Genomic DNA, 144179 nt, shown 5'->3' with positions numbered 1-144179 from the left:
ACAGACCGAGAGAGTCAACCAAGATCTTGAGACTTTCATAAGGATGTTCTCCTCAGCCAACCAAGACAACTGGGTAGATTTACTTCCATGGGCTGAATTCACCCATAACAATATGTATCACGAGTCATCTTCAGTGTATGTCAGAGTTTCAAAAATATCTGGTCTCAAGTTAATTCCTGCCTGAAGAAGACATCTGCCAGATACAAGTGTTTTGCTGATAAAAAGAGGCGAGCTATTCCACCACTTAAAATTGGAGACCGCGTATGGCTTTCTACCAAAAATATTCGCCTGAAGGTTCCGTCCATAAAGTTCGCTCCCCGTTTCATTGGTCCATACAAGATCACTCAGGTGATAAATCCGGTGTGCTTCAAACTACTATTACCTAAGAACCTTCGTATCTCCAACGCCTTCCATGTGTCATTACTCAAGCCTCTTATCATCAACTGTTTCTCTGTTCCTCCTTCTGCACCTCGGCCAGTACAAGTTCATCAAGAGGAAGAGTTTGAAATTACTCATATTTTAGATGCAAAAATTTTGCGAGGAGTTCTTCGCTTTCTTGTGCATTGGAAGGGCTTTGGTCCAGAGGAGCGTTCTTGGATCCGCGCAGATGATCTCAACGCTCCAGCTCTTCTAAAAAGATTTTATGCCAAGTATCCGGGCAAACCCGGCTCCAAGTGTTCTGTGCCCACCTTTAAAAGGGGGGGGTACTGTCACTCACCGGACCGTGAGTGCCTCTGCGCTGGTGCGTGGTTCTCTAGCCTTCCTGCCGGCGCCTGTCCTGAGCCGCGGCCGTCCACCATCTTGATGGACTGCGCTTGCCCAGCACCCAAGAACTCTTATGACCTTTGCTTTTAATCTAATTGGTGGATCAGGCACCTCTCCCTATTTAAGGCACCTGTGCTCATTACATCGTTGCCTGATCTTGAGTCTCATTCCCTGTGAGTCTCTGAAGGTGTCTCCTGTGTCCTGCTCGTGTCTTCAGTTTCCTGCTGATTACCTGCTCTACTCATCGGTGGTTCCCATACCCGCTACTGACTCCTGTGTCCCGCTCGTGTCTTCAGTTTCCTGCTGATTACCTGCTCTACTCATCGGTGGATCCCATACCCGCTACTGACTTCTGTATCCTGCTCGTGTCCTCAGCTGTCTGCTGGATTACCTGCTCCGCTCATCAGCGGTTCTCATACCCGCTACTGACTCTTGTATCCTGCTCGTGTCCTCAGCTGTCTGTTGGATTACCTGCTTTGCTCACCTGCGGTTCCCATACCCGCTTCAGCCGTTCAGCGCTCCTGCTGTGCCTGTATATCCTCGTGGACAAGCTTCTCTACTCATCAGCGGTATGCTTACTTGTTATTGACTATCAACTGTTACCTTGCATATCCGCTTAGGACAAGCTTCTCTACTCAGCAGCGGTATCCATACCCGCTATAGACTATTAGCTGATACGCTGCATATCCACTTTGTACAAGCCTCTCTACTCAGCAGCGGTATACATACCGCCATAGACTATTAGCTATAATGCTGCATATATGTTTGGAGCAAGTTCCTCTGTGCTCTCATTGTATTCATACAAGTATTGACTCTATTCATTCCTCCACTTATCCTCACCTGGACAAGTCCTCACCTCCTCGCAGTGGTACAACTTGCTGTCCGCAGACCATTGACGCCTCCTCTACCTACCTGCACCTGGACAAGTCTTCTCATCACAGCAGTGGTACAACTTGCTGTACGCAGACCACTGACTTCCCGCTACCTACATGCACCTGGACAAGTCTTCCCTTTACAGCAGTGGTACAACTTGCTGAACGCAGACCACTGACTTCCCGCTACCTACCTGCACCAGGACAAGTCTTCCCTTCACAGCAGTGGAACAACTTGCTGAACGCAGACCACTGACTCTCCCATTACCTTCCTTCACCTGCTCACGTCCACCCGGCTCTCCATGGTTGAAACCTGCCTTCCACTATAGCTGCAAGTCGCTGACTCATATACCAAGTGTAGCTGCAAGTCACTGACTATCATTAATTCCATTGTCATTCTCTCTCCATCTGCTGTTATATATGTTCCACTATTCACCCTGCTGCCAGAGGACCGCTGTGCCAACTCCGCCCCTCTGGTAAGCATAGTCAACTGGTGAATCCTGGGCAGAACTCCTAGTGCCCGTGACAATCTGATACTGGTAAGCCCTAGGCTGCAAATAGAGAGCCAGATATAACACATTTATATCTCATGGGACACTGTATAACAATGACCTTTACAAAAAGTACTGTAATATTATTATTATCTGGAGCAGAGGTGGGCCTGTGTGCTTTAAATGCCAAGGCTGATTTTTAGTCCCATTCCAGCCCTGGTGTCAGCAATACCTTTAATCCTCCAGAGGTGCTGCTGTCCTGCTCCTGAGCTTGCACCATGCCTGAAGGGGTAACCTCCCTGCCAATTAGAAATGCACCTGGCTCTCAGCTTCTTATACCTGCCTCAACCTGTGCTCAGTGCAGTTCATCCATGTTTACCTGTTTTCTGCTTGTGTCCCCCTGTTCCAGTTTGGTTCTGCTGATACTTGATCTCCCGTTGTGACCTTGGCCTGTTTACCGTTTATGCTTGTTTGCTCGTGACCTCGAACTATGCCTGAATACTGGATACTGCTTGAACTCTCGTTGCCCTAGACCTCGGCCTGAATACCGGACTATGCTAGTTTGCTTGTGACCCTGTACTTTGCCTGGACTCTGGTTTTGCTTGTACTGGTGTTGCCAGACCTCTGCCTGGTCATACTTCTCTGTTTCCTTCCCTGAACAGACTCTTGCATTCTTGCATTGGGTAACCCACCATTCTTATCCCTGCATTTAAACTATATTTGCATTCACTGGAACATGTTATTTCTGTATACCTTCCTGCCACACCTGTTCATATTTATGTTGGGCGTTATACCTGTTTATGAAAACTTGCATGTTCCTTGAACTGAATCTTTGCTCATATATTTTTCCGGAATAAAAGACATTTGTATTATACTTCCGTGGCCGCTTCCTGGGTTTACTAGGAATCATAACATGGAAATAATACTTTCAGAGTGAGCCACTTGAGAGAATTGTTTTGTAATGTCAGGAGAGGGCTGGCAGATTTTAGCCTGGAGGGCAAGACTTGACTCAGCAGCCTATTAGGAACATTTTAAAGGAAAAAAATTGTAGGTGGCCCAGTGTCCCCACCCAAAGTAGCCCACTATCGGACTAGCCCGGGGGGACAGATTCCTCCCTGCCCAGCCTGCCCCTGGTAACGGTTCGAATGGATCTGACGTTAAGGCATTCAGAAAGATATTGAGATTCCAGGGAGGTAGAACGGTTTTATTCTTGGCCGTAGCCTTCTCACAGCTTGAAAAAAATGAAAAGTAAGACATTGAGATACCGATTTGAAGAAGAATGCTAAGGGCAGATATCTGTACTTTCAATGTTGCAGGAGCCAGCTCTTTAACAAGGCCATCTTTAAGGACCTCTAAAATAATCGGAACACTGGCAGACATAGGATCTTTTAGTCCTGTGCCTTGCCCAACCTTCTCCAGACTCTGTAGTAAATTATAGAGGAATTCTTGTTCCTTGCTTGAATTAGTATATCTATTTTTTCCTCAGAGATGCCCTTGAGCCCAATTCTGTCTCCAGGCCATCAAAGAGGGATACCTGGTTTGCATGCAGAACTGGACTTTGATGTATCATCAGCATCTCTTTATTTATATATATAGTGCCATTAATTCTGCAGTGCTGTACAGAAAAAGCACTCACATCAGTCCCTGTCCCAATAGACCTTACAGTCTAAATTCCCTAACACACACACACAGAAGACAAGGGTCAATTTGATAGCAACCAATTAAAACACAAGTGCGTTTTTGGATTGTGACTCATGACCCCAGTGCTGTGAGGCAGAAGTACCAACCACTAAGCCACAGTGCTGTGAGATCTGGCCTGTCCAGCAAAGGCCATGGTAGCTCCTGAAGCATTCTCCATGCTACCACAAACCAGGGGTGACAAGGCCGACATGAGAGGATCGCTATTACTTCTACCGCCTTCTTCTTTACTCTCCTCAGTACCTGAGGGTTGACCGGAAAGGGTTGGAAATAATACCCTAGCTTGAAGTTCCACTGTACCGATAGGGCATCTATTCCAAGGGTCCTGTTGTCTCTGTGACGGGAGTAAAACTAGGGTACCTTGGTATTCTCCCTCATTGCCATAAAGTCTATCTCAGGAACCCTGAACTTCTGACCTATCAGCCAAAAGACCTCTTTGTATAATGCCCATTCTCCTAGATATAATTGGCACCTGCTTAAATAGTCCAGCACAACATTGTCCTTGCTGTCACATGGAGGGCTAATGTCACAACTATATTGCGTACCTGCTATTTGTTGGCACTACTCAGAGGAAGGTGCGGAATCTAACATGCTCCTGGTATTCACCAGGGACCCCCGCAAGAAAGTATGGACTCCGCTACAGAGACACACAGGTCACGGTCCTTCCACGAGTCGAATAGTGAGATATAAGAGGAGATTTGTCAGACTGGCGAAGTCAGTAACGTTCTGGTAAGTAGAGGTACACAAGGAATAGCCGGAGGGATGGTGAGACAAGCCGGGTCGGTAACGTTCTGGAGACGAGGTACAACAGGGAGATCCAAAAGGGGTGGTCAAATGGTCCGGGTCAGAAGGGTCACAGGCAAACAAGAGAAGTCAGGAACAAGGCTTAGGAACTGGAACAAAGGAAACGCTGGAGGCAGGTTAGAACTGAAAACTCTGGCACAGGTGTGTGCACAGGAAGCACCTTATAAAGGTTGAGTAGCCAATGGGATGGTAGTGGGCGGCAGCGCAGTTCTCAGCTGCCGTCAGACTATTGAGTAGCGTCCCGTTGCCTAGCAATCGGACGCACATGCGCAGAGGGCCGCCCCGGCGGCCGTAACTTCAGCGTTTGGTTGCGCCTGACAGTATACCCTCCTCTTCTTCCTTCTCTTCCTGTTTGAAGCAGTTTCTTAAGTACCAAAGAGGCATGTTTGTCTACCCACGATCTCTCCACCGGACCGTATCCTTTCCAATTTGCAATAGAGGTGGTATTTCCGGAGTCTGTGTAAGACCTCTTTGACCTGTTCCTGATGAGATTCCAAATCTTTAGAAAATATCAATATATCGTCTAAGTAGACCACCACAGAGGTGTATAACAAGTCCTGAAAGATGTCATTGACAAATGTTTGGAAGATAGCCGGGGCATTACAGAGGCCGAAGGGCATCACCAGATACTCGAAGTGCCCATCCCTGGTATTAAAAGCGTACTTCCATTCGTCCACTTTCTTGATGCGAATCAGATTGTAGGCCCCACGAAGGTCTAACTTGGAAAAAAATTGTGATCCACTTATTCTATCAAAGAGATCGGACATGAGGGGTAATGGGTATCGATTTTTGATGGTGATATGGTTAAGAGGGCGGTAGTCGATACATGGACGAAGAGACCCGTCTTTCTTTTTGACAAAGAAGAAGCCTGCCCCGGCCGGGGATGTAGACTTACGGATAAATCCTCATTTTAAATTTTCCGTGATGTATTGGGACATCGCCAATGTCTCAGGATGAGACAACAGATAGGTCCACCCCTTAGGAATAGGCTGGTCCAGAGATAGAACAATAGCACAATCCCAGGGATGATGAGGAGGCAAACTCTCTGCTTCAATCTTGCTAAATACATCCTGGAATTCCAAATATGCAGCAGGAAGAGTAGTTAGCTTAGAGTGAGCTATGATCCGAGACTTGGGAGGCAGAACCTTGGACAGGCATCTATGAAGACATCTTGAACCCCATACTGTAACTTGAGCGCGACCCCAATGCATGGGGTGAATGCATCCTTAACCACGGTAGCCCCAAGATGAGGAGATTAATGAACTTAGGCAAAACCAGAAATTGAATCATCTCGCAATGAAGAGCTCCTACCATAAACCGGACTGGAGAGGTAACGGAGGAGATGGAGCCATTAGTGACACGACTGCCGTCAAAGATAGTGTTTGAGGCAAGGATTCTAACGGAATTTGGAGCTGTGAGGCAAGATTCGCAGAAATGAAGTTCCCAGAGTAGCCAGAGTCCACAAAGGCTGTGGTGGAGAAGGGACCTTTAGAGGTGCTCAGGATGACAGACATAAGAAATTCTGGGGAATTTTTGGAGTAGGGAGCAACAGTGGATTCTCCTAAAGCGGCTTTCCTGTCACCGTTCAGGAGGAAGAGTTTCCCTGTCTCTTGGGGCAAACTTTCAGAAGGTGTCCTGGATCTCCACAATATAGACACAGACGTTGTTTGAAGCGTCTCTCCTTCTCCTCTGGGGACAGTCTAGAACGTCCTACTTGCATAGGTTCATCCACAGGCAGGATAGGATTCTGGAAGTGAGGAGCCAGCCATGGCATGAACCGTTTATTAGCGGAGCGTTCTTGCGTGCGCTCTAGATAGCGCAAATCCACCTTAATACACATCAAGATGAGGGAATCGAGATCTGAAGGGAGGTCTCTAGAAATGAGCTCGTCCTTAATACAGTCAACTAAACCTTGCCAGAAAGTTGCCACTAACGCTTCATTGTTCCATTTCAACTCGGAAGCCAATGTCCGGAACTGAACTGCATATAGACCCACGGACAGGTCGCCTTGACGGAGGTTCAACAAGCTTGTGGCTGCGTAAGTGTTTGATGACCGGGGTCATCAAACACCCTCCTAAAAGCTTCAATGAAGGAGGTTCTGTTGATGAGGAGGGGATCCCCTCGTTCCCATAGGGGCGAGGCCCAGGCGAGTGCTTGACCGCTGAGGAGGGAGATAATAAACGCCACTTTGGTGCGTTCTGACGGAAAGGCCCCTGGGTTACATTCAAATTGAATGGCACATTGGTTCAAGAAACCCTTGCATCTTTTGGGATCTCCATCCAATTTTTCAGGTGCCGGAATGCGCAGACTGGAGGCAGCAGTAGAGACCGTAACCACACTGGAGGATGCAGCCGCAGAGGAGGTTATGGCTGGAGTAGCGGGCAAGGAGCCCATGAAAGCATCAAAGCGGGTAGCGATACCTTGGACACATTGTAGGAGATGTGCCTGGGCTGCTTCCTGTTGTTCAACCCGCTGGGCCAGGCGCAGAAGTAAATCCCGGGCTCAAGGTTCACCAGACCCCTCCGTAGTCAAGGCCAGAGTATACTGTCACAACTATATTGTGTACCTGCTATTTGTTGGCACTACTCAGAGGAAGGTGCGGAATCTAAAGTGCCCCTGGTATTCACCAGAGACCCCCGCAAGGAGGTTTGGACTCCACTGCAGAGACACGCAGGTCGCGGTCCTTTCACGAGTCGAATAGCGAGATACAAGAGGAGCTTTGTCAGACTGGCCGGGTCAGTAACGTTCTGGTAAGTAGAGGTACACAAGGAATATCCGGAAGGATGGTGAGACAAGCCAGGTCGGTAACGTTGTGGAGGCGAGGTACAACAGGGAGATCCAAAAGGGGTGGTCAAACAGTCCGGGTCAGAAGGGTCACAGGCAAGCAAGAGAATTTGGGAACAAGGCTTAGGAACTGGAACATAGGAAAAGCTGGAGGCAGGTTAGACCTGATACTCTGGCACAGGTGGGTACAGAGCCAGGACACTTCTTCCCAGAAGTTGTGGTGACAGCTACTATCACCGAGGAGGCCACAGAGATTACCAAAGGTGAAACAGTGATGGGAACAACAATGACAAATAAAGTCTATGGGTCTAGCAGCTGAACTGAGATTGTATTCCAGTAGATCTTCAAAACAAGTCAGTCCTTGGTGTGATGACTTTGTCATTTTTTACAGCCTTTACAAATTTTTTACTTTTTAAGTTTTATGTTTGTGAAAAGATATTTGTGTCGGAGGTAGAATACAGAGCTGATATGAAACCATTGATAACTGCCATCCACATGTCAATGTATGTAACTTATGATTATATACCGATCAGTCCCAACATTAAAACCACCTAATATTGTGTAGGTATCCTTTGTGCAAGCAAAACATCTCTGACCCGTCAAGGCATGGGCTCCACAAGAACTATGAAGGAGTCCTTTGGTAACTGGCACCAAGACATTTGCAGCAGATCCTTTAAGTCCTGTAAGTTGCGAGGTGCGGCCTCCATTGCTCTGATTTATTTTTCCAGCACATATTACAGATGCTCAATCGGATTGAGATCTGGGGAATTTGGAAGCCAAGTCAAGACCTTGTACTCTTTGTCATGTTCCTCAAACCATTCCTGAACAATTTTTGCAGTGTGGCAGAGCTCATTATCCTGCTGAAAAAAGCCACGGCCATCAGGGAATACCATTACCATGAAGGGGTGTACCTGGTCTGCAACAATGTTCAGGTAGGTGGTGCGAGTCAAAGTAAGAGCTACCTGAATGCCAGGACCCAAGGTTTCCCAGTAGAACATTGCCCAGAGCATCACACTTATGTGTGTATCCCTTATGTATCCGGGAACACTACACAAGACCTGTCATTTTGGAGATGCTTTGACCCAGTCGACTAGTCAATATAATTTTGCGCTTGTCAAAGTCACTCAGATCCTTATGCTTGCCCATTTTTACTACTTCCAACACATCAACTTTAAGAACTGACTTTTACTTAATATATCCACCCCCCCTTGACAGGTGCATTGAAATAAGGTAATCAATGTTATTCACTTCACTTATCAGTGGTTTTGATGTTGTGGCTGATCGGTGTATGTATGACAAATTTGCAGATTCTCCACAGCCAAAAATAAATATATCTATAACTGCCTCCTAAAAGTAAGGTTCAGCAGTTGGCATATTATCTCTTTCTTACAAATTACAATTCATAATAGCAGACATCATCTTGTTTACTGAGATTAGTCCATAACCTTGTGCAACAGTTGCTATGTGCATATTTTTCTTACTGACAAGCTATCTACATTTATATAAATGGATTACTAAGCTATATGTTTGTTATAAGCAGTCTTTCTATTATACTGCGATTTGTGCAACTTGCCGATAGTCGGCGACTTTGACAGCTAAATTTAAAACAGCAATGTGTTTAAAGGCAAAACACCTTTAAAAACATTGCCGTTTAAAATTTAGCTGTCAAAGTCGCTGAATATCGTCGAGTTGCACAAATCACGCAATAATACATTTACCCCCAGGAGTGTTTACTTACCTGCAATGTTGTACCATGTATATAAATGCTTAAAACATACACATGGCCATAGGATCTTTGATCAATACAACTGTTTTTTCATAAACTGCATTAGAGTTTGAACAGGCAGTGCTGGTAACTTATGAAAGCCATAAAAGATACTTAAATGTTCACTTATTCGCTTGTAAGTATATACCTGTCACAACCAGGGGTCTGAAAAGGAGCCGTGTGGGCTGCTTGAGTTGACGCTGCCCTCCAAGAGACACAGAGTCTAACAGAGAGGGAGGTTTTCACCAGGGACCCCTCAAGGGAGTTTGGACTTCGCAGCTCCCTAACGGCAGGTTGTGGTTTTCATAGGAGAAACTGGAGACTGGAGAAGGAATGTCTACTGATAGGCGTAGCTGGGATGTGAGGTGAGGGCACCTGAAGGAGCAATGGTCTGCAGGTGGGTATTGCACAGAGGTCCTGGGGAGCTGGGAAGCCCCAGAGTCAGGATCACAAGGAGGTGTGATGATCTGCAGGTGGGTAGTGCACAGAACTCCTGGGGAGCTGGATGATCTGCAGGTGGGTATTCTAGAGAGGTCCTGGGGAGCTGAGAAGCCCCAGAGTCAAGATCACGAGGAGGTGCAATGATCTGCAGCAGGATGATGGAGTGCAGTACAGGAGAGCAGGAAGCTGCACAGGTAGTAACTCTATGCAGCAAGATGAACACAGGAAGCAGAGCAGAACACATCTAGACAGATGGAGAGACCTGAAGATCTGGCACCCAGGTAATGAAACAGGTGCATCAAATAGACAGGGCTGACAGATAATGAATGAATGAATGAATGGAGCTTTGAAAAAGACCAGGTCCGCGCATGCATAGTTCGAACAGCAAGATGGAGCCCACCAGTACAAGCCACGGGGCCCGACAAGGAAAGGGGAGCAGCCACAAAGAGGTAGATGAAAGTGCCAGTCCCCGACCGAGTGGTCAGCGGATCCGATGTCTGACAATATCATATGCATAGATTAATGGGGGCAGTGTCACCCTGGAAGATATTCCTCCCATCAGGAAACATGTTGCAACATAAGGTGAAGATGATCACTCAGTAAACTTAAGTAGGGATAAGTATTGGTCTTACCTTCTAAGGGAATGACTGCACCCAAACCACGCCAGGAAAATGTGCCCCACATTTCAGAACTAGCAGAATCATTTGCTGTTGGAGACAAGCGCTAAGGGCTGTAGTTTTTTTAGGTTGGCGACACGTACATTCGGGCATTTTTGAAGGATGTCTCATCCCATTGCCTGTGATCTTTGCATTGCTGAACTTGAAAAGATGCATTGCCAGTTGCATTGCTATTGTGATTAGCAGTCTAGGCTGTGTACCCCAACTATTACCTCTTTCATACTGCAGCCTCGACCCGGTTTTTGCCGCGGCTCATCCCGACAACCCGGGTCGAGGCTGCAGTATCAATGACTCCAGGTCTTATTCCCGGGTCAACCCAGGAAGCCTGAACTATGAACGTTGAGATCCGGGGTTTTCAACCCGGGGCTCACAGACTAGTGTAAAAAAAAAGTAACATGAAGAAATGATGCCTGTATAATGTAATCCAGGCATATGGTCCGCTATTGCCGCTTTAAATGCATAATTTTATCCCTGGCCAATAGGAATGACGTCATTAATTCATGTAACCTGCCGGACAGGCAGCGATGAAGAAATACTAAGGTAAAGGGACTTTTTTATTCTTTTGTTTTCAATTTAACTTCTTTTTTTGTCAGACCCAGTGTGAACCCGGACGACCCGGGATTTTGCCTGTCTGGGAGCCTTTTCCCCGGCAATATCCCGGGTTCATATACCCGGGATATTGCTGGGGCAGCAGTATGGAAGCAGTATTTGATGAACTTGCCATGTTTCTTGCTTCTCATTTTTTCTGAAAATGTATATTAAGATTCTAGGCCTTTCTCTTTCTAGATTGGCTGGTAACAAAAAAAACACCAAAAGAAAGGCTCTGTGTTTTATATTATTCATTGTCTTTATATAATGCTATGGGGCACTTTCCGGCTGAACAAGTGTATCTGCATACCTGTCATCGTTTTGGAACACCAAAGATTAACTCTTTGGAAATGAATACCTAAGTAGTATTTAGCGATGTGCACATCACAGCAGATAGTTTGTTGCAAAAAATAAGCTCTCTGGTTAACATTAACCTATACAGAATACTTTTAAAAAATTGGATTCCCTAAAATGCATTTAAATCCACTAAATTAATATTAAACTGGTTAAAGGAATATAGCCTAAAATCACTAAAATTATTGACATGTATGCATTACCAAATAGAAAATAATTAATATAAAACATCCTCAGACCCACTAACTTTCCAGTAAACCACTCTCCATTTGGGTTCTGATAGTCGTTACTGCCCTATTGCAGTCATGACAGTTGGGAGGTATGCTTATTTTTGAACAAATGGAATGCTTGTTTATACAAGTAGCACATTGCTTAGGGCTTGAGGATGGTGGCAAATGAGGGGGGCGGGTAAAATATATTCCTTAATCTTGTCTGTAGTCTGGGAGTTTTATTACTACACTGCCTATCCCCACTAAACTACAGGTTGAGTTTCCAATATACAGCTAGGTATGGGAGCAGTCTACTTTTTCATGATTTAATAAGCATATATAAAATAATAGTCATTTTGCCAGCCTGGAGTCCTGTAAACACCACTCTGCAACCCCCACCCCATACTTTAAATATGGGAAGAATATCTTCTGACAGTCCCCCAACTTCCCCCCTCGAGGACCCCTGCCTCGTGTCCCCCTGCTATAGTGCCACCCACCCTGGCTGGGTTGTCTAGTGCTGGTTATGTGAAAATCGGGGGGACCCCACACAAATTATTTTCCAAATTTCCACGTAACCAGCAGTAAGCTGGCAGCACTAGGGTTAACAGTGTTCGGATGGGGGGACTCCACACTTTTTTTTTTTGAACATTTTCTGTTTTTTAACTTTTGACAGCCGCTAGACCACCAGCTGTATAGACAGGAAGTGTAACAGTGATGTATTTACTAATCTCGCAGCTAGGACAACCATCATCATCATCACCATTTATTTATATAGCGCCACTAATTCCGCAGCACTGTACAGAGAACTCACTCACATCAGTCCCTGCCCCAATGGGGCTTACAGTCTAAATTCCTTAACAACCAGGAGAGTTTACTAAATATGGGAGAGTTAGCTAAACACAGGAGTGTTTGAAATCCCAGAAAATCGGTAGAGATGACCAGCGATTTTGAAGATCAGAGTCAAAACCGTAGCTTAATAAATCTGCAGACTTGGGGACTAAAATCGTGGGTTATCACCTGTGACTTGCTGTGATTTTTAAACAATGAAAAAATCGGACCTTGATACATTTACCCCCATATCTTTCTTTTTTTTTTTCTTTTAATGTTTATTTATAAACAGTCAGAACAATACGGGCATACAGTGTGTAAAAATGTAGTACACCACAGAAACACCATGTTGGTAATAAAACAGAAACATGAACTTCATCAAGCTATTGTTACAGTTGGCTATGCTGGAAATTGGATCCCTAGGCTCTGCTGGCCGTAGCAAGGCCCACCGATGGGCGCCGGAGTGTAACAGGAAGGTGGTTTTTACCAGGAACCCCGGCAAGGAAGTATGATCTTAGCGGCACGTCACGGTCCCGCGAGTGAGTGGAAAACAGAGCGATGTGGAGGAGCCAGGAGATGTTAGGAGGCGAGACTTGTACCAACAGGTAAGTGGTAGAGACACTGGAACCGTGGTAATACAAGGATGGCCACAGAGGTAAAATGCAGCAATGGAGGCTGGTACTACAACAGAAGAGTCACAGGAACAATAGAAGCTTGAAAGGCAGTACAGAGAGAACCAATGCTGACACAATGTAGTATTCAGGAGGTAATAACTGATATACTGGAACAGCGGTAGTTCAACGCAGGTCAGGAGCTGAGAGCAGACTGAAGTAGCGGTGGTAACTCAGGACAACAGCTGATGAGTCACAGACATAGTAGCAGCTCAGAGTGGTAGCGATGAGAGAACCGAGGCTGTCACGGTGAAGTACTCTGGAGATGGTAATAGAGATACTGGAGCAGCGATAGTTCAACACAGGCCACGAGCTGAGAGCAGGCTGTCAGAAGCACATGAAAACCACAAGAACAGGAACCAGAACCACAGGCTGCAGGAAATGAGCTTGAAGAACAGGCGTCAGACAGGTGAATCCATGAGGTTTAAATAGTGCACCAATATCTGATAGCCAATACGGGAAGGGGGGAGGTCCTGAAGGGAAACAGACTCTGCACTTGTGCAGAACTGACTGTAGAGCAACATATGATGTGAGCCTGATGCCAGGACATGCCGGTTTCAAGATCTGTGAGAGGCACGTAATGAGACAGGTGCCCGTATGCGGGACCGGAGTGTGACAGGCACTGCTAGCCCTGTATTTAACCTTTCTGGAATACAGGGAAAAAAGAAATGCAGGAGAAGAAAAAGGGAGAGAGTTGATATGGCTAGAACCATTTGAGAAGGGGGGAGAGCAAGGAGGAGAGACAGGAGTCAGGAATTAAAGACAAATAAAGGAGGGAAATAGAATGAAAGAAGCATTGAGGGGTTTAAGTGAAGGGTGAACGAGATTGGAAAAAGGACAACCATGGGTTCCAAAGGATTTAGAGGAGCTGTTAGGATGCTGTTCATGAATTTCATACACTGAACTGCCAGACTCAACCAATGATAGATTGGAGTTGGGGGGGGGGGGGTTGCTTGCAGTAAGCCACAAGTTGACAGGTGGCATTTGAGAGGATATGTCTAATGAGCCTATTATAGTGGCGAGTAGCCGAGGTGATTCCCAGGGGATGGAGAAAAAAGTTAGGCTCCAGGGGACATTCATTTGGAGGACAGCAGAAATCAGGTTTTTTCATATCCAGTCGGAAATGGGCAATTTGCAGGCATCTTCACCAGATATGGAGAAACGATCCCTCTAAGGAGCATGGACTCCAACATTGATTAGATAAGTCTTCCTAAGTCGAGTTGGCACGTAATACCAACGGAACAACATTTTATATACATTGTCTTTAATTTTAACACATATGGAACTAAAGGCAGCATTCTCACTGATCTCAGACCAGTTATCCTCATCTAAAGTCTCACCCAAGTCCCTATCCCAGGCTAGTTTGTGCGTGTCTTGTAGACCCGAGCTAGACAGAGCAAGTTCAGAATATAATGTAGAGATTAGACCAGCTGTGGGGAGATTCAAAAGTGGTGAAGGGTAGTGAGGACAGATGATGCTTAACTGAGTTAAAGAGCAGAGTCAATTGGGAGGGTTGAGGAGAGAGCTTATATTTTTGAGTCCCAAATAGTCAGGGAGTATGAGGCAATGGGATGAAACAGAACTCGCTTTGGGCGGTGAGCCCACGGGAGCCAGAGGAGAGAAGCAGGAGAAAGTAAACCCAGACCTTTAACCTCAATATGGACCCACATTATAGAGGCACTAGGATTACACCACAAGACGTGTTGAGCCAGCTGAACAGAGATGTAGTAACGCTGAAAGTCGGTGAATGTCCAGAGCCCCACACCGTGAGAACCTTCAGTCGTGCTTGGGGGTGCCTCCCTGACCAAATAACTCGAGAAGGATAAAATTAGAGGAATTTCAAAACATAGGGGGGGTGCAGATGGGTAGGGTCTGAAAAAGATCTAAAAGCCTGTTGCGGATATTCATTTTAGTAGCATTAATACTATCCAGGAAATAAGATGGTGGGAGCACGCGGTAAGGTCTGATTTGATTTGGGAAAGTAGCAAGGAAAATTAGCTTCAAAAAGCTGGTGGTAGCTTTAGAGATAGAGACACCTAGATATTTAATCTTTTGAAGTCGCCAATTGAAAGGGAATGTCTGTAATTTGTCCAAGCGTGAAATATAAAATCCAGGACTTCCATTTTATTCGGATTGACCTTGGAGCCAGAAAAATGACCGTATAAATGAAGTTCGGCCAAGAGGGAGGAATAGAAGCAGTCAGGGTAGCAATTGTCAACAAGACATCATTGGCATATAGTGCCTATTTGTGTACCATGGAACCCACTCTAATACCAGATATCTCCATGTTAGCCCATATTTTAGCAGCCATTGGATCTATTATAATAGCAAAAATAAGTGGCGAAAGGGTGCATCCATGATGCAAACTATTAGAGGTCTGGAACAGTGTCAAAGTAAGACCATTTGCAGAAACTGTAGCAGAGGGGTAGTGACATAAAGACGAGATACCCTTCAGAAAATAACCCCATCCATGAACGACCAGGGCATATGATCGAATGCCTTTTTGGCGTTGAGTGCAATGATCAAAGAAGGAACTTTGCCAGCATGAATAATGGAGTGTATCATATCGACAGTCCTCCTAGTGTTATCAGGGAGATGAAACGCACTTGGTCGGTATGAATAAAGGATGGGGATTTAGTCTGGTAGCCATAATCAAATCAACCTTAAGAAGAGATATCGGCCTATAGCTAGTGCACTGTTTATGGTCCTTCCCAGGCTTCGAGATCACTGTAATTTTAGTCAGGGTGGTGGCAGGGTCAAAGGAGGCCCCCTCCAGCACTTTATTAAAGAAGACAGCCAAGTGAGGACCGAGAACCCCTGCAAATTTCTTGTAAGAATGATCAGTCAAAAAATCAGCACCAAGGGCAGACAAGCTCTTGAGGGATTTAATGGCAGCGAGCACCTCGTATTGTGTAATTTCAGCGTTTAAAAAGGAGAGGGCGCTTTTTTTCCGTAACTTTGTAGCCAACATAGAGCCGCTTTATCTGCCTTGTCATAAAAGCAAATATTGTCCCTGAGTTAGTTTTGATGCCATGAGAGGAATCAGCTGCAAAGATTTGCAGTTGAAAGGGAAAGCCCCAATGATATCTGGTGTTATGTTGTCGGAGTAGTCTGGTAACAGACTGTAAGTCTCGTTGTTTCTTGATAGTTGAGGGAGCGAGGTCCTAGATCAGTTGGATATCCATTTAAGGAGGTCAGAGAGTTGTCCCTGGTAGCCATGAGTATTCACTCTCTTGTACGGAAGTAATGTAAATGGACAATGATATCATATGGAGGTTGGTTAGAAGAGGGTTTGGCCCTGAGAGCCCTATGGGCCCGGTCCATAAGACAATCTGTTTCCGAGAGATCTGGACGAATATGTGTGAATAAGTCCTTAATGAAAGAATGGAGCTCCAACGGAGAAACAGTTTCTGAAATATTCTGGATACGAACATTGTTACGGTGGGAGCGATATTCAGAGATCTGTTTCTCTTCTAATGCCTCAACCCTGTTAAGCAAACAGGAGAGCTCTCTGTCAAGTACATTCTGTGAGCGACAAAGATCACCTATCTTTGATTCAAGGGCATCTATTCTGGAGCCCAACGAGGCTATTTTAGATTTGAAATCGCTGACAGCTTTAGTGAGTTCCTGGTTGAATGCCGGCTTGACACCTTCAAGATTAGTCATAACCAGTGGTGGGATTCAGCCAGTTCTCACCGGTTTCCCAGAACCGATACCTAATTTTAGACTTTGTTTGGTGAACCAGTGACTACAGGCTGAGTCCACCACCTTCGTCTGTGTGGGGAGCAGGCTCCTTTAAAAAAAATAAAATGAAAAAAAAAACTCACCTGTCCGCACTGTTGGCACTCCTCCTTCCTGCTCTGTCCGCACTGAATGTTGGGCGTGACATTATCACACCTGACATTCAGTGAGGAGCAGCGCAGGGAGGAGTCTGCAAGTAAGAAGAGAAGATAGAAAAGACAAGTTAAGGAACGTAAGCAAGGGGGAGCAAAAGCAGCATGGCAAAGTATGAAGGGGGAGAAAAGGCAGAATGTAGAGTGTGAAGGGGGAGCTAAAACAGCATGGCAGAGTGTTTTGAGGGGCAAAAGCAGCATGGTAGAGTGTGAAGGGGGCAAAAGCAGCATGGCAGAGTGTGATGAAGAGGGGCATTACAGTGGCATAATATGAACTGGGAGCATTAATGTGGCTTAATTTGAAATGGGGGCACTACTGTGTGGCATAATATGACTCATTGCTATTAATATCTCTATATTAGCAGCATAAAATAGAAATATTTTATACACACACGCACACCTGGATTTGACTAGATAACTGCCTCTTGATATTGATATATTTTTGTATACCTAAAACTGTAAGCCAGTGAGCAGAGGAAATAGGTAGAAAACCTTTGGTAACTGAGATATTCTCGCCTAATAGAAATGAGATTTGAAAAGGCACCCCAGGGTAATCACATGCACACTATAGTCCAGAGAATACACACCAGTGTGGTCCCACACACAATTGAGCATAGAGAGCTTTGGGGAAGCAAAAATAGGGGAAAGTTATGAGGTGTTCCAGAAAAAGTCACTGTGCCTTATAATTGTGTCCAGGCAGGTCTGTAAGTGTTGTGTGTGCAATAGTTAGTAAGAGGAAATAAGAAGAGGTGCAAGATTGCATCCAGAAATAGACTGAGTCAGTGTTCTGGGAACACTGGCTAGCACGCTGTTCGTGTAATAAGCCTAGTTGGGACACCTATGGGTACAGTTCTATGCGGCAAACAAACAGGTTGGTGTGATCCTGCAACATGTCACGCTGGTAGGTGGTAGGAGACCGGTATGCGGCCGGGTCCTTGGAGGGCTGAATTGGCCGGGGGGCTGGTTGGGGAGAGGAGACACTTGCAGGCGGAAGGGTCTAGGCAGCACTTACAGTCTGCGGCGAAGGTGAAAAACATGAGCTGGCTACGGAGGTCGGCAGCACCCCATCAGCGATGCAGGTCACAGGCAGGAGATCATCAAGCTGGCAGGCAGAGGAGTAATTCACCTCCCGGGTTTTATTCAGCAGTCCCCAAAGCAACATCCGCAGCAACCGGAGATAAGCCTATGGATCTCTGGGGAGCAGGTAAGGAATAACTAGAAGCATCAAGGTGACACGCCAGGATCACGTAGCTCATGGAAGCAGATAGGCCGCAAGCCACAATCCCTGATGTGTTGAAACTTCAAACAGCAGAAATTTGCCTCCAGGCACTCCCCAGGCAGTAGTTGTAAAGAACCCTGGTCTGATGGAGGGAGTTATGATAGGAACAGCTGTGATGACAATAGATTATGAGCTTCAGCCACGGGAGCAGCAGGAAAGTGCATACACCATTTTCAGCGTCCAAGTCACACCCCCTAACTCAGTCTATTTCTTTGTATGATTTTCCATGGTACTGTGTGTAAACTTGGTCATGGATCTCTTGGCTTATACAATTGGGGATGTCAGGGAATTTTGTGCATTAATTTAGTAACTGATGTATTTTGATTTTGAAATATTTGATACTTATATAATCTGTACTTCTGTTTATTGATATATTTGTGAAGAAGCTCATGTAATTTGAGGTGAAGTAACTGTCGAAGTCAAATAATTGGATATGGTCATTTCAAATTAATATCTATCAAATTAATATCTATCAATCTGATTGTCTTTGTCTGAAATTATGTGAATAGCACGCCGTAGCGTGGAGGAGCGTAATTAACCACAACACGTGCGAACACTTATACACACATTTACACGAACACATACACCTTAGTTCACCTTAAAAATAGTTCCAACACAGTTATTTATAATGAAATGTAGCAGAGTTTATAGTTAAATATTATAATGTTAAATACACTTTAGTGAGATCTAAGGTTCAGAATACAGGAAACATATCAGGTCTAGTATCATTGTAATCCCCTATTCATCCTCAGACGTCCGGTTCAATTACCTAAGAGATCGCTCCTTGCGTATGTAAGATATGGATTATAGGGAATAAATGATCAGAATGGTATTGTGTGTGTAATGTAAATAAACCAGTTTGAACCAGCTTTCGGCGGGAAGATTAGTATGCAGCTGTTGGAGAGCTGACCCCCACCATTGGAGGGCATCGTTTGAACTGGCCAATGACCTGCATTTCACTGAACTTTCCTGAAGCCTGAACCTATAGAAACATGCCAAATCATCTCTATTGTTTTCACTCTATCACTAACTTTACATAAGCAGGAGCTATGAGGCCACCAGAGACTCTTCTCAACCAGACTTCAGGACTGAATAACTGCATGCTGGATCCAGGGCGCCTGCATATGTAATCGGCTGTACTTCTTTTATTGAATTGTTACTCTGCTGCTTTTTGTTATTAAATCGCATTGTGAGTTAGAACCACACTATTTGAAGTGGACAATATTCATTGGATAGCGACTAGACGTACATAACATAACTGTGCATATATAACGCTCTTTAAGGTATATTTGTGATAGTTGTTGATATCACTTTATTTGACATACCTGTGCTGGATTAAAATAATGCAACGTAATGGAATGAGCTGCTATGATGTTGTCATATATAATGTTGGTTATTGGGATATTTTGTATGACACTGTTATTTAATTAAATACATGTGCTTATCACTCAAACAAAAGAACATTTTCTAATAATAGACTGTAAAGTAGTGTAGATTATATAAACACTATTGTGGAGGGGCAGGGGACAACGCCAAATAATATGAGTTTGTGGGTTTTTGAGCATTTTTCATCAAATTTATTTTAGCATAATGCAAGGATGGTTTTGGAAACAAAACCAAAACCAAAAAACTGGGATGGCTTACTCATCTCTAGCTTGTATGGAAAATCACCAAGTAGGCATACTACCCAACTGTCCCGTTTTACGCAAAAACGTTCCCAATTTGAGAAGGATGGTCCTGCCAACATGCCAGTTGTCATCACGGCTCCGCCCACGTCATAAGAAAGTGAAGGGGAATGCCGGAGGAATGTACAGCAAATCCAATCTACTGTATCTTCCTATCAATCGAATTTCTGTGTTAAACAAGAAGGGGAGAGTGTCGGCATTGTGTTGGAAGCTGTCTTTTTCTTTCTCTCAATATATATGTTGGATACCAACAGTATTTTTTTAGACACTCTGGTTACCTAGCTCCTAGGATTTGTCCACCATTAATATATACTAATACACTATTATTATATACTAGCAGGATTTGTACAGTCAGGATATTAAAAGTGCCCATTTACTTAAAAAATCCAAGCATGCAGTCATGCCCTCCTCCAATCGTCTCATAATGTAGCTTTGTACCGCCTGTAATTGAGGTTGTTGGAATTCACCCTAGACACTCCACCCCTCAGGCCACCCTTTCAGAATGCAAACCGATCAGGTATGGCAGGTAGAGAAGGGCGTGTCAGCCTTAGTGCTACTGCTCCTCTATGTTAGTGACAGGCTAGGAGTGTGGCGCTGTGCTGTTACATCACAGAGCAGCGCCACATTCCCAGTCTATCACTGACAATGAGGAGCAGCAGCAGTAGCACCACCATGGAAGGTAGAAAGCATGCAGAGCATGCTCTTGTTAATGTATTACTCAAACCCCTTCCTCCTCATTGTCAGCAAATAACAAATGGGTATGTATTTAATTTCAATCCCCAGGGTAGCCAATGCTGAGGCCCGGGGCTACGCAGGAAAAAATAAAAATAACAATTACAGGCATTGTTGAAACAAAAGGATTAAGATGTTTTCTATGTCTAAAATATATAAGAAAATGCAGATTGAGACATAAGAATAACATTTGAGTTGGGTACAATATGTCATGCGATGCTAGGTATAATATGCTTTGTATAGCTACTTATAGTATGTCGGGCACTGCCGTGTATAGTATGTGTCACAACTATATTGCGTACCTGCTATTTGTTGGCACTACTCAGAGGAAGGTGCGGAATCTAACGTGCCCCTGGTATTCACCAGGGACCCCCGCAAGGAGGTATGGTCTCCGCTGCAGAGACACGCAGGTTGCGGTCCTTCCACAAGTCGAATAGCGAGATACAAGAGGAGATTTGTCAGACTGGCCGGGTCGGTAATGTTCTGGTAAGTAGAGGTACACAAGGAATATCCAGAGGGATGGTGAGACAAGCCGGGTAGGTAACGTTCTGGAAGTGAGGTACAACAGGGAGAATCAAAAGGGGTGGTCAAACGGTCCGGGTCAGGAGGGTCACAGGCAAGCAAGGGAAGTCAGGAACAAGGCTTAGGAACTGGAACACAGGAAACGCTGAAGGCAGGTTAGACCTGATACTCTGGCACAGGTGTGTGCACAGGAAGCACCTTATAAAGGTTGAGGAGCCAATGAGATGATAGTGGGTGGCAGCGTTGTTCTCAGCTGCCGCCAAGACTATTGAGTAGCGTCCCATTGCCTAGCAACTGCATGTGCAGACGGCCGCGTCGGGTGGCCGGAACTTCTGCATGGCAACCAGATGCACTGGGAAGAAAGGAGGCGGCCATTCCGAGGTGACAGCGGGACGGCGCCTGACAGAATACCCCCCACTTCCTCCTCCTCTTGTATGGAGAAATTTCTTAAGTACCAAAGCAGCGTGAAGGTCTTTTTTGTCCACCCATGATCTCTCCTTCGGACATTACCCTTTCCAATGGACGAGAAATTGCTGTTTGCCATGAAGAATACGAGAGGCCAAACTCCGACTGATCTCAAATTCCGTTCCAGTAGAAATTTTTACTGGTGGAGGTCGGCAGGGAGATTGAAAGAATTCATTGAGTACCAGCGGTCGCAACAATGACACATGGAAGGTATTATGACATTTCAAGGAAGGAGGCAGTTTCAACTTAAAGCACACAGGATTAATCACTTGCAGAATGGTATAGGGACCGATAAAGTGTGGAGCCATCTTCACTGAAGTAACCTTTAGTTTCAAGTCCCTGGTGGATAGCCACACTTGGTCCCCCACTCTCAGGAGAGGAGTAGACCTCCGATGACGGTCTGCAAAGATCTTGTGGTGCTTTGTGGCCTTGAGTAGAGCTGTTTTGGTCTTGGCCAAAATAAGAGCGAACTCTCGATAAAGGGTGTCCACGGCTGGAACCGATGAGGAGGATACAGGAAAGGGATCTGCAAAGACAGGATGGTTTCCAAATACAATTAAAAACGGGGAGAACCCTGTGGATTTGTGAACGTGTTGGTTATGAGAGAACTCTGCCCAGGGAACATATTGAGACCATTTATTCTGATTGTCAGAAGTGAAACACCGTAGAAAAGTCTCAAGATCCTGATTAATTCGTTCAGTCTGGCCATTGGTTTGGGGATGATACCCCAAAGAGAATTTCAACTCTACACTCAGATTTCGACAAAAAGTTCTCCAGAACCGGGAGGTGAATTGGACAGAGATAATTTCCTTGGGACAGCCGTGTAACTTGAAGATCTCTTTGATAAAGATGTCGGCAAGATGACCGGTCGTAGGCAATCCAGTTAAACGGATGAAGTGTGCCATCTTGAAGAACCGGTCAATAACCACCAAGATGGTGTTAAACCCCGAACTGGGAGGTAGGTCTGTGATAAAATCCATAGCCACACTCTCCCAGGGACCGTTGGGGATAGGAAGTGGACAGAGCAGTCCCACTGGAGCTCTTCTGGGAGTCTTGTGTTGGGCACTATAGAGGATGCATCCACTTCTATGAAGAAGGGTCGTTTCTGATCTGGTTGGGAAAGGACTGGAGCCGAGGAGAACGCCTTTTTTAGTATCATGAAGGCAGAAGTGGCTTCCGGGGACCAGACCCTGGGGTTGGCAGCTTTCCTGGTTAGGGCAGTGATCGGCGCAATGATGGTAGAGAAGTCCTGAATAAATTGGCGATAATAGTTTGCAAAGCCAATGAATCTTTGAATAGCTTTAAGACCTTGTGGATGAGGCCAATCAAGGATAGCAATCAGCTTGGTGGGATCCATGCGCAGTCCCTGGCCTGACACGATGAAACCAAGAAAAGGTACATGGGTCACCTCGAAAACACACTTTTCCAATTTGCAATAGAGGTGGTATTTCCGGAGTCTGTGTAAGACCTCTTTGACCTGTTCCTGATGAGATTCCAAATCTTTAGAAAATATCAATATATCGTGTAAGTAGACCACCACAGAGGTGTATAACAAGTCCTGAAAGATGTCATTGACAAATGTTTGGAAGATAGCCGGGGCATTACAGAGGCCGAAGGGCATCACCAGATACTCGAAGTGCCCATCCCTGGTATTAAAAGCCGTCTTCCATTCGTCCACTTTCTTGATGCGAATCAGATTGTAGGCCCCACAAAGTTCTAATTTGGAAAAAATTTGTGATCCACTGATTCTATCAAAGAGATCGGATATGAGGGGTAATGGGTATCGATTTTTGATGGTGATATGGTTAAGAGGGCGGTAGTCGATACATGGACGAAGAGACTCGTCTTTCATTTTGACAAAGAAGCCTGCCCCGGGCGGGGATGTAGACTTACGGATAAATCCTAATTTTAAATTTTCCGTGATGTATTGGGACATTGCCAATGTCTCAGGACGACACAACTGATTGGACCAGCCTATTCCTAAGGGGCGGACCTGAGATAGAACAATAGCGCAATCCCAGGGACGATGAGGAGGCAAAGTCTCTGCTTCAATCTTGCTAAATACATCCTGAAATTCCATATATGCATCAGGAAGAGTAGTTAGCTTAGAGTGAATTATGATCCGAGACTTGGGAGGCAGAACCTTGGACAGGCATCTATGAAGACATCTTGAACCCCATGCTGTAACTTGAGCGCGACCCCATGTCACTCACCGGACTGTGAGTGCTTCTTCCCGGACATTTAGGAACCGTGGCCGTCCTCCATCCTGAGGGACTGCGCATGCGCAGCCCTTTCTATACCTCCAGTGTATGTTCCTTTAACTTAATTGGCAGATCAGGCAACCTCCCTATATTAAGCACCTGTGGTCATCACCACATGGCCTGATCTTGGAGTCTCATTCCCCATGAGTCTCTGAAGGTGTTCCTGTGTTTCCTTGTTTATTCAGCCCTGCTGATTCCTGTGGTTTCCAAACCACTTCTACCTCTGTGGTTTCCAAACCACTTCTGCTACTGTGGTTCCCATACCACTTCTACCATCTACCTGCAACCCGTCTGTGTTTCATCGTGACTGTTTAGCTGATTCCTATCCGCTGCCTCCGTGCACTACAGTCTTCAACCTGCAACTCGTCTGTGTTTCATCATCATGACTGCTAGCTGATTCCTATCCGCTGCCTCCGTGCACTACAGTCTTCAACCTGCAACCCGTCTGTGTTTCATCGTGACTGTTTAGCTGATTCCTATCCGCTGCCTCCGTGCACTACAGTCTTCAACCTGCAACTCGTCTGTGTTTCATCATCATGACTGCTAGCTGATTCCTATCCGCTGCCTCCGTGCACTACAGTCTTCAACCTGCAACCCGTCTGTGTTTCATCGTGACTGTTTGGCTGATTCCTATCCGCTGCCTCTGTGCGCTTCAGTCTTCAGTCCTTGTCAACGCTCCCGTGTTTCCTTGAGTCTGCCTCCACTATTGCTACCCGCTATTCTCCGTGATCAACAGTGCCTGTTCAACTCTGCTCTCCCGTGTCCCATCGTTACTGCACCTGCTGGTTGCTATTGGCTACCTCCGTGTTCCCGCAGAGACCCGCTGCTGCTACTCCTCAGCACTACTCATCCATCTACTGCTGATCCGCTCTCCACGCTTTCCTGTGTTCCCTGCTGGTCTACCTACCCGTGCGCTGCACCTACTAGACCACCGCTTCACCCATCCAGGGACTTCGCATCCTGCCGGCCTCCTGCCGTTCAGGTATCTCTGCACTCCTGTCTGACTGCCTCCTGAACCACGGTATGCATACTTCTCATTGACTGTGCTGTGTATTGCATACCTTGCTGGACTGTGTTGGTTCTCCTCTGGAGTGTGCTATCCGCTGAGTCTATTGCCATCATTGACTGTGTTATCTTATGCTGGACTACTTCAAGAGACTTTCTATATTGGCAGTATTGTTCAGTCATCTATACATTTATATTGTGCATATCACTGTGGTTCAAAGTCAAGGTGCCCGTGTATATATTGTGTTGCAGTCTCTCCCCGTGCACCTCCTCACATATATATTCAGTGGTACAACTTGCTAGTGGCAGACCACTGACCCCTGTTTACAGTTTCACCTGTTCCAGTATCCTCTCTCATAGCAGTGGTACAACTTGCTAACGCAGACCACTGACTCCCCGGATACCTCCACTTGGATTCCATTCCTTCACTCAGACAGCGGTACAACTTGCTATCCGCAGACCGCTGACTCTCATCACCTCCTCGTTTCTGTTGGACATTCCTCCTCACTATAGCAGTGGTACAACTTGCTACCGCAGACCACTGACTACCTTCACGTGTCCTTTGTCCATACAGTTCCTCGTGTATTACTGCCTCCATATTGCCAGTGCTGCTAGTCATAGACTTTCCTGAGCATCTCATCATCTGCTATTTCCTGTTCCGTGATCACCCTGCTACCAGAGTACCATATTACCACCTATACTGCTCTGGTAAGCCTATCACCTGGTGATCCCTGGGTAAAGACTCCTAGTGCCCGTGACAGTAAGATCAGGCCATGACAGACCCAGATACGGAACCTACTGCTAAAGAGATGCTGCAGCATCTGGTCAGTCGTGTGGAGCAACAGGATGCTCGCCAACAGCTGTTACTTCAATGTTACCAATCGTTAACCTCCCAAGGAACATCTGGACAGACTGTTACAGCTAGTATTGAAGCTCCTGTGCTTTCCTCCGTTTCCCCAGTGCCATCCCAGGTGTCTACAGCTCCTACGCTTCACCTGCCTACTCCGTCAAAATATGACGGGGACCCCAAAACTTGTAGAGGTTTCCTTAACCAATGTTCAGTCCATTTTGAACTCCAACCTCAAAATTTTTCTACCCATCGTTCCAGAGTGGCCTATCTTATCTCATTGTTTTCTGGACAAGCCCTGGCTTGGGCCTCCCCTCTGTGGGAAAGAAACGATCCAATTCTACAAGATAGTGCCAAATTCATTTCCACGTTCCGAAGTGTGTTCGATGAACCAGGTCGTGTGACCTCCGCTGCTTCCAGCATTCTTCGTTTGCGACAAGGCTCCCATACAGTAGGACAGTATGTCATTCAATTTAGGATCTTAGCCTCTGAACTTCAGTGGAACACTGAAGCATTAGTTGCCGCCTTCTGGCAGGGGCTCTCCGATAAAATTAAAGATGCACTGACTACCCAAGAGCTTCCTTCGTCACTAGAAGATTTGATCTCTCTTTGCCATCGTGTAGACATGAGATTTCGTGAAAGAGAATCTGAGAAAACAACTTCTGCTAAAGCACCTCTTCGTTTAAACCCTCAATTTCGTCCAGTTTCACCTTCTGTGATTCCCATGGAGATAGGACGTTCCAAATTATCTTTAGAAGAGAGGAAACGAAGAGTAAAGAATAGACTCTGTATCTATTGTGCTGATTCCACACATATGCTCAGTTCTTGCCCTAAGAAATCGGGAAATGCCAGGCCCTAACTAGTTCTGGAGAGGTGAAGTTAGGGTCCCTGGAGTCCTCTCCATTGTCTATGAAATCTAAAGTCTGCGCTTTCGATGTTACGATTTCCTTTGCTACTAAATCCTTTGAGTCACAGGCATTGATTGATTCCGGAGCAGCAGGAAATTTCATTTCTAAATCACTAGTGAATCAATGGTCCCTACCAGTGATCACTTTAAAAACACCCATTACTGTGACGGCTATAGATGGATCACGTCTCATCAATGGTCTCATCACCCAGAGTACGTCTCCAGTAACCCTTCAGATTGGTGTACTACACCATGAAGAAATTTCGTTTTTAATTCTTCCTGTTACGACAAGTCCGATTGTCTTAGGCCTTCCATGGCTTCAATGTCACTCTCCCCAGATTGACTGGCGCACCCCTCAAGTTACGTCTTGGGGGCCTGAATGTCACCATCGTTGTCTCTCTCAAGTTATTCCTCTTAAAGTACAGCAATCTTCCATCTCATCTTCCTCCCCGGGACTCCCTCCTCAGTATGCTTCATTTGCCGATGTGTTTGATAAAGCTCAGTCTGAACGTCTTCCTCCTCATCGTTCTTGGGATTGTCCGATCGACCTTCTACCTGGCAAGACTCCTCCCAGGGGTCGGGTCTATCCTCTCTCGTTACCTGAAACTCAAGCCACATCTGAGTACATACGGGAGAATCTCCAGCGTGGGTTCATTCGACCTTCCACCTCTCCCGCTGGAGCTGGGTTCTTCTTCGTCAAAAAGAAGGATGGATCATTACGCCCTTGTATAGATTTTCGTGGACTCAACGCCATTACTATCAAGAATCGGTATCCCATTCCGCTGATCACTGAGCTATTTGATCGCATCAAGGGAGCTCGGATATTTACTAAGTTGGATCTTCGTGGTGCCTACAATTTAATTAGAATCCGTTCCGGTGACGAATGGAAGACCGCGTTTAACACCAGAGATGGGCATTACGAATATTTAGTAATGCCCTTCGGGCTGTGTAATGCCCCCGCGGTTTTCCAGGGTTTCATCAATGAGATCTTTCGGGACTTATTATATGTATGTGTCGTTGTCTACCTGGACGACATATTGATCTTCTCACAGGACCTGCCTTCTCATCACCAACATGTGGCAGAGGTCCTCTCCAGACTACGGAAAAACTCATTGTTCTGTAAATTGGAAAAATGTTCATTCGAGTTACCCCAGATTCCATTCTTGGGGTATATAGTTTCCGGAGTTGGCCTGAAGATGGATCCAGACAAAGTAAATGCTGTACTACATTGGCCTCAGCCAACTACTCTTCGTGCCATCCAGCGTTTTTTAGGTTTTGCCAATTACTATAGACGCTTCATTCAAGACTTCTCATCCATTGCATCTCCCATTGTGGCCTTAACTCGGAAAGGGGCTAATACTAAGCAATGGTCATCTGAGGCTCTCCAAGCCTTTCAAATCCTCAAAGAGTCCTTCTCGTCTGCTCCCATTCTGCGACAACCTGATGTGACACTCCCCTTCTTCCTAGAAGTAGATGCCTCTAATGTGGGCTTAGGAGCTATTCTCTCCCAACGCTCGGAGCAACAAAAATTACATCCTTGTGCCTTCTACTCTCGGGGTCTCCTGCCCGCAGAGAAAAACTATACTATCGGGGACAAGGAGTTGCTGGCCATCAAAGCTGCATTAGAGGAATGGAGATACTTGTTGGAAGGAGCTCGCCATCCGGTGACGATCTTCACGGATCATAAGAACTTGTCATATTTGCAATCTGCTCAATGCTTGAACCCTCGTCAAGCAAGATGGTCTCTTTTCTTTTCCCGTTTTAAATTAATTATAACCTTCAAACCAGCTGCTAAGAACAAGAAAGCTGACGCTCTATCTCGAGCTTTTGTGACGTCCTCTGATGTAGAAGAGGTTCCCAACCATGCTATTCTAGACCCCAAATGTATTTCTCTGGCTGCTTCATCCACCAAAATGCTACCATTTGGGAAGACCCTCGTGCCTCCTACTCTGAGGAGGAAAATCCTTTCGTGGTTCCATGCCTCTCGTTTTTCTGGACACGCCGGTGAACATAAGACCTTTGAGATTCTCTCTCGTAGTTACTGGTGGCCTTCAATGAGGAGAGACGTCAAAGAGTTTATTGCTTCCTGTGATTTATGTTCTCAGTTCAAATCCTCCCGCAGAACTCCAGCAGGGTTGCTGCGACCACTACCCATTCCGTCCAAGCCTTGGACCCATATTAGTATGGATTTCGTTACTGATTTGCCACCAAGTAAGAATCACAATACTATTTGGGTAGTGGTAGACAGATTTTCGAAGATGGCTCATTTCGTCCCTCTGTCCGGTTTACCTTCCTCGTCTACTCTGGCTGAACATTTCATTAAAGAAATCTTCCGCATCCATGGATGTCCGTCTGAGATTGTGTCAGATAGAGGAGTACAATTCGTTTCCAGATTCTGGCGGGCCCTTTGTAAAACCTTGGGCATACGATTAGCACTCTCATCGTCTTACCATCCGCAATCTAACGGACAAACGGAACGAGTCAATCAAGATCTTGAGACTTTTATTAGGATGTTCTCTTCAGCCAACCAAGACAACTGGGTAGAATTGCTCCCTTGGGCTGAATTCGCCCATAACAACATGTACCATGAGTCATCATCCAAAACTCCATTCTTTGTGGTCTACGGTCACCATCCGTCTTTTCCGGAATTTCCTGCCCTCCCGCCCACCCAAGTTCCTGCTGTGGAGACTGCTTGTCAGACCTTCAAAAATATCTGGTCTCAGGTCAAAACCTGTTTAAAGAAGACATCTAACAAATATAAGTCTTTCGCAGATAAGAAGAGGCGGGCTATTCCACCACTAAAAATTGGAGATCGTGTCTGGTTATCTACCAAAAATATTCGTTTGAAGGTTCCATCTATGAAATTCGCCCCTCGTTTTATTGGTCCATATAGGATCATTCAAGTTATCAATCCAGTATGTGTTAAACTTCTTCTTCCTAAGAATCTTCGGATCTCCAATGCCTTCCATGTGTCCTTGCTCAAACCTCTCATCATCAACCGTTTCTCGACTCCTTCCTCAGCACCGCAGCCAGTTCAAGTTCATCAGGAGGAGGATTTCGAGATTACTGAGGTATTGGATGCAAAAATTTCGCGAGGAGTCCTCCGTTTCCTCGTTCATTGGAAGGGCTTTGGTCCTGAGGAGCGTTCATGGATCAAAGCTGAAGATCTTAATGCTCCTGCCCTTCTGAAGAAGTTTTATTCCAAAAATCCGGACAAGCCCGGTTCCAGGCGTTCTGTGCCCACCTTTAAAAGGGGGGGTACTGTCACTCACCGGACTGTGAGTGCTTCTTCCCGGACATTTAGGAACCGTGGCCGTCCTCCATCCTGAGGGACTGCGCATGCGCAGCCCTTTCTATACCTCCAGTGTATGTTCCTTTAACTTAATTGGCAGATCAGGCAACCTCCCTATATTAAGCACCTGTGGTCATCACCACATGGCCTGATCTTGGAGTCTCATTCCCCATGAGTCTCTGAAGGTGTTCCTGTGTTTCCTTGTTTATTCAGCCCTGCTGATTCCTGTGGTTTCCAAACCACTTCTACCTCTGTGGTTTCCAAACCACTTCTGCTACTGTGGTTCCCATACCACTTCTACCATCTACCTGCAACCCGTCTGTGTTTCATCGTGACTGTTTAGCTGATTCCTATCCGCTGCCTCCGTGCACTACAGTCTTCAACCTGCAACTCGTCTGTGTTTCATCATCATGACTGCTAGCTGATTCCTATCCGCTGCCTCCGTGCACTACAGTCTTCAACCTGCAACCCGTCTGTGTTTCATCGTGACTGTTTAGCTGATTCCTATCCGCTGCCTCCGTGCACTACAGTCTTCAACCTGCAACTCGTCTGTGTTTCATCATCATGACTGCTAGCTGATTCCTATCCGCTGCCTCCGTGCACTACAGTCTTCAACCTGCAACCCGTCTGTGTTTCATCGTGACTGTTTGGCTGATTCCTATCCGCTGCCTCTGTGCGCTTCAGTCTTCAGTCCTTGTCAACGCTCCCGTGTTTCCTTGAGTCTGCCTCCACTATTGCTACCCGCTATTCTCCGTGATCAACAGTGCCTGTTCAACTCTGCTCTCCCGTGTCCCATCGTTACTGCACCTGCTGGTTGCTATTGGCTACCTCCGTGTTCCCGCAGAGACCCGCTGCTGCTACTCCTCAGCACTACTCATCCATCTACTGCTGATCCGCTCTCCACGCTTTCCTGTGTTCCCTGCTGGTCTACCTACCCGTGCGCTGCACCTACTAGACCACCGCTTCACCCATCCAGGGACTTCGCATCCTGCCGGCCTCCTGCCGTTCAGGTATCTCTGCACTCCTGTCTGACTGCCTCCTGAACCACGGTATGCATACTTCTCATTGACTGTGCTGTGTATTGCATACCTTGCTGGACTGTGTTGGTTCTCCTCTGGAGTGTGCTATCCGCTGAGTCTATTGCCATCATTGACTGTGTTATCTTATGCTGGACTACTTCAAGAGACTTTCTATATTGGCAGTATTGTTCAGTCATCTATACATTTATATTGTGCATATCACTGTGGTTCAAAGTCAAGGTGCCCGTGTATATATTGTGTTGCAGTCTCTCCCCGTGCACCTCCTCACATATATATTCAGTGGTACAACTTGCTAGTGGCAGACCACTGACCCCTGTTTACAGTTTCACCTGTTCCAGTATCCTCTCTCATAGCAGTGGTACAACTTGCTAACGCAGACCACTGACTCCCCGGATACCTCCACTTGGATTCCATTCCTTCACTCAGACAGCGGTACAACTTGCTATCCGCAGACCGCTGACTCTCATCACCTCCTCGTTTCTGTTGGACATTCCTCCTCACTATAGCAGTGGTACAACTTGCTACCGCAGACCACTGACTACCTTCACGTGTCCTTTGTCCATACAGTTCCTCGTGTATTACTGCCTCCATATTGCCAGTGCTGCTAGTCATAGACTTTCCTGAGCATCTCATCATCTGCTATTTCCTGTTCCGTGATCACCCTGCTACCAGAGTACCATATTACCACCTATACTGCTCTGGTAAGCCTATCACCTGGTGATCCCTGGGTAAAGACTCCTAGTGCCCGTGACACCCCAATCCATTTGAGGTGAATGCATCCTTAACCATGGTAGCCCCAAGATAAGGGGATTAATGGACTTAGGCAAAACCAAAAATTGAATCATCTCAAAATGAAGAGCTCCTACCATAAACCGGACTGGAGAGGTAACGGAGGAGATGGAGCCGTTAGTGACAGGACTGCCGTCGACTGCCGTCAAATATAGAGGTTAAGGCAAGGATTCTAACGGAATTTGGAGCTGCGAGGCAAGATTCACAGCAATGAAGTTCCCGGAGGAGCCGGAGTCCACAAAGATTGTGGTGGAGAAGGGACCTTTAGAGGTACTCAGGATGATAGCCATAAGAAATTCTGGGGAATTTTTGGAGTAGGGAGCAACAGTGGATTCTCCTAAAGCGTCCTCCCTGCCACCGTTCAGGAGTAAGAGTTTCCTGGTCTCTTGGGGCAAACTTTCAGAAGGTGTCCTGGATCTCCATGTCACACTTTTACACAGAGAATATCACTGACTGGTATTAGCGCTACTAACCTGAGAGGCGCGGAGTCTAACACACCACCGGTGTTCACCAGGGACCCCCGCAAGGAGGTTTGGGCTTTGCTGCATGTGATGTGCAGGTCGCGGTTCTCCCAGGAAGTCACCAGTGCAGCGAATGGAGGTAGTCAGACAGGCCGAGTCGAAACCAAGGAAGCGAGGTACCACGGAGAGTAGGCAAGAGTAGTCAGGGACGGTCCAAAGGTCAATACCAGTGCGGGCAGCGAAGTACAAGGGAAATTCGGAAGAGAGGTCAAACAAGCCAAGGAGTCAATACACAGGAGGTCAGGAACAGGAATCATTAACTAAATGCTGGAGCTGGTTAGAACCAATACTCTGGCACTAGACATGTGTCAGAGGCTGCTTTAAGTATTCTAAGGTGCCTCCTGATTGGATTAGGGAGATTTAGGCGGTTTAGACATGCTGGCTGCAGACAGGTGAGTAGAGATAGAGTTCTGCTGCTAGGCAACAGGATGTGGATTGCGGAGAGAATGTGTCCGTCTCTGGCGCCTGTGGAGAGCGCGGAGATGCACCTGACAGTATCCTCCCCTTCTTTCTTACGGGTGGTGCAGGAATCCCGCAGAAATCTTGCCAACAAACGTGGAGCATGAATATCCTCTTCATAGACCCAAGATCTCTCCTCTGGGCCGTAGCCCTTCCAATGGATAAGAAATTGGCGTTTTCCTCTAGAGATACGAGATTCCAGAATGCGTTCTACCAGAAATTCTTCACCACGAATGGTCTTGACAGGAGGAGGTGTAGAGGTTTTGCTGGAGAATTCGTTGAGAATGAGTGGTTTAAGCAGAGATATATGGAAGGTATTATAAATCCGAAGGGAAGCTGGTAGATGAAGTCTGTAGGTGACAGGGTTGATCACATGAGAGATGGAAAAGGGTCCAATATAGCGTGGAGCTAATTTCATTGTGGGAACCTTTAGTCTAAGGTTGCGGGTAGCTAACCAGACTTTGTCTCCTACCCGAAGTACAGGGAGATTCCTTCTATGCCGATCTGAAAAGTGTTTGTAACAGTCAGAAGCTTGTAGTAATCTGGAACATACTTGGGACCAAATTTGAGAAAAATTGTGTACCATATTCTGCGCAGCAGGTACTGAGGAATCAGAAAGATCAGAGAAGGTGTGGAGAATGGGATGTCTCCCGTAGTTGGTAAAGAAGGGAGAGTTACCTGTGGTGGTTATTATGGGTAAACTCTGCCCAGGGTAAAAGTTCACTCCAGGACGACTGTTGATCCGAACAGTAGTACCTCAGAAATGCCTCCAGGTCCTGATTGGTCCGTTCAGTCTGCCCATTAGTTTGCGGGTGGTACCCGGAGGAGAATTTTAGGCTGATCCCAAGCTGTTTGCAAAAGGATCTCCAGGATTGGGAGACAAATTGGACTCCACGATCAGAAATGATGTCCCTCGGGCAGCCGTGAAGGCGAAAAATCTCTCGGATGAACAGGAGAGCCAGCTGTGAGGCAGAAGGTAATCCCTTGAGGGGAATGAAGTGGGCTAATTTTGAAAAGCGGTCCACCACCACCCAGATGGTGTTAAAGCCTTGACTGGCAGGAAGGTCTGTAATGAAATCTATGCTGATACTGAGCCATGGAAGGTCCGGAATGGGCAGAGGATGGAGAAGACCGGCAGGGGGTCTCCTCGGAATCTTGTGTCGGGCGCAGAACTCACAAGCACGGATGAATTTCAGGACATCCGAGGGCAGTGAGGGCCACCAATAAAGGCGAGATAGAAGAGCAACTGTTTTCTTAACCGCAGCATGACCAGCGAATTTGGCGTTATGAGCCCATCTTAGGAGTTTAATGCGTAGATGTTCCCGTACAAAAGAACGACCAGGAGGAGGAGTCTTAGATGAAGAATTGGTCAAGGCTAGAATCGTGGAGGGGTTGAGGATGGGTTTAGCAAGCATGGTTGACGAGACATCAGAGGAATCAAAAGATCTGGACAGTGCGTCAGCACGCAAATTCTTGGTACCGGGCCGGAAGGTCAATATCAGCTGAAATCTGTTAAAAAATAGCGACCAGCAGGCCTGGCGAGGGTTCAGGCATTGTGCAGACTGTAAGTAGGTGAGATTTTTATGATCCGTAAACACCGTGATGGGAAAGCGTGCCCCCTCCAACAGATAGCGCCATTCCTCTAAGGCGGTCTTGATGGCGAGAAGTTCTTTGTCACCAATCCCATAGTTGGCCTCACTGGCGGAGAACTTTTTGGACAGGAAACCACAAGGAATGGGAAGACCTGCAGAATTCTTTTGAGACAGCACCGCTCCAATCCCAACAGAGGATGCGTCAACCTCCAGGAAGAACGGTTTGTTTTGATCGGGTTGGGATAAGACGGGTGCAAGCATAAAGGCGTTCTTAATGGCTAGGAAAGCTTGTACTGCCTCAGGTGGCCAGGAATTAGATTGTCCACCCTTCCGAGTAAGAAGAGTAATGGGAGAGATTAGCGTGGAAAATCCCTTGATGAATTGGCGATGGTAATTCGTAAAACCAATAAAACGCTGGGTAGTTTTGAGACCGGAAGGCTGAGGCCAATTGTGAATAGCTTCCAATTTGCTGGGATCCATCCGAAGGCCAGAACCCAAAACTATATACCCCAGGAAGGGAACTTGAGAGCAATTGAAGAGACACTTCTCTAATTTGCAGAACAAGTGATTAGAACGTAAACGAGAAAGAACTTCTTTGACATGCAGAATGTGAGTAAACAGGTCTTGTGAAAAAATTAGGATGTCATCCAAATATATAACCACCGACTGATAGAGTAAATCTCTGAATATCTCATTAACAAAGTCTTGAAAGACGGCTGGGGCGTTACAGAGCCCAAAATGCATCACCAGGTATTCATAGTGGCCGTCTCTGGTATTAAATGCGGTTTTCCACTCGTCTACTCTGCGAATTCTGATCAGGTTGTAGGCCCCTCTGAGGTTCAACTTAGTAAAAATTTGTGCCCCTCGAATACGGTCAAATAGTTCCGAAATTAAAGGAAGGGGGTAACGATTTTCAATCGTGATGGCATTTAGTCTCCTGTAATCAATGCACGGTCTGAGAGAGCCGTACTTCTTCTTTACAAAAAAGAAGCCTGCACCTGCTGGAGAAGATGACTTCCTGATGAATCCCCTCTTGAGGTTCTCGGCAACATACTCGGACATAGCTTGTGTTTCGGGTAAAGACAGAGGATATACCCTGCCTCTAGGAATACTTTTTCCAGGGATAAGGTCGATAGGGCAATCCCAAGGCCGATGGGGAGGAAGGAGTTCAGAAGCGGTTTTAGAAAATACATCAGAAAACCCAGAGTAAGCTTCAGGAAGACCAACCAGGGAAGATGTGCAGAGGCAGGCCAGCTTGGATTCCAATGGAGAAACGGATCTCAGGCACTTCTTGTTGCAGGAGGGACTCCAGCGGATAACTTGTGCTCGTTGCCAGTCAAATTGTGGAGCGTGAAGTCTAAGCCAGGGTAACCCCAGGATGATAGGGTTAATGGACTGTGGAAGCACAAAAAAACTTATGAACTCGGAATTAAGCGCTCCTACTTCTATCTGGAGCGGAGGAGTAGAGAGAGAGATTGAGCCATTGGAGACTCTATTCCTATCAACTGCCGTGAGCATCAAATGTTGGGTCAACGGTATCGTATCGAGACAGAGTTCAGTCACCAACTTGGAGGAAATAAAGTTCCCTGCAGACCCCGAATCCACAAAGGCCCAGGTGGGAAATGGGCCATTGGGGGAAACCAAGGTGACAGGCATCAAAAACTCTGACTCCTTCCAAGAGTAGGGAGAAAGGCACTGGGGTCCTAGGTTGACTTCCCTATTATCACCTAGGAGGTGGCGTTTTCCCGGCCTCTTGGGACAAACGGAGAGGAGATGATCTGGTTCACCACAATATAAACAGAGGCGGTTCCTCATTCATTTTTCACGTTCCTCTGGAGAGAGACAGGAATGGCCGATCTGCATGGGCTCCTCCAAGGGTGGAGTAGGAGGAATAACGTTGAGTGCCAACCGAGGAAAAGGTCGGCGAGTGCGATCACGTTCGAGAGCCCGTTCCCTGTGGCGAATGTCCACTTTGATACAGAGGGATATGAGGTCGTCCAGGTTGGGAGGGAGGTCACGAGAGGCTTTCTTTATGCGATCATTAAGGCCTTGCCAGAAGGTAGCGATGAGAGCTTCATCGTTCCATCGGAGTTCGTCCGGTCCGCTCATGGCCAGAGTATTCTGTCACACTTTTACACAGAGAATATCACTGACTGGTATTAGCGCTACTAACCTGAGAGGCGCGGAGTCTAACACACCACCGGTGTTCACCAGCGACCCCCGCAAGGAGGTTTGGGCTTTGCTGCGTGTGATGTGCAGGTCGCAGTTCTCCCAGGAAGTCACCAGTGCAGCGAATTGAGGTAGTCAGACAGGCCGAGTCGAAACCAAGGAAGCGAGGTACCATGGAGAGTAGGCAAGAGTAGTCAGGGACGGTCCAAAGGTCAATACCAGTGCGGGCAGCGAAGTACAAGGGAAATCCAGAAGAGAGGTCAAACAAGCCAAGGAGTCAATACACGGGAGGTCAGGAACAGGAATCATTAACTAAATGCTGGAGCTGGTTAGAACCAATACTCTGGCACTAGACATGTGTCAGAGGCTGCTTTAAGTACTCTAAGGTGCCTCCTGATTGGATTAGGGAGATTTAGGCGGGCTAGACATGCTGGCTGCAGACAGGTGAGTAGAGATAGAGTTCTGCTGCTAGGCAACAGGATGTGGATTGCGGAGAGAAGGTGTCCGTCTCCGGCGCCTGTGGAGAGCGCGGAGACGGCACCTGACACTCCACAATATAGACACAGACGTTGTTTGAAGCGTCTCTTCTCCGGGGACAGTCTAGAACGTCCTACTTGCATAAGTTCATCCTATTAAAGTAATTCTATCGTTTTCAAATAAGCATTGCATAGGCGATTGTGTTGTGTTTCCAACACACAAAGTGATTTATTTTAGCAGATGTCAGAAGTTAACAGTTCAATACATGATTATTATATAATACAGTACAGTACAGCCAATACCAAAAGATACATACATACCGCTGCGTTCGCATGCGCTCGCACTGCGCTCCTACGGGTACCAGTAGACAGTAGTTCACCCTTGAATACTGTGGTCAGAGTAGACTGAAACTAGTGGGAGCGCAGCTATGATATATATACATTCAGTGTTACAGAGTGAACAATGCACATGACGTGGCTTGCTTCTATAGGTCCAGACTTCGGGTGGGTCCAGGTTAAACAGGTCATAGGCTAGTTCAAACTAAAGAATCCAAAGGTGGGGGTCATCTCTCCAGGGGATGTGCTCCTTTGTTCCCGCCAAGACTCCAGTTACAACTAGTCTATTAGCATTTTATAGTCAGAATCATATTAAAGGTTTATTCCCTAACATCAATAACTAGAGTATGCAATGTGCGATCTCTTCGCCGAATGCACCGGACAGCTGCTGATGTAAAGGGGATTAATATGATATCAGACATGACACATTTCCTTTAACCTGAACCTTAAATAACACTGAGGTGTACATATAAACATAATATATAAACTAATAATAAACTAAATGCTATCTGCTCATAAATCACTGTAGAATAGATTCAATATGAATATGAATTATATAAATAACTAAAAGTTGTAATGCGAGTGTGTACGTGCGTATTTTACCGTGCGATCGCAGTATGCCACGTGTACCGAGTGCAATCGAGCAATAAAACAATATCAACCAATATACTTTCGTTCATCCAATTATACGACTTCGACAAACCACAGGCAGGATAGGAATCTGGAAATGAGGAACCAGCCGTGGCATGAACCGTTTATTAGCGGAGCGTTCTTGCGTGTGCTCTAGATAGCGCAAATCCACCTTAATACACATTGAGATGAGGGAATCAAGATCCGAAGGGAGGTCTCTAGAAATTAGCTCGTCTTTAATACAGTCAATCAAACCTTGCCAGAAAGTTGCCACTAGCGCTTCATTGTTCCATTTCAACTTGGAAGCCAATGTCCGGAACTGAACTGCATATTGACCCACGGACAGGTCGCCTTGATGGAGGTTCAACAAGCTTGTGGCTGCGGAAGTGACTCTTCCGGGGTCATCAAAGATCCTCCTAAAAGCTTCAATGAAGGAGGTTGTGTTGATGAGGGGATCCCCTCATTCCCATAGGGGCGAGGCCCAGGCAAGTGCTTGACTGCTGAGGAGGGAGATAATAAACGCCACTTTGGTGCGTTTTGACGGAAAGGCCCCTGGGTTACATTCAAATTGAATGGCACATTGGTTAAAAAAAACCATGCATCTTTTAGGATCTCCATCCAATTTTTCAGGTGCCGGAATGCGCAGACTGGAGGCAGCAGTAGAGACCGTAACCACACTGGAGGATGCAGCCGCAGAGGAGGTTATGGCTGGAGTAGTGGGCAAGGAGCCCTAGGAAGCATCAAAACAGGTAACGATACCTTGGACACATTGTAGGAGATATGCCTGGGCTGCTTCCTGTTCTTCAACCCGCTGGGCTAGGTGCAGTAGTAAATCCTGGGCTGAAGATTCACCAGACCCCTCTGTAGTCATGGCCAGAGTATACTGTCACAACTATATTGCGTACCTGCTATTTGTTGGCACTACTCAGAGGTAGGTGCAGAATCTAACGTGCCCCTTGTGTTCACCAAGGACCCCCACAAGGAGATATGAACTCCGCTGCAGAGACACGCAGGTTGGGGTCCTTCCATGAGTCAAATTGCGAGATACAAGAGGAGATATTTCAGACGTCAGGAACAAGGCTTAGGAACTGGAACACAGAAAACGCTGGAGGCAGGTTAGACCTGATACTCTGGCACAGGTGTGTGCACAGGAAGCACCTTATAAAGGTTGAGGAGCCAATGGGATGGTAGTGGGCGGCAGCGCTGTTCTCAGCTGCCGCCAAGACTATTGAGTAGCGTCCCGTTGCCTAGAAACGGGACGCGCATGCGCAGATGGCAGCGCCAGGTGGCCGGAACTTCCGCGCAACCAGACGCGCTGGGAAGAGAAGCAGGCGGCCATCCCAAGGAGACAGCGGGATGGCACCTGACAGTATGCCATAGCTTCCGGGTTGGGTACGAAATGATGATGCTGATTGCAGCGACGAGGAGAACGCTGACGTAAAAATTCTGATTTCCATAATGACTATAAAAAGCAAATGCAGTCTTACCAGAAAACTGACAAGAGAAATCGCCGACCTGCTTATGTTAGATTCCGAACTGTGGCAAAGACGGCACTTTCTATGCACGTCAGTTGCCATAACGACTTGAACTTTTTCTATTTAAAACGACAATGCCAACAGGCAAGCACTACTAGATAATTTAACATGGTAGACAGTTTGACATTCCACACAACTGTTGGCACTGCCGATTTAAATAGAGAAAAGTTCAAGTCGCTATGCCAACTGACGTGCATAGAAAGTGCCATCTTTTCCACAGTTCGGAATGTAACATAAGCTGGTCGTCGATTTCTCTTGTCCGTTTTCTGGTAAGTCTGCATTTGCTTTTTATAATCATTGTGGAAATCAGATTTTTTTCCTCAGTGTTTTCATCGTCATAGTCATCAGCATCATTCTGATGACTACCACCGATAGCTTCCAACATTGGAAATACTAAATTGGCTCCTCTACATGGCTCCTTATGTCCAGGGGTGTGGTGACAGGGAATATCTAGCGATCTGAAGCGCTAGTCTAACCCTAACACCCCACGCCCCCCCAAACAAAAAATCACCCTTGAATTGCCACAGGCACCTGAGACAACTGCTACTGGGGTCATGGCACCTACATATCCTAGTAAACGGATATATAAGCCCAACTTCCTGCCAGTCAAACATGCCAACCACGCCGAAATCAGGACAGTTGAAAGGTATGGTATTCATGTGTAATGCAGTATGTTTTAGACACTGCTGGGTATAATTAGTTTGGCACAGGAGAGGGAGCAAAGGTCTAAAGAGAGGGAGCAAGCTAGTTCAATAAGATGGTGCAGGATAGTTTAATGAAGAAACAAAGATTGCTATTAGGGGGAACAAGTTTTTCAATAAGGGCTTAAGCGGGGGGAGCAAACTAGTTCAATTAGATGGTGCAGGCTGGTTTAATGAAGAAACAAAGATTAGCATGAGCAGGAACAAGTTTTTCAATAAGGGCACAATATGGTATCATTAGGGATGCACACTGGTATCATGAGGAGGTACAGGCTGATATATGGATTTGGGGGCATACTGGTATAATGAATTGGTGCTGGTTGGTATGATGATTCTAGGTCTGTATAATAAATTGGTGCAAGCCGGTGTAATGAGGGACACAGGCTGTTATTATGCTAGTGTACAGTCTAATATAATGTGATGACTTGTATAGTGATAAAATATAGGCTTGTATGGAGCGCAGTTTAGAATAAAGTAATAGGACACAGACTAGTTTAATGTGGTGCTGGGCAAAGGCTGGTATGTGTTGAGCACAGCCTGTTGTAATATGATGGGAACAAGTTGGTGTAATATGATGGTAGTATGCTTATATAACATATTAGGTAAAGCTGATATAATGTGATAAGCACACACTGGTTTAATGGCCACAGGTTTTAATATAATGTAGATGGCCAACATGAGATGCGGGTGCAAGATATGGGGTGCCAAGTGAGAGCATTGATGTGGTATATGAGCACTGACCAGAAGAGACACAGTGGAGACAAACGGGAACACATGATGCAAGAGGGTAGGGAACACATGTGAGAGACTATTGCTATAGAGAGGAGGCACCAAGCAGGAGACATTGGATGGCAATGGGAGGTCACTTAAAAGGAAAGTGGTGTAATGAGAGATGAAGAAAGATACACAGTGAACACAATAGACACAATCCGGTTAGAAGAGATGAAGCCTTATCATGATGAAATAAAAGAATATATGACCAGAGAAATGGCTGAGGCTGGTGCACGTGTACACTTTGAATTTCTGGTGGTTGTTGTGACTAAAGAAGATGAGCTTTGTTACACACAAAGAATGAATTTGGGTGCACTCCATGTAAATCAACCAATCATCTGCTGAAGAGCTGTAGCTACCTTGCGGAAAGGGCCTGTTCCATGGGGGTGCTAAATGCCAGCTCTTGCGACTGCTGATAGCAGGACTAATACACACAGTAAGAACTATTAAGTCAGGAGTTATTGATCTAACTAAATGGCGGAAAGCGGTAAACTCAGGGAGGTTACTAGAGGTAAGTTAATCATCAGTGATTATGCTCTCTTTGGTGAGAACCATTGTACAAGCCTGTTAGCTCCCAAATGTGAAGAGCCAGCACCGGCAGGATGTCTAGGAGTAAGATAGGCAGCTGCCAGTGTCCATTCAACCCTAAGGAAATAAAGGCTGTCAAGGAAGAAACCATAGAGGTAGCTCCTTCTCGGTACCCAGTAGCAAAAAGTGTGGGAACCAGAGCAAGGATAAAAGGCCATGCCGGAGACCAGGAGACCCTGTGATTTCAGCATAGAGATCGTAGAGCTGGATGTTAGGACTGGTGAGGGTTTACAGCTCCTACTGGAATGAGAAAGATGCGGAGGTTACAGAGAAGGACTGCAAGGCCCGGCAATCTTCCTACCTACTTCATCCTCATCCCTACGAGTTTTGTGAATCTGTGTCGCTGCTGAGAGCAGGGTGGAGGATCCTCACTACAAAGAATAAATCCCGAAGCAGATACCCTAGAGTTGGCTATAATGAGACTGGTATCATATTGCAATTGTGTTCCCTTGTGTGTTATGTTACAACTGTTATAGTGTGATTGATTTAATAAAAAGTGCTATAGCAGTATTGCTGATTTAACATAAGAACTCTTTATTCAGTTATTTGGAATGAAAATATATTCCCACATCTGTGGCATTTCAAGCTGGTGGTAGGTTGCGAGGTAGCCCAGTAAAGCGCTGACTTGATGCAGGAGTCTTTGCTAATTATTTGTATACTCTGTGAGTCAGTCAGTGTGGGCAAATAGCCTGATGGACACCCGGTATTGTGACAGTTATTAGAGTTAGGTAAGGTTTTTGGTAATTGAGTCAAATGGTGTGGGGTGGTTTATCCTTCATTGTTAAGGGGACATTACAATATCATCACAACACTGGCACTCAATACTGTAGCAAGTGTTAACAGCTTGTCATCTTATTAAATAACAATCAAATAATGACTAATTCACCTCTCAGTAAGTTCATGTTTAAGCAGAAGTGGCCACAGCATAATTATTACCTAATAAGAGGGCAGGTTGCTAGTAACTACACTGTCCAGCGCACCATCCCTGATTGTAATACGTTTTATAGGGAAAGAAAGACGTGCTCTGGAGTAATCCTGAAATCTTGCATAGTGTAATTTACTGGACAATTTGTCGCTAAATCAACTGTTTGACTCTTGAGGGTGCATTTTGTGCTGGATACGGGGGCTCTATTATATTCTAGACAATTGCTGTTAATTATTCTCTACTTTATTCTGCACAATTCGAGTGTTATATAATATGTTGGGTCTTTATGGTTTCCTCTTCAGCCTTTATTTCCCACCACTGAGTGTTGGAAAATAAAAGCTGGGACGAGAGGCTGCAGTTGTCCTTATTATAAGTCATTCCAGTTGTGAGGTAAACGGTGGGCCTCCTGCAAATACTCTTTTTTACATTTGTAGAGCTTGACCTGTTTTTTACACTAGCCACCAGGACTGTTATTTGTTTTGTATGCAGGCCACCAGAATAGGTATCTGCTTTTACTGTAGACTGGAATGTACTTTGTGTACTAGCCACTGTGAATGCTATTTGATTTTTATACTAGTCACTGAGATTGGGATCTGCTGTGTATACTAGTCATCAGTTTGGAGAATGTATTGTACAATACTTACCCAATTTAGGTATGTAAAGTATACTAGCAATTACATTGGGCTGCATATTTTACTTAAGCCTTCAGATTTGGGCTGCTGTGTATGTAAACCATCGGGGTAGGGGTCTGCCTTGTAATAATATATAATCATCATATGGGGTCTGTACTTTGAACAAGGCATCACATTTGGGTCTGTATTTTATACTAGACATTAAACTGGCATCTGCATTGTAGATAATATTCAGATTGGGGTCGGATTTGAATGCTAGCCACCACATTGTGTTCTGCTTTCTATATGGGCCATCAAATTGGGGTCTGTGTTTTATACTAGTTGTCAGTTTGGGGTCTACTTTATATACAAACCATCAAATTGGGGTCTGCTTTGCATTTTGCCACCAGAATAGTCTCTGCTAAACAAAGTATATAGAGGCTACATATGAAAATTGGCGCTAGTTATTGTGCCTCATTCATATAACATCTTTACATATCAATTAGTGGTGTGTATGGATCAAAATGTTTTTGAGGTCATGTGAAACTTTTGTGCCATGCAACTGGTGATAAACATAATATCATACTTGCCTACTCTCCCAGAATTCCCGTGAGGCTCCCGAATTCCGGGGAGTACTTCCTGAAGAGTAGGCTAACCCTTCGGATTCACCAAAATTCACAGCATTGAATGGTGGGGGCGGGGCTTAAACATGTCATTAAGCCCCATCCCCACTTTTCAATGCCGCAAATTTCGGCATTTTATAGTGGGGGTGGGGCTATGATAATGCAACGACATCACCACGCACCCTTCTACCCCCTGTCACATGACTGCGAGCAGTTTTGAAAGTTGGCATGTATGCATAATATGTCCTTGCTGTTCATTTTAAAATTCAGTCTCCTTAGACTAAAATAAAATATACAATTTTATAAACACATGCAACAAGAATATAGGTACAACCCCTTATATAGGTAATATATCCTTATATATAGAGATGCTCAGGCTCGGTTTTCTGAAAACCGAGCCCACTTGTACTTAGGGGATCCGAGTAGGCTCGCGAGCTGGCTCGTTACTTTTGCGCTTCCTCGGATCTGAATTGAGGCAAAACGTCATCGTTGCGTTGTCGGATCTCGCAGGTTTTGGATTCCATAAGTACCTCCCTCTCCAGGAGATCCAGCGCCATTGCTCACAAAGAAACAGGGGTAGCAGTGTTCTTGTCACTCTCCAGTGACATTGCTCAGTGCCATTGCTCATACAGAAACAGGAGGGGTAGCAGTGCTCTAATCACTTGACAAAAATTGACTGGAAATGATTGAAAATTAATGTTATTGAGGTTAATAATAATGTAGGGATAAAAAAAGAGCCAAATTATGTGATTTTAGCTAAAAAAAAATAAAAAAAATATCGGGATTTTAGAACAAAAATTGGGATCCAAAACCAAAACACGCGAGGGCGGTTTGCCAAAACAAAAACACGTATTTAATCCAGATCCAAAACCAAAATTTGGGGTTAGTGAACATCTCTACTTATATATTTTTCTTTTGAACAGTGATGTCATCACTTATAGTTGGTGAGCAGTGATGTCACTTGGATAGACTTGCCAACATGACATTTCACGAGGGAGACATTTTGACTAAATTCATCTAAACTCCATTAATTATCTAATGCAGTGTTTCCCAAACCTAGACCTCAAGTACCCCTAACAGTGTAGGTTTTCCAGGTGGCCAGTGATATAATTATACCACCTGTAGATCTGTTACAATGTGTCAGTCAGTAATGAGTACACCTGTGCTCCAGCAAGGAGATATATAAAACATGCACTGTTAGGGGTACTTGAGGACTAGGGTTGGGAAACACTGATCTAATGTAACGGGCATAGTTGATATTAATGTATTAACTGAGTTTAGGTTACTTCAGTCAAAAAGTAGATGGTCAATACTAAACGAAATGTCTCCCTCATTTATTGAATGATGTTGACATGTCTGTTTCTGTCACATGTTTTGCAAGCAGGGGCGGGCTGGCCCGGGGGGCATCGCCCCCCCGGGCAGCTCGGTCAGGTGGCTATTAGGGCCGGGGTTAGGCCGGGCTGGCCGCCCCCCGGCTGCAAAATACTATGCTTTTCCCCGCGGCCGCATCTGATGACATCAGATGCGGCCGTGTCAGCGCACAGGCGGCCGCATCACATGACAGGGGATACGGCCGCGTCATCAATGACGCGGCCGCATCCCTTTTCATGTGATGCGACCGCCTGTGTGCCCCCCGGCCACGCCTCTCCCAGCCCGCGCCTGGAGCAAGTGTTCGTTAATCAATGGAATGCATAATAATTGGTGAACATAGACTACAATTAGATATGGTGAGCATATCATGCAAGCAACTTATTTTGTTCCAAATTGAAACTTGTAAATGATGACAAATACGTAGCTGCCAAAATACATTTCGGGACTACAATCCCTATCTTGATATGTCTACTTAACTTGATTATAATGACATGTATTAGCATTTTAATGATCATGTTCACTTAACATCAATATATAAAGCCTTGGTAATAACAATGAATTATGAGCATTGCATTCAGAATACAAAATATCAAAACCATGCAGACAAATCTTCAAAACCTTAGACTGTCCTTGGAAAGCAGCTATGATATTTTATAGTATACCATATTACTAGCCATCCTTATCGTTTCATGCTTCTATATATGCACACGGCTTAATGTATTTTTTTTAACAGAAATATTATTCCAAATACTGTTGTCAACTGCCCCTAATTTACAGGGACAGTAGTAGGTTTTAAATCTGTTCAGTGACAAATTAAAAAAACTTGTGCCCTCTCGAGATTCTGTAATGCATTTTCTATTGGAAAAAGATGTTTCTAATAAAAAGTTTTAAAAAAAAAACTTGTGCCCGTTTTTCTATTAAGAATTTGTCATACTGCAAAGACTACGTTATCTCACCATGTGTTTATTCCCTGAGTTTTGTAACCTAAAAAACGTTCAGTTACCATTTTAAGTGAACTTCATTTTAAAGGGTGGTGTTGCCGATATTGATGTCATCGTGATTAAGACGCATCTGTCCAGCAGCAAAATGTCTCTAAACATTGTACCTACGTCTTGCCAACTGTGTCATATGGGAATCTAACGACTAGTTCAGCGATTTGCAGACTGTCCCTTGTAATGATTACAATACAGTATCGCTTTGCCCAGCGCGGCGGGTAGTTTGTAGACTTACCCTTATTTAATAATTAGTTATCCATTTGCAAAGCCCTCCGCTAGCTACTGAGGATGTTCAATTGCAGACTGTCCCTTTCTTTATGCGTTTACAGACGCTCCCTTTTTAGTTCTCCTGTGCAGCCACCTCTCTCGTATAACGAGGTTGGACGTTTGCCGACTCTCCCTGGATTGTGGCCAATCAGGTACCCCTTCGCATGTTGGCCCTGCCTCTTGCTCAGATCCCAAGTTTCTCCTCCGAGAAAAAGCAGCGGAGACAGTTGGGGTAAGCGCGATGGGACTGGGGTACACAGAGCCTCAGCCGGACTTGGGGGGCATGGGAGCTTACTGCCGGGTAATCATTCCATGTTGGGAGGCTGAAAACCCCAATCAGTCTATTTTATTAGCTGGCATGGGGGAGGGGTGTTGAGAGAGATGACGTGGTTGGGGGTGCGGGCCAGGGGTGTCTGGAGAGGAGTTAGTTCGGCTGTGGTTTGGGTGTATGACAATACGGGGCGATGAGAAGGGTGTGCTTGGTCCTGAGAGAAAAGTGGCACTGTGTAATAGGGCGAGGGTGGGTATGAATATTTATATTAGATTGACTAAGAACAATTGATAAATAAAGAGTACCGTGAGGTTCTGAGGTATTAGACGATTCGTTTATTTGTGTTACAACTGTTGATACTCCCAAAACTAGTGGAGCAATAATATATACATAGTTAATTTGTAACATCATGTCACGTTTCATACAAGTAGAATCTTACAACAGTTTTTTTTATCTTGTCCCATGGTATTACTGCATTATTTGTACGGTACTAGTTTAGTAACACAATTAGTAGGCTATCAATTTAAAGGAAAGTCAGTGAAGACCAATCTAAGTGGGTTTTTTGTTTGGAGCGTTTGTGTGTTCTAGATGTTGACCGCATCAACTGTTTTTAATGTATTCTAATGGCCTACTGAGGCCTATTACTGCTCGTTTTTGGAGTATATGGTTCCACTAAGCCTTTTGATTAATATTGTAATTTCTGTTTAGTATCTAAATCCTTGTTGTCCATAGGATCATTGGTCAACTACTCGTGGTTGTCACATTATAGCATATTATGCTTTGCATGTTTATGTATGTTGTTGCTAGATTTCCCTCAAAAGGATAATGTTGGTTTAGTTATAAACCTGTAGAAAACCGCCTATATAGTAAATAAGAAAATAGCAACAAACATTATTTAAAACTTATACTTGTTAAACGAAAATGATTACACTCAAGCTTACAAGCTACTGTAGCTAATGCCTATTTTGTGTGAAAGTCACATGTACAAAGTAAGAAGGCATTTGTTAAAGAAAAACGGTATCTATTTATGCTGATGCATGCAAATATTGAGGTATTTGCAAGACCTTTACCAAATGTAGAGCCTGGGAAGTCTCAGTAGCATATTAGATTAAATGGTCCAGGAAGTCTGTAATACTGAGACTACAAAAATGTGAATTTTACTCTCCAGATGACAAGTGACATTGTAGAATAAATAATTGATCTTGCATTGATGCAATATAAGGAAATGTACATTTTAATTTGGAGTCCAAATGATCTCCTAGCTTCAATTTAAGACCTATTAATCAATGACAAATCAAAATCCTACAGGGTCTAACATCATAAGTTAAACGGTATGGGTATCTATGTCATGGTTTTATATACTTTTTTAGATTGGTATTAAAATACAGATCTGCTATTGGTGTGGCCCCATAGATATCAAATATGATCATGCCGATGACCTATTTTCCCAACATTATTGCAACAAGAGTCTTGTATTAATGAGTATCAAATAGAAGTACACTCCAAGTGCGACTTTCCTAGAATGTCTTCCATTGATTATGCCTCGTGTCCAAAACAAACCTCCCTTTGTGCCAGAATGGAGCACTGACCCTGTGTACAGGCACACTTTGGGGAGTGTCCCCCCTCCTCCCTGGAAGCATCCAGTAGCTATGGGAAGAGGGGATTCCAGCTGCTGTGTTAACCCATTGAATGATCCATTTGCTGCATGGAACAATGCTGTGCAGCTAAATAGTTAGGTTGACCTCGGGCAATATACACCATGCTGGCTGTTTACAAGTATTCCTGGAAACATAAACTTTCACGCAGGAGCATGTTTATGCTATTCTCTAGCTTATATGGCGAAAATAAAGTTAATGTGATGAGATTATTCTTATCATATTTTAAAGTGAGTTGGTGGCAATTAATATTTATTTTCTTGGTGTGTCGTCTTAAATTAAATCACTATCTGGTCTCTACCGTTTGATATCCTGTCCAAAGTGGTTTATTGACACAAATGACTTATGTAGCCAAGTTTGGTTTATCTCTGTGACTTATTAAGCAAATGTGTTTGGTTTTTTTGTGTGTGATTTTAAGAAGCAATGGTTGTCAAGTTTTCTGTGTGTTTACAGTTCTGTATGGCCCTGGGCTGCTCCACACTATCATGCTGACTACTGTAGCCCACAGTCAGTTAATCCAGTCTATCTGCTTAGATAATTAAGAGCTAATGTCCATGGGGGAGGGGGCTGTTCAACCCCTCCCTCTATTAAATCCCCTCCCCCCACTCAGTCTCCAGATCATGTATTTGTTTAATCTCTGAACACACAAGTGTGTGATCCCTTTTCAACTTATATACTATGTGATGTTAAATACTTTCCTGTGAAAAAAAAAGACAAAAGTATTATAGGAGTGATATCTTTTTTGGCTGACCCAAAAAATATTATATTTGCTAGCTTTCAAGCTTGAAAACTAGCAAATATAATATTTTTTTTTTATAGCCAATAAAGGTATCACTCCTATAATACTTTTGTCTTTTTTTTTCACAGGAAAGTATTTAACATCAAATAGATTTTTCTGGCTAACAAGATACTGGAATAATAATAATAAAAAGATATTTGTTGCTACAACTTATATACTGAGTGCTGGGATCTATTTTGCTGGTCAGTGGAGCAACTAGAGATTCAGGGAGTGGGTTGTTGTGTTTCTGAGAGTCTATGAAATACAATTTAAAGTTTGCTCATTACTACTCCATTTTAATATTTGTGGGAGGGGGGTCAGTGTTTTTAGAGGCAGGATTTTTTTCCATCTGACCTAGTAGATCTTTTGCTTTAAAAATCACTAATATATAATCTTTTTACTGCCACAGAAATATTGCAGCAATAATATTAATAGTGCACAATTCCATCAAGTACTTTTGCTGAGAAAGGGTTGAAACACCATTGCTCTGTTGCACTGTGTAGTTGTCAGCTTTACTGCCCTTTTTGTAGGAAATACATTAAGACCACTCCCAACAGGATGGGGGTGGTGAATGAGCTGTCTGTGTTTCACCAGTTTAGGAGAACTTACCCCTTGTACTTATTGCAGCAAATCTTAGATTTTTTTTATTATTATTATTTTTATAAGAGTCTCAGGGTTCTTACACACAAGCACTGAGAAAATAGGTAAATGCATGAAAACTAATGCGCAATTTAGTGGTTTTACCAATAAAATCCATTGTACAAATGGCATGTTTTAGTGCATGATAAAGATGGCAAGCTGTGTCCTATATGTGTGAATGCTATAATGGGAAAGAACCCACAAGAAACCATTCTTAATTTTGAGCTTTTCAGGCATTAATGGATAAAAAGCGCATTGCAGAGTTTAGGTGTGAACTTTCCCTTGTAGTAATATCTGTTTATATTGCTGAAGTTTTGTTGTGGTTTTTTTTTTGTTTGTTTATTTTTTTCTGCAATAACCATTGATTTAAAATTGCAATGAAAAGTATGTATAATTTAGCTTCATGTTAATTTTTTTTAACCATTCACAGATAAAATACATATTTCAGAAATAAGGCATTTTATATAACATTATTAACCAGAAGACAGAATCTCAGGTTGAACAATGACCTCCTATGCTTTGTTTTGGGGTCATTATTCAACTAAAGATGTAAGTGCACATGTCTGAGTTGCAGTGTGGCAGTTTAACAACCATCAAATAAGTGTATTTTTCTCATTTTTATCTGTCATGAAATTGCTCCCTTAGCCAATCAGGCATGCTTAACAGATGGATCCACAGCATTGATTGGCAGCATTATTCTGTTCCATGCTGTGAAAAATGCTGATATACAATTCTATATGTAATCGACTTGGTTATATGTGCATTTGTAAATGTTTCTTAGTTTTTGCACTCACGGTGCTGTTTCATCATCTATTAAACTGTTATTTTTCTAGCAAGCCAACTTTAAATCAGCTTTGTTGCATTTTCCGACCAGGGTCTGATGTAAAGCCTTTCAGAGCAGGCTGTTCTGCTCTGAATGCTAAGAGAAAATGCAATTTTTATAGAAAATTATGATGTATAAATAGTTTAATTAAAAATCAGTCCTTTTGGCTCTCCTTTAAAGTCCTTGACTTTGCCAGGAATTGGCAGTGTACATTGAACAACCTCAAATAAATAATCAGAGCTGTTCTGGCATTCGTGGAATGATAAAACAACCCAGTTCACTACGTTCTACAATCATTTATTTGTTGGGGGAGTGATTTTGTTTAACACATTTTTAAGTCTCTTTCAGTGCTGTGTAATTTAAAAGCCTTAGGTTGAAGTGCCTGATATGTCACTGTGCTCAATTTACATACTACAAAAATGAACATGATAATGGTAATTTGATTAGCATACACTTGTGCATTTTTATTTTTTTTGAGTGGGGTGTGGGTTGAACCAGTACGTGTATGTAATGGTCTCCTAATTATTTTTCTTTTCTGCTGTTGCAGAATTCTAGCTGCATTGGCATGGTTTACCATCAGCCAAACTTGGAAAAGGACAGTATTTGCTCTGGCACTTCCTAAAAAGAGAACAGAGACTTTGCCATGCAGAATACCCCGATGTACCCAAGCTGAGGTCTTATTGCTGTGAGACTGCTGGACTACTGTACCCCACAAGTCTCTATCAGCAAGTTTAAATTCGCTCAGAAGGTGGAGGAGGCAGCACGTTGCCCCCCTCGCCCGCTTCATCGCGCAATGAAGCTGCAGGCGGTGATGGAGACTCTTCAGCGCCAGCAGCGGGCGCGGTTGCAGCAGGAACTGGAATCGAGGCAGGTTCAGCAGGGTTCTGTGGGTGCTGCTCCTCATGTTGGATACCCTGCTAATGGTACTGAAGATGCCGAGCCAGAGACTCTGAAAATACAGCGTGCACAGGCAGCTGCACTGGCAGCCATGAGGGCTGCTGCTGCAGGCCTTAGCCAACAACCGAGTCCAGCTGCTTCTGAGGAGGAGGAAGATGATGGGGAGAGCATGCCATCTGAGGATGAAAGAGAAAGGGATGGGGAAAGTGAACATTACCAAGACGTGGGATCGGAGGAGGAGGATGATCTGTGAGTGCTTGTTTAGACACTGGTTACATATTCTACCTGATGTTATGCTGAAGGCCTGAATGACTGCATGCAAATGAAGACATGCACTTCCTTCTCCCTTTTTGTGTCTAATCGCTCTCTGGTTTTGTTGCTGTACTTAACTTGTTTGCACTGTTGGCTTTCTTTGACTATTCGATTGACTGACTCTTTTAGTGGTCAGGGTCACCCCTACTGAGCTGTTACCCTTGTCCTGCTGTATTTATTACAAGGTGGTGAACACATTTAACTGTGCCTTTTAATAACCAGCTCTGAAGCCTGTCTACTGCTTGTTTGTCACGTGCCATGTCCAGCTTGTGCTAGAATTTGCATCTTACTGTAGAGGTAGATGAATTTATTTGAAATGACTATGCTCTCAGAGATATAAAGGGTATCGCCACCCATATTGCACATTTTGCATTTAGTACAGGGAAGACCAGGTTAAAAAAATAAGTAATGATGCATGTAGCACCAATGCTTCTTCCTCCTGCAGCATCCAGACTCATCTTAGTCCCTGCTGACAGATGCAGTGGTTACAATGCAGTCACCTGCCAAAAATCAAACTGTCATGTTGTGGCATTCTGTTTGGGTGGCTTTACACTTATTTAAATGGTGTGATGTGACCTGTAAAATATGCCCCAAGTGAGTTTAGTTTTTGTTGAGTTGCTATGTAGCAACCACAACACCTGACAGGTTCACCACGGGCTAGAGGAATCATGATGCTCCTGTGGACAGGAACATTGGAGGAAAGTACATTTTTATTGTGTTTTTTTTGTTTTTCCTATTACATAGTAGTAAATGTACTTTGAATAGAGACCCTTCAAACAAATTAATTGCATTTACTTGTCTCTGATGTGCTGTATTTGGAAGAGGTATTGGTGCCCCTTGTATGACCTAGTGCTTCAGTGCGTGCCAGAAGCTGACAGCCGGCCTGCAAATGTTGGCAGCCAGTCAGAGTGGTTAGAAACCTCAGACAGATAGGAGCATTTTGAAGTGGCTGCATGTTCACGCTGTCTGTGCCAACTTTAGATTTTAAAATGTCAGTTGTGAATACAGAGACATTCTGGTATCAGACCTGCAATAGCAAGCATGTTGAATAACCTCTTGCCAAGGGGTACTGTTTCACCACCTCATTACTTTGAAATGCTTCTTGTGGCACTGTATGGTTTATATTTTAAAGTTTGAATTAAATATATCTAACTTTTGCATCACTTTGACTTTGTTTTTAATATATATATATTTAAAATTCATACAGTTGTGCCTGTACAGAGAAAGTATACTGAATTCAGTACAATAAACACAGTATCCAATGGGTGACATAACTGAACAAGTGGCTTAAACTTTGCCTATCTGCTTATTTCTAAACTGCTATATTTTATTTATTTTTATTTTTTTATTGTTTTTAGAAAGGGGAAATGGGATGAGGATGATTTTGAGGAGGAAGATGATTATGAAGATATGGAGGAGGGACTTGATATGGGCGAGGCCAGCAGACATGGTAAAAGTTCAGCCTTGCCCCCAAAGCACCCTGCCCAACAGGCCATACCATCCCAGCGCCCAATGGGGGGAGCAGAGCGTCCAGGACTGCCCCAGAATGCACATCAAATTCAGGACCATGGGGATTGGACATACGAGGAGCAGTTCAAGCAGGTGTGTGACTGTATCAAGTGAATGCCTGAATGATGTTATGTGACACTTTGTATTAATAAATGCATTCATGATGCCAGATCAGATTCAATGTAGGAATACTGCAACACTAACATGCTCTAGATAGTGCTATGTGTGTTAAATGTAAACTGAATTTTCTCTAAATCAGTTGTGCAGTTTAAAAAAAAAAAATGACATGTATTTAAGTCATTTGTTATGCGTTTTTGCTATAGTTTCATCTCCCCTTTATGAAAATAATAAATGGCTTTATTTGCCTTTAGAATAATGTATAATTTAAAGCAACTTATTCAAAAGAATAAGACACCTATGTTATTGACTAGTTGTTGCCTAGTGAATGTTACTGTATGTTTTAGTTTCTGTATGCTTTAGGGCTTGTTTAACAGTGCAAGTTGTAAGCATGCTGTAATCTGTATTTATCATTTATTAGTTTGATTGCTGTGGGTTACTGCACATCTTTGCTCTTTGCACTATGCTATAAGTGGGTGTTCTTTCCTTATTTCTTCTACTATGGATTTGTAGGAACACCTGGCCCCACACACTGCCAACCTGTTGGAGCTGTGCAAGGTTGGTCTCTGACATGGAATGCCATATTGCACAGAGCCAGTTATTCAGGAGTTGGGCCCATTAATTGTTGGCCACATGGGTGCATGGCCATCTGTTGACATCTACTGACCATGTTTTTGAATCTATTCATCAGATTAGTCCACAATTTGATTGGGTAGGTTTTGAGTGTTTGTGCTTAGGTTTTTTTTTTTATTTCATACACAAGGTGATATTTAACAAGTTTGACATCAAACAACCAGCTTTGCTTCTCCTTTTAACTAAGTTTTCCTTTTGTCTGCCACTGCTACTTGCTGTTTGCATTTGAGATTGAGCTTATACCAATATTTTATGCACTATTTAACTTTTGGAAACTACATTCTAGTTAAATGGGTTCATTAACACCTATATCTTGGTGCATAAAGTCCATGGCTATAGTTGTGCGCATTTTTCCCGTAATCATGCATTTGGAGTGGGCAGCATGGTGACTTAGTGGTTAGCACCACTGCCTCACAGCACTGTTGTTGTGAGTTCAATTCCCGACCATGGCCTTATCTGTGTGGAGTTGTGTGTTTTCTCCCACACTCCAAAAACATACTAGTACATCATTTGGCTGGTATCAATTTGACCCTAGTCTGTGTGTGTATGTTAGGAAATTTAGATTGTAAGCTCCAATGGGTCAGGGACGGATGTGAGTGAGTTCTCTGTACAGCGCTGCGGAATTAAATAGATGGATGATTATTTGGAGTCCTATTTACATCATTGAAAATGCAGGGGGTGGGCTCTGTGTTTGTGTTTGTTGCTGGCAGTATATGTATTTTTCAAGTGACAGAGATTTGTTTTTGTCTTGCATGAGACTGTCGGAGACAACTTGCCGAGGGTAACGAGTGCAGATGAAATATAAATAAGAATGTGTTATGTATCATAAACAGAATATGTAAGCAATATAGGTTTATTCTGACTGTCATTTATGTATATTTACTGAAAATGTATATGGTTTACTAAATGTCTGTTCATACAAATACATCTTATATGTTTGCTATTCATTTTGGATGTTTGGTTTCGATCTGATGATAAATATGCACACGGCTTTTATAACGCTGTGGTTAATTAAAGTTCAGCTGTTACATTTGGTTGTAGTTTTAAAATGCCTGTTTTAGGAGAGGAGTGGTTGTGTTTGTTTTTCAGGCCTCTTTCAAACTTTTTTTCTTCTTGGTTATAATTTACATCTTGCAACATCTCATTTAGACATTACATTGATGGTGAATTGGGCCCACACTACACTGTCCAATAAATGTCAAGTTTGCATTTTTTCTTTAAAGCTGTGTCTTGCATTTTAACTGTACATTGTCACACTGTCATTCTGCCTAGCAGCAGGTATTGCGTGACTAGATCCTTGTTTATATCACTGTGCTTCCCCTCTCCTCCCCTGATAATGATTCTCTGTGGGTTTTTTTTTTCTCACTTCCTGTAGTGGGGGAGGGAGCAGGGTGTGACTGTGCAGGGTGGGCACAAGGGGAGGGGGGGTAGCTGGAGGGGAGTGTGTAGTGTGTGTGTGTGTGCATATGAATATAGTAATAGGCTCTGAGGAGAGCCTATTTCTGTAGTCATTTGCAAGAGACAATTTGGGCATGAAACATTATGGGGCAGCTGTGCATTTTATTTAGGCAGCATTGTTTCTGTACACACACTCTTAAAACATAGCATGAAAATCTGATGATTATTTAAATGTTAAACAACAAAGTGGAGAGTGGCGTTTAGAAGAAGGTTACTTTAAAAAATGTTAAATTAGAGAGATGTGTGCAAGATTAAATATTATTTTTTTTGTGCATGAAAACTGGTATCAAAGTGTGCTACAATGTGTCTTTACAAAACAATGTGCACGGAAAACTAAAATGAGCTGTTGAAAATGGGCAACAATTTATATTAAAAATAAAAAGCCCTGTAAAAGTTGTATACATGTCCAGCAAATGGCACTACTTTATTTTAGTGAACTGGCAAGTGATTTAATTTGCAAAAATGATTTATATTTTAATGCCTCTCATTGTGCCTATTGGACTGCCAAGGGTAGCATAGTTGTTGTGACATTTGCATGTATGTGCCAACACATATAGTAGTTATTTATGACGCTTAGGAGACATGCTGGGTTTGAAAGGGTATCTAGAGGAAACATAAGTGTTGCTTATATTGTTTTTCCTTTAAAATTGTATTTGTGTATTTGTTTTGAGGCAGATAATATGTATCTCAAGGCAGCATTGTTATGTGAGCTAAGCCAGTGCACAAGTACAATACAGGCAGCAAAATTGTTAATTATCCTGTAATTCCTCTGCATGCGTTCTCTAGATCCACAACTTCCACCTAAAGCTGGGTTGATATAAAATGATGGCCATTTACCTGGTTAGTGGTGGGAGTGCAACACTAGATTGGTGCCTGACAGTAAACTTCATGCTACAATTTAACTATTGTGATGAATAGTCTCATCTGCTAACTTTGGAAACTTGGGAAATATAAATAGGATATATAAATAGCTAGACTTTCGTATAATTACACCTTTGTTCAGCAGAAAAGTAAGTATTAAATAAGAATCCGCTCAATGGTATGCTTTGACTACATTATTTTTTGCGCTAAATTGTTAAAGGAGATATTACAGAAGAGTGTATTTAAGTAACGGAATCTTATGTATATCACCTCAGTTATCATAGCTTGTGGTAGTGTGGTAAAAACCTAGACGTTACAGGTGCACACATCTGGACAGGTTATTCCTTTTTTTTTCTTCCGTCTTCCTCCCAATAGAGCCTTTTATGTCTATGTAGAAAGAGGATCTCAGCTGGCTGCACCTACCACACGCCTTGTCTGGGGTTTTGTGACTGAGATGCAAAGAGCAGGGTGTATGTGTGGTAGACTGACACTTGCAGAAACAATGGGAGAGCTTGATCTTTTTTTTTTTTTTGTCTCTAATCAATGCAAGATGGAACATTTAGGGTGGTTAATAGCCAAGGGACCATAATGTGTTTTGTGGGGTAGAGATCTATGTAGAAACAGCAGTTGTAGCGTGAGTTAATTTGGCGGAATGGATAAATTGATCAAATGCAAATATGTTGTTTTAATCGTGGTTTTTAAGTATTTGGCATTATTTATTATCCGTGTTAAACCTCCCCCCCCCCCCCCCCCCTCCCAGATAAAAAGGGCTATCTGTATTGTAAAGAATAGTGCGAACTTGGCAAAGCAACAGTTATACAATATTTTGTATTGTGTGTATTCTTAGTAGGTTCATGCAGAATGTTTGGTTTGCTGCATTATATATCTCCTACTAGCCTGTTACGCATTATCTTGTAATTTCTTATAGATCTGCATCACACTTAAATGTTAATGTGCTGGTTCTCTCCAGGAATCATGGTTTGGCATGTTGCCTGCCTGTCTGGTGATTGTTTCCCGTCTTTGGTTTGGGCTCGAGCCATGTTTCATAAACCTTAATCATTTGAAATAACTCATTCTCTTACATGACCGCCAGCTCTGATTTCAAGAGCGTCACAGGTTGCCAAGTTGCTTGGTGACTCAGATTTTCGGCCTTTATTATCAAATAAACATGACTTGCAACAGTTTATAAGACATTAGCTTGTCACAGTGCATCATCTATGTCTTGGTCAATCCACCTGTCAGTGCTTGTGAGTATAATAGAGTATAAACAACCCTGCATCTGTCCTGGTAGTTTATTGGTTAACAGCTGAGCGTAGGTGGAGCGTGAAAGTAAATTACTAGATGTTCTGTGTGTGTGTGTGTGTGTGTGTGTGTGTGTGTGTGTGTGTGTGTTTTGCCTGTTGCCACTTTTACCCAAAGACTTTCTTCTCCCGATTTACAACACAAATGAATTCCTGCTTGTTCTCATTTGATTTGTAAGGCTCTTCAGCACCTGACGGTGGAGAAAATGGGGCATATGTAATACAGGGACAAATAAGGTAGACAAACAAATGCAAACTTGAAAATAAAAGATAGGGGGAAGAGCCTTTTTAATAATAGCTTATGACCTAATGGGAAAAGGGCACAGCAGAGGAAAGAGGAGTAAGTGTGACTTGTTTAAACAACTGCAGTGATGGTTAACTGAAACAGATGATGAATATTCTAGTCTCTGGTTTCACATCTTCCTGGTTCTAGTGTTTTATCATAAATTTATGCATAGTGCTGTAACATTGTTCATCCATTTATAAATCTGAACAGAATTGTAAGTTTAGAAATGTCTGTTGTAGAAACAGGATGTTGTATTGCTTTATGGAGCTTTTAACCATTGTGAATAAGGTTGCAAACATCTTGTTTAAGAAATATTCTAACTACTTTCAAAATAATTTTGACAGTGCATGACAGCAGATTTCTGAATTGTCACCACAGTGAGGTATATTAAAAAAGCAAACCCCTCTCCTACCCCCCTTTGTTGGAAAGATATTACTATGCTACAATATTTATTTAGAAAGGAAGGGGGCATATATTCTGGTGTCAGTTGAGGGAAATTGCTATTTATTTTTTTATTTTGGGTTGTAAATTCCCAGATTGGAACATTTTGGGTTCAGATTTCTACTGTGGTTTTGACAGGCCAGTAAATTATTTTATGTGTAGAATGAATTGTGGTTTTAAACTTTTTTTTTTTTTTTTTTTTTTCTTCCAATTTATGAATTGGCAGACTTATGGAACCTTCTGGTCTTGCTTTCAGTTCTACTGCACCTCTAATCTTGCGAAATGTTTCATTCATATGAATGGTGTAATGTAAGATCGCGTGAGGCAGTCCCAACACAGACCAGAGACCACGTTTCTTTTGTGGGCTAAGAAACCACCCTTATAAAACCGCTCTTTTCCTACCATGCCGGCACCAGAAGTGTTTATACACAATATAATTCTCCCATCATTTAAGACATTTATTTACTTTGTAAGAAATTCTATTATGCATTTGTTGAAGTAGCTTCTGAATGCACAGAATAATATTTGCATTACCTTACTAATAATTTTTTATCCAGTTTGGTGGTTAAATATTTGATGTCCGATCCCAGGATCTGTCAGCTTGCTGATAATAATTAGAGACTCAGAAACTCTCTTGTGTTCCTTTCTCTTACTGACAGTGTGGAGGATTGTGTGGGTGTAGGGCTACGGAGGTTAAACGGTAACTTACACTCTTATCGATTTGTGTCCTCCCCGTTATTGGCTGTCAAAACAAGACCATTGCTGTTCAGGGACATATTTACTGTTTTATCTTCTGACTTGGTATGTGTATTTACTACTATAAATGTGTGTGTATACAGCGGGCTCCAGAATTATTGTCACCCTTGAAGGTGATTGAAATAAGGCAGTATAAAATAAGAGCTAAATATGAAAACTACAAGCTTTTATTCTAATGCAAGCAGATGAGTTATATGAGTAACTATTATTTTTTTCTCTCTCCTCCAAAAAAATGTGTTAAAATCCTTAGATTTCCTATGTTTTATTAAAGACGATGAAATATGCAATGAAATTCTGGCTACATAATTAACATTTTAAGTCTTTCTGTTGCACCAGGGTGTTAAAAGCAGGTAAAACACATTATCCATCACCAGGGGGAAAAGCACATAGCTGACAAAAAATCGGGTGTTATATAAAAACAAAAAAACAAAAACGCTTTGACATTCAATCGAGTTTTACCTATTCAGTGTCAACAAAAATGTTCGTACAATGGTTAATAGCCCCTGAATCAAATTGCTGTTTAAGGTTTGTGGATTGTATTAAAATTTATTTTTATATTAAAAAAAAAAAAAAAAAAAAAGGTAATGACTCTAAAAACTGCCAAAACTTGACTCTGCTTGATTTTAGCTCAGGTTAGATCCCTACTTACTAAAATTCAGGTGAACGTCTGTTTTTCTTATTCTGGCTTGAAAATCGTTGTGGTGGGTTCAACTTCTCTACCTACAATCATGACAGTGACCTCAAACATACCTCAAAAGCAACAATAGGGATTCTCAATATGTGGGCTGAATTAGAGGACAGTGGCTAAGTGTAGACCCAAGTACACAAACCATGTGGAAAACTTATCTATGGACGAAAGGTCCAAGATAACTTTTAACATATTTTATAAGCTTTGTACTGTTATCTGTGCTAGAGGGGGTTGCATGAAATACTAGATATAGGGAAACCAATAGATTAGAAATTTGTATATTGGGTATTTAAACGTATTTGTTTTGACATTATATTCAAATCATTGATATTAATTTATTTTTTTCCCTATGACATGTAGCTCTTTATGTTTGTATTCCAGATCATTCTGAGCTGCATTTTATTTTTTAGGGTGTCAATAGTTTTGCCACAGTATCGCATACATGTGTATAATTTGCATAATACACACATTCATGTGCGTTTCTATAATCTCCACACACTTGCAAATTTAAATGCATGCACATAAATGTGATGATGCAAGATTGGTCCTACATATATTCATCTTTTTACCTTTTTTGCACAGCTAACACTATCTCCACCTCCATTTTAATGTTCAGTAAAGCTTGCTGCTTTCTTAAATTATATTACATGCTTGCAAGCATGTGTAAGATGTATTCACAAGTAATGGGAGGGAACAGACTGTTATAAGCCATGACAAATTGGTACCTTCCAGATAAATGAAAGGGTAGCAGTCCATGCTTTGGTGTTAGGCCTTTTAAACAAAGAACACATGGACAAGGCACGACCATTACATAATGGGGGTATTCCCTGGACACATTTAATGCAACAGTGGACAAAGAAAGTGGTTAAGGAAATTTAATCGATCTGCATTGTATTAGAAAATAAAATCCAAACCCCCCCCCACCCCCCTCCCCAGTTACCTGTCGATCAGGACTAACCTTTAACTGTCTGTAATTTATGGGAAAAAAAAAACACCTTTTTTTTGTGTGCACTGATTATTTTAATTTTTTTAAGATCTGATACTGTATCTTTTAGTAAAATCTATTAAAATTGGATTTGTTAACCTGTTTAACGTAATCATAGTAGCAAAAGGTTACTCATTAGTGTGCCCCTATCTAATAACCCTTTGGCTAGTAAGGTCTGTGCTACTCTTGTGCTATTGATAGCAATCATATCACATGTAACAACTTGACACTAGCGCCATAGCTGCTTGCATGAACTGCAGATCCATCACACACTGCATCTCTGTAGGACTGTCTTGTGCCAGAGGTGTAGGCAGTTTATATGACTATTACAGTTCATGCAGCAGTGCCAGGGATCCATCAGCACCATTTTAAGTGTAGCCAAGGTCTAAGAGCAGACCTCGCTGACCTGACCACATAGATTTCCAGTCTAATGACCGCTTCAGCTTGTATATATTGATTAGCTCAAGCTTTCATGTTTGCATTTCCATGTGTACATGTGTTGGTACAGCGCACAACCCTCACACTATTACACTTGCTAAATCTATGCTCCTACTGATGTTTTCTATTTTCTTTTTTCAGTTACAACAGAACCATCATTTGACACACCTAGTTTTTTATTATATCTATTTATCGATTTATAATGTTGACTAACTTTACATCTTAAACGGACTGCTGACTGTAGACCATGCCATGAGTATTTCTCCCATTTTTTCAGGTTTATTACTCCTGCTGAGCAGCAGGAGTAATAAACCTGTAGCTTTCCAACTGTGGTTGAACTGCAACTCCCAGCATAGTAGGACAGCGACTCGTAAAATAGCATTTTCTTTTTAAATATGGTCTATTTGTCACACGTCCTTAATTAGGTGGTATGTGTGCATAATACAAAATTAATACACTAAAGCAGTAATTTGCTAAAGTTTTTTTTTTTTTTTTTTTTTACTTTATTTTGAGAAATAGCAATCATGTACAAATAAGAATCAACAAATGATACATTTGTAGGAATAGAAACAAAAACAGAGAACAGTACATATCATGGGTATCTGTCAATGAAGCTGAAAATATTTGAGTAGCAAATATCCAAGATAGCCAGATGCTGTCAATAAACAGACCGGCACATATACAATTGTTATCCAGAATACACAAGACACTATAACATTTTATAACAATATAATGTGGGGGGTACTGGTCGCCACCGAGAATGAAGGAAAAAGAGAACACACTTCCCTTTATCCACACAATTCCTTATCCTCATCTTGTCCTTTTTAAGAAGAGAAACAAATAATTAAAAACAATATTAAAAATAAATGGATAAATAGAAGAGGGGCAATAGAAGTTTCAAAGGAGATTACTACTTAGATTCTCTGAGGAGGGAGCCCGCATAAAGAGTCAGGCCACCTATAACTACAGGGAGTTCTTTTTAGGAGGAAGGAGTTGGTACAAGAGGTATGGGGTTATAAGTAAAGCCAAGGAGCCCATATCTGGTGAAATTTATCACCCTTATCATGCAGGTGGTATCTAATCTGTTCCGTCCGGGCATTAAACCAGACATAGGATCGCAGGGCCGCCATAGTGGGGGGTTCAACTTGTTTCCAAGACTTAGCCACTAGGCATCGCGCAGCTGCAAGGACATGGGAAGCCAATTTCGCAGACTGTCTATCATCATCAATCAGAAGGTAACAGAGGAGAAAAGACCATGGGTCTTTCCGGACAGGGCATGGAAAGAGGGAGGAGAGGAGGGCCCTAACTCGGTCACAAAAGGAGGATATTTTAGGGCAGGACCACCAAATATGAAAAAAGGAGCCCATCTGGCCACAACCCCGCCAACATAATGAAGAACTAGAGTAACATTTTCTTTTTAATGTTTGTGCTCTTTTGTGTGTTGGTATTTAAAAAAAAAAAAAAAAAAAAAAATGGAATGGAAGGAGCTTAAATTGCTGGAAATCTTTATTTATCTCTTGTTAAATACTTTCGTGTCAAAAAAAGACAAAAGTATTATAGGAGTGATACCTTTATTGGCTAACCAAAAAAAAATATTATATTTGCTAGTTTTCAGAGCACAGAGGCCCTTTAATCAGGCAAGTTTACAAAAAAAAACTGGGTAATACGGTACCGCAATAATAATGCAAAAATATTCTTTGCTACACATTTTTATTTATCTGTTGTAAGTCGATGTTGCCAGTACATTTGGGAACTTTAATAAATACTTGAGAGAGCTGTGAATCCTCTTCCATATTTGTGAAGTGCTAGAACACTGGAGCTCCTATGTGTTATTTATGTGTTTTTGTGCTGAATGTTGCTCTTCCCCCAGCTTCTGATGACTGTGAGCTTTGGAATTCAGATTATTAGTGTCACATGTCCCTGGATATCCACACACAGCACCTCCTACACACAACACTTCCAGGCTGTATGCTATGCGTCAAATCTATTCATGACCTAGTAATGATGAGATCAGGAAATTATTTATATGTGGTTCAAATATATTAAAGGAAACATAAGAAAAATATGCAAAGACCCCAACCTGACTATAATCATTATTTCTTTTTTCTCTAAATTTAATTTGGTCATGCTTTTAAGTATTTTGAATCCAGTTATGAATTAAAAATTTGCAATTGGACCTACAGAGTAGTTAGAATGATCTGCTGCACTCTTACAACACATAACCACTGGCATTTTAGAGCTTCCTCAAGGAGTCCTTATGCAGTAAACTCAAAAAACAGTACTAAAACAATGAGAGAGGGAAAAATTGCTGTGCAGATAGTAACACAGTAAACATGCAGTTTTTTGTTTTGTTTGTGGGGAAACGAGTCATTCTTGAAATTTCCCAGACCTGGCTTTATGCACACAGAACAACCGAACAAACAGGCCCGTCCAGTCCAACCAGGGCACAATGTTAATGTCGAAGATCACATACTTTTCATCATAGTGCATTTTAAACATAGGAAGTAGTTTAATATGACTTTGTAGGCTTGTAGCCATGGAATCGAGCAACACTTAGGGGCATATTCAATTGTTTGACTATCCCGCCGCGTTAAAACTATTACCGTTATTAAGGTAATAGTAAGCTGGATTTCAGCTCAGGGAGCTGCGAGCTGAAATTCAGCGAGAAAACTACTGCAATAACGGTTTTTACGCGCACTGTTACCGTAGTAACGGTAATAGTGCGCGGAGCACGAGCTTTTCGGCGTTTCCGCCAACAATTGAATAATGCCGCTAAATGGTAAATTTATTAAGCATGTGGGTTTCCAGCAGGTTTGAAAAGGGGAGATGTTGCCTATAGCAACCAATAAAATTGTAGTTATCATTTATTTAGTACATTGTACAAAATGATAGCTAGAATCTGGTTGCTATAGGCAACATCTCTACTTTTCAAACCCACCGGAAACTTGCAGCTTGATAAATTTACCCTTTAGCGTCAAGTTAGCTATCCTTGGACAAAAAAACGGCCACCTTTTAATAACCTGAACACCACTAACCTTAATGGGAATAAAAATTGCTTCGACTAACAGAATAATGAATAGCTGCTTTTACACCATTGTTTAAAAGAAACAAAACAAAAAAACAGCAAACTTTAATGGGAATGTCTTATTTCTTAATCCCATTACACCCTTCTGTTAGGTGGTAATAAAATGAGAAAAAAAACACTACCGCTTTCTATCTGCTGTTCTTGTGTCTGGTAGTGAAAGATTCCTCTCGAAAGTGTTGGCATTGCATCACATGACCAATAGTGAAACAAAAGAACTAAGCCTCAGCTCTGCACAGTACAGTGACATTGCTGAATAATAAAGACTAGCTGCATTGCCATTTAGTATCGTACTATTGCTATACTTCCTTATATGGAAAATTCCTTGGGCTATATTTAATAAACTGCGGGTTTGAAAAAGTGAAGATGTTGCCTATAGCAACCAATCAAGTTCTAGCTTCATTTTGTAGAATGCACTAAATAAATGAAAGATAAAATCTGGTTGCTATAGGGAACATCTCCACACTTTAGAATATGCAGCTTAGTATATATACTCCCTAGTGTCAAACAACCCACATTGTCCTCTTCCCTCACTATTGTACATAACATTATGTTGTTGGCATAAAAAATAAATTAGATTTAAAAATAGGTGTGTACATCTAATAAAAAAAAAAATTAAAACAATTCTAACTTAATAGAGGACTTGTATTGTTTGATCAATTCTCCAGCTGTCCAAAGTTTCTAATTCCATTTTGGGAGCATAAATTGGAATAAAGAACCTCTAAAAGACTAAAGAATGAAATATTAAGTTTTAAAGGTTTTTTTTTTCTCTGTATTTGCAGAAACTTGCATTCAACTTCCCATTTTTGTTAGTCAACGAAGTGAAGCTTCTTAAACTTGAATGTGTAATAAAAAGCAAAATATATTAGAAGTACACAGTTATAACAGGAAGGAACATCTACGTGCCACAATAGAATAGATTTCCAGTCATATGAACAATTCAGCTTGTGTATATTGATTAGCTCTTGCTTTTTGGACCATAATATCTGGGCTATATTTGTTACAGGAATGTCTGTCTTCACTGACAGCAGAAGTTCAGGTGGCCTGTTGTGTAAAGTGCTTTCATGATATACTTCCATAAATGTTTGTAGAAATATGAATCATAGATAATAAATGTGTTTTCTTATCATACCCATAATGTCCTCCATAAGCCGTGTCAAATCACAATACAAATGGACCGGATTCATTGGACCTTCAGGGTTTTTTTTTCTTGCATTTTGGAAGAAAGAAAAATAATCAAGTAAATTGCACGAAAATGATTCTTTGCTACAGTCCCTGTGGCTGCTCAATCAGGTGGAACAGTGTTCAGTCTACAACTAGGCAGCACCTGTAATGCTTCTGTATATTGTATACCCAGCTGGGACAACTTGTGTAAATATTAGACCACAGAAAATATATTGTCATTAAATTCTCGTGCTTCATATGCTTGTGGACTTTAAGGTTCCATTTCTTCTTATGTGCTCCATTACACACAATCATCTGAAAATAAACTTTATATAAAAAATAAACTTTAATATCTCTCTCCACTCCTCTCTTTACCAGTACTGTTATTCCTGTTTGCCAGGGCTGCCATTAGAAACTTTGGGGCCCAGTACTAAATAATCTGGCAGCGCCCCCCCTTCCCATATGTGTGCCCCTCTCCCTTTTCGCCATTCTTGCATGCGCCCCCTATCCCTCGTCACAGTATACACCTCCCCCCTACTTCCTCATCACAGTAAATATCCCCCTCTCTGCAATCACAGCCAATATTCCCCTCTCCCCTCCCCGCAAAGTAAATGTACCTCTCTTCTCACTCAATCACAGTAAAAGTGCCCCTCTCTGCCCCCCTCCCCCCCTAGTGTGGGCTTTGTTTAGACCTCACCAATGTTTCTGGAGCAGGTTCAGCTTGTCCAACACAGTCCCTGCAGCATAGTATATTATATTTTGATGACTGCCATAGAACTCCAATGATCTTTTGCCTAGCTGGGTGTGTATATGATAGAGATTTTTTTTATATATATATATATATATATAATCTCTATCTCTATCTATTTTAAAGAGAGATAGATATGGGGGTGTGTATAATTTTTTGATATGTAGAGATTTGTTTCTATTCCTCTCCTTTCTTCTAACTTTCCTCTTTTAACTAAGCCTTGACTTGTTTTCAATCCTTTTCCTTTCCTCCCCTCCCCCTGTTATATCATTATTATTTTTTTAACTCTAACCCCCGCCCTCTGCTTTAGCTGATGCTGCAGTAGCTTATTAAATAATTAATCTTGACGTGGTGTATAGCCATTCTCATCTTTTATTTATCATTGGCTTTTGAGGAGGGACTGGCTCAGCTCTGTAGTTACGAAATATCCTTTATACATGTTGCCGTGCAATGAAGCAGCTTGACTGATATTGCTCCAGGCTTGTTCCTGTTATAAAGACTCTTGTTTCAATTCCTAGGGATAAGAATGGAGGAGAGTTGTTGCATAGTTAAGTAATTTGTATTTGTCCCTGTGCCTACGTTTTTTTTGTCTGCTAGTGTTTTTTTTGTTTGTTTTACAGTTGTTATACATTAAACATTATATTTTCCCAGTGCAGTTTCCAGCAGTTCATATGTACTGTGGGGCAATTTGTAAAAAGTGCCAATCCATAGCAAGCCATTGGGCATTTGCTTCTTTGAAGTAGTGCAACTTGACCAGCTTGGACCATGTAATACTGAAAATCTCAGGGCTAGGTGGCCAATGCTGACTCCTAGATTTGACGGACTGGTTCATGAATTCTAGATTGTGATGTCCATTTTTGGGTTGAGTAGCACATCTACTGTTTTACATGCTGCTAGCCAAGCACCCGCATTGAGTAATAATTACAATGTATGCAATTTGCTAATTAACTGAAACTAGAGAGCTTTTCTTTATATTCTGTCAATTATCTAACCCACTTTCTGTGTATATATGGCTACCCAAATACCTGCTAGCTAAATGCACAAAGAAGCATGTAGGTCTAAAATACACCTTGCATTTGGCTACAGTTAGATCACAAGCACTGGTCTGTGGCCCTTACTAGATGGATTCCAGTGCAGTCTTCCATCCTGTGCAGGCACAGGTGTTAGCATTGCTCCCTCACATTGGGTTCATTCTAACCAAAGTGGAATCTGCAAGGCATTAGTATGTTCTCCAAGTGTTAGCATATGCTTCTTCCAGTTAAGGCTAACATTCAGGCCAAACACCCGATAAACGACTGTTTAGCCTGATATCTCATCAGTGTGTATACTTACATGATGAATGAGTTGTTCCAAAGTGCCTTCCCCAAACTGTTGCCACAAAGTTGTAAGCATAGCATTGTCCAAAATGACTTGGTATGCTGAAGCATTAACATTGCTCTTCACTGGATATAAGGGGGCTAACTCAAACCCTGAAAAACAGCTCCATACCTTTATCCCTCCTCCACCAGACTTCAGAGTTGGCATAATGCAGTCAGGCAGATAACGTTCTCCCAGCATCTGCCAAACCCAGACTCGCCTATTTGATTACCGAACAGAGAAACGTGATTCATCACTCCACAGAACACGTTTTCACTGCTCCACAGTCCAGTGTCTCATAGAGTGGTGTAAAGCGCACCAACGCTTGGCATTGGTCTTGGTGGTGTGAGGTTTGCATGCAGTTGCTCGGCCATGGAAACCCATTCGATTAAACTCCTGCCGCACAGTTTTTGTGCTTACATTAATGTAAGTGGAAGTTCGGAACTATTCAGCTTTAGAATCAGCAGAACATTGGCTACTTTTATTCACCATGCGCCTTAGCAGTCGTTGACCACGCTCTGTGACTTTACGCTTTGTGGCTGCTGTTCCTCACACTTCCACTTTCTAATAATATCGCTTATTGAAATTTCATCCCGGCTGGATTTTTCCACAGTCAACTCTAACTGTCTTATTGCAAAAGTGGCATCCTATCACAGTACCACACTTGAAGTTGCTGAGCTTTTCAAAGATTTGTTTTATATTGCAAATGGAGCTTACATGGCTAGGAGCTTGATTTTATCCACCTCTGGCAACGGGTCTCATTGAAACAACACCTCAATTCAATAATTAACAGGTGTGGCCAAATACTTTTGTCAATATAGTGTATGTATGCAGACTTATTTAGCCAGCGTAATAACCACACCTGCAACAAATAGTTTTGTTTTGTGAGTTGTGTTTTTTTTGTTTGTTTTTTGAACACTGACAAGTGGTAAATGTTTGATTATTAATTAGTTTTGTTTTTGAGCTACACTGCTGGTTGAGTAAATTTTAATATTAAATGCATAACATGAAATATGTAGAATGGAAAGTTGCTGTTTTCTGTGAGAAAGGTGCAAAGACCTGTAGGCAGTTGTCTGTCTATCTATATATCTATATATCTCGGAGTCTCTGATATAACTCGTAGAGGATTTGGATCCCAGACATTACATGTTACCTACTATAGGCCGGGCACTGAACGGAGACATTGGAAGGAGATTCAGTGCACCTATTTGATAAGCTGACATTCATATGATTTCCTGGTACGCGTGGAATTTTTTATAAAGCTGTTTTTTTAAAACCTAGTACACCATGGAAGTGACCCCGTATGTTTAATTTTCTAGATTCATGGTTTTCTTGTAGAGATATTGGGTATGTGAAGGGGAGGCTGGTTTGAATAGTACAAGTGTGATGATAGGAGCAAAACAATCAAGAACTCTGTAAAGAACTCATTTCAAAACATAATACTTAAAATCTTGTTAGAATATTTTTCCAGATTTGCAGTCCTAGCTCTGGAGGGATAATAGTAAAACGTAAAAGTGGGCGTGGCTTAAACAGTGCTCTACAGCGATTTATCTATAATGTAACAGGTGTTCAGGGAAAGACGGGCATCTGGCCCCCCTCAGGCTGGTCCCATAGTAGGCTGCCTTGGGCTGGATCACTGGGTCAGCTGCATTTTTCTTTTAAAATCTTCCTAATATTAGGCTGCTGAGTCAAGACTTGGCCCCCGGGCTAAAACTTGCTAGCCCTCCCCTGCAAGTGTTTGCGCTTAATTCATCAGAAGACACCAGCAATATTACTGCCTGCTCTTCAGGTGGTATAGAAGCTGTGTGGTATGGTAGAATTATTGCACGATAGTCATTTTATTTTTATTTTCTCCACACAACATTTGTACCTTGTTTGTTTTCAAATATGTTATACTGATTTGCATAATTTCTCCCATTTTGCGGCTGACCTGGTTTTGTAAATGTTTGTCTCCTTTTTTCTTTGTATACTATTTTGAAAACTACTATACCACTTACCTTACATATGCGTGTGTTTCTGTATGCCAAGTATGACGCACATTAAAAAAAAATAAAAAAAAAAATTTCATTTTTCTTACAGTACAGGGCTGGAAATAATAAAAACAAAACAAGATTAGTTAATAGGAAGAGATTGGTGTTGGGTGCAATAAATCTGTTTTATGTTACTCGCACACGCACAAGTGTAACCATCTAGAAAGATCATTTTTAATCTAATATGATCGCTAAAATCTTTAAGGTAGGTGCTCAATCAACCCTATATATTTCTCTTAGGTGTAGACTCAGAAAAGGCTGAATCGATGCCAGTCTTTTAAAATCATCCTTTTTAGAAACCATCACTTTTAGTGCACTTGCCTATTATTTTAATAGAAAGGTAATCTTAGTCTGGGATTCCAGACACATCCCACACACAGCACAATTTCAAACATTTAAACTAAATGCAATAGAAATATGGTCACTACTGGTGTATGTATGTATGTATGTATGTATACAGATCTGTATGTGTGTGTCTTGGTTTAATCTAGAAAGAACCTTAACATCATACTTGTCTACTATTCTGGCCAGAGACGGGTCATAATGACATCCTCAAACACTACCCCGCTTTGCAATGCCGGGAATTTCGACATTCTCTAGTAGGGGGTGGAGCTATGGTGACTCGACAACGTCACCACGCCACCTCCTACACCCTGTCTCATGACCTGTCCTAAGGGCTCCATCAAAAATCGGCAAGTATGCTTAACATCACTATTTTATATTATACATAGCATGCAAGCATGCAACCACTGTATTTGATTGCCATCCATTTCCTGGAATGGGTGTCAATGAATGAATCCCGTTTTCTGCTGCATTTGTAGGTGGGGTGATTGTCTTAAAGTGAAGATGAGCAAGGACTGAAGTTCCACCAAATACAATCTTCAACTTCCCACAGAATGTTGAACTGTATCTGTAAAATCTAAAAGTTTTCTCTAAATGTATAGTCTAGAAATAGAGCTGCAATTATGGTCAATTCATTCTGCTCCTTGGTGTGATTTAGATTAGTGGGATACTGGGATTTGCTCAATATTTATGCACCCAAATAAGTGTGTTACCAGTTTTTGTAAACTTTGCTTATCAAGTTTAATGCATCTGGTTGTAGCTTTCAAAAAAAACAGGTGCTGCTTGTCCTGAATTGTGAATTTTGTGGTTTTGTTTTGTTGGCTTTTGTGTTATTTTAATGGCCTTTTTGTTTGAAGGAACCAATTGATGGCTGTTTGCACAATAAAAGTGTGTGTATGTGTGTGTGATAGAGATAGAGAGATATATATATATATATATATATATATATATTATATAACATATAATTTCGTAGCCGGTCGTATTGCAGTCAGTGATGGCATATTAGTAGGGTATCAATGAAGCGGTTATTGGTAGCTAACGATGCATTTGTTTGTGATGAGGAACTTCCACATTACCACCTGGCAGGGAGTAAAAAGCCTGCAGTTATAGCTAGTTTGTGTGATGCTTCACAGCAGAAGAGGGATCTCCCATTGTTATCCATAAATTAGATTATCTTGTTCATTGGTTCCCTACTGTGGGCTGTGTGTGTCTGTGCCTCTTGAGACAGGCTTGTGAGAGCAGATGTTGGGAAGGAGTTAAACACACAACCTAATCACTCTTGGCAATCTCCTCATGTAAATGAGTACACTGTGATTCTGGCAGATTTGCACACTTTGGGTGGCTGTATGCCAATTTCACACAACCACGTGTTCTTGCTAGGGGAGGTAAACATAGGTTTATACATCTCTTTGGAATCTTAGTGATTTTGGAGTATCTTACATTCTGTTCTCCTGGAATATGGGACCTCATCAGGAGTGTAAGCCTCCCTCAGGTTATTACCCCGCTAACAGATGCTGGATGTGTGCCAGGAGCTGTGTCTGACTCATTCATTCTGTCTGAGTCTTTCATTTCCTCCTTGACGGTAGCAGCAGATGTTAAAGATGTGTTCACTTTTATTCTCTCCCCCATGGTCCCTAGAGATATTGAACATAAACATTTGTATCTTGATTCCCTTTTTTACTAAATGGATATATGTATTGTTTGGAGTCTATACCGAACTGCGACTGATTCTAAAAAACATGTATGATTTGTAGTCCTCTTCCATAATGTTGTCATGAGTTTTCTGGCATTAAGAGAATAAAAAGCGGGTGCACTACATGGAATGATATTTTCAAAAATATATGTAGACAAATCATTGATACAATTTCATAGTGGCCTGTAATGACACTTTTTTTTTTTTTTTTACTAGTTCTAGTTAATTGCTAGATATGTAGAGGAAAAACTCCAACAGTTGGCACCTGGGAACGGTCTTGTGGGGCGAAAAGTATGGTACACACACAATATCAGTTAATCCCCAATTAATAAATCTTATATTTTTAATAAGAAAGACATGTTTTTATAGCCGCTTCTATTAGTGAGGATGAGCAACCAGCAGCAGACCTATCTGGAGTTGTAGTGCCAGAATTGGGTACACCAGATAAAAATATAAAAATAAATGCCTTAATGTCCTAGAAAGAAACAGTTAAAGATAGGGTCATACTAGTGTAGTAAGTAAGTTTATTGAAGCATTGGTATAAAACCTCTTGTATAGAAAAAACAACTGTCCAAATAGTGGATGTCCATTTATTTCATTTTTAAAATTCATCAGGGATGCTTTCATGTCTTAGAGTTAATGTGTTCAGCAGTTATTGCAAGTACAGTCAGGGGCAAAAGTTGAGAATAACACGAATATTATTTTTCACAAAGTCTGCTGCCTCAGTTTTTATGATGGCAATTTGCATCTACTCCAGAATGTCATGAAGAGTGATCAGATGAATTGCAATTAATTTCAAAGTTCCTCTTTGCCATGACAATGAACTTTATCCCAAAAAACATTTCCATTGCATTTTAGCCCTGCTACAAAAGGACCAGCTGACATCAGAGCACTGATTCTCTCGTTAACACAGGTGAGAGTGTCGACGAGGACAAGGCTGGAGATCACACTGTCATGCTGATTATTAGAATAACAGACTGCAAGATTTAAAATGAGGGTGGTGCTTGAAATCCTTATTCTTCCTTTGTTAACCACTGTTGACTGCACGCGTTTCCTTGCAGATATCATTGCTTTGCACAAAAAACGCTTTACTGGCAAGGATATTGCTACTAGTAAGATTGCACCTAAATAAACCATTTATCAGATCATCAAGAACTTGAGAGAGGTTCAATAGTTGTGAAGAAGGCTTCAGGGCGCCCAAGAACGCCCAGCATGCGCCAGGACCATCTCCTATAGTTGATTCAGCTGTGGAACTGGGGCACCACCAGCTTGCTCAGGAATAGCAGCAGGCAGGTGTGAGTGCATCTGCATGCACTGTGAGGCAAACACTTTTGAGGGATGGCCTGGTGTCAAGAAGGCCAGGAGGAAGCCACTTCTCTCCCGGAAAAACATCAGGGACAGACTGATATTCTGCAAAAGGTACAGGGATTGGACTGCTGAGGACCAGGGTAAAGTCATTTTCTCTGATGAACCCCTTTGAGATTGTTTGGGGCATCTGGAAAAACACTTGTCCGGAGAAGGAAAGGTGAGTGCTACTATCAGTCCTGTGTCATGCCAACAGTAAAGCATCAGGATACTATTCATGTGTGGGGTTGCTTCTCAGCCAAGGGAGTGGGCTTACTCACAATTTGCCTAAGAACACAGCCATGGATAAAGAATGGCACCAAAACATCCTCCAAGAACAACTTCTTCCAACCATCCAAGAACATTTTGGTGATAAACAATGCCTTTTCCAGCATGATGGAAAAGGCTAGGAAACTCCCATGACCTTAATCCAATTGAGTACATGTACTCAGTCCACAAGAGGCGGGTGGACAAACAAAACCCACAAATTCTGACAAACTCCAAGCATTGAATAGGCATTAATTAACAATGGGTGGCATCAGTCAGTATGTGGCCCAGAAGTTAATTGACAGCATGCCAAGGCGAATTGCAGAGGTCTTCAGAAAGGAGGGTCAACTCTGCAAATATTGACTCTTTGCATAAACTTCATGTAATTGTCTTTTAAAAGCCTTTGATACTTATGAAATGCTTGGAATTTTACTTCAGTATAGCATAGCAACTTCTGACAAAAAGGTCTAAAAACACTGAAGCAGCAATTTTGTGAAAACCAATACTTGTCATTCTCAAAACTTTTGCCCATAACTGTAGCTATTAATTCTATAGGGGGTTTTTCATTTTTGTCTTGCAAATAACAGCAGCGTGTCCTCTAGCCCACTGTGTCACAAATTTTCCCTTGCACCAATGTGTTTTAATGAGATTTAGGCTGGCATCACACTTGCACTTCATTTTTCCTTCTAGGCCATGTAATGATCTGTTCTGAAGCATATGTACTCATGAGAATTACTGATTTCCTGCCACCAAACACCACTTATAGTAGAAACACTGCCTGCAATTCTGCAAGTAAACAAGGTTCTGAACCTTTTGTTTTTAGTGGCTAAAAGCACATACAAGCCTTCTAGAGAAATATATTGAAAATAAACCATACTGGTATGTTTTCGTTTTGAAGGTCATTGCACTTTAGTTGCCCTCCACAAGACTGAACTTTTTTTGCTGTCTCCTCTGAAATATTGGTCTATCTAAGGCAGTGGTCAACAACTTGATACATACACTTCAGGTGCCGCATGGGGCAGCCCTCTAATCGCTTGTTGCTCAACGCTATTCTAAGGCACTTGTTCTTCAGAATGGGCCTACAGAGGGCCCACTCACTGGACAAATTTATGTGTACAGGTTCCCATATTATTATTAAATATGAGAATTTAACATTTTTAAACAACATGCCAATGAACTACAACACTCCACTTTGCTCCTTCCCCATACACACTCTAGTGATCAATTTCGATGTCTTGGTGAACAAAAGCAGAATATCAACCGATGTCGACAGATCATGACTAGTCATCGGCATGTCCTTAGTTAGATTTGTTCACACGAGATGAAGGTGCTGCTCACAAGAGAATGCAGGCTCCTTATCCTGCTTGAATGGAAGGCTCCAACTTCGAGGGTAGCAGTAATGGGGATGCAAAAATTTCCCAAAATTCATGTTTATTAGAATAGCTGAGCCATTCTACCTTGAATGGGCAGCCACACTGCAGCTGGGTACCTTCACAGAGGGTTTTGTTTTCGCCATGGCACTGCTGTGTGTGATCTGTACTTCATAACAGCTAAATTCATCCCGTCTACTTTAGGGCTGGTGAAGAGGGAGAGTCGCTCCAAATCTGCAGTCATTCCACACCTGACTCTGGTTAGAGTGCCTTTGTCTAAGAAACCTGGGAGGGCATCTAACTGCAACTCATTCTTCTCGCTGCTTCTGCAGACTTTCAGCTTGTAGCCAGATTGTATTTCATACCCGTTGAACCAGTAGATTGCTAGATTTGCATGGTGGATGTAGGTAAAGCGGGCATAAGCAAAGCCACGGTTAAGGCCGCTGAAAGTCATCATCAAGTGAAACTTGTAAAGCTTTCCAGCCGCATGAAAGAGTGGAATTATATTATCCTCATAGATTTCATGTGGCAGATTTCTTATGAACACCTCACACCCATAAGTAGGGGCTCCCCCAACTCATCCTGGAGAGGGGCCACCATATTTCCTCTGGCCATTGACTTTGTACAAGGCTGATATTTCCATTTTTCTTTCACTGCTGGAATGTAGCTTTATTTTCCTTATTCAGTGAGTCAAACCAAACCAAGCCTGGCTATTGCTACTTATTTTTTCTCTATCCTTTATACAATTTCTGTCCTTGTCACAATGCATTCTAACATTTATTTTTTTTAGCTCGTATAAAGGTGTCTGTTTTTCATTGAATCCAGATGAGCTGCTGTGAATATCTGATGTATATGAAAGATACTGGCCTTGTCATAATTCATTACCAATTTTTATTTTTGTAACCTGATGCCAGGGTGAAATGGATAGGGGGATAAAATCTTCCTCACACTTTCCTATAATCATGCAGTTTATATAACAGGGGTCTGGCATTCAGGCTTCCTGGCGAGTCATGTATTCACATTTCATTGCTCCACTCATTCCTGCATGCCCCCACTGGAAAACTGAAAATCTTTTCAAGGTTGGAATAATACTAAACATTATAATATGCTCCTGGACATTTTACATATGTGTAGCCATTCACTTTTAAGTTTAGTAATATTGAAGTTCTTGTAACTTATTCTTAAAAGCATCCCTATCATGCTGCCAGGTGAAATTTCTGTAACACTTTCCTTCTATAAAGGTCTCTTTTGAGTCATTATTTGTAATCCTGTATGTTTTCTCTGCTAATGTATATTTGTACCAAATTTATGACTCTGTTTTTTGTGATAGCTTTATGAACTGGATGGGGACCCTAAAAGGAAGGAATTTCTGGATGATTTGTTCAGTTTTATGCAAAAACGGGGTAAGTACTCTGCACAGTGTCTATGGTATGTTGGTGTCCACTAGTCGGTCTGATTTAGGAATTCCAGCTGCGGGCTGGTATCTGATATAACTGGCCTCACCCACCTGAGAATGCTACTTTCCAGACCCCCACCTGCCTTCTGCCCTCAAGGGTCTTGGTCTTCTGAACAGAGCAATTAGATAAATATGCTGGGCTACTGAAAAACGGGTGAGGGCTTGTTAACACCTCCCCTGCTGGGCTCTGTATGCATATTTCTATTGGATGTACTTTTTACTGCATTGAGATACTGCAAACACTTTTGTGTGTAATTTGTATGTTGCATATCTCCCAAATAAACTATTTCTGTAATGTAGCCCAATTATTGCATATAATGGTCCTTTTTTTTTATCAACCATACCCTAAAAGTGTCAGTTGTGTTTTTGTTTTGTTTTTTTAGTTTATTCTCCTACACACCAGTTTTGTTCTACACTTCCTATAATTTTGCCATAATCTGAAGCGTCATGACTAAAATATACTGAATTACATTTTCAAAATGTCAGTTCGTTCTTCTTTTTAAATCATTTGTCAGGGCTCCCCATAGTGACTTCAAGAGGAGATACTATGATCGTATTTGTTTGTACGACATTGGCATCAATTATTTGACATTTTTACTTTCTGGCTTTCAGAGCGTTTTAGTTAACTGATATTTGGGTAAAATATATCATGCCTGCAATATGTAAATTTTGATGCTACGACAATAAATGTGTTTAAAGTCCCCTATATTATTATTATTTCACAAATAGTTGAATTGCTTTATCAATCAGTTTTTTTTAGAGCAAATTTCTTTGTAACCTTTTTCACAAAAGTATTTACCTATATTTATTCAAATGACTAGTGAATAAATTAGTGTTCTTATGGTTATTAGGGACACTGACATGTCTTGTTCGTTCCACTAGGAACACCTGTCAACAGAATTCCCATAATGGCCAAGCAGGTTTTAGACTTGTACATGTTGTATGTCCTGGTTACTGAGAAAGGAGGACTGGTTGAAGTTATAAACAAGAAGCTCTGGCGAGAGATCACCAAAGGTCTAAACCTGCCAACCTCAATCACCAGTGCAGCCTTTACACTGCGTACACAGTGAGTACAATCTAGCTTATGTGGATGACAAAACTGCTGTGCTATTGATATATGTTGAGTTGTACAAAATTTATGAGAAGAAATATATATATATATATATATATATATATATATATATATATATATATATATATATATATATATATATATATATATATATATATATATATATAAATAAAATTTCTCTACATCTCTATCTCTATCAATTGTCACTCACCGGACTGTGAGTGCCTCTTCTCCCGTTGTTAGGAACCGTGGCCGCCCGCCATCCTGATGGTCTGCGCATGCGCAGCCTCTATGAACTCTTCAGACCTGTTGCTTTTAGTTAATTGGCTGATCAGGCAACACTCCCTATTTAAAGCACCTGTGGTCATTACCTCGTGGCCTGATCTTGGAGTCTCATTCCCTGTGAGTCTCTGAAGGTGTTCCTGTGTTTCCTCGTGTCTTCAGCTCCAGCTGATTCCTCGCTACTGCATTGCCGGTTTCCAGACCGCTTCAACTCTCCTGTGTTCATCGTGTCTTCAGTCCTAGCTGATTCCTGACTACTGCATTGCCGGTTGCCAGACCGCTTCAACTCTCCTGTGTTTCATCGTGTCTACTATTCCTGCTGACCTCCGCAAGAATCATCATTGCTCCACTCGTGTTATGTTCTCTGTCTGTGTGCTTCACAGACACGGATTACCGCTACCACTCCTGTGGTCTCTACTCATGTCGGCGTTCAGCCGCTCAGCTATCCCTGTGTTTCTCTCGTGACAGCCTGCTCAACTGAATCGCGGTATGCTTATCTTTTATTGACTTTACCAGTTTATTGCATATCCGCTTGGACTGTGTTCTGCTCATCTACGGAGTCCTCTATCTCACGAAGTTATAGATGCTATTGACTTTGTATCATATGTCCTGGATCTCAGTAGTGACTTTGTATCTCAAAGCAGCACTAGTCATTTGCTATTTTATTATATATACCATTGGAATCAAGTTCCTTGTGCTCTCCGTGTTACCTTTGATGCTCCACTCATCTACCCTAGTGCCTATCCTCATCTATATATGCAGTGGTACAACTTGCTGAACGCAGACCACTGACTCCCTGTATCCTATTGGCACCAGTTACAAGTTTCCTCACTATAAGCAGTGGTACAACTTGCTATACGCAGACCACTGACTTCCCCGTTACCTACTTGCACCTGGAACCAGTTCCATCATTACAAGCAGTGGTACAACTTGCTGTACGCAGACCACTGACTTCACTACCTTCTATCTATCCCTGGACATTCCTCTCACTATAGCAGTGGTACAACTTGCTGTACGCAGACCACTGACTTTCCTCACGTCTTCACGTCCATCAAGATCCTCGTGTTCATATTGTTTAACCCATAACCTGTTGCTGCTAGTCATAGACTTTTCCTCTAGCATCCTCTCACCATCTGCTGATTCTCCTGTTCCGCTAGTCACTCTGCTACCAGAAGACCACTGTGTGCATACACTACTCTGGTAAGACTACATCTGGTGATATCCTGGGCAAAGACTCCTAGTGCCCGTGACAGTAAGATCAGGCCATGACAGACCCAGGATCGGAACCCTCAGCTAAAGAGATGCTGCAGTATCTGGTTACCCGTATTGAACAACAGGATGTTCGCCAACAACAGTTGCTGCAATGTTATCAGACTTTAGCCTCCCAAGGAACTTCTGTGCAAAATACCGCAGCCACTGTTGATACTCCTGTGTCATCACCTGTTTCCCCAGTGCCATCCCAGGTGTCTACTGCTTCCACGATACACTTGCCTACTCCTTCAAAATATGATGGAGACCCCAAAACATGTAGGGGTTTTTTGAATCAATGCTCTGTCCATTTTGAGCTTCAACCTCACAATTTCCCTACTCATCGTTCCAGAGTGGCCTATCTCATCTCCTCGTTTTCTGGACAGGCTCTTGCATGGGCTTCCCCTCTATGGGAAAGAAATGATCCATTGCTACAAGATAGTGCCAAATTTATTTCCACATTTCGAAGTGTATTTGATGAACCTGGTCGTGTTATATCTGCTGCATCCAGCATCCTCCGTCTACGCCAAGGATCTCTCACTGTAGCTCATTACGTCATCCAATTTCGGATACTAGCCTCTGAACTTCAGTGGAACACTGAGGCTTTGATTGCCGCCTTCTGGCAGGGGCTTTCTGATAAAATTAAAGATGCACTGACCTCACAAGAATTACCCTCTTCCTTGGAGGATTTGATTTCTCTTTGCAATCGTGTGGACATGAGATTTCGTGAGAGAGATTCAGAAAAAACAACTTCCCATAAGGCACCTCTTCGCTCAGGACCTCAAGTTCGTCAAGCTCCATCTCCAGTAATACCTATGGAGATAGGTCGCTCCAAATTAACTTCAGAGAAAAGAGACCGAAGAGTAAAAAATAGACTCTATATCTATTGTGCTGATTCTACTCACATGCTCAACTCATGTCCTAAAAAGTCGGGAAATGCCAGACCCTAACTAGTTCTGGAGAGGTGAAGTTAGGGTTCCTGGAGTCCTCTCCAAGTTCCACGAAATTAAAAGTTTGTGCTTTTGATGTTACCATTTCCTTAGCTACCAAATCCTTTGTGTCCCAAGCACTTATTGATTCTGGAGCTGCAGGAAACTTTATTTCTAAATCCCTCGTGAATCAATGGTCCCTACCAGTGGTTTCTTTAAAGGTACCTATTACCGTTACTGCAATCGATGGATCACGTATTATTAATGGTCTCATTACTCAGAGTACGGCTCCAGTAACTCTTCAAATTGGAGCCTTACACCAGGAAAAAATTTAATTTCTAATTCTTCCTGTTACTACCAGTCCTATTGTTCTAGGCCTTCCATGGCTTCAATTGCATTCTCCTCAGATTGACTGGAACACTCCTCAAGTTACGTCTTGGGGCCCTGAATGTCATCATCGTTGCCTTATTCAAGTTGTTCCACTCAAGATACAGCAATCCTCTATTTCACCGTGTCCACCGGGTCTTCCTCCTCAGTATGTTTCCTTTGCCGATGTATTTGATAAGCTTCAGTCTGAACGTCTTCCTCCTCACTGTTCTTGGGACTGTCCGATTGATCTTCAACCTGGCAAGACTCCTCCTAGGGGTCGTGTGTATCCACTTTCTTTACCGGAGACTCAAGCTACATCTGAGTATATCAAAGAAGAATCTCCAGCGAGGATTTATTCGACCTTCTTCCTCTCCCGCTGGAGCAGGATTCTTCTTCGTGAAAAAGAAGGATGGGTCATTACGTCTTTGTATAGATTATCGTGGACTCAACGCCATTACCATCAAAAATCGGTATCCCATTCCATTAATTACTGAGCTTTTTGATCCCATCAAGGGAGCCCGGGTCTTTACCTAGTTGGATCTCCGTGGTGCTTATAATTTAATTTGAATCAGGTCCGGTGACGAATGGAAGACAGCTTTCAACACCAGAGATGGGCACTATGAATATCTAGTTATGCCCTTCGGGTTGTGTAACGCCCCCGCTGTTTTCCAGGGTTTCGTTAATGAGATCTTCTGGGACTTGTTATATGTTTGTGTCGTCGTCTATCTGGACAACATATTAATCTTTTCCCAGGACCTGCCTTCTCATCATCAACACGTGGCAGAAGTCCTTTCCAGACACTGAAAAAATTTGTTATTCTGCAAGTTAGAAAAATGTTCATTCGAGTTGCCCCAGATTCCATTTCTGGGATATATTGTCTCCGGAGTCGGTCTTCAGATGGATCCAGACAAGGTGAATGCTGTATTACATTGGCCTCAGACAACTACTCTTCGTGCAATTCAGCGTTTTTTAGGTTTTGCTAATTATTACAGACGCTTCATCCAAGATTTTTCCTCGATTGCATCTCCTATTGTGGCCCTAACCCGTAAAGGGGCTATACGAAACAATGGTCCTCCGAGGCCCTTCAAGCTTTCCAGTTTCTCAAAGAGTCCTTCTCCTCCGCTCCTGTTCTTCGACAGCCTGATGTGACGCTTCCCTTCTTCCTAGAGGTAGACGCCTCTAATGTTGGCTTAGGAGCCATTCTATCCCAAAGATCGGAGCAACAAAAATTCCATCCTTGTGCTTTTTATTCTTGGGGTCTTCTACCTGCAGAGAAAAATTATGCGATTGGGGACAAGGAGTTGCTGGCTATAAAAGCAGCATTAGAGGAGTGGAGATATTTGCTGGAGGGAGCTCGTCATCCTGTGACAATTTTTACAGATCATAAAAATTTGTCATATTTACAGTCTGCTCAATGTTTGAATCCTCGTCAATCAAGATGGTCTCTTTTCTTTTCTCGTTTTGAACTTATTATAACCTTCAAACCAGCTGCTAAAAATAAAAAAGCAGACGCCCTATCTCGGAAATTCGTGACGTCCTCAGACGTTGAAGATGGTCCTAACCACTCAATATTAGATCCCAAATGTGTTTCTCTGGCCACTTCATCCACTAAGGTGCTACCGTTTGGGAGAACTCTCGTGCCTCCATCCCTTAGGAAGAAAATCCTGTCGTGGTTTCATTCTTCACGTTTTTCTGGACATGCTGGTGAACACAAGACTTTCGAAATTCTTTCTCGTAGTTACTGGTGGCCTTCCATGAGGAAAGATGTCAAAGATTTTGTGGCTGCCTGTGAATTGTGTTCCCAGTTCAAGACCTCCCACAGAACATCGGCGGGTCTACTTCAACCACTACCCATTCCTTCCAAGCCTTGGACCCATATTAGTATGGACTTTGTTACTGATCTTCCTCCTAGTAAAAAGTGTAATACAATTTGGGTAGTGGTAGATAGATTTTCGAAGATGGCACATTTTGTTCCTTTGACCGGTTTACTTTCTTCATCTACCCTGGCTGATCATTTCATTAAAGAGATTTTCCGTATTCATGGATGTCCTTCAGAGATCGTTTCAGATAGAGGGGTGCAGTTCGTTTCCAGATTCTGGCGAGCCCTTTGTAAGACCTTGGGTATTTGATTATCACTCTCATCCTCCTACCATCCTCAATCAAACGGACAGACCGAGAGGGTCAATCAAGATCTTGAGACTTTCATAAGGATGTTCTCTTCAGCCAACCAAGATAACTGGGTCAATTTGCTTCCATGGGCTGAATTCGCCCATAACAACATGTATCATGAGTCATCTACTAAAACTCCGTTTTTTGTGGTTTACGGTCACCATCCGTCTTTTCCGGAATTTCCTGATCCCTCCCGCCCACCCAAGTTCCTGCTGAAGAGACTGTTTGTCAGACCTTAAAAAATATTTGGTCTCAGGTCAAAACCTGTTTAAAGAAGACATCTGCCATATATAAGTCCTTTGCAGATAAAAAGAGACGGGCTATTCCACCACTTAAAATTGGAGATCGTGTATGGTTATCAACCAAAAATTTTCGTTTGAAGGTCCCATCTACGAAGTTCGCTCTTCGTTTTATTGGTCCATATAGGATCATTCAAGTGATAAACCCAGTTTGTTTCAAACTTTTACTTCCTAAGAACCTTCCTATTTCCAATGCCTTCCATGTGTCATTGCTCAAACCTCTCATCATCAACCGTTTCTCTGCTCCTCCTTCAGCACCTCGGCCAGTTCAAGCTCTTCAAGAGGAGGACTTTGAAATCACACATATATTGGATGCAAAAATTTCGCGAGGTGTTCTTCGTTTCCTCGTTCATTGGAAAGGCTTTGGCCCTGAAGAGCGTTCATGGGTTAGGGCTGAGGATCTCAACGCCCCAGCTCTTCTAAAAAAGTTCTATTCCAAATTTCCGGGCAAACCCGGTTCCATGTGTTCTGTGCCCACCTTTAAAAGGGGGGGTACTGTCACTCACCGGACTGTGAGTGCCTCTTCTCCCGTTGTTAGGAACCGTGGCCGCCCGCCATCCTGATGGTCTGCGCATGCGCAGCCTCTATGAACTCTTCAGACCTGTTGCTTTTAGTTAATTGGCTGATCAGGCAACACTCCCTATTTAAAGCACCTGTGGTCATTACCTCGTGGCCTGATCTTGGAGTCTCATTCCCTGTGAGTCTCTGAAGGTGTTCCTGTGTTTCATCGTGTCTTCAGTCCCAGCTGATTCCTGACTACTGCATTGCCGGTTGCCAGACCGCTTCAACTCTCCTGTGTTTCATCGTGTCTACTATTCCTGCTGACCTCCGCAAGAATCATCATTGCTCCACTCGTGTTATGTTCTCTGTCTGTGTGCTTCACAGACACGGATTACCGCTACCACTCTCCTGTGGTCTCTACTCGTGTCGGCGCTCAGCTATCCCTGTGTTTCTCTCGTGACAGCCTGCTCAACTGAATCGCGGTATGCTTATCTTTTATTGACTTTACCAGTTTATTGCATATCCGCTTGGACTGTGTTCTGCTCATCTACGGAGTCCTCTATCTCACGAAGTTATAGATGCTATTGACTTTGTATCATATGTCCTGGATCTCAGTAGTGACTTTGTATCTCAAAGCAGCGCTAGTCATTTGCTATTGTATTATATATACCATTGGAATCAAGTTCCTTGTGCTCTCCGTGTTACCTTTGATGCTCCACTCATCTACCCTAGTGCCTATCCTCACCTATATATGCAGTGGTACAACTTGCTGAACGCAGACCACTGACTCCCTGTATCCTATTGGCACCAGTTACAAGTTTCCTCACTATAAGCAGTGGTACAACTTGCTGTACGCAGACCACTGACTTTCTTCACGTCCATCAAGATCCTCGTGTTCATATTGTTTAACCCATAACCTGTTGCTGCTAGTCATAGACTTTCCTCTAGCATCCTCTCACCATCTGCTGATTCTCCTGTTCCGCTAGTCACCATGCTACCAGAAGACCACTGTGTGCATACACTACTCTGGTAAGACTACATCTGGTGATATCCTGGGCAAAGACTCCTAGTGCCCGTGACATCAATCTGTTGACAGTCAGACTATTGGCCCCAAAATGTCAACAGGTTCAACGTGTCTACAAGGCTAAAATGGTGACATTGTGAGTGTCGACATTCAAATCGAAATGGCACTGGCAGCCGGAGCAATACAGTACATAATGCAAAAAATAAATAAAACGTTTGTACATAAAAAATAAAAAAAACTGTGGCTCTCTCTTCTTCTTCGCCAATCATCTTAACCCTATTGCTGCTAGCCTAGGCTGGTACTAGCAAAATCAGTGGAACAAGAGGCGTGGGGTTTAGTAGTACCAGCACTAGTCTTTTGGGTTTCTCTCTGCTGTTATGACAACGAACACTACGCCAGTCAGCACGAGGCTAGATTCCCTGGGGTCCACAAAAAAGTTTGAATTATTTGGGTCTACCTCCCTCCAAAAACGTTTATGTAGATTTATTTTAATATAGAAGGGAATATACAAATAGTATATGGTACAGGACTTTTAGAATAATCCTCAGGGCTGGCAGTACAGTGAGAATTTATGGGACATGCAAATAGTACCTTCACAAATGGGTGATGCTAATATACATCTTTATGTCTTTCCTTTTTCATTTAGTTTGCTTTTTCTTTAGGTGCATGGAATGCAGCCATTACAGTGCTATAACCTTCCTCTCCTCCTTTGCAGGTACATGAAGTATTTATACCCTTATGAATGTGAGAAGAGAGGCCTTAGTAATCCAAATGAGCTGCAGGCCGCCATTGACAGTAACCGCCGAGAAGGGCGCAGACAGAGCTTTGGAGGTTCCCTTTTTACATACTCCCCCACTGGAGCTCCAAACATGCTTTCTTCTCCAAAGATGCAAGTCTCTGCAATGGCGCTAGGAGGTGGTGCAACAAATGGAAGCTCACTTACTTCCCTACAGAAGATTAAGAAGGGTGAGTGGGCATAGAAAATAATGATATGGATGGTTATTGTAAGCTTGCGAGCAGGGCCTTCTCACCTCTGTCTGATTACCCAGTTTGCTTATTAGTTTACTGTGTTAGTCCTTAATTGTAAAGAGCTACGGAATATGTTCTTGCTATATAAATAGATGATGATGATGATGATTTGGGATTTATGGATATCGGCAAATAATTAAACTGCGGTATCTCAGTCTGTTGATCGCTTCAACTGTGTCTTGCATAATAGATCTCTACAAGTAACTTATCTTTCCCTTTCACAGAGGAAGACTCTCCATTGTCCTTGACCATGCCGTCCAGGGTTCCAGTTACTTTGTCTGGGCATTCTATGGTGGCAGCTCAGGTGGCTGCTCAGGCAGCAGCGCTGGAGCAGCTCAGAGAAAAGCTGGAGTCTGGGGAGCCCCCTGAGAAAAAGTTTGCACTTGGATCTGAGGAACAACAGCGCCTGGTGCAGCGAGCTATCCAGCAAAACCTCCTAGCAATGACCACACAATTTCCCATGAACATCCGCATTAATAGCCAAGGTAATTTATGTGCATAAACTCCATTGCCATGGCCAAGAATAGAAATAGATTATATAAGCAAACTAGAATATTGGTATACTTGATCAGGTTTTCACGTTTGTGCATTCTGACTTCATGTTAAATAAAATCTGAAATTACATATGTTTATTCAGTTAAAGTACAGTATATTTCATTAAGGTGGGATAAACATGTTCAAATATATTTTTCCATGCCTTTTTCCAGTAACACATACATTCCCACCTTCCAACAACTGACGCACACTAAACTAAACCTTTTGTTTTGAAGTGTGTATTGTGATATTTGTTCTTTAGGGGATGGGGTGGAGATAATGATGTAATTGGTGTCTTGAATTGAGACAACTATTTTAGCAATTATTCTATATGTTCAGTTTCTAGTTCAATTGAACTTCTCATAATCAGGAAAGGCTATATGCATGTACTACAATGTCCAAAAGCAGTGTGATTAAACTCCATTTTGTACAGATATAAAATAATCTCACTTTTTTCCCACCCCCCCCCTCTCATTCAGCTGAGGGTAGACAAGACTCTGCAGTTAACCTCACTACCAATGGCACTAACAGTATTAGCATGTCGGTGGAGCTAAACGGTATTGTGTACACCGGTAAGTTGCTGTGTCTTACTCTTCCTTTTCTTGACCTCTTACAATACTAGGTATTTCTGACCTTGGTTCTTTTTAAAGAGGACCCCTTTATCAGGGTTAAGAGGCATTTACAATTAAATACACAATGAAAATGAGATAAGCTTGCTGCTAAACAGACTTTTCCTACTCCCCACCACTGTTTACCAGGGTCTGCTCGGCTGTTTTCTCCAGTGTCCACCCCCAGATCTAGTTTAGCATACAAATAGGGTTACAGGAACTCCTCAACACTGTTGGTAAACTTGACCGTCCCTGAATCTCCTGTAATACTTTTATCATAAACAGGAGAACAATGCTAAATAATTAAAACATGGTTGTAAGTACACACACCAGTGCCCTTCAATAAATATTATAAGTGCTGTAAGATGAGAAAAATGTTACCATGACAAGGGAATACTTTTTCCTGACTGACATTACCTCTGCTAAAGTCCCAGACAGTTCCTCTGAAATTAACAGGGAATTAATGTTTTTCTGTATAAACTATTTTAAAAAATGAGGGAACTTATTTGGATATGTATTATAATAGCAAACATATATTTATAGGGGATTTGGTCATATTTCCAACAATGTAAATGTTGGCAGTTATCCTAGCTACATGAAAATGTCGGCAGGCTAAATGCTGACACTTCCATTTTGGTCACTGCTTCAAAATGTCGATAGTGTGATTGTTGACATTCACAATGGCAACATTAAGAGTAATCCTGGCTATACAGCTGCCAGACCCACAATCTGCACAGGTTTGGATGTGTGTTGGGAGGGAAGGGAGGATAGTTTTAAACTTTATTGGTTATTTTTTAAAAAATGTTATAACTGCTTTGTGCCAGCTGGTCCGCCGGCATTGCTCTTTTAATGTCAGCATTGCGACAATCGACAATGTGAATGTTAACAATCACACTGTTGACACTTGAAAGTGTAGACATTTCCATTGTCCTTTTGTATCCAACCCATTTGCAGTTTAGCTTTTTAAAGGTGAATAATTGCAACATATTGCATCTAAATTGTGTTTGGTCTATGTACAATGGCTATAAAAAGTATTCATCTGCTTTTTGGAATTTGAATTTTAAAAAAATAATTTTGATATGATTTTAGAGGTGGGGGAAAAAACAAAAGGTGGTTCATTCTTTAATAGCCCCCATTTGGTGCTGTTTTATTTCCTCTCAATTGCCCTTTTCATAGTACAAACTATTGCTGCTTTGCAGGATGCTGGTGAGCAAGTCTCTACAAACAATGTGAAATGATTATTTATTCACCTCATCCGCATTAGTAAATGGTGCATTGGAACGAATGTACTTTGCAAAGAGAAAAATAATGATGGCAATTCTGGTTGGGACATTGCAGAATGTTCATTGATCTTGTGGCAGAGAATTGAGACATTCTCTATTTTGCACTTTTTTTTTTTTTTTTCCCCCCCCTGTGTTTTTGTTTTAGTGATCATTTGGCCGTTAGGTGAAAATAATTTCTTCAGCAGTCAAGAAAATTCCAGACAGTTGAGCCTTGCTCATGAGTGGATTTACAATCTAGTGTGAAAAGGGCAGATCTGAGAGAAGAGGGGCATGTGTGATGCAGACTGGAGTTTGGGACAGCTGTTAGCAGTGGGAGTAGGTGCATGTTCAGAGAGCTCTTAAACATTTGAAGTGATAAATAATTCCATATGTGGGTAGCGGCATGGTAGGAGTCTTGTATGTAAGAGTGTCCAAAAATTAAACCTCTGGTTAATATTGGGTGCTGGTAAAATAAAGATGGCACTCATACTTGATAGTAGAAAAATAAATATTATTCCATGTTTTTAGATCCAAGAGGACCACTTGTGTATAAGTGTGTGTGTGTGTGTGTGTGTGTGTATATATATATATATATATATATATATATATATGTGTATATATATGTGTGTATATATATATATGTATATGAAATCATACTTGCCAACTCTCCCGGAAAGTCCGGGAGACTCCCGAAATTAGGGGATAATGTTGCGCATGTCAGTTAGAGGCGCGTGCTCGGTGTACTCAGACTGGCTTCACTTGAGAGAACAAACATGGCTGAGTCTCTTGTCTAAGAGATTGGCACGCCGCCGCTTACTGCCAGAACACAGATCCTGCTGCTGTCTGCCAGAACGTACATACATATATTCTGTACACCGCTGCTGCCTGCCACAACAGACAGACCCTACTACTGTCTGCCAGAGTATACATGTGTGACGTGACAAAAGTTGGTGCGCAGGGAGTGACATTTGAAAAATTTGTTGGTGCAAAGGGGTTGACAAGTGAAAATAGAGCTGGTGAGAATGGGCTGTCAAGTGAGACACTGGTACACAGGAGGTAACATGAGATTGAAGCTGGTGCATTTGGAGGTGACGTGTGCATGCGGTTACAAAGCTGGTGGGCAGTTGGGGATATGTGAAAAAAAGACATGCACTGGAAATGAAGGGTACAAGGTTTAGAGGAAATCTGAGGGAAAAATTACTTTATCAAAACAGTAGGGGAGAGGTGGGATAAGAATCTACCAGAAGTGGTAGAGGCTAATATAGTAGAGTAATGCAAACACTCTTGTTTATTAGGGATTAAGAAGAACCACTTGGCCCATCTAGTTTCAACTATTTTTAACTGCTGTGAAATTCCAAGTTCATAAATTTATTGTCAATATTTTCACTTTACAAAAAGCCATGAAATTCCATAGACAAAAAACCTTACAGTTTAACATGTCCAATTAAGGTTCCTTATACACAATCTACAATGTAAGAAAACGATTGAAACTCTTCAACTCAAACTACAAAAAGCAATGAAATTACGACGATTAAGGCAGAAACCTTAATGGACGTGTTCCTTGCGCAATATAGATATGTTTTGCCATCACATCCTGTGGTTAGCTTCAGATTCAGCACTATCGTGGAGTGAGATTGCTGTCACTCACACAAAAGGTGGAGCTGCTAATTCACAGATTTGTGTGTTCACTGGAATACACACATACAGTAGTAGTACATTTTCTTCGTTTACCTTTATCGTAGTTTAGGGTCTCTGTGTCTTAGAAAGGAACGATAGAATAACTTCATAAAAAACTACAAAATAATATTTTTGAAATACATTTAAATGATAGAGAAGCCTCTGCTTAGTTTGGTTATCAGTGAGCAAAGTTTGCCATTACATTCCCTTACAAGGCCTAAGCTGACTTTTAACAATTCAAGGGTACATAAAGCCAACAAAACTTGACTAATAAAATATTTCCCGCTAAACTGTTCAGTAGTGTAAACTGAACACAGAGAGCACCAGAAAAAAGCTGCAAGCTGCTATACATAAAAAGCTGCTATACATAAAATAAGAATATGTTCCCACAGCAAAATAAAAATAAAAACTAGTTTATGTTAATATAATAAAGGATATCAAATGTATTTATTAATAAACTAAAAACTTAATGCAAATGGATTGCCAACAATACAAAGTATTTTAAATGTGCAGCGAGTGCTCAAATCAGCATATACAGATAGACACAGATGTTATAATTGCTCAGAGAAGATTAAGGAGCCAAAATTAGTCCACCTCTGGTAAAAATGAAAGGTCCTCAATTGGATAAGGTCTTATTGCAGCAGTAACCAGCTGGTTTACCAAATCCTCAGTTAATAAGGGAGAATACTGATGCTCAAACTTCAGTTATGCACTCGTAAATACAATAATCCTCAATATGAGGTTCTGTTAAGCCAAATCTCGGTACATTCACAAACCAGGCTCTAGTATGTAGTTCCAAACTGGCATACACACTTATATAAACTACCATCCATAAATCAGGACTAAGAGGGGATGGCTGTGGGGACTATCATCTGTGTATTCCAGTGAACACAAAAATCTGAATTAGCACCATTTTGTGAGTGACAGCAATCTCACTCCATGATACTACTGAATCTGCAGCTAACCACAGGATGTGATGGCAAACCATGTCTGTATTGCGCAAGTAACACGTCCATTAAGGTTCCTGCCTTAATCGTATTTTCATTGCTGTTTGTAGTTGAAGAGTTTCAATCGTTTTCTTACATCGTAGATTGTGTATAAGGAACCTTAATTGCACATGTTAAACCGTAAGGTTTTTTGTCTATGGAAAAAATATATGTGTATATGTATGTGTGTGTGTGGATAGAGATAGAGATAGATATAATATATATATATATATATATAATATATATATAATATATATAGATATATATATATTATATATAGATATTATAATATAATTTTAGATTTTCTTCACCTGTACGTTCTGATGGTCCTTTAAATATACATATGCTTCGTGCGTATCCTGCAGTATGTTGTGTCTGTATTTATGCGGCAAGTGCTTAGACCTGTAATCAACTACAAACGTTTGTTGAGATCCTTTCGATGTTGAATAAGCGTATACTTGTGTGCATTTTCTGTCCAATTTAAAAAAACAAAAAAAATCAAATTGCCTTCACTTTACATTCCTTTATCAATCAGGCCCACTGTGTGAGCTGAAGTTTGACTAGTCAGAGCTTGTCAGAATAAACGTCATGCTTTTCCATTTTAGCTGTTTGTCCAAGAGTAGCACTTTAGTTTTTTAGTTTTTTTTGTATACAAATGTGGGGATGCTTGTGATGGCTATCCTTTTTTGGCAGAGGTTATGAAGATCTATCTATATATCTCTGTAAACTGCATTACCCCCAAGCACCCCAGTGTTTAGTTGGCAGCAAGATATTAGGTTATTTAGTAGTATACTGGACAGGGTAACGTCGGTCACATGTCAAATCTATTTTGACAATTTCCATAATGTTGTTTTGTCTTTTAATTGAATAACTTTTCAGGGGCAGTTTGTATAAAATATGATGGTTTATAATTTTTCTACCCTGTTTTTATTAGGTGTGCTGTTTGCTCAACCACCTACCTCGACGTCTGGAATCGGCAAAGGGAGTGTTACCCGGACTGCCAGTATAGGAGGGGCCAGTAGTACATCACTTGTTCCACCTTCTGCTCAGGCTCCCAGTTCTAACAGTTCATCACCATGACAATGTCGCCAAATCCCAATACAGCTAACGCCAAAAACAAAGGAAATCACTCTGTGTTTCACACTCAGGTTTATTACTTCTGGTCAGTGCGAGCCTCCGGAATGCATTACAGGGTTCAGAGGGGATTCAGAGGGTGTTCAGACTGAGCCAGTATGGGGGCTGAAACCCTTTACCCTCTGTAAATACAAAACAAAAAATCCATATACCTCACTTATTGCACTGTAAAAAAAAATAAAAATATATATATATATATAATATTATATATAACACCACCACAACCAATCATATCACCTCAACTTTGTGCTCCGGAGTAGGCTTACATGCAATTTTTTTTTTTTTTTTATTATTATTCTATCTTCAAAAAAAAAAAAAACTATGGAATTTTAGATATATATATTTTTTTTTTTTTTTTTGTGTAAATGTCTTTTTATTCTTAAAGGAAGGAGGAAAATGTAAACTTCTAAAGAAATCTATATAAATATATATATAAAGATTGCTGTATCCCTGGCGCTGGACTTTTAAGGTGGCACAGAATATCTGCACGATGGGATGTGCCTGCTGCTCCTGCTTGTGGTTCTGGTCTTTCCTGCCCCTCACAGACTCTGGAATGTAATCAGAGGGAGCAAGGAAAGCAGATCACTGAATGTTTTGCTTATTTTTTTTTGTTTTGTTCCTGTGGTTGCCTGAAGTTTTGGGGTTCAGGCAGCATCTGAACCTCAAGTAAACTCCACCATTCCATAACGCTCACCCAGATAACCTCTTATACGGGTCATATCAGCTGGCAAATACAATGGTCATCACGAAGCAGGTTATTTCATGTTAATTTTAGATTTTTCAGATTGTCTTAGAACCTTTCCTGTGTTTACCCTTCCTCTGATGGGTGCATGCTGGAAATACTTTGCTTTGTCAACTTAGACTTCTTGTAGGGACTAGAATGAAAACGGAAGCATTCAAAGGAAAATAGATGGTCTATAAAATTATATTGTAGCATTCACACACCTATTGGCTAATGTGTCCATGCTATAGCACAGTGCTGTCAACTGCCAAGTATGTATTGCTGGAATAAATATCCCTCCAAAAATGAACTGTAGTCTTATCACGGCTAAAGTAGCTGTGTTCGTTTGTTTGGGGGCCTTTTTTTTAAATTTTTTATTTTCTTACCCCCATCATAATATACTTTTTAAACACATCAATGCAGTTTTATATGGTGTTGAGAATTCAATTTTATTATTTTTTTGCCTCTTATTTATAAAAAGAGGCTATAGCAAAACTATCCAGAAAGTTTGGGCAGTAGTGAAGAAGAAATCTAGAGATTTGGTATATTGTGGACACGTCCACATTTACATTTGTGTATGTTCCAAAAATGAACCAACCTGTAGACGTGACAACTAGTACTTGCAGGTCTTACAAATGGGAAGTCTTTTGTACAAACTGTCCCACTGGCTTCCATAGGGCGACTGCATTGTATGCTTACTAAACAGACTTGTCCATCACAATTTGTTTTGCCCACCAGCCTCTTAAAACTTCCATCATTTCTATTGTATACCACAGTATTTTTAATTGGATTTGGTGTTCCACCTTCAGGGGAAGGGGGGAGAAAAAAGTGCTGTACTAGAGCATCCTCACGAGATTATAATCATGCACACCACCATACTTTCCTAGGAAGTTATTTTGGAGATCCTTGGAAATGTTTTATAAATTACATGTTAAGGTAAATAATTGCATTGTCGTGTACCTTTTTATTATGCCTAGTAAAATGCAGTGCAGCCATCCCACCACACCCCAAGTAAGAATGAGCAGATAAACAAAAGATAAAGTAAATGTACTATGATGTGCCAGAGAGGCCTTATTACAGGGTTTGTGGAACCCCATGATTCATTTTAAAATTAGACAGATGGTATAAAATCAAATAACTTTTTTTAAATATCTATATATTTGTAATGATAGCGCGTGCTGGGCAGGGTATTGTTAGACTCAGGGTTCGTGTTTTCATGCCTCATCCTCTGCTTTTCCCTTTTTGCCCTTGTATTTGGGTGGGTATAGACAGAGTTTAGAAAATGTGTGTGTAAAATTATATATATATATATATATATATATATATATATATATATATATATATATATATATATATATATATATATATATATATTAAAATATATATATATTCTCTCTCTGAGGGTAGAGTTGGCTTATAACTCAAGGGGGTATACTGTTTTTCTCTGTTTCTACTGCCTTGCCCAGGGGTAATGTGGGTAGTTTTGTTTCCTCCTGTCATCATGTGTTTTTAGGAGACAGTGTTTTATTTCATAAACTTTCATTAACCCCGATGTAGTCTGCCTCAGGGAAGAAATATGTAGGTGTTTGCCTTATGTTGCCTGTGGGGTTTGGGGCTTTCCTTAATATTAACTAAGAAAATGTTAATATTTGTGTGTCTAATTCTGTTATTTACCCACTTCCCAGCTCCTGCAGATGGAACCCTACAATCTGTAGATACCTCATTAGTGCTAAAGGGACAGCTAGTGTATGGCCATGCAAACAGATTTTTATTTTATTTTTTTACAGCTATAGAACACTGGACTGTGTGCTTACAAGTACAGTGGATTAATTACTGGCCTAAGCAGTTATGTTGTGCATACCACAATAGGAGCCCAAATCTATAGATAATTCTCCTCGTTTCAGATGAAAACTATAAGAACCATATTGTCAGAGCATTCTTTGCATGTTTCTCTGATATGTTAATCTAGTCCATTGCTGGTAAACAAAATTGTTTTAGGCTGAATATCAGTGACTTAGGCCTATAATATTGTTAGTCTTACACTGAGCTTCCCTGCTGCATTACCCCTAACCTCAGGGATTCTTTCTCATTACCCTTCTGCATGTGTTATTTAAGTCTGTGCCCATAATACCTCTCCTTGTCTATTTCTGATGCACTAAATGCCTTCTTTTTACATCCTGCTGAACTGCCGAGGTAATGCCAAGTGGCTAAATATGTAGTCTGGAGTCGGTGGGATAACCCAAACCTGTCCTATGGCATGGGACACCTCTTTCTGTCTTGGCTTTGTTTGTATTTTAGGGGTTACTAGATTATTTTAGCAATATTTTTGAAATCTCATTTGTTTTTTTGCTTTTATGAGGAATTATGTTTTTTTTTCTGTCTGTCTATTTTAGCCAATATCATTTCACCGCCTAGTCCTGTAGCCCTGTAAAAATTCTGATTTGGTTTAATGGATGTCATTATATTTTTGGGATGGGATATTATTCTGTGTGAACAGGGCTATAGAATTCAGTGGTGGAAAAAATAAAACAATAAAAAGCAGATAACTCACATGAACCCCTTATATACCAGGGTGGATGACAACTTGAAGTGTTTTGATACCCTTCTGGTATAAATGGGGTTAAACTCAGGAATGTCACATCTCTACCTCAAAACTTTGTGGGTATTATTACTCACATTGCTGGAAACATATTTCACAGGTTTGTTTTATTTTGTTCTTTTTTTTCCCCTCATTCTTCAGGTATTAAAGCCTTGTGATTATAAATAGTCTAATGTATAAAAAATTAAAAAAAACCCTGAAAGTTTACATTTTATAACATTATGCAGATTGTATTTAAACTCCAGAATATTTAAAGAAAAAAAATTGTAACTGAGCTTGATGGAATATTAAAAACAAAAATATTTTAAAATTGTGTGGATTTTTTTTTTTGTATTGTTGGTGTTGTGTGTTTCTGTGTTCTGGATTAAAATTTGACATATTGGTGGTCTGCTTTAAAATATTCTGAAAATAAAATTAACAAAACATTGAGCACTGCTATACATATATAAAAAGTTTATATGAGTCTATTATATCTGTACATTGCAATTATTAACCATTGTACAGTATATTCTTTTTATGTATCACTTTAGTTTGAATTATGTGGTACTTCTCGGCAGGAACTGATAACTTATGTCATGTGTAACAAATTAAATTGAGTATACAAAATGGAAAAGGGATAGAAGTATATTTTAAAGCACTCCAGGATGTTCAATTACATTTAAAATAATATAATTTATAGATATGCATTAAAAGCAAAGTTTTGTTACTAGTTTCAAAGAAAGTCGCAAAATATTAAAAACATTTTATTCACCAATCACCATGTATGTGCTCTGATTAAATATGCAGGAGGTAACTGCAATTGCTTTATATTTTTCAAACAATAAACTCTTAAATTTGTGCCTGGTTTATTTATTCTACTTTATATCTTCAGTTAATGGTCTCTATTAATCTCCAATCATATATAGAAAAAAGTAGCATCTTTCTAAATAGTGTGAAATGACTCTGAGTTTTTATTAATGACAATTAAACACCAGGCATTAGTAAGTTAGTCAAACAGCTCATAGGGGTCAGTTTGCCATATGAATTGCCGTATATACTCGTGTATAAGCTGATATTTTCAGCACATTTTTTATGCTGAAAAAGCCCCACCCCTCCGCTTATACTCGAGTCAATAAGTTTACCCAGTTTTTTGTGGTAAAATTAGGTGCCTCTGCTTATATTCGGGTCGGCTTATACTTGAGTATATACGGTAACTGCATCACACAGTGGCATATTAGATGCTCGTGTTAATCTATGTATTCACAGGGATAACTTGTCAAAAAAACAGATTGTAGGTTGCTATTAGCCAAGGAATACCCTATATTAAAGGTAAAATATCCCAATAACAATATATTATAATGGGATTAGTATGCCAAAGTGTTTATTGTTTGAAAAATATAGAAGATAACAAAGCAATTGCAGTTAATTCCTGGATTTTTAATAACGGCACATACATTTTATTCACCAATCACAATGTTTTTATTATTTTGCGACTTTCTTTGAAACCAATAACAATGAAACTTCGTTTTTAATGTATATCGATAAAATACATTATTTTAAATGTAATTTAACATCACGGAATACCTCAATATATACTTCTGTCCATCTTCTATTTTGTATACTCATGTTTCGAGTATTTGGGTGCACCATTCAGATAAATATTTATATAATGATTCTGAACAGACATGGATAACCACTAAATTGGGGTGTTCTTATATATAACCTGATTAAAATACCTTGTGCGGCTATTCCTTTTACTCGCTTAACAAATTCAATTGGACAGGTCACGGGATCTGTAAACAATAACTTGTATATGCAGCTGTCAGACTATTGAGAGTAGTGCTGTGGCATACTGCAAATTTGCTCTTGCACGTGTTGTATGTGACAAATCTCGTACACACCTGACTGGCTGTTGCCATTTACATTTGCATGTTTCATGTGTAACAAACTTAAAGACTAGCAGAAAATGTATCATGTTCATCACCATAGTACCACTTGGCACTACAGCACACCATGTTTCTATACTCTTATTAATGCTGGAAAAATGAGGGGGGTTGTTTTTTTGTTTTTAAGATTGTGACTAGCTAATAAAGTATACATTTTTATATATGTTTGATTGTAATATATATATATTACAATTTATTTTGTACAACTCTGGGACCCAAGCCAAAACATTTATTATTCAGTTTACTTACACAGATCTGTAAAAGGGTACAACAGATCTAATATATATACAGAGGAATGAAAGTGTGCAAATTTGGCAGAGTAAATAAAGGATAGTAGCTAAGAAAACTATGGATTTGTTCAGATGAGGCAATGTATTTAAATACGTACAAATATTTTTTTTTCCAATATAGTCTATAAGGTAAATAGTATTAGCTTTTTCTATTCAAAAGTAATAGTCTAAACCTTTTTATCCTCCCCACTGCAAAGCTTATCTCTATTAGGTTATATAGGTAAATTATATACCTGATTTTAAAAGAGAAATAAGTACACAGGTTCTCATCCAATTATCATGGCATAGCAACAACCATATGAAAGCATTATTATTGACATGCAGATGGCAGTTGGCATAAGCTGTACTGTCTCAGCTCTTTGCCCAAGCTTCCACTTTTCCTTAGTCTCACAAATATAATGCTTTGGATATTTCTATGTACTATTGGCAAACATCACAATAGTGCTGCGGATCGATTTCATTCTGAAAAACAAGGCTGTTTTAGGATCTACTGAACTACCATGGCAGTTCAGCTGTGGGACTCACAGAGCTCAACTGTCATTATGTCTTCGGCATCTGTTCAGCTACCCACTGAGCTGTTTGGCTGCTGGATCCTCTGCACCCAACTGTCAGCATCCTCCTGGACCCTGTCATGCCAGAGCAGCAGAAATTGCTCACTCCATTAACCCCAGCCAGGGGGGCGGTAAAGTATCCTTCAACTCTTCCATTGCCCTGCACAGTTTGGATCAATTGTTCCTTTCCACTTTCTCATTACCTACCCAGTTAATACACATGCATACACTTACCGAAACAGAAATAAACCACACACCCACAAATCCTCCTCGCATGTCCTCTTTCTCACATTGCTCCGTCTCACGGCTGCTGGTGACATCTCACCTATCCCTGGACCCCTTACAATCCCCATTATCTGCTCACGCCCCTCAGTCCACCACAAACCTTTCAATCCATCCCATACTTCCAATCCCGCCAACCTTATCCACATACAAGTTTGCGACCTGGCTCACTTATTTCCTTGTTTTCCTTTGACCTGCCTACTCTCATACTAAGCGATGTCAACATTTCCATTGATAATCCCACTGTCTCTTCTGCTATTAAACTTTCACTTACTTCCTCCTTTGGTCTCTCCAAATGGACCTAATTTCCCACCCACTGTGATGGGCACTCCCTTGACCTTGTCTTCTGTTACTACTCCATCTCTAGTTTCTCCAATTTAGCCTTCCCCTCTCCGATCACAACCTTCTTTCCTTCAGCCTCACCTCACTTTACCTCATGCCCTCCCATATGTACCAAAATTCACACATACACAATGAAACCTAAGTACTCAACTGTTTCCTCCATTGAATGCATTGTCCTGTCCTAATCAGAGGGCCTCTTTCTATAACAAAACACTAATTTCAGCCCTTGATAATGCAGCTCCAGCTACTACATACAGTTTCTGACAATCCAAACCCCAACAATTGCACACCAAATAGACCCGCTACCTTCAAAAGTGCTCCCGTACTGCAGAGCGCCACTGGAGGAAATCTCGCTCCTAATCCGTTATTTTTTTTTATTTATTTTTTTTCCCCTCTGCTCCTCCTCTCCTCCACTATAAATTTATCCTATCATCTTACAGCACTGTCTTTTTCAAATGCCAAACAAACATTCTTCAAATCTCTAATATTCACCCAATCTTCTAAACCACATTGCCTCTTTGCCACCTTTTAACTCTCTTCTCTGCCCACCTGCACCTCCTATCCCTTCCTCCCTCACAGCCCATGATTTTGACACCTATGTCAAAGACGAAATCAACACCTTTCGACAAGATATTTCCTTGTACCAAAAACCACTCCCACCTTTACTATACTCCTCAATCCACCCTTAATTCATTCTCTCAAGTAATTGAAGACAAAGTATCTGCACTCATCTCCCCTTCAAACTACTTGAGTGATTAGTGTGCTAACGCCTGTCTCGCTTTCTCTTCTCATTCCATTCTCGACTCTCTGCAATCAGGCTTTTGCACCCAACATTCTACTAAAAGTACTGTTTCAAAAGTGGTCCATGGTCTACTTACTGCAAAGGTTGATTTCTCCATACTCATTCTCCTGGACCTCTGCTGCTTTTGATACTGTTATCGCCCTTTTCTCTACACACCCATCACTCCATAGGCCTCCATGACCAAGTTCTTTTCTGGTTTGAATCCTACCTATTGAACCGTTCCTTTAGTACTTCTACCTCTGGCACATCTTCCCCTTCACTCCCACTATCTGTTAGGGTCAAACAAAGCTCTGTTATTGGCCCTTTACTTTTTCCAATGTACATCTCTTCTCTTGGAGCACTAATTCGCTCATTTGGCCTCCAGTAACACCTCTACATTGATGAAACCTAAATCCTATATTTCTTCCCCTGACCTCTTTTTGTATTAGCTTGTGTAACCAACTGTCTTTCTGCTATCTTTACATGTATGTCAAAATGCTACCTAAAGCTCAACATGACCAAAACAGAGCTTATTCTCTTCCCTCCTGCCAGAGTCACCGCCTGCCCTCAACTCTTCCTCACTGTCAATAACGCCACAATTTTCTCAGTCGCCCAAGCCTGCTGCCTTGGTGTCACACTTGACTGCGCCCTCTCCTTTATTGCTCGCATCCAGACTCTCTCTCAGCCCTGTCGACTCCACCTTATAAATATTGCCAGAATATGCCTTTTTTTTTTTTTTTTTTTTTAAATATACTCAACAAGCTACCATAATGGTTATACATTCTGTCATCTCCCATCTTGACTATTGTAACCTCCCTGCTATTTGGCATTTTTGACACGCATATATCCACACTTCAATCCATCCTAAATGCTGCTGCAAAACTGATCTTCCTCTCACTGCACCACTTTGCAAATCTATACACTGGCTCCCTGTGTGCTCCAGAATCAAATTCATTACTCTCCCTTACCTATAAAGCCCTCAACAACACTACGCCTGCATACATCTCAAATCTCATATCAAAATACTCCTCCCTCCCTCTTACAGATACATCTGACCTGCACCTTTTCTCATCTCTGATAACCACCTTTCCCACCTATAAGACTTCTCCCATGCTGCTCCCCACTTATGGAATTCAATACCATAGTCATGCTAATGCACCCTCACAACTACCCCAATCTCCACTCTGATGCACATTTGCTCCTCCTGTTTCAGCTGTGCCCTCTTCCACTTATAATTTAAGCTCTCTAATGAGCAGGGTCTTTCATACAATTTGTTTTCATGTCTGCTTTTATTTTGTCTCCATAAAACAGGGACATACAAGGTATGTACTGGTTTCCCTACTGTACGGTGCTGCATCGCATTGTAGCACCTTACAAATCCACAATAATAGTGAGGCTATGTCCAAATGGGTCTTTAAATACATTGGAAAAGAAGCGTGTTAAAAATATAAATAAATATTGTATTAATTGTACTAATATACTATTTAAGAATATGGAAGATAATGCAGGCATTTTCACTATACCAGGCCTTGCCAACCTTTGGCCTTCCAGGTGTTTTGAAACTACAAGCCCCAACATGCTTTACCAGTAGATATAGTGCATGCTGGGACTTGCAGTTCATAACACCTGAGAAGCCCCAAGTTTTCCAGACCTGCACTAAACACTCGAACTTCACTTAGGGTAAAAATAAACACAGGCTTTTTCCTCATGTTCTTGTATACATCTTGTGCAGAGGGGTGTAAAAAAAAAAAAACCTCACCAGTAGACAATTTTGTAAGTGATCAGAATGATCTTTTAATTAATTATAGTAATTTAATAAAATAAATATAGCTTTGGAGCCATCAAACCTAGAAATTATTGGGTCGATTTAACAACCCTTCTAAAGAGAATAAGTGATGTGGTTGCTGTGGGCAACACATCACATTGTAGTATTTTCTAGACTGTACTAGATAACTAGAGCATCTTCACTTTTTCTCTTCCCCTTTTTTGGTTTGATAAATCTACTCCTAAGTAAGTCTTATGTAACTATAAGTCACAATTTATATTCTTTACTACATTTTAATACCCTGTTAGAACCCAAAAGTTTGTACATTTAATCATATTTGTCGAGTATATTTCATAGGACACCAGCTTTATTTGGTGTCAATCAAGATTGATATTACAGCAACCGGTTAAAAGACGAGTCTCTAAATGGAATAATAATTCTTTTAAAGAGACAACTGTCCTTTCAGTTTTACAATAATGAATGCGAATATGTGTAATTAACCATTTCTGCAGTTTGCCAGCACTCTATAAACAATTCAGCAGAAAAATATCCATGTGAATGTAGTCAAACAATGCTATTCTCAATGTAATATAATAATGGTTTATTTATTTATTTTTAAAACTGGTCTTCGAGGCAATTGATAAAATGTTTGTCAGATTTTTTTCTTTTATGATTTACACACCTCTATGGAACAACTATTTTTTTATTTCTTACAGTTGGCAATACACAATTTAGACACCTCCATTTAATGATTGTGAATAGGTTAATTCCACTTCCAGAATTGAGTACTATTTCTTGCTATTATACAGTTGTATTTCTTGTATTGGGTCCAGATTTATGTTTGGCAACAGATTTAGAAGATTCATTTGACACAAATGTCCACGCATCTGTAATTTACTGCTACACAGACATAATCCTTATTCTTATGCATGTCATTGCCTTACACATCTGCCTTTATAACCCAACCCCCACACCCAAGCTGCTTTTTGTATACCTGTGTTTAAAGAGGGGGAGGGAGCCTTTGTTGTTCCAATTTAAGTAATTTACTGTTTTAATGAGTATTGTTGATCAGATGGCAGGAAGGGGCTATGTGTGTACAGGATGTATATTTATTGAAGGGAGGGAAAGAAAGGCTAAACCCATATAAAGTCTCTAAAGAAATACTGGAGGGAGCAGAGCTGAAATTGAGTTGACTCTTTAGTGTCAGATAATAGATGGCTTCACTCACATTTTCAGTGTTGAATACAAATTAATATAGGTCCCAAAAAACAGTCTGATGATAATGGTGTATTTCTGAGTCCTTAAAGAGATTATGACAACAAGTACTCTTGCTATGCTGCACCTATTTTCTTTTCTGTTTAAAGTAGAGATGGACGGGCTCGATTTCCTTGAAACCGAACCCACCCGAACTTTGGGGATCCGAGTACCGAGCAGAGTCGGCTCGGTACTCTCGCCCCTATTCAGTTTCCAAAACAAGGCAAAACTTCATTGTGACGTTGTCGGATCTCACAAGTTTTAACATGAAAAAATACCCACCTCCATGGCGATCTAGCGCCATTTGAGAGAGGGACAGAGAAGGGGTTAGGTCACGGTATAGAGCAGGCATTTTTCAGAATTTGCACTGCAAAGTGTTTGGGGTGTCATATCCCCCCCCCCCTTCTAAAAAAGGACTATTTCCTGTGTGCTCAAATTGTAATAAAGCAGCCCTTTATATTTCTGAATTTGTACTACAAAGTGTTTGGAGTCTCATTAAAATGGATTCACAGCAGTACACATATGAGTAGAAGCAGCAAGCAGCTGCTGCCACCAGTCCTGATGGTAGTCTTCCCTTTACATCATCTGGTAAAACCTATGTAAATGTACATATTCTTTTGAAGTCAGGGAAAAAAATCCCCCAAAAAAACCTTTTACCGTGTTGAAGTGGAAAAGTTAACTGCCGATTAAAAAAAAAAAACAAATTTGCCAACATGCCATTCTACACACGCAGTGGCAAAGAAAGAATGAGGCCTTCGCCTTTCTCTATTAGTGTGAGATCTAAAAATCTTACTGAGGCTTCTTCTTGTAATGTCACTCGTGACCAAGCAATTCGGAGTCCAAAAGTGGTGCACAACTACTGTTACGTGTGTAACGCCCCCTAGTGGCGTTTTAGTAAACCTTGCACCTCAGGGAATACAGGAGGGGTCACCTAGAGGGTAAGCTAGAAGTTTATGAAAAGTTACATAAACTGGTTACCATGGTGATAACCCAGCCCAGCCTGTGAGAGGAAGGAGGGGCTGTCAGAAAGGGGGAAAAGAGAGAAACAGAGAGGAGACACAGGAGAGAAGAGATGTAGCTGGGGACCTGGGAGAGTGGGGTGGAAGCTCCAGGATCCCCCAGCATTGGCTGGAAGTCTGAGCGTGGTGACTGTGCCAGGGCAAGGAATGTTTGCCCTGGATGAGGGGGAGAATTCCATGTCACTATAGAGAACCCAAGAGAGAGGGGGACACTTCGCATGGAAAAGACCCTGGAGTGAGGGTTGCTACAAGAGGCATGGTAGCTGTATTGTCAGACCCTGAGACTGAGAGAACACAGAGTGAAGTGTCAGAGCCCACAGGAGACATCATCCCGAAGAGGAGGGGTGAGCTGCAGTTGAGAGGTACACAGAGTGTGTCAGAGCTGCATGGAGAAGAAGAAGCTGCCTGTCTGTTCGCATCCATGTGAGTGCCCTGCAGAGGAGGGTGATCTGCAGTGACGTATGGAGTGTAAGAGACATGTGAGTTATGTTATATAACATCTGGATAACATTAAGAACTGTGCTGGAGAGAGTAAGGAGCTGTATATATTTTTCTTTATTGCTGCAACCATTATGATTATCGTACTGGAGGAAGAGGAGTGTAAATAAAGAGTTCAGTTTGTCATAGAGATGGTCTGGCGCCCAAATTATTGTGACTTCTATTACACTGTACCAAAGTGACATCCCCTGTGTCCCACTAACTACAAAGAAACACCTACATGTGCAGGGACCCCCTGATCATTTACACCAGGCCTGTCAGACCTGCGGCCCTCCAGATGTTGTGAAACTACAAGTCCCAGCATGCCCTTCCAGCAATCAACTGGTTGTCTACCAGCAAGCATGCTGGGGCTTGTAGTTTCACAACACCTGGAGGGCCGCATGTTGGACAGGCCTGATTTACACCCATGCCCATCAGCTAGCCAGGGCTTGTGAAGGAGGTGCACTGTGTACCCTTTGCACCACACACTACACACAGTGACAGGGGGTTACACGTGTGAAAGCCAAGCTGGAAGAAAACAGTAAGGCATTAGAGGAAAATGTATGCTCAGAATCAGAAATGACACCAATCCCTGAGGAGAGTCCATCCACTAGTGGTATTTGTAATCATGACCATACTGATATTGTACCCATAAAGAAGAGCCATTTCTGCTGATGTGTGCCTGAACAGCCCGAGTGTAGCTGGTGATACACAAATTGCAGATGCCACTTTGGAATTAGATGAGGGGGAGATTTGTGTAGGCGACGAGGGTGCTAATGAAGATGTTGATGAGGATGTTTGTGAAAGTCCTGCACCAGTGGAAGCAGTTCTGGCATGTGACAAGAAGAAGGCCATTGTCATGCCTGGACATAAGACCAAAAAAGCCACCTCTTATGCGTGGAATTATTTGTACCCAAATCCTGACAAGTTGTCTAGCCATTTGTAGTGTATGTAAAGCCACAGTCAGTCGAGGGAGGGACCTTAACCATCTTGGAACTTCATCCATGTTATGCCATTTGACGCAAGATCATGGCAAGGTGTTGGGAAAAAGATGAAAGTTATGGTTAAAAAAAAACAAGCAGTCCATCATCAGCTAGGACCCTTCTCTCACCTACATCCTACAATCTCCACCCACGACACCATCCTCATCAAAATCCTCAGTAACGATTGGAGTTAGCCCTGCATCCAACTTGGTAAGGCTCGAGGACTCCTGCACTATAATTGATTCATCTGAAGAATTCTTGAGCGTTAGTTCTGCTGCTGCTGCTGGGGCTGAATCTTCTTCCCATAAGCAGCCCAAGAAGAAGAGCACTAGTACTTTACAATAGTTAACTGTGAAACAATCGCCCAGTCACAAAGCAGATCACAGACACCATGGCGACTATGCTAGTGTTAGATCTGCATCCAATATCCACTATAAACGCAGCTGGTTTTTCACAGTTAATTGATGTTTTGCGTCCCTGTTACAAAATTCCATCGCAACACCATTCAAGAAAAGCTATTCCTCAACTGTACCAAAACATTCGTAAAAATGTAGTAATTGGGCTCAAAAATGCCATTCTACCCACTGTACACTTAACCACATATATCTGGACAAGTGGAAGTGGCCAAACCAAAGATTATATGACTGTGACAGCCTACTGGGTTGGTTATTCGCCTTCACAAGCATGAACAGCAGCAGCATGTACACCACTACGTAACATTTCTCATAGGCAGGCTACTCTTTGTATCACCGGCTTCACTAACAGGCATACAGCTGATAATTTGTTGCGAAAACTAAGGAATCATCATCATCATCACCATTTATTTATATAGCGCCACTAATTCTGCAGCGCTGTACAGAGAACTCACTCACATCAGTCCCTGCCCCATTGGGGCTTACAATCTAAATTTCCTAACACACACACACAGACAGACTAGGGTCAATTTGTTAGCAGCCAATTAACCTACCAGTATGTTTTTGGAGTGTGGGAGGAAACCGGAGCACCTGGAGAAAACCCACGCAAACACGGGGAGAATATACAAACTCCTCACAGATAAGGCCATGGTCGGGAATTGAACTCATGACCCCAGCGCTGTAAGGCAGAAGTGCTAACCACCTGGGCACCGGGATGTCATTGATACATGGCTTAAACCACTTGGACTCTTCCCAGGATATGTCATTTCTGATAACGTCAACAATATTTTGAGAGCATTGCAGCTGGGTGAATTCCATCACATTCCCACACAATAAACTTGGTGGTGCAGAGCTTCTTGAAAAATAACCGGAGATGCAGGAGATGCTTTTGGTGGCCCGTAAAATTTCGGGACATTTCCGGCATTCTGTCACAGCATGTAGGAGATTGCAGCAGTTCCAAGAACAATTTAATTTGTCCTGCCACCAACTTAAGCAAGAGGTGTAAACAAGGTGGAATTCCACCCTGTGCATGCTTCAGAGGATGGAGGAACAGCGCAAAGCCATGCAATAACAGCCATAACATTGGGAAAGGAGGGGGGATGTATTTCAGTCTTGCACAGTGGAGAATCCTTTCTGTGCTGTGCAAGGTGCTGAAACCATTTGAAATTGTGACGTAAGTTTAGACTCTGCTAGCTTGAGCCAAGTCATTCCTTTAATTCGACTTTTGGAAAAGCAGCTTGACAAACTGAAGCAGGAGATGAAAGAAAGCAATTCCGCAAAGTATGTTGGCTTTGTAGATCAAGTACTTAATTCGCTTTGCAATGATCCAAGAGTTATTAAAATCTTGAACTTGGATCACTATGTTTTGGCGACTGTGCTTGATCTGAGGTTTAAGACCTACATCGATTCTATGCTTCCAAATGACCAACATCTGAACAGTTGCAAGGAGCTCTTGGTCAGCAAGTTGACCGCTGAACTTGACTTGATGACGTCTCCTCCTTCAGTTTCTCAGGAAGCTGCTGCTTGTAAATAATTGCACTTTCCAAAGAGAAGCAAGAATGATGCAGGGGCAGACCACAACAGTTTGACATCTGGGCTGGTTTGAAAGATTTTACCAAAAAAAGTGTGACCTCGGCCATAACTCCATCCAATCCTACTATTAACATGCAAAGGATGGTGGAGGATTATTTTCAAGAGGTAATTGATATGGAAATGTCAGACAGTCCCTTTCCATACGGGGAGGAAAAACAAGCCATTTGAAAACCCATGTACAAACTTGCCATGTATTAGCTGTAGAATTACCTCACTTATCCAAGAAACAGGTGGGGCGCTCGTTGCAATGTTTTCTAGATGTGATAGGAACTGCCGTGTGTTTGAGTCATTGCTCTGTCGCTTACTCTCTAGCCAGATCGCTGCAGTATTTGGCTGAAAGTGTATGAAAAACATATTGTGACCAGTGAGATGGTAAAAATTTAATGGAAATCACTGGAATTTAGTGTTAGTGAGGTTAATAATAATGTAGATACAAAATAATAACAAAATTATGTGATTTTACCCCAAAAAATGAAATTTAATAAAAAATACCAAACCCAAACCAAAACACGCAAGGCCGGTTTTGGCAAAAACAAAACCCGGACCAAAACACGGGGGTCAGTGAGCATCTCTAGTTAAAAGGGACACTGCTATCATTTTAGTGTAGGTAGTAATTTCGTTTCCAAGAGGCCACATGTTCTAATTAGGATTTCCTCATCAGCTATTTAAAATCTAACAAATATGAAATATGTTGATTGTCTGGCTTGATTGAGATTGTTCAAATGGGTGTTGCTTAGTTTGGATATTCTTTCCAGAGACATTTTGCTAATACACAGGTGCATCTAGGCATGTCATGCACCCAACAAACTGTTTTTGTGCTGATGTTGCTTCAACAGGTAGTTTTGAACTAGGTAGTGAGAGTTGCACGTGAGGACATATGAATTTTACATGCTTCAGCACTCATTGGCCCCGCTATGTGAGCATGTGTGTCTTCACAGCTGAGATGGTGTTGTTGCTCCTAGATGTTTTCACTTCACAATAACAGCACCTAACGTTGGCCACGGCAGATCTAGCAGGGCAGAAATTTTACAAATTGACTTGTTGGAATGGTGGCATCCTATGACAGTTGAAAGTTTTGGGAGTACATGGCTGTATGCTTGATTTTATGCACCTATTAGCAATGGGTGTGGCAGAAATGGCCAGGCACACTAATTAGAAGGGCTGTCCACATACTTTTAGCCATGTAGTGTAACTTGCTTGCTTATTACCATTTTGTAATTTCACACTGTAGCCATGACATATTGGGGATGCAATGTCCTATGTTTGTTTAGTGTACAGTGCATATGGATACGCCTACCTAGCAGCCAATTTCTGTAGTCAAAGTGGTGTAGCCTTACATATTGGGAGGGATACATTTTTTAAGTGAGGAATGTTGAAAATAATGAAATTGTAGCTAATCTTGCAAACAGTTTGGTTGATATTTTTCAATAAACTTTAATCTTTGTGTATTTGCATTTTTTTAAATAAGTAGCCATTCTGCTTAGTAAGCTGCAATGGAACACATCCTCTAGTGAAGGGCTCCTGTTTATTCCGGAACTGTTACTATTGTTGCCACTGGATATCTTTGACTTGAAATGATGTATATTACCAATTCACCTACTTAATATATCAAATTATTTTACCCAAAATATTCTTTTGTCCAACTACTAGATACCATGGGTTCACTAACCATCGCCTGCTGGACTTATTGTAGATTATTTTATTGAGTGTAGACTACAGGACACAATAGATACTCATACCTCCCAATTGGAGGGTAGAATCACAGACGGCACCTTTGTCCTGACTCCTCACCAGCACAAATACAGCTTTCGACCCAATGCATGCATAAATGTGCACAAAGGCGCCTAGTTCTCTGGCAGATGCAATTGTTTTTCATAGAAAAATTGGCTACATTTACAGAGTGGCAGACCTTTGCACAGGCAGAGGGGAGGAGATGGGCAGACTGTAGGCATTCTACTGAAGTAAATTAAAGGCAGGTCTCATTTTGTAGAGCAGTGCAGAAACAAGCTCCAGCAATTTTCAGTGCAGGGCTTGTAGCCTCTGAAATGAGTGAACACTTTTTTTTTCCACGCCTCTTTGTTTACCTGTTATAGTGAAAATCTGCCTGGACTGTCAGGGTCTAGGCTTGATTGAGAATTTGGTAGTTAACGGATATGGGCCTATTTAATTAATTTTTTTTATTTTTTGTACAGGGTGGTGAGTGTGACTGCAAATGCACTTTTCAGAAGAATTGGTGCCAGTAAATGTCTAAATAAAACTGTTAGGAACCCCTCCAGCCGGCACAACACAACCCGGAGTCTACTCTGCCAGTCAGGTGTTCACTGGAGCCCCTGATGGTGGGGACAGACTGGGCCGCAGACTGACAGAGGGTCGTGATATGTGTACCGGCTGGGGAGAACCCAGGCAAGAAAAGTCAGGTCCACGCAGAGGTCAAGGGCCGGCAGCAGATAGCAGTATCGATGAACAAGCTGAGGTCAGAGGTCACAGGCAAAGTAGCAGAACGTGTAAACAAGCCAAGGATCAGGGTCACAGGAAACACGAGCGAAGTCCAATACAAAGCCAAGGGTCATACACGGGAAGTCAAATATAGATATCAGGATACAAGAACTGGAACTAGCAGGTCAGCAGACTGGAGCACAGAAGCTATAACCGGCAATGAGGTAGCAGACCTCATTGCCTTAAATACACAGCTGGCCCAATAGGAACTTACATGCACCACTGCAGACTAATAAGCAATATGACTCCAGACCAATCAGGGCTGGTCCCTGATAGCTTGACAGTTACAGGCATTTAGCCTGCATGTGTGTCAGACTCCTAATCAGCCCACAGGCTGTGTCCTCTTTCGCGCCTGCGCCCAGCTTCCAGCACCGCCGGGACGCAGCGCTACATAGCAGGCGTCCGGCCGTTGCCTTGGCAACTGCCGGGTAGGAAGGGGAAGTGACGTCCCGGTCGTCATGGTGACGACCGGGACGCGAGGGCACACGGGAAGTGAGCCGCGGCGGCTGTGAGTATCGCCGCGGCTCGTGACAGTACCCCCCCTTGAGGAGGGGTCAAGGGACCCCGACACCCAGGTTTTCTTGGAAATTTCCTGAAGAACTCCTTCAATTGTTTGGGAGCATGGAGTTGTCTCCGCGGAACCCAAGAGCGTTCTTCTAACCCGCGGTTTCTCCACTGTACCAAAAAGTGCACCTGTCATTGCACTTTTTTGGAATCCAAGATTTTCTGAACACTGTACCTCTGTGGCTTGCATGAATACTGGGCTTGAGCTGGATAAAGAACTGGTTTTAACAGAGAACAATGAAATGTGTTTGGAATTCTTAACGAGCCCGGAATTTTTAACCTAAATGCGACAGAGTTCACCTGCTTGATGATGGAAAACGACCTGATGAATTTAGGGCCCAACTTCTTGCAAGGTTGCTTCAGTCTGATATTTTTTGTAGACAGCCAGACTTTCTGGCCAACCTTAAGAGAGCAGGTGGTACGGTGTCGGTCCGAATTTTTTTTTGCAACAAGTGAGGCTTGTCTTAAAGATGAGTGTACTTTCTTTCAGATAACTCTGAGATCCCTGGCAGTGGAACGGATCTCCTGGATACCAACGGACTGGAGTGAATACAAAGAGTTAGATCTGGGGTGGAAACCATAATTGCAAAAAAACGGAGAGGTTTTGGTGGACGAGTGACAGGTGTTGTTACAGGCAAATTCCGCCCAGGGCAACAAGGAGGACCAGTTGTCATGGAACTCCGACGTGTAGCATCGCAAGAACTTCTCCAAGGACTGGTTAACCCATTCAGTCTGCCCATTTGACTGAGGGTGGTATGCCGATGACAAACTAATCTTGATTCCCAGGAGGGTACAGAATGATCTCCAGAACTGCGCTATGAACTGAGAACCCCGATCGGAGACGATGTCCGTAGGGAGTCCATGGAGGCGGAAAATGTGTTGAATGAATAAGACGGCCAAATCTCGAGCAGTAGGAAGCCTGACTAGCGGAATGAAATGCGCCATCTTGCTGAACCGGTCTACCACGACCCAAATGGTATTGTGTCCCGCAGAGGGTGGTAGATCAACTATAAAGTCCATGGACAGATGTGTCCAAGGTTTAGCAGGAGCGGCTAACGGAACTAACTGCCCTAGCAGGCGAGTCCTGGGAACTTTGTTCCTGGCACAAACTTCACAGGACAGGACGTGACTTTTGACGTCAGCAGACAGAGACGGCCACCATACAGTACGGGAAAGGATTTCCAGTGTTTTGTAGATGCCAGGATGTCCAGCAGTCCGACTGTTGTGTGCTTCAGCAAGTACTGTCTTCCTTAGATGAACTAGGACAAACAAACATCCTACCGGAGTGTTATCAGGAGCCAACCTCTGGAACCTTTGTAAGGTACAGCTCAAATCTTGAGTTAATCCGGCATGGATCATTGACACAGGAACAATAGGCTCTGGGTTAGTGACTGGAGCATGATGTGCCAGGAAACTTCTGGACAGGGCGTCTGCTTGAATATTTTTAGAACCAGGACGATAGGTGATAATAAAGTTGAATCGGGTGAAGAACAGCGACCATCGAGCCTGACAGGGGTTTAGACGTTTGGCTGACTGTATATACTGCAGATTCTTATGATCCGTTATAACGGAGATCTGGTGTGCAGCGCCTTCCAACCAGTGTCGCCATTCCTCAAAGGCCCATTTAATTGCTAGCAATTCTCGGTTTCCCACGTCATAGTTGGTTTTCGCTGAGGAGAATTGGCGGGAAAAAAAGGCACATGGATGCAAGCGGTGAGTCTGAAGATCTTTTTGTGACAAGATGGCTCCAGCACCGATGTCAGAAGCATCTACCTCGAGAATAAACGGTACCTTAGGGTCCGGGTGTCTGAGGACCTGAGCGGACACAAAAGCTTTCTTTAGGGTTTTGAATGCAGTTATTGCTTGCTGTGACCAAACAGCTGGATCACCTCCTTTGCGGGTCAAGGTGACGATAGGAGCCACGATGTCAGCAAAACCGCCAATAAATCTCCTGTAATAATTGGCGAATCCCAGGAATCTCTGGACCGCTTTGAGGTTATTGGGTTGTACCAAATCCAGGATTGCCTGGACCTTGGTTGGGTCCATGGAGAAACCTTCTGGGGAGATTATATAGCCCAGGAAGGATACCTTCTTAACCTCGAACTCACATTTTTCGAGTTTAGCGTAGAGGTAATGTTCCCGTAGTTTCTGTAGGACTTGTCTGACATGACCCCGATGCTCGGACAATGAATTGGAATATATGAGAATGTCATCTAAGTAGACAACAACAAAGTGTCCCAGGAACTCACGTAACACCTCATTAATCAAATCCTGGAACACAGCAGGAGCGTTACTAAGGCCAAACGGCATGACCAAGTACTCGTAGTGGCCCGAGAGCGTGTTGAATGCCGTCTTCCACTCATCACCTGCTCTAATGCGTATGAGATTATAAGCACCACGAAGGTCAATTTTTGTGAAGACAGTTGCTCCTCTTAGTTGGTCAAAGAGTACAGAGATGAGAGGAAGGGGATAGGTGTTTTTAACCGTAATCATGTTCAGCCCTCGATAATCGATACAGGGTCTGAGTCCACCGTCCTTCTTGGACACAAAGAAGCACCCTGCTCCTACTGGAGACTTGGATGGCCTGATGAAGCTTTTCTCCAGATTTTCATCAATTTACTCCTGCATGGATTTGGTCTCTGGACCAGAGAGAGTACAAACGTCCCTTGGGTAGTTTAGAACCTGGAATTAACTCGATGGCACAGTCGAACTCCCGGTGCGGTGGTAGAGTATCAGCAGCCTTTTTAGAGAAGACATCCCAGAACTCATGATACTGTGAGGGAAGCTGCTCCGGAATGGACTGAACCACACGTAGAGGTAGTATCAAACAGAACTGTGAACAATAAGAGCTCCACTGGACAATCTCTCCTTTTGCCCAATCTATGACAGGGTTATGGCGGGATAGCCAAGGGTGGCCTAGAATCAAAGGAACTGACGGGTATTCGATGAGACGGAAGACTATGGATTCGGAGTGGAGAGCCCCAATGCTCAATTGTAGTAGCGGGGTCTCCCAGGTAACCTTACCGCCTGGCAATGGAGTACCATCTAGACCACATACCGTGATGGCGGATTTGAGTTTAACCCGGGGAATTCCAGCAGAGCGGGCAAACTCGAAGTCCAAGAAGTTGCCTGCAGCTCCACTATCGATGAAGGCCGACAGACCCACAGAACAAGCACTGAACGTGAGCTGTGCAGGGACCAATACCGCATTTTTCGGGGAAACAATTTGCAGACCTATGTGAACTTTCCCCTCGTTCCCTAGGCATGCTCGTTTCCTGACTTATTTGGGCAGGAACGGGAGAAATGGCCTCTTGTGCCACAATACATACATAAGCCTTGTGACCGTCTCCTGTCCCTTTCCTCAGGGGAAAGACGATATGCTCCTAATTGAATTGGTTCCTCACCATCCTGGGAAACAGGAACGAAGGCGGATGGAGGTGATGATGTCTCCTTTTCAGTTTTCCGCTCCTTATACCTCCTGTCAATTTTAATGGAGAGGTGCATCAGATCCTCCAGAGAGCTAGGAGACGGGTATTGCACCAAAGAATCTTTAATCTGTTCGGATAGGCCGAAATGGAACTGACTATCAGGTGACCATCTACGGAATTCAGCGCAGTATTCTTCTGCCGACCGCCGGCCTTGTTTCAAGGACCGTAGATGAGCTTCCGCGGAGGCAACTCGATCCGGGTCATCATACAGTAGACCCAATGCCTCAAAGAAGGAGTCTACGGACTGCATGGCAGGACTGGTCAGTGGCAAAGAAAACGCCCAGGACTGGGGGTCACCCTGTAGAAGGGAAATAATAATCCCAACTCTTTGCTGCTCTGAACCGGAGGAGCGGGGTCTCATCCGAAAATAGAGCTTGCAGCTCTCCCTGAAGTTCCGAAACAGGGTTCTATTTCCGGAGAACCGATCCGGTAAATTCATTTTGGGTTCACAGATGGGATCTGGAGTAGGTTGTGCAGATTTTGTGGCTTCTTCTTGAAGAGACATACGCTCAGCCAATCCCTGCATCATCTGATACAAGGACTCAACATGGCCTGCTAGGGTTTGTGCCGGAGATGGTGTGGATCCACTTGCATCCATTCTAACCTCGTCTCCGTGAGTGGGCCGGTTATAATGTTAGGAACCCCTCCAGCCGGCACAACACAACCCGGAGTCTACTCTGCCAGTCAGGTGTTCACTGGAGACCCTGATGGTGGGGACAGACTGGGCCGCAGACTGACAGAGGGTCGTGAAGTAGCAGAACGGGTAAACAAGCCAAGGATCAGGGTCACAGGAAACACGAGCAAAGTCCAATACAAAGCCAAGGGTCATACACGGGAAGTCAAATATAGATATCAGGATACAAGAACTGGAACTAGCAGGTCAGCAGACTGGAACACAGAAGCTATAACCGGCAATGAGGTAGCAGACCTCATTGCCTTAAATACACAGCTGGCCCAATAGGAACTTACATGCACCCCTGCAGACTAATGAGCAATATGACTCCAGACCAATCAGGGCTGGTCCCTGATAGCTTGACCGTTACAGGCATTTAGCCTGCATGTGTGTCAGACTCCTAATCAGCCCACAGGCTGTGTCCTCTTTCGCGCCTGCGCCCGGTTTCCAGCACCGCCGGGACGCAGCGCTACATAGCAGGCGTCCGGCCGTTGCCTTGGCAACTGCCGGGTAGGAAGGGGAAGTGACGTCCCGGTCGTCATGGTGACGACCGAGACGCGAGGGCACACGGGAAGCGAGCCGCGGCGGCTGTGAGTATCGCCGCGGCTCGTGACAAAAACTACAGCGGAAAAACACATTACCAGGTGTACTAGTAATAACTTTTGACACAGAATAAAAAACGTCTGAATATTCACTTACACATGATAAATGAGGCACAACCAAGCAGTATCTTTGTATAAAAAAATAAAACTGGAAACCCCTTTTCAATTGAAAAGGGTGGTGCTAAAGCAGTTGGACTTTGATATTACGTTAATAGTGTACTCCTATACATTTATTTGCTTTTCCGGACAGGTGTAGAGGATGTGCTCACATTGCTGGTTGCTCAAGGAGCAACCATTCAAAATGGGTGTTTTACACTGCGCATTGGTTGCACATGATAAATGAGCTGCATAGCACTTTCGAAAAGTGAGTAGCAGTAACCGATCCGTTTAATGTGTAATCCCTTGGTAATATATAAGACTTGACTGTTCGCCACTGATAAACACTGCAATGTAAATTGTTTTTGTTCTATGAGCATTAACAGTGAGGGGATGGAGCTATGTGGGGGAAGGTGGTAATTTTGAGACTTGATCACTCAGCAATAAATGTGTGTGGAATCTTCCATAAACTGGAGCCTATGTAAAATATAAAGAATTTAGTGTAGGTACTGTGTGAACTTCTTGACCTTATATGCACTACTTCAAAGGCAAAGACAGGAAGCACACCTGAAAGTGACACCACCTCCCCCCTTAACCTCCCCCTCCCTCTGTAGTTCCAACCTAAGCTCAAAAGCATCCACACAAAAAGTTTTAGTAATATAAACAGAAGAGAGATATATGCTGTGAGGTATTTGACAGATCCTCTATAGTACCTTCTTCCTTCCATTGTAGCCCAGGAAACAAAAAGGTAAAGGTCTGTCAGCATAAAATGTTTGCTTTAAGTGACTCAACATGTGTTGCTTCTAAATAGTAAAAGAAACCATAAGAAAAGTAGCTCCATTAGCGCTGCCAGTTCAACTATAACAGTAATTTCTATAATGCCTGCATATCATAAGCACATTATGGAGAATATGTAATCATTTATATCAGTCCTTGCGCCAGTGAACCTTACAATCTGTTTCCTATAATAAACACACTGATTATGGTTAATTTCAACAGATAGAGCCCTGTTTGGGAATTTACATCATGACCCCTGCACTGTGAGGCAGCAATGCTAAACACTGTGCCACCATGTTCAAAATACACTTGTAAATATGTTTTGCAGTTTAAAATGTATGTGGAGCTCTCCAATCCATTCTGCAGTGAGTGTATAGCAAATTATTTACAGAATATTTAGATCAGTCCCCAAGGTGTAGTGGTCAGCCATTTTAGTTGTTTGTGTACTTCTAAAGATTGACAATTTACAAGTCACATGTCTCTCTATGCTCCTGTAGTTAGTTTCCATCAGTGATCAGTTTCATCTTGCAGTCATTATTTTAATAAAACAATGTGGGCCTCATTTAGAGTTGGGCATACATCAATTTTTGTGTGCTATGAGCATTTTCATCTTGCGCATATGGATCAAAATGCGTCCATATCTAGATTTGGGCCTATCTTTGAGTTGCAGAACCTTTACGGCTGGGACCACACTGGAGCATTTTCGTACAATATTTAGGCAAATCAGCCGATATTTGACCGTTCGGTCAGAAGTCGGGTTAGTGTGTATAATGACACGATGGTTGACAGTCATTCCAAAGTGTTGATTGTTAGCTCATTTAATTGGTCATACTGTTTAATATTTTCCAACCAATCACCTAATGATCATGTAGTGTGTATACACCAAAGCTGACAATCCCCATAGAATTTACAGAGTCGGGCTCTTTTCAGCCAATGTTAGCAATGAATGTCCTGGTGAATAAATGTAGAGAGTGCTGTAGAAGGATTAATTAATTTGTTCAGTCTGAGACAGAAAGTTTCGTTTCAGAGTCCTAGAAGCTAATGAAATTTGTTAGGACATGTGTACAGCTATAACAAGACGTTTTAATCAGTGTGACATGAATGAATGAATATTATGCTGTCATTCTCTGAAGACTAGAGGACCAGATGAAGAGCATAGATCTGAAGGTAAATTGTGTCAGTGTGTATGCATGAATAGCCAAACCGTACCTACAACTGAAGGTCTGATCAATCGTTTGAGATAACACAGGTTGGAAAATTCTTTAATGTGTACCTAGCTTTAGGTACAGAGAGGCACAATGGGGGGTGGCCAATAGTAAGTCAAGTACAGTAATGGGATGTGCACATAAGTGTAGCATGACTTGACTTGAGACTTGGACACATCTCCAGATTCACCTTGCAGGAGATATAACCTGCTGGCACTAAAGGCCTGTCTGTAAAGATATGCAGTGATGATTATGATACTAGCAACACAACCTTGAGGATTTCAGCAGCTACCTACAAGTTCCATTGTGATGAATACACAGGTCCCTCTTCAATCATGTCACACAGACCACATACTGAGCAGACATGATTTATTTTAGACTGTTATACGTACAGTGTTCTCTTGGTTTGTGAAGCTTTACTTGAAACTTTGTGCGACATCAACATTTTGCTAGCAAAAACAGCTCTGTAATGTGATCTACTTAATAACACTTAAGTATTGTCTGTGCTTAAACTAATAAGAAAAAATACTGACATCCACCAACCCCTGTATAGCAGAAAATGTTTGCAATATCAGTGAGGAGCACTGAACACTTAAATTGAGCACTACCTGTTTTTTACTGCCTATTTGTTGCTCCTCTTGCTGATTAGTTAATGAAAACACAATAAGAATGATGTAGTGTAGTATGTTCTTCATATAATAAAGCCCTAAAATGACTACTTATTCACAAGATGAGTTCACAAAGCAGGGTTATACTATAGTGTAGAAGGGCTGAAGGGAATTTTTTTTTATTTTACTGTAAAGGTTATGCCAACAGTGTCGATAACCAAGCAGTACAGCGGTGAATTTACTGCCGCACTGCTTGATAAATTACATAGTCTCCCATCACTTGTGATAACAGGGCGATTAAATAGAGGAAAGCTGAAAAAAAAAGTAAAGTCCTATTGCTGTGATAAACTATGCTAAATATACCAAAAATCACTTATCAAGCTTCTAATAAATTCTCCATTATAAAAATATATAAAAGAACAATGAAAAATGACTTCTACTACAAGTGTTTGGCAGACTCACTTACTCACTTGAGTCACATTGATCCTTATTCTTCTTACTGTTCCCTGATATATGCCCATACTGGCACGTGTGCCTCTCCTAGCTTGACTTTGCATCATCACATGAATGACAAAGTCATTATGCAAGCAGCATTGTGGGAGGCACAGCTGAGATCCAGGAAATTAGTATACCTTCCTGGGAGTCCAGTAGGTTTCCCAATATTCCAGGAGAGTAGACAACTGTCATACATGCCCACTTTTAAGATGTGACATGGGGCAGGAGGAGGGCGTGGTGACATTTCACATCACCATAGCCCCATCCCCACTCTAAAAAGACAAAATTCACAGTATTAAATGGAGGGGTGGAGCTTAATGTTAATGGCACAATTAAGCCCCCATGCCCTCCATTCACTGCCGTTAATTTCGCCAAATTTCTGGAGTTTTGCGTACTCTTCCGGTAGTCAGGAGAGTAGGCAGGTATGAACCATGTCCTTACCCCACTTCCACCAAGCACTGCATCTCCCTCTAAAGAACTCCGTACTCCACTGTACATAATATTGATGTTATGATTCTGTTTAAAAACTAATTCCTTATAATTACAGCCACGGAGCCAGAAATGTGATACAAACATTAACCTGTTTATTGCAGTGAAAACACAGACCAGGTGAAGCTAAATAAACAGAGACCAGTTCAGGCTTGATATATCAACAGACTTCCAGGTATGACAAAAAAAAGCAGGTAAATGATAATGAAAATACAGCAGGTAATTTAGCCGATGCCAGATCACAGCAATAGCCAGGAGTTCTCAGGAACTGTGAGTTTTAGTAGTGTGTCCAGGCATGAGACAGACTTCAGGTAGGTTTCCAGAAAATAAGGTACAGGTGAGTATCAGGAGCTGGCTAAAACAAGGATTTCAACAGAAACAGCAAATAACAAAGCATGCAGTCCAAGGACAAACAAGCATTAATGACCAGTACTGAAACCTGGGAAAGCTGGTATAAGTAATGAGTGACACAGGTGTGCAATAAAGAGGAGCAGAGATTAACTCCTACCAGTGAGCAGAAAATGTCCATAGGAGAAGAGTAGCACCTCTGGCAGCATGGAGCTAATGCATCCAGGAACAGGGCAACACACAGTCCTAACAATTGACATACAATACTAACACCCTTTATCAGATGCAAACACAAGCAGCCATAAATAATATAAAACAACATCAGATTATAAAATGCTGTTACTGATTCTCATTAACTCGATATAGCTGCCAGGAACAATATTCCCTTTTTACCTTAATCTAGTATGTATCATTCTGTACAACTGTAGCCGATCTGCAACAAAAAGGAAATCTTGTTACAGAACTCACTTTCCAACTTCCACCAGTCACCCTCCCCCTAAAAAACTTCTCCCTACATTTCACTACATTTGCACCAGTCACTGATCGCCACACCTACAGGACTCTCCAAGGAGGACACACAATGGGCAGAGCATACTAACCTCCTATCCAATCACAGCAGCTGTAGTAATGTTTGACAAGTTCACGCCCCCTTTTCTGACAGATATTTGTTTGACACATCGTAGTATGGTTCCCTGAGGGTGGTGTATGGGAACCAGAGCTGGATTAAGGCTTCGGGGGGCCTGGGGCACTTAAGACAGGGGGGCCCCTAAGATCTAAAATTAAGGGCATAGTGACACATCCTGCATTACATCACCTACAGCCCACAGTATGACACTTACAGCTCTCCCAGAGGGCTCGCTTAGGTTGTCTGCGTAAGAAAAATCATTGCTTCCACAAACTAAAATACTGTACATTAAAACAATCATCAAAACACCACATTAAAATGGGTATTGACACCACACATTAAAACTAGCAATGATATCACACATTAAAAATACCATTGATAATGTACACTAAAACTAGCAATGATACCGCACGCTAAAACTAGCAATGATACCGCACTTTAAAAATAAAATTTATAATGCACATTAAAACTAGAAATAATACCGCAAATTAAAATACCATTGATAATGCATCACTGGGCATGGCCAGGCCACCCTCCTACAGACAAAAAAACTGCATTGTTGTGTACACCATTGAACGGTCACCAAAAATTGGGATTGTGCCACTAGAATCACAACATTTCACAGACTTTGCTGCTCTCTCCTACCTGTTCTTCTCACTTTCACCACCTGTGATGCAGGTTTCTTTAGTTGCGGCTTGTCTGGATCCTGGAATGTTAGGGGCCCTATTTGGAAAAAAAAAATGGGTACATTTAGAAAATTACAGTCACCCCCGGCGTTAAATCAGTACCACCCATGATTAATAATTAGGCCTTCCTCCAGCCCCAGCATTAAAATAATAGTATTCACATTTAATAAATAAACATATTTCCCTCCCTACAAACAGCCCCAGCAATAAATTAATCGTATTTACATTTCAGAAATATACCTATTTCCCGCAACCGTCACTGCCATTAAATAATTCATAGGCACATTTAAAAAAGGGACCTCATTCTCCCCAAACCACCCCATCTTAAATTAATTGTCCCCACTATTGTGTCTCTCCCCCCCCCCTTTTCCTCATGCTGTGTCTCTCACCCTTTTTTCCTCCATACTGTGCCTTTCTCCCCCCTTTTTTCTCATGCTGTGCCTTTCCCCCTTTTTCCTTACTGTGCCTCTCTTCTCCCCCTTTTTCCTCCATAGTGTGCCTCTCCTCTCCCCCTTTTTCCACCATACTTTGCCTCTTCTCCCCCTTTTTCCTCCATACTGTGCCTCTTCTCCCCCTTTTTTCACCATACTGTGCCTATTCTCCCCCTTTTTCCACCATACTGTGCCTCTTCTCCCCCTTTTTCCACCATACTGTGCCTCCTCTCCCCCTTTTTCCTCCATAGTGTGCCTCTCTTCTCCCCCTTTTTCCTCCATACTGTGCCTCTCTTCTTTCCTTTTTCCTCCATACTGTGCCTCTCTTCTCCCCCTTTTTCCTCCATACTGTGCCTCTCTTCTCCCCCTTTTTCCTCCATACTGTGCCTCTCTTCTTTCCTTTTACCTCCATACTGTGCCTCTCTTCTCCCCCTTTTTCCTCCATACTGTGCCTCTTCTCCCCCTTTTACCTCCATACTGTGCCTCTCTTCTCCCCCTTTTTCCTCCATACTGTGCCTCTCTTCTTTCCTTTTACCTCCACACTGTGCCTCTCTTCTCCCCCTTTTACCTCCATACTGTGCCTCTCTTCTTTCCTTTTTCCTCCATACTGTGCCTCTCTTCTCCCCCTTTTACCTCCATACTGTGCCTCTCTTCTTTCCTTTTTCCTCCATACTGTGCCTCTCTTCTTTCCTTTTTCCTCCATACTGTGCCTCTCTTCTTTCCTTTTTCCTCCATAGTGCCTTTCTGCGTTATTCCCTTTTTTTTTTTTACTTACCTTTCTGTTAACTTCATTCTTCTCCTCTCTTCTGTCTTCTTGTTTCTTTCCTGGTCCTCTCCGCGCTGCTCCTCACTGAAGGACAGGCGTGACTTGATGACGTCACGCCTGTCATTCAGTATCAACAGTGCAGAGAGGAGGGAGGAGGAGGGACGCCAGCGCCGCGGTGAGGTGAGTAGTGTATCTTTTTTTTTACTACCCGGCTCCCCCCACCAACGAGAGAAGCCCCGACCCCCCCCCCTCTCGCCGCCGCCGCTGGTGCCGTTAAAAAAAGAGTAAAAAAAAAAATCAGTAGAAGTTATGCGCGAGGCGGCCTCCGAGAGAGGGGGGCCCGGGGCAGGTGCCCCCTGTGCCCCCCCCCTTAATCCCGGCTATGATGGGAACAAAGGTATAAATGTGGATATTACCTCAGAGTGGTGTGAGTCAAATAGCTTCTGTTCCAGATTTTAACTTTTCCTGTTGCCTAACTGGATCTGTCACAGGAGAGAGGCCAGTATCAAGAGGACAGTCTGTCTGGCACATCTATGTACCAAGCAGCTGCCTGTACTCTGTTTTGTGGCCAGTATGTTCTCTATATTGTTGATGCACATGGGCAGCACGGTGGCATAGTGGTTAGCACCTCTGCCTCACAGCACTGTGGTCATGAGTTTAATTCCCGACCATGGCCTTATCTGTGTGGAGTTTGCGTGGGTTTCCTCCAGGTGCTCTGGTTTCCTCCCACACTCTAAAAACATACTGGTAGGTTAATTGGCTGCTATCAAATTGACCCTAGTCTGTATGGGTGTTAGGGTATTTAGACTGTAAGCCCAAAGGGGGCAGGAAGTGATGTGCACTACAGTGGCTGCTCTCTATAAAGTTTTTTCTAAGGGTAATAATTGCATGCCATTCTGACTTTTGCTTTACTTCAAATACCTAGAGCTGTACAACGTGTGGTTAATTATTTTTCTCTCATCTGTTCTATTTGTGTTTATTTTAAGTGTTAAACAGCATGGTTTTGGGGGGCGTGGCTAACGAGCCAACATGGACGGACGCATCTGAGAGAAGCTCCGTTCGGTGACCAGCAAAAAAGACCCAAACCGAGAGGTCTGAGCAAAGACTGGGGAATCCCAACACCCACCGGCGAGTCCGCTTCATGTGAGGACACGAAAGTGAAAGAATCAGCCTCCTCGCTGTCGGCGGTCAGCTCTCTCCCCCGGAGCACGCTAGGGCGCCATTGAGGGGCCTGCAAAAACTCAAGCCAGCATATCGGCAGGTGTGTAAACTTTTAAATCTATAAGCGCTGACAACGTTAACATAGCAGGACTGCTTATCCCTATCCCCAGCGCTGCCGTGAAGGTGCAGTACAGTGGGGAAAAAATAAGTTCAATAAATAAATCAGCGCCTGCCATCAACGGGAACCTAAGGGTTAAAACCAATTTGGCGTGAAAGGCACTTGTGGAAGAAAAGTACACCGCACCACCATAGAATTAGGGGAAAGGAAGTGAAGAAAAAAGGGGAGAACAAGGCAAAGGGGAAAGTAAAGAAAAATTTAAAGTGTAAAATACAAGAAGGGAAGCAAAGGTGACATACCCAAAGTTTGGGGTTCATTACTTGCTGCATGCCCACACAGTGAAAAACCTGCTGAAAAATCTGCTATCCAACCTGTGTTCTGTTGAAAACGGCAGACAGATTGGCAGAAGTGGTGCTCCATCTAGTGGTCGGAAGAAATCACTACAGCACATCCTATACTTATGCTTTACTGACAGAAATCTTCTAAAAGTTTTAAAAAAACAAAAAAAAACCAAAACACACCGATAACTGATTTGTCTTGACACCCTTGCCTTTATACAAAGATGTCATATACGAATTACATAACAAATACCCGTTTACCACAAAGTAAACTCCTGAGATGTAAAGTTAATATGTAATTGGGAGGGACCAATACCCACTCTGTCTGATATTGATTGGGGTCACACCGAATTAACTAGCATAAAGCATTGACATTCGATCTTTACCACTAACAATGGATAGATACGTTAACCCAAACGCAAGCGGCAAAGCGCAACGCACTGAGTCGGAGCGCAAAAGAGGAGGTGCGAGGAACACTGGTCAGGGCAGCAGGTTGAATGAAAAAGATGCCAATGACAATCCATCTAATACAGCGAACAGCCCTCCATCTCCATTACAATCGACCCAAAAGGCGACGGATGCACGAGCCCTTTCTTATGAAGCCGTTGTGCGAGCCATCAGAGAGACTATGGAACCGTTAATGCAACAACAGATGAGCACTCTCACAGCGGCTATACAAGAACTTAAAGATCAAGTATCACAAACCGCAAAGCAAGTCCAGTTGAACGAAATGCGAATTGGAGAAAACATGCACGAAATTAAAGAACAGAAATCTTTCACAGCTTCACTATATAAAACACAAAAGCAAATGCTGAACAAGCTAGATGACCTGGAGAATAGATCTAGGAGAAGTAACTTACGCCTCGTGGGCCTGCCTGAAGCAGTCAAAGGCCCAGCTTTACGAGCATTCGTTTCAAAAGGGCTACCACGGATCCTGGGGATAAATGAAGAATTTGCCAATATAGAAATTGAGCGTGCACATAGATTGGGACCGCCAAGAGAAAACATGAAGGAGCGACCCCGCACGGTCATATTCAAATGCCTCAATTATACGCACAAAAATGCTCTGTGGTCAGCTTCAAAGTCAGTAAGACCGATGAGCGGGGAAGGTAATCGCCTGCTGTTATTTCAAGATTACTCAGCAGAAGTTACTAGAGCACGGAAAGAATTCTCTACAGTTTGCTCTACACTAGTAAAGAAGGGGAAAAAATTTGCTCTTCTATACCCGGCACGCCTGAGGATCTTCAATGGTCAAGAATATAAGGACTTTGCTACTGCAGGAGATGCACAAGCTTTTCTAAGAGAGTTGGATGTGGAAGCTGAAGTATCAGATCAATGAGCTTGGTTAAAACTTAAAAACACCACTGTTATTCACCAGCCGGTCATATGTAAATATCACGAGTAAATATGCTTTTCGGATTCATTTTCTGTTGTAACGTATAAGTGTTCTGCTGGATCCTCTTGTTTTTTGTTGTATTTAGGCCAATAAGGTATTGTTTGTTGGAACCCAGCCGGAAAATGTCCGAACCAAGGATGCTGGATAATGGACGATGACGCTGCTGTGATTGTTGAGGTAGCCTTATCTTATCCATTGAATCTCGTTTTTACACAGGCATGGTGATTTACGATTTAGTTTAACTATTACCGCTTTATTACTTGTCACATCTAGATCCTACACAGACATTTGGGCTATTCCCCTAAATGTCTTATATTTCATATGGTATTACCTTTAGGTACATGCTATGTAGATTTAATATTATAGTTCTGACCCCAACACAACACAATGTTCCCTCTTATAGTTGTGTGGGTAACTTTTCATATAGACAGAGTGCCCCCCCCCCCCTCCTTCACAAAGTCCACTTTTCAGCTAATAATGCTGAATACTGTCTCTGTTTTTTGTCACTTTTTCCTATTTTTATTCTTAATTCCCCCCCCCCATCTCCACCGGCAAAGCATCAATCTGACAATACTTTTGAGAGCCATACCTTACCTAAATCTTTCTATGGTGTCCTTCCCAGTCCCTATTCCTTACCAAAAATGGTTGTTTTTTTCATATAAGATGGGAAAAAAAAAAGTCAGATGAAAAGCCAAGTTTGGGAAGAGAAGTATGCCTGCAGAATATTGGATAACATATATTATTCTAACCAGGAGAGTCCTCCCCCTAGCATCTGTAATACAAAGACATAAATGGCAACATTGAAAATCTGTTCTTGGAACGCGAGAGGTATTAACTCTCCCATCAAACGAAAAAAATTACTGACCTATCTAAATAAGTCTAAAGCTGATATAGCCTTACTCCAAGAGACACATTTGAATGATGTAGAGCATGACAAGCTGTCAATGTTAGGGTATAAGATCTTAATATATGCCTCATATAACAGGAAATCGAGAGGGGTTGCAATTTTGATTAAGAAAAGCCTTAAGATAGATGTTCACCATAAAATAGTTGACAGAGATATGTTGTATTGAATGCCACTATTGAAGGTACTAAATTTGTAATATGCAATGTTTATGCACCAAATACACAAACCTAACCATTCTTCCTAAAATTGATTAATAAGCTCTATAAGTACTTAGATTCATCCCTCATAGTTGGTGGAGATTTTAATATGGTGGCCTCTAGATTCTTAGATAGGTCAGCTCCATCAAAGCAAAAGAGATCTGATAGCCAAATTGGCATACAATATATCTCGGATCAATTAGGTTTGGTAGATATCTGGAGAGTTCGACACCCAACTGATTCAGAGTTCACATGCTTATCGGCAGCTCATAATACCCATTCCCGTATAGATTATTTTCTGATCTCACATTCATTAGCCAATAAAACATTAGCAACTGGTATTGAACCAGTAGGTCTTTCTGATCATGCCATGATCTGGATACAAATAGATAGAGGGGTCTCATTAGGAAAGCACAAGCAGTGGAGATTCCCAGCTAAACTTTCTAACTCCATAAAATTTAAAGACATGGTAAAACTAGCGTGGGATGAGTATATACATAATAATCAACAGCATATGGACGATCCAATGTTATTCTGGCAAACTGCAAAGGTAGTTCTGAGGGGGGAAATTATTTCGTATGTAGCAAAATATAACAAAGATCAACAAAAGGCATATTATGAAGCTCAGCGTGAACTGACAGAAGCCTTTGAAACATATAAAAGAAAACCTACATCAGAAAATAAAAATAAATATAAACAAAAGCAAATACACTTTAACCAAGTAATCCAACAACAGTGCACCCGTCAAGAAATGGCCAGTAAATTTAATTCTATAAATTTGGTAATAAATCTAGCAAAATCCTTTAAAATCTACTAAACGGAACTAGACCCAACAGCAATATCCCATCCTTACAGTCACAAGATGGAACCATCAAATACCAAGGGCCAGAAATTATACAGATCCTGAGTTCTTTTTATTCTGCATTTACTCTCAAAACCCTATTGATACTAAGGCACAAGAGGCGTTTTGGGGAAAAATATCTTTACCTCAGAGACCCTAGTACAGCCAATCTCTTCTGAAGAGGTTTTAAGTGCGATTAAACATTTGAAATCTTTTAAATCTCCAGGCCCTGATGGGTTCAGTGGGGAATTCTATAAAATCTTACAAGATAGGATTGTAATTTTATTGACAGACTACTTGAATATAATACTTTCAGAACACAAAATTCCAAAGTACTTTATTAGCGCCATTGTTAAAGTACTCCCCAAACCAGGACGTGACTTAACGCTACCAGGATCATATAGACCCATTTCATTATTAGACATAGATTACAAAATATTCACAAAAATTTTAGCAGAGCGACTCAAGACTCTGTTACCAAGTTTGATCCATAATGACCAAACAGGTTTTATTTGGGGGCGACATTCGGTAACCAATGTGAGAAAAATCCTGAGTCTTCAGGCTTTGGAGGGATCGGGGAGAGAGGAGCCAGCCCTACTGCTCTCTTTAGATTCCGAAAAGGCATTCGACCTTGTGACCTGGGATTACCTGTTCAAAACCCTCCATAGATTTGGATTTCCAGCTCAATATGTTAACACTCTAAGGACATTATATCAGGACCCTAACACACAAGTATTAGCTAATGGTTTTCCCTATACACGGGTATAAAAATAGGCAATCAGGAAGCTAAACTGGTGCTCTTTGCAGATGATATGCTGTTAATGGTATCCAATCCAGAAAAATCAATTCCTGCCATTCTAAGTGTCCTCCAGGAGTTCAGTACCTTTGCAGGATATAAAATACATTTTGATAAATCCGAAATACTTCCATTATCGGGTGCGCAATCTATAACAAATAATACGGCTCTCACATCTCAGTTCACGCTGAATCATACTAAAATTAAATACTTAGGAATTTACATTCCCTCTAGACTTCACAAATTATATGAAGTCAACTACCCACCTGTAATTAAAAAAATTATAACACTTTTAACTAAATGGCATGATCTCCCACTTTCCCTTTTGGGACGCAATGCAGTTATTAAAAGTGTGATCTTCCCAAAACTATCATATCCAATACAAATGCTCCTAATAAGTTTAAACAAAACCGATACTCATACCTGTACAAAATTATTCTCCAAGTTCATCTGGTATTCTAAAAAACCACGTATAGCAAGAAGCAAGTTAATTCTGGAAAAAGCTTAGGGAGGAATTAACCTTCCAGATATAAATTCATTCACGCGCGCAGCCTTATTTCGATATATTATTGACTGGCTTTTTCAGCGTAGCTGTTACACTGACAAAAACTTGGAAAATGCCATATTCTATCCGCACGCTCCGGCTGCATTATTGCACCTGCCCAAATCCAAGATACCACCACAATTTGCGGAAAGCATTTTATTCAAAGATACATATAGGACATGGATCCATATCAATAAAAAATACAACAGAGATTTTAAGACTACCGAATTTATTCTGATTTGGGGTAACCTAGCATTCCAACCTGGCAATAAAAGACATATTTGACCCAGATGGCAACATATACACATTTAGTCAACTAAAGGAAAAGTTAAGAATACCAAACTCTCAATTTTTTATGTATCTGCAGCTCAGACACTATGCAAACTCAATACTAGCTCAGAGAAAAATAACAGGGAGTCCAGATGGTTTGGAAAGTTTACTCACCTTCTTAAAAACTATTAAATTTAAAATTAGATATGTTTATGCGGATCTGGTATACACACAACTCGCAACTCCCTGGAGTCGAGCGGTGGACGCTTGGCAAAAAGATATTCCCAGTATAAGTGATCCAGTTACTTTAACCTGCCATTTTGAGCATATTTGGAGGTTGCTGTCCACCACTCGCCTCCAGGAAATTAATTTAAAAGTAATCCACAGGGCATATATCTCACAGTCAAGACGTCGCTTTATGGTTGAAGGGGAGTCGGGCTTTTGCCCGAAGTGCAAGTCCCAAAGGGCAGATTGGCTGCATAACTTCTGGAGCTGTAGAAAAGTCAGGAAATTTTGGAATAAGTTGATAAACTATATTAATCACGTGTTTAAGATACAGGTTACATTAGCCGCAGAACCCCTTTTGCTGGCTGATTTCACCAATTGGAGGGATCGCATGCCGTCCTCTGACATCCTAGCGGCTCTGACGATAATTGTAATAGTAGCAAAAAAGCTAATCTTACGAAATTGGGTATCACCGGTTTTCCCGACTCTGGGAATGCTCAAAAGAGATATTTTAAATATCATATACTTAGATAGGAGAGCCACTCTCCCAGACATAGAAAAAGGTGGTATAAGGTTTCAGAAAAAATGGGGAATATATATCGAATCACTGGAACCTTTAGTCCAGCAGAACATTTTTAAATTGTTTGAGTACACTACCTGGTATTTACTCAGGCAATTAAGCTAGGGAGATAAAGATAAAGATAAATATATACACGGATAACCGACACCTCCTAGAAATTCTATAGATGCAAATTTCCGCTAAGTAGGGAAAAATCTGATTAATACATTTCTTCACAATATACTAAACCATAGAGCTTACTAAAATAAACAACCACCCCCCCTCCCTCCCTTCCCCCCTCATTTTATTTTATTTTATTTTATTGTGTTTCAATTGCATTCAAATTTTGATTGTAGATCATATCGACCAGCTATATCTGTATTTGTAAATGTACAAGATTATTTACAATGTTCTCATGAATCCTAAATAACGCAATTGGTAAGACGTTATTAATATTTGATGTTGGTATTTAAAGCCAAATTGTAATGAATACTTTAATTGTTTTGAAAACATTGGAATATGTAACAGATATGTCATTTCTGATTTCCTGTATCTGTTTGTAAGGAAAATAACCAATAAAAAGATTTAAAAAACAAAAAAACCAGCATGGTTTTAAGATTCATGAAAGGTCTCTCGATCTATACTGGAGACAGGAAGAAGTGAAAGAAATGTCACTCCCCTTGTGATTCTATGCACACTCGGGATGTCCCTGCAATGTAGATTTTTCTTCACCATTGAACAATGGAAAACATAGTCTCTGTCACTATGATAGACTCTTTACAGCTGTACCCCATTAACACTAGCAGAGTGCACAGGAGAACCACTAAATGCATAATCTCTTCTTCAGGATGTTTTTTGCAGCAGGCACACCAACCCTGCCCATAGTTGGCAGATTTATTCTGCCCATATGACCCCATCATGAGCTAAAATGTTGTCCCTCAAAGGAAGAATGTCCGTCAGGCTCTGCCAATGTAAATTGGAAGTCCAGGGAGGTAACAAGAATGGCTAATGGATAGGGTGGCCTTAGCGGGTAAAACACACCTCCAGCTAAATTATATGCTGCACATTGGATTGTGAATCATAACTCCCTTCAGTGCCATATTCATTAGAGAAGAAGGCTTGGTGTTACATAGCCACACAGAGCTTCCAGATGTGATAGCTCTCTTTGCACCAGATATTGACCCAGCCTTAGCCTTTGTCGTTGGTGACAAAATGTATTATCACCCCACTGACCGGATTCTGAGAAAAGTCCAATATAAAATTCCAAATGTGGCTGGGCCATTCTTTGTGCTTGAAAAAACACTAGATACAGCGCTGAACAAGTTGAATAAATATAATAAATAAATGTAAATGATCATTTAAATTAAATCATGATAATATACTAGAGAGAAAACATAAAAAAAAACATTTTTTGTACCTAACAAAGCTGAAAGGGAAGGTAAATTGTTTGCAGACATGGACCCTAAATCTCTGGATTTTCCCAATTTAATAGATTCAGATTTGTTTGGGTCTCAGTTCATTAAAGAAGTTAAGGCTCACCATAAAGCCTGTAAGTTCTTTTCTGACCTTAAAGCCCCAAAAGCAATCAGGGAGCCCTTTCATCAAGGGGTCATACTTCCAAATCATGGGGTATGGTCTTAGATTACCGAGGCTCTGAAAAATCCCAAAGAGGAGGTTATTTCACACAAACACCATCCAATGGAAGAGGGCCATTGGGAAGTGCCTGTGCATCCTACAAAAATGTAAAATCTACAGTAAATTCATCACCTCCTTCCCTTCATGCCATTACACTCAGAGACAAGAGATAAATGATTGGTACAGGTAATTAGAACAGGGTTAAACTTTCAATTGAAATGGGTTTTTTTCAACAGATTTTTCTTTGTTCAAGGAATTCAATCAATCCTCTGCTACATGAGGTTCTGGACCAAGGAAAATAGAACTAGTCGACCCATTTTCCAAAGGTTGGACCAGTCACCTGTTCCATATCAAAAAGCAGGACAGCTATTTCAGATCAGTCCTCAACATCAGGGGCCTGATTCATCAAGGAACGGAAATGCATCCGTATTTGCGTTGCATACTTTGAGTGACGCAGACACTTACACGAGTAAAGTAAGTACCTCAAACTGCCAAAAAAACACACCATCCTGTGTTCTTCTACACTTAAGGGATGGAAATAAGCATCGTAAACGCAAAAAAACACACCCACCTGCGGATCTTTAAACATGGTACAAGCACAAGCGACGGGTCTCAAGCGATTGACGTGAAGCTAAGCAATGTATATGTCACGCCCAATGTGGAAGGGCCGAACAGTTTGTTTACACATAACTAGGGGTGTGCACCGGCCACTTTTAGTGTTTCTGATTAGCTTGAGGTTTTGGATTCTGATTTGTTTTGCCAAAACACCCCACTCAAGGTTTTGGTTCTGATTTAGGGTTTTGGGTTCTGATTTATTTTTAAAAAAGCATAAAAAGTGCTAAAAACCAGTTTCTTGTTTTTTTTTTCCACTCCTCAGTATTATTAAGCTAAATAACATTCAATAACAATCATTTCTACTAATTTCCAGTCTATTCTGAACACCTCACACCTCACAATATTGTTTTTAGGCCAAAAGGTTGCACCGAGGTAGCTGGATGTCTAAGCTAAGCGACACAAGTGGGCGGCACAAACACGTGGCCCATCTAGTAGTGGCACTGCAGTGGCAGACAGGATGGCAGTTTGAAAAACTAGGCCCCAAAGAGCACATAATGTCAAAAAAAGAGGTGCAAGATGGAATTGTCCTTGGGCCCTCCCACCCACCCTTATGTTGTTGAAATAGGACATGCACACTTTAACAAACCAATCATTTCAGCCACAGGGCCTACAAAACTGTGAATGATTGGTTTGTTTGGGCCCCCACACAAAAAAAGCTATTCATCTCTCCCTGTACAAACTAAACTGGCTCTACTGAGGCAAGATGTCGTCCTCATCCTCATCCTCTGATTCCCCGCCCCCTTCAGTGTGTACTTCCTCATCCTCACACATTATCAATTCGTCCCCGCTGGACTCCACAATCACAGGTCCCTCTGTAGTCTCTGGAGGCCAGTGCTGGTCTTGATTGAAGAATTGATAATTCATTTTTATGAACATCATCTTCTCAACGTTTTGCGGAAGCAACCTCATTTGCCGCTCACTGACCAGGTTCCCCGCTGCACTAAAAACTCTTTCAGAGTACACACTAGAGGGGGGACAACTCAGGTAAAATAGAGCCAGTTTATACTAGAGATGAGCGCACTCGGATTTCTGAAATCCGAGCCCACCCGAACGTTGCCGATCCGAGTCGGATCCGAGACAGATCCGGGTATTGGCGCCAAATTCAAATCTGAAACTGAGGCTCTGACTCATAATCCCGTTGTCGGATCTCGCGATACTCGGATCCTATAAATTCCCCGCTAGTCGCCGCCATCTTCACTCGGGCATTGATCAGGGTAGAGGGAGGGTGTGTTAGGTGGTCCTCTGTCCTGGTAGATCTCGTGCTGTGCTGTTTAGTTCTGTGCTGTGCTGTTTAGTTCTGTGCTGTGCTGTGCTGTGCTGTGTTCTGCAGTATCAGTCCAGTGGTGCTGTGTGCTGTGCTCTGTCCTTCTGAGGTCAGTGGTGCTGCTGGGTCCTGTGCTGTGTCCTGTTCAGTCCAGTGGTGCTGTGTCCTGTGCTCTGTGCTTCTAAGGGCATAGTTATTTCCCCAATATTCCCCTGTGTTTAAAAAAATAAAAAAAAGTTATTTAAAAAAATACCAAAAACTAATTTAATTTTTTTTAATTACCACAAAATTTGCACAACCAATCCTGCAGTATAAACCCATTGGTACTGCAATATTACCAAGTTCACACATTCAGCAGTAAAAGTCCATTGGTACTGCAATATTACAAAGTTCACACATTCTGCAGTATCAGTCCAGTGGTGCTGTGTCCTGTGCTCTGTCCTGCTGAGTTCCGTAGTGCTGCTGGGTCCTGTGCCGTGTCCTGTTCAGTCCAGTGGTGCTGTGTCCTGTGCTCTGTGCTTCTAAGGGCATAGTTATTTCCCCATTATTCCCAAGTTTTTAAAAAATAAAAAAAAAGTAAAAAAAAATTAAAAATTAAAAATTAAAAAAAATATATATAATTATAACCAAATTTGCAAAACCAATCCAGCAGTATAAGTCCATTGGTACTGCAATATTACCAAGTTCACACATTCTGCAGTATCTTGTGCTACATATAATGGAGACCAAAAATTTGGAGGATAAAGTAGGGAAAGATCAAGACCCACTTCCTCCTAATGCTGAAGCTGCTGCCACTAGTCATGACATAGACGATGAAATGCCATCAACGTCGTCTTCCAAGCCCGATGCCCAATCTCATAGTACCGGGCATGTAAAATCCAAAAAGCGCAAGTTAAGAAAAAGTAGCAAAAAGAGAAACTTAAAATCATCTGAGGAGAAACGTAAAGTTGCCAATATGCCATTTATGACACGGAGTGGCAAGGAACGGCTTAGGCCCTGGCCCGTGTTCATGACTAGTGGTTCAGCTTCACCCACGGATCTTAGCCCTCCTCCTCCTCCCCCCCCCCTACAAAAAATTGAAGAGAGTTATGCAACAAAACAAAACAGCAAACAACTCTGCCTTCTAAAGAGAAATTATCACAAATCCACAAGGCGAGTCCAAGGGTGTTGGTGGTTGTCAAGCCTGACCTTCCCATCACTGTACGGGAAGAGGTGGCTCGGGAGGAGGCTATTGATGATGTAGCTGGCGCTGTGGAGGAACTTGATGATGAGGATGGTGATGTGGTTATTGTAAATGAGGCACCAGGGGGGGAAACAGCTGATGTCCATGGGATGAAAAAGCCCATCGTCATGCCTGGTCAGAAGACCAAAAAATGCACCTCTTCGGTCTGGAGTTATTTTTATCCAAATCCAGACAACCAATGTATGGCCATATGTAGCTTATGTAAAGCTCAAATAAGCAGGGGTAAGGATCTTGCCCACCTAGGAACATCCTCCCTTATACGTCACCTGAATAACCTTCATAGTTCAGTGGTTAGTTCAGAAACTGGGGCTAGGACCCTCATCGGTACAGGGACACCTAAATCCCGTGGTCCAGTTGGATACACACCAGCAACACCCTCCTCGTCAACTTCCTCCACAATCTCCATCAGATTCAGTCCTGCAGCCCAAGTCAGCAGCCAGACTGAGTCCTCCTCAATACGGGATTCATCCGAGGAATCCTGCAGCGGTACGCCTACTACTGCCACTGCTGCTGTTGCTGCTGTTAGTCGGTCATCTTCCCAGAGGGGAAGTCGTAAGACCGCTAAGTCTTTCACAAAACAATTGACCGTCCAACAGTCGTTTGCCATGACCACAAAATACGATAGTAGTCACCCTATTGCAAAGCGTATAACTGCGGCTGTAACTGCAATGTTGGTGTTAGACGTGCGCCCGGTGTCCGCCATCAGTGGAGTGGGATTTAGAGGGTTGATGGAGGTATTGTGTCCCCGGTACCAAATCCCGTCGAGATTCCACTTCACTAGGCAGGCGATACCAAAAATGTACAGAGAAGTACGATCAAGTGTCCTCAGTGCTCTAAAAAATGCGGTTGTACCCACTGTCCACTTAACCACGGACATGTGGACAAGTGGTTCTGGGCAAACGAAGGACTATATGACTGTGACAGCCCACTGGGTAGATGCATCCCCTTCCGCAGCAACAGCAACAGCTGCATCAGTAGCAGCAACTACAAAATGGCTGCTCGTGCAAAGGCAGGCAACATTGTGTATTACAGGCTTTAATAAGAGGCACAACGCTGACAACATATTAGAGAAAATGAGGGAAATTATCTCCCAGTGGCTTACCCCACTTAGACTCTCATGGGGATTTGTGGTGACAGACAATGCCAGTAACATTGTGCGGGCATTAAATATGGGCAATTTCCAGCACGTCCCATGTTTTGCCCACAACATTAATTTGGTGGTGCAGCATTACCTCAAGAGTGACAGGGGTGTGCAGGAGATGCTTGCGGTGGCGCGCAAAATTGCTGGACACTTTCGGCATTCAGCCAGTGCCTACCGCAGACTAGAGGCACATCAAAAAAGCATGAACCTGCCCTGCCATCACCTCAAACAAGAGGTTGTGACGCGCTGGAACTCCACCCTCTATATGCTGCAGAGGATGGAGGAGCAGCAAAAGGCCATTCAGGCCTACACAGCCACCTACGACATAGGCAAAGGAGTGGGGATGCGCCTCAGTCAAGCGCAGTGGAGACTGATTTCCGTGTTGTGCAAGGTTCTGCAGCCATTTGAACTTGCCACACGAGAAGTCAGTTCCGACACTGCCAGCTTGAGTCAGGTCATTCCCCTGATCAGGCTGTTGCAGAAGCAGCTGGAGAAAGTGAGGGAGGAGCTAGTAAGCCATTGCGATTACACCAAGCATGTAGCTCTTGTGGATGTAGCCCTTCGTACGCTTTGCCAGGATCCGAGGGTGGTCACTCTTTTAAAGTCAGAGGAATACATTCTGGCCACCGTGCTCGATCCTCGGTTTAAAGCGTATGTTGTGTCTCTGTTTCCGGCGGACACAAGTCTACAGCGGTGCAAAGACCTGCTGGTCAGGAGATTGTCCTCTGAAGAGGACCGTGACATGCCAACAGCTCCACCCTCATTTTCTTCCACATCTATGGCTGCGAGGAAAAAGCTCAGTTTTCCCAAAAGAGGCACTGGCGGGGATGCTGATAACATCTGGTCCGGACTGAAGGACCTGCCAACCATTGTAGACATGTCTACTCTCGCTGCATTGGATGCTGTCACAATAGAAAAAATTGTGGATGATTACTTTGCTGACACCATCCAAGTAGACATGTCAGACAGTCCATATTGTTACTGGCAGGAAAAAAAGGCAGTTTGGAAGCCCCTGTACAAACTGGCTCTATTTTACCTGAGTTGTCCCCCCTCCAGTGTGTACTCGGAAAGAGTTTTTAGTGCAGCGGGGAACCTGGTCAGTGAGCGGCGAAGGAGGTTGCTTCCTCATAACGTTGAAAAAATGATGTTTATAAAAATGAATAATCAATTCCTCAATGAAGTACAGCACTGCCCTCCAGATACTACAGAGGGACCTGTGGTTGTGGAGTCCAGCGGGGACGAATTGATAATGTGTGATGAGGAAGAAGTACACACTGTAGGGGGAGAGGAATCAGAGGTTGAGGATGAGGACGACATCTTGCCTCAGTAGAGCCTGTTTAGTCTGTACAGGGAGAGATGAATAGCTTTTTTGGTGTGGGGGCCCAAACAAACCAATCATTTCAGCCAAAGTTGTTTGGTAGGCCCTGTCGCTGAAATGATTGGTTTGTTAAAGTGTGCATGTCCTATTTCAACAACATAAGGGTGGTTGTGAGGGCCCAAGGACAATTCCATCTTGGAACTTTTTTTTTTGCATTATATGATCAATCAACAGTCGTTTGCCATGTTCAAAAAGTAAAACCAAATTTAAACAAATTCAAGAAATTAAACCAAAAGTAAAATGCCCTGTCATAATTTAAAACAAGAGGTATTGACGTGCTCTAAAACTACTGTATTGTTGTTTATATTTTATAAACACTACACTTGAAAGCTTGAGTCTTTCAATAAAAAAGTAACTGTCCATTGCACGAATATTTGCAACAGGGACAATTTTAGGGTTAAGAAAGTCAACTAATAACACTTCGACGCTGTCTGTCTTTATAAACACTACACTTGGAAGTTGGAGGAGGTATTGTGGCCCCGGCACCAAATTTACTACCGGGGCCACTCCACTGTGCAGTCCATATTTAGGTGTATCAGATATTAAACAACGGTGACAGTTGATGCCCAATTTTTTAATTATATTGTGGCCTCGGTACCAAATTGTGTACCGGGGCCACCACACTACGCAGTCCATACCCTTTTTTGGTGGAATTCTGACCCGTGGAGGGTTTTTTAATTATATTGTGGCCTCGGTACCAAATTGTGTACCGGGGCCACCACACTACGCAGTCAAGATAGATAGATGCGTATCATAGATAAAGTACATTCAGTGGTGTGGGGCAAATTGAAAAATATTCAAAATGCACTGACATTATCAAAAACAAGAGGTTGTCACACGCTAAAACTCCAACATGTATATGATGGAGAGGATGGAGGAGCAGCCGTATGTGCAGTGTAATGCAGACCTGTTGAAGGTTTTTTATATATTTTATTGTGGTGCCCAGTGCCCACTCCTCTATGCAGTCCAGATACATTTATTGGTGCGAATCATAAAAGTTCAGGGTTTTTAATATATATTGTGGTGACCCACTCCTCTACGCAGTCCAGGTACATTTATTGGTGCGAATCATACAAGTTGATGGTTTTCTTATTATATATATTGTGGTGACCCACTCCTCTACGCAGTCCAGATACATTTATTGGTGCGAATCATAAAAGTTCAGGGTTTTTAATATATATTGTGGTGACCCACTCCTCTACGCAGTCCAGGTACATTTATTGGTGCGAATCATACAAGTTCAGGGTTTTTAATATATATTGTGGTGACCCACTCCTCTACGCAGTCCAGGTACATTTATTGGTGCGAATCATACAAGTTGATGGTTTTCTTATTATATATATTGTGGTGACCCACTCCTCTACGCAGTCCAGGTACATTTATTGGTGCGAATCATACAAGTTGATGGTTTTCTTATTATATATATTGTGGTGATCCACTCCTCTACGCAGTCCAGATACATTTATTGGTGCGAATCATAAAAGTTCAGGGTTTTTAATATATATTGTGGTGACCCACTCCTCTACGCAGTCCAGGTACATTTATTGGTGCGAATCATACAAGTTGATGGTTTTCTTATTATATATATTGTGGTGACCCACTCCTCTACGCAGTCCAGATACATTTATTGGTGCGAATCATAAAAGTTCAGGGTTTTTAATATATATTGTGGTGACCCACTCCTCTACGCAGTCCAGGTGCATTTATTGGTGCGAATCATACAAGTTCAGGGTTTTTAATATATATTGTGGTGACCCACTCCTCTACGCAGTCCAGGTACATTTATTGGTGCGAATCATACAAGTTCAGGGTTTTTAATATATATTGTGGTGACCCACTCCTCTACGCAGTCCAGGTACATTTATTGGTGCGAATCAAACAAGTTGATGGTTTTCTTATTATATATATTGTGGTGACCCACTCCTCTACGCAGTCCAGAAAGATACCTCGTTGCAACGTTTTGGACTAATAACTATATTGTGAGGTGTTCAGAATACACTGTAAATTAGTGGAAATGCTTGTTATTGAATGTTATTGAGGTTACTAATAGCATAGGAGTGAAAATAAGCCCAAAAACTTGATTTTTAAACTTTTTATGTTTTTTCCAAAAAAAATCCGAATCCAAAACCTTAAATCCGAACCGAGACCTTTCGTCAAGTGTTTTGCGAGACAAATCCGAACCCCAAAAATAATGAAAATCCGGATCCAAAACACAAAACACGAGACCTCAAAAGTCGCCGGTGCACATCCCTAGTTTATACAGGGGCTTCCAAACTGCCTTTTTTTCCTGCCAGTAAGAATAAGGACTGTCTGACATGTCTACTTGGATAGTGTCAGCAAAGTAATCTTCCACCATTTTTTCAATGGTGACAGCATCCAATGCAGCGACAGTAGACATGTCTGCAAAGGCTGGCAGGTCCTTCAGTCCGGACCAGATGTTCTCAGCCTCCCCGCCAGCGGGTTGTTTAGGAAATCTCAGCTGTTTCCTCGTAACCACAGGTGTGGTTATGTACCCCACAACAATGATAATTCATATATTGTCATTCCACAATTAGGGACCAGGTTGTAAATTAATTTCAGTTCATAACTGTTCATATCTTTTAACAATCTGGATCATAGGAACAGATATGAACTGAAATGAATTTACAACCTGGTCCCTAATTGTGGAATGACAATATATGAATTGATCATTGTTGTGGGGTACATGTGCATAATTTATTTTAACCATATAAACGTTAACATGTTATACTATATTGCTATCCTTATCAAGATTTTTCCACTACATGACCACTAGTGTGATATATCTAACTACACAATCCTTTACATTTGATCACATAATTATTACACATTCAGACACCCAGTAACGTTATAAACACCAAAGTACTGGTTACACTAGCAAGAAAATCGCTACCCTAGCGCTGGATTAATTTTATATATTTTGGACTTGTATCAGCAAGATTTGGGATCATGTTGTGATTTTCAAAGCTACGTTTAGCAAGACATTTCTGTCTATCTCAATTAACTTGTGCGCACTTCATCGTTTGTTAATATCCGTATAAGTAAAAATTTACGTTTATGCAGGGGCATATTGTAATAAGGGAGACAGAGTGTGCTGCAAGGGGGACAGTGTGATAAAGGGAACAGTGTATTGAGGGGGCAGTGTGATAAGGGGCACAGTGATCTAATGGCTGGGGGGGAAGAGGGTCATAAATTGGCCACTGGGGTGTGATGAAATGGCTGGTGTGGGGGTGCATCATCTCTGCATTGTGTGGCATTCATGAGGATGCTCTCTAAAAATCCTAATCATTGAGGGTTTGTAATGTTTGCACATTTTCAAAACAGAATAGCTAAACGACAACAAAGCTGCAAGAACAAGCAAGACAGAACAGCAAGAACAGGTAAGAGAATCTGTCTAAAAATTTTTTGCTGGTTAATACTCCTGAATTTTCCTTTAGTGTTTTTTTTTTTTTTTTGTGTGTGTGGGGAAGGGGGCCGCCGCGGGTGTATTAGCCTAGGGCGGCCAGAAGCCTTAATCAGGCCCTGCCTTTGCCTATGTTGTAGGTGGCTGTGTAGGCTTGAATGGCCTTTTGCTGTTCCTCCATCCTCTGCAGCATATAGAGGGTGGAGTTCCAGCGCGTCACAACCTCTTGTTTGAGGTGATGGCAGGGCAGGTTCAGCATTTTTAGATGTGCCTCTAGTCTGCGGTAGGCAGTGGCAGAATGCCGAAAGTGTCCAGCAATTTTGCGGGCCACCGCAAGCATATCCTGCACACCCCTGTCACTCTTCAGGTAATGCTGCACCACCAAATTTATTGTGTGGGCAAAACATGGGATGTGCTGGAAATTGCCCATATGTAATGCCCGCACAATGTTACTGGCGTTGTCTGACACCACAAATCCCCAGGAGAGTGTAAGTGGGGTAAGCCACTTCGAGATTATTTCCCTCAGTTTCTCTAAGAGGTTGTCAGCGTTGTGCCTCTTATTAAAACCTGTGATACACAACGTTGCCTGCCTTGGAACGAGCAGGCGTTGTGGAGATGCTGCTACTGATGCAGCTGCTGCTGTTGCTGCGGAAGGCGATGCATCTACCCAGTGGGCTGTCACAGTCATATAGTCCTTAGTTTGCCCTGAACCACTTGTCCACATGTCCGTGGTTAAGTGGACAGTGGGTACAACCGCATTTTACAGAGCACTGAGGACACTTTTTCGTACTTCTCTGTACATCCCGGGTATCGCCTGCCTAGTGAAGTGGAATCTCGACGGGATTTGGTACCGGGGACACAATACCTCCATCAACCGTCTAAATCCCACTCCACTGATGGCAGACACCGGACGCACGTCAAACACCAACATAGCTGTTACGGCCGCAGTTATCCGCTTTGCCATTGGATGACTACTGTCGTACTTGGTGCTCATGGCAAAGGACTGTTGGACGGTCAACTGTTTGGTGAAAGACGTAGCGTTCTTGCGACTTCTCCTCTGGGAAGATGACCGGCTACCAGCAGCAGCGGCAGTAGTAGGCGTACCGCTGCAGGATTCCTCGGATGAATCCCGTATTGAAGAGGACTCAGTCTGGCTGGTGACATGGCCTGCAGGACTAAATCTGATGGAGATCGTGGAGAAAGTTGACGAGGAGGGTGTTGGTGGTGTGTATCCAACTGGACCAAGGGATTTAGGTGAACCTGGACTGCTGACGGTCCTAGCCACAGGTCCTGAACTAAACACTGAATTATGAAGGTTCTTCAGGTGACGTATAAGGGAGGATGTCCCTAGGTGGCCAAGATCCTTACCCCTGCTTATTTGAGATTTACATAAGGTACATATGGCCATACATTTGTTGTCCGGATTGGGATAGAAATAACTCCAGACCGAAGAGGTGGATTTTTTGGTCTTCTGATCAGGCATGACGATGGGCTTTTTCATCCCATGGACAACAACTGTTTCCCCCCCTGGTGCCTCATTTAAGATAACCACATCAGCATCCTCCTCGTCAAGTTCCTCCTCAGCGCCAGCTACATCAATATCCTCCTCCTCCCGGTGTACAACATTCACACCTTCATTAGCCAAATCTGTAACTGGACTGTGGGTGATCCTTCCAGCATATGCAGAGGGCGTGCTGCAAATGGTGGAAGGAGCCACCTCTTCCCGTACAGTGATGGGAAGGTCAGGCTTAGCAACCACCAACACCCTTGGACTCGCCTTGGGGATTTGTGATGCCATCTCTTTAGAAGGCAGAGTTGTTTGCTGTGTTGTTGATGACAGTTTAAGTCTCTTAAATTTTTTAGAGGGGGGGGAGGAGGAGGGCTTAGATTCTTGGGTGAAGCTGAACCACTAGTCATGAACACGGGCCAGGGCCTAAGCCGTTCCTTGCCACTCCGTGTCGTAAATGGCATATTGGCAAGTTTACGTTTCTCCTCAGATGATTTGAATTTTCTTTTTTTGCTAATTTTAGTGAACTTTGGCTTTTTGGATTTTACATGCCCTCTACTAGGAGATTGGGCATTGGCCTTGGCAGACGACGTTGATGGCATTTCATCGTCTATGTCATGACTAGTGGCAGCAGCTTCAGCATTAGGAGGAAGTGGGTCTTGATCTTTCCCTACTATATCATCCAAATTTATCCTCCAAATGCCAGCTACTTATTCAAAATGCTATCTGTGCCCACTTTGCCACCTGATTGCATGCCCAAAACAGTGTTGGGCCAGGTAAAAGACAGATGTTTTATATGTAACTGACCACCCTGTGTCGATTCCCACTGTCAAATTGCTGGCCCAACGGCATTTAACCCTTGCAAATCTGCAGCTACTTATTCAAAATGCTATCTGTGCCCACTTTGCCACCTGATCGCATGCCCAAAACAGCGTTGGGCCAGGCAAAAGACAGATGTTTTATATGTAACTGACCACCCTGTGTCGATTCCCACTGTCAAATTGCTGGCCCAACGGCATTTAACCCTTGCAAATCTGCAGCTACTTATTCAAAATGCTATCTGTGCCCACTTTGCCACCTGATTGCATGCCCAAAACAGCGTTGGGCCAGGCAAAAGACAGATGTTTTATATGTAACTGACCACCCTGTGTCGATTCCCACTGTCAAATTGCTGGCCCAACGGCATTTAACCCTTGCAAATCTGCAGCTATTTATTCAAAATGCTATCTGTGCCCACTTTGCTACCTGATTGCATGCCCAAAACAGCGTTGGGCCAGGTAAAAGACAGATGTTTTATATGTAACTGACCACCCTGTGTCGATTCCCACTGTCAAATTGCTGGCCCAACGGCATTTAACCCTTGCAAATCTGCAGCTACTTATTCAAAATGATAAAATATGGTGACTTTGCCCACTTTGCCCCCTGATTTCATGCCCATAACCTTGTTGGGTGAGGCGATATACTAATACATTTTGTATAAGGGATCCCCTGTAGTGTTAATTTGATGTGAAATCAGTGATCCAAATTGATTTAATCCTTTAAAAATAAGCTTTTCTGAACAAGAAGCTGGAGCATGAATTAGAAACGAATAAGAAGCTGGCCGAATAAGAAGCTAACTTCAGCCTCGTCATTAATATTAACTTTGGCACCGGAGTGAATCAAAGAAAACCAAAAAAGAATCGCTCTCTCATCTCTCTCTATATAGATATATATAAAATAAAACCACAGTTAACTTATTTTTCAGAGACCAGTTTCAGACAGCAGACAGCGCAGCAATACAATAAATGAGTAAAAGCAGAGAGTAATCACGTGACAAGCTGGGTATAGCCGATTTGTGAGCACGTGACTCTTTCGGGGTGAAGATGGCGGCGCCCTTAGAGCTCGTGTTAAGTACTGATGCGTCGGGTCAAGTGGCCAATTGCTCGGCATGGGACCCACAGACGGGTGCGGTGCTGCTCACTTACCGGGGAGGGAACAGTACTCCCCGCGGTCTCGCATTGCTCGGAGGACAGTATCTCATGGGAGGACAGCTGGGGAAGAATTACGTCAATGTATGGGAGCTACAAAGAAAGGCGAGTTGGTCATTACCGGTTGCTGAGTCTTTTGTATTACCGAGATAATGTCCGTACTGGCCTCCTAGTAAACATTTACATATTCATAACCAACATATGTATCTCGATGCTAGCTCTGTCCAAACAGTTATCTTACCTGTGGCTTTTTTTTTAATGTACCTCTAGGACCAGCTGCAACAGAAGATTGTTTGTTCAGGACCAGTGACCTGTTTAGCCGCATCTTCCAACGGATTGTATTTGGTGGCTGGCATTGCAGAGAGCATCTACTTGTGGGAGGTAAAATGGACCACCTAATCTAATTGTCCCCAAATAGGGTGGGGGCATGAATTACATTGATGGCCAAACATCACGTCTCGTCAGTATAACTATTGTGTTTTAGTCTTTATATAATAATTGCAGACATGGATAGGTTTACATACTTGACTGTTTTGGGTCCAGGTAGCAGGCCTTCCCTGTCATTGGCTTTTAATTTTTAGTTATCTGTTAGCACTCCTTTCCTTAAAATTATGGAGCCATTTCCTGACATGGTCCCCATCCCACCTCATACTTTGTTTTACCTTCATCAGCTGCAGTCATAAACAAATAACAAGTGGGGAGAGGTTTTATGAAGTGGCATCTGTATAATTAACAAGTACCCAGATAACAAAAGTGGTATTCCTTTATGCCTTGCAAAAGTAATAATAATGGAAAAAATAACTAGCCTTTCGGACCTTGGCCCTAAGACTGTGTTTTACTGTTGTTTATCTAGGCAGTAATTGTGTGTATGATATATATTACTTAAAGTACTTAATTTACTAAATATAGAAAACACAAAAAAGCACATATAAATATTTTTAATAACAAAATATATCCTATACATTATCAAAATAAGGTAGGATATAAACAAAGTAAGAACACATAACTATACTGTGTCTATTAAAGCAGCAAACAAACAGTATGTAACAGATTGAATAAATGCTTTGTATTGAAAAATCTGAAATATAAAAATCTATGGTAAGGCCACTCATTTGGCAGAATAATATCCAAACTGGCAATATAAAATCAATGGATCCTTTTAGGATAAAAATAATTAATCCTAAAGTCAAAGAATAAATCTGACCATGCTTAAAAATGATCAGACTGCAGTAGTTCTTGTTGCTGTTTGTGAAGAAAAAAAGCTCCATGGTAGAATGGTGTGTGGTGTGTGAAGATGTATATATTTCGATGCAGGCCATCAAAATCGCCATCATTATTCTGTTATTAATGTTGGTGCAATCACTCCAAAAAAAAATATTGGTACTGTCCATAATACTGACAGCTATGATTTATGGCCTATATAGCTGTCCAAACTGCTACCTTAATGAGATTCTCCAGTGACCACAATAATTGGACACAGCATGACCCTTATTGGAAGGAGTTGTGGCTGCAGCATTGGATCTTTGTGAGGTTAGCATTACTTGTTAATTCACTTTCTGAATGAACATGAGCTTTCTCCATAACAGAGGAAGAATATGTCTGCAGACAATGGGTCTAACAGTTAACAGCCTAAGATGTGCATGCACTTGGTATATGCTATAAAGTAATTTTCTGTAATTAAAAAAAATATGCCTGTCTGTAATCGTCCTTTGATGTATTAGAATGGAGAATCAATTGTTAACTTTCTCTGCATAACTCCTTCCATTATTTTTTGAGTCTCCTAACACATTTCTCCATGTAATCCTTGATGGTTTCATCAGAGGAAAGTAAAATGATTTGGTACTACATTTATATAGTATGCTCTGCTACTCAATGGGCTGTGTAACATACTATATCCATAGACTGTATGGTATTGGTATGTTTACTTAGAATAGACCTTCATGTAAGAAATAATAAAGCTACACTCTAATTTGTATAGTCATTCTAAGCAAAATGTGCTCATTGTGCCACATAGACATAGATATCTATTTGATAAATAGATACCCATCACCTGCTATAATTTTCGGGAGATGGCGATAGGAGGATAGTAGTGCTACTTGTACCTCTGCTGCCCATGGTAAATAGACTCAGCTGGCCTTAGCCATCAACGTCCTGTGGACTTTGTTAAACGGTTTTGTTGGATGTACTTTAGGACTTTTCTCCAGTTGACAAATAAACCCAAGGTCTGGTATTTTTGTAAGTAATGGGACAAATCA

The 144179-nt window shown here is 42.2% G+C and overlaps 2 protein-coding genes across 3 annotated transcripts in view; both read left to right on the top strand.

Moving 5' to 3' along the window:
* Positions 1-46237: 46237 nt before the first annotated feature.
* Positions 46238-93086, top strand: ARID3A (AT-rich interaction domain 3A). 2 transcript variants are annotated; one of them, XM_075205974.1, is made up of 9 exons: positions 46238-46466; positions 50948-51546; positions 52968-53211; positions 75809-75881; positions 76817-77000; positions 84543-84793; positions 85081-85341; positions 85870-85962; positions 90858-93086. In XM_075205974.1, exons 2-9 carry the CDS (start codon positions 51194-51196, stop codon positions 91001-91003), a joined length of 1605 nt encoding a protein of 534 aa, XP_075062075.1. In that variant the 5' UTR covers positions 46238-46466; positions 50948-51193; the 3' UTR covers positions 91004-93086. The 2 variants fall into 2 exon arrangements, with proteins under 2 accessions (XP_075062075.1, XP_075062078.1); XM_075205977.1 differs by lacking the exon at positions 46238-46466 and adding an exon at positions 46648-46754.
* Positions 93087-141790: 48704 nt separating this feature from the next.
* The window catches only part of WDR18 (WD repeat domain 18), a 13317-nt gene continuing 10928 nt past the window's right edge, over positions 141791-144179 (top strand). The window contains exons 1-2 of the mRNA XM_075205973.1: positions 141791-142029; positions 142195-142305. Coding sequence (XP_075062074.1) covers positions 141820-142029; positions 142195-142305 — 321 coding nt within the window. The 5' untranslated portion in view covers positions 141791-141819. The remainder of the gene's footprint in view (positions 142030-142194; positions 142306-144179) is intronic.

Source organism: Mixophyes fleayi, chromosome 1 (assembly GCF_038048845.1).
Source record: "Mixophyes fleayi isolate aMixFle1 chromosome 1, aMixFle1.hap1, whole genome shotgun sequence".
NCBI lineage: Eukaryota > Metazoa > Chordata > Amphibia > Anura > Limnodynastidae > Mixophyes > Mixophyes fleayi.
Note: the sequence above shows the minus strand (reverse complement) of the source record. Positions and strands in the feature narration are given on the sequence as shown.

What these genes read in the sequence shown, in the direction of transcription:
- ARID3A (XM_075205974.1), top strand. Translation starts at nt 51,194, where the DNA reads ATGAAGCTGCAGGCGGTGATGGAGACTCTTCAGCGCCAGCAGCGGGCG. An exon ending in TCGGAGGAGGAGGATGATCT is followed by an intron (nt 51,547 to 52,967) that starts GTGAGTGCTTGT and finishes TATTGTTTTTAG; the next exon opens with AAAGGGGAAATGGGATGAGG. An exon ending in CATCCGCATTAATAGCCAAG is followed by an intron (nt 85,342 to 85,869) that starts GTAATTTATGTG and finishes CCTCTCATTCAG; the next exon opens with CTGAGGGTAGACAAGACTCT.